Source organism: Pyrus communis, chromosome 6, assembly GCF_963583255.1.
Source record: "Pyrus communis chromosome 6, drPyrComm1.1, whole genome shotgun sequence".
NCBI lineage: Eukaryota > Viridiplantae > Streptophyta > Magnoliopsida > Rosales > Rosaceae > Pyrus > Pyrus communis.
This window is the reverse complement of record NC_084808.1, coordinates 18,142,200-18,284,017: the sequence shown is the minus strand read 5'-3', so window position 1 is coordinate 18,284,017 and position 141,818 is coordinate 18,142,200. Positions and strand designations below refer to the sequence as shown.

Genomic DNA, 141,818 nt, shown 5'->3' with positions numbered 1-141,818 from the left:
AAGGATATAGATAACAGAATATCCCCAAGTTGCCAAGTTTGACAAAGCGTCGGTTCCTCGCAAGCTCGCCAAGTATTCGAAGACTCTAGTTATATATATATTTTTTTGGTTAAAAATGTAGATGACTTCTAAAACCTATAAATTGGTAGCAATGCCCTCTCACTTCTTCGACCATATCTATCAATTGCCAGCAATCAATTAACAATGGCTTCCTCCTCATTTCATTGCCTTCTCTTTTGCTCATTACTCTTCCACTTGATCTTTGTCCCGTCACTAGCCAAATCGGCATCTTTCAGACCAAAAGCCCTTCTCCTTCCAGTAACAAAAGACTCCTCCACCCTCCAATACCTCACCACTTTGAGCCAAAGATCCCCTCTTGTCCCCATAAAACTCACAGTACATCTTGGAGGTCAGTTCCTTTGGGTTGAATGTGAAGATTATATCTCATCCACCTACAAGCCTGCCCGTTGCAACTCCGCTCAATGCTCACTCGCAAACTCCAAGTCTTGTACTACAGAATGCTACTCTCCCCCATCTCCAGGCTGCAACAACAACACATGTGGTCTCTTACCGGACAACCCCATCAACCGCACCGCCGGGGGCGGTGACCTTGGTCAAGACATGGTGTCCATCCAATCCACAGATGGGTCCAATCCTGGTAGGCTGGTCTCTGTCCCCAACCTACTCTTCACTTGTGGTTATGCATTTTTGTTGGAAGGTCTAGCCAGTGGTGTCAAGGGCATGGCTGGCCTCGGCCGGGCTAAAATTGGGCTTCCTTCCCAATTCGCTTCCGCCTTTAGCTTCCGTCGAAAATTCGCAATTTGTTTGAGCTCTTCAACGAGTTCTAAAGGTGTTGTGATCTTCGGGGATGGGCCTTATAATCTGCTTCCCAATATTGACGTGTCCAAGTCACTTATTTTCACCCCACTGATCCTCAACCCTGTCAGCACAGCAGGTGCTTATTTCACAGGCGAGCCTTCTTCAGACTACTTCATCAAGGTGAAGTCAATTAAGATCAACGAAAAGGTTGTTACATTGAATACTTCATTGCTGGCTATTGACAATGAAGGGTATGGTGGCACGAAGCTCAGCACTGTGAATCCTTACACGGTTTTGGAGACATCAATCTACAATGCCGTGGTCAATGCATTTGTGAAAGAGGTTGCAAACATCCCAAGAGTGAAAGCAGTAGCGCCTTTCGGAGCATGCTTCAATTCGAAGAACATTGGTAGTACGAGGGTTGGGCCTGCTGTGCCTCAAATTGATCTCGTGTTGCAAAGCGAGGGTGTGTACTGGAGGATATTTGGAGCAAATTCAATGGTGCAGGTAAGCAACCATGTGTTGTGTTTAGGTTTTGTGGATGGAGGTGAAAGGCCAAGGACTTCTATTGTGATTGGTGGGCACCAACTGGAGGATAATTTGGTGCAGATTGATTTGGCTGCTTCTAAGCTTGGGTTTAGTTCCTCGCTCTTGTTCAGTCGGACAACTTGTGCAAACTTCAACTTCACTTCTAATGCTTAAGAAGTTAGAGGACCTTATGATTCAACTGCTATTTGTAATTTTTTTCATTTTGGTAATTACATTATGAATAATGGTCAGGATGATTACGATTTATGCACGCTTAAACTTTGTTAATCTTTTTTCTAAATACCTCAGCTTTTATTAGTTGTATACATTGTTGGAGAATAAGATTTCCAAATTTATAAATATCATACACATGATGGACTTATTAGTCGCATATCCCTTCTATTCCACATTGGATACGGATACAGTAAAGTAAGAGATATATCCTCCTCTAAACTCGAATTGGTTGGTTTAGATTAAAAAAAATGAAGGTTTGAAGTGTTAATTAAAAAATAAAATCAAAGTCAAGAGACGCGGCAACAAGTAAATTTTCATCGAGTCCCCATTCTATTCCTAACAATTTTCTAGTGTGCCTGCTCACCAGCCCAAGGGCAATAAGTTAAAAGTCAATATGAAAAGTCACACACTATTTATATTAGACAAATGTTAAATAAACTCTCTAAAAAATAGGTTCTTCATAGACTATTCGTCACATTATATTTTTAGCATAATTCTCTTGCCAGCATTATAAAACAGCGTACCTAAAACATGATGTAATGGAAAACCCATAGAGAGTCACACTTTGGCAGAGTCAATAATGTGATTTAAATTTACCAAAAATCGAACATAAGATATTTCATTTATAAGTGAAGAAAAATACTACTATATGTAATACTAAGTGACATTTAACTTACAAATTTAATTTAAAATTTTAAACACTCTACCATTATCCACAATTTCCTAGTCCCTTGTTCTATTATTTTCCATCTTCGAACGATTAGCTTCCTCGCCCACAGCTCCAAACGCCATACAAAGTCAATACAAAATGGTACACACAAAAAATGTTAAAATACTGGAGGGGGTAAAAGTCAATACAAGAAAAAGACAAACTGTAATTAACAAAATGAATTGGAGATAATGGGATATGAGTAATCATATAATGGGATCATCATAAATAAATATATTCGGATTCGTTTCCCTATAAACTATTCGATCCTACAAAGAACAATTGAACGAAGGTAATTTTCTAAATTCACTCCTCACATAGGGATTTCTGTTTAAGTGGTTATAGAGTGGGTTATCTCTCTTACTTCTCTCATATGTTAATTCAAGAAGACCACAACTTGTAAATAGACTAAAAATGCACTTTAAGACAAGAATGATTACAACACTTCTAGACCAAATAGAATAATTCTTAAAAAATCTCAATGAATAAATACAATAACATTTCATGATAAGCACTATTTTCTTTTCTGACAAACGAGATAATAATTTATATTACATTCATTCAAATTAAATTGATGATAATTCAAACTTAATTGCATAAAAGTAAAGGTAATTTAGGCAAAAGTCAATAAAAACTTTACTATTAAGCCATATATCAATGGAGTATTTTTGTTTTGGACTTAATCAATGATATATTTTTATTAATTAGGCATAGGTCAATAATAAATGCCACATAGGTTTTTAGTCATTATAAATAATTAGAATTTGACTATTCTATCATTCACTCTTTCTTTCTCTCTCTATAAATGTTATATGGGCTTAATCTATTATAAATATGAATTTAGATCATCTCCAGATCAATTTGTGGAGATCCTCCTGGCCGATGGATCTCATCCAAATCAAATGACCAAAATCTCTTATCCTTCCTCTTTTCCCCCTTAACTCTTCTCTTTTTCCCTCACTTCGAAGCTCTCAACCTCAAACCACCAACTCCTCAAATTCCAAATTAAATTCAACCCCACCTCAAAATCAACCCCAACACTGCCACAACCCACCTAACCCACAACCACCAATTGTAAGTCACTCACCTTACCCAGCCCCACCACCACCGCATCCCTCAGTTGCAAGTCCTTTGACCTTAAAATCTTAGCCGATGTTAATGAAACAACAAAGAGAGGGGTCGTGCAAATCAATGTCTTTTGGTTGCAGAGATCTTTCTCATAACTATGAAAGAATTAGAGTGAGAGAAATCTCAAAGATGAACAAGAAGAAAGAGATCACAAATAAAAAACTAAAACAGTAAAGGATAGTGAAAATAAATCAGACTTAAAGCATAGATGACCTGCAATTGAATTTGGGGTTTGTTAACAACGATGGGGTGTGGGGGTGCGAGGGAGAAATAAAAGTTGAGGGGGAAGAGGATTCGGCCGTTGGATTTCTATTCCTCTAGAACTGATCTTGAGATTATCTGAATCTAGTAAATAGTTAAAATATGTATATTCTATCACTCTCTCACCCTATGTTTACATGAAGGAGTCAACTAAAAATAATAATACTAATAATAATAATAATAAGGAACCAGGAAACGGACATTGCATTGTAGTGTTCGAATCCAAATGTAAAAAACAGAACCAGGAAATGGACACTGTATTGTAGTGTCTGAATCCAATTGTTAAAAAACAGAACTAGAAAACGGACACTGCATTATAGTGTTTGAATCTAAATGTAAAAAGCAAAGCTAGGAAACAAACATTATATTACAGTGTCTGAATCTAAATGTAAAATTAGGAGTCCCGTGAGGTGTGAAGTGTAGGAGACGTGTGAGTGATGAAAAAAAATAGAACCAGGAAACAGACACTACAACACAGCGTCTGAATCCAAAAGTGAAAAACAGAACCAGGAAACGGACACTGCATTGCAATGTTTGAATCCAAATGTACAAAGGAACATGTAGGAGGCGTGTGAGTGATGGAAAAAACAAAACCAATAAATGGACGCTGCAACTCAGTGTCTGGATCCAAATGTAAAAAACAGAATTAGGAAACAATGCAATGTCTGATCCGTATTGACTTATTCCAAATATAAAACTATAAGAAATAGAGTGTTAGTTGAAGTGGGTGCTAGCTGTAGTTGCAGATTTTGTACCTTTTGTTTATTTTAAAGGCATTTAAGTATCACAACACATGATTAACTTAACATAAATATTGTTGATCTATTATTAATATTGTAACTTTTTATTAATTTTTCACAAAATCACCCTAAAAGTAAATACATCGTGAGAAGTAGTACCATTCCAATCCTCCATGGGTAGGACTAGTTGTTTCATATACAAAATTATACAACAATATTTTTTTAGTAAAATATCAAATAAATAGATTTGTCATGATGCCAAATATTCAATTGAAAGCAATCAAGATTCAAGAAGATTAATAAACACCTACAATATAAAACAATATTATTGTTTTAATAAAAGGAAGAAACATTATAATAAACAATGAAAGCACACCAGGTAGGACCACCTAAAGGACACTTTCTCTCTAAGCAGTAGAAGTGAAGTTGAAGTTGGAACAACTGATCTTTTGAGACAGTAGTGAGGAGCTGAACCCAAACTTCTTATTAACCAAATCAAATTGGAGAAGATACTCCTCCAATTGATGCCCTCTGATCATAATGGAAGTCCTAGGGGTTGGACTTTGCCCAGCATCAACAAATCCCAAACACACCACGTCTTTTTTGACTTGCACCATCGAGTTTGGTCTAGACAGCCTCCAGTACACACTCTCACTCTGCAACACTAAATCAATACTAAGCACGTCGTTCTCTCTGATGTAGGACGAGTTAAAGCATTGTCCGTAAGGCTCTATGTATCCCAATCTAGGAATTGAAGCGGGGAGTAATTTCAGAAATGCCCAACTAAGAGTGTTGAAGATTGAGCTTTCCAACACTGTGTAGGGATTAACGGTGCTAATTTTTGTACTACCAAGGCCGTTTTGATCTAAGATGAGTCACAAAGAATTTAACGGCAATGTAAGGCCGTTCATTTTGATAGACGTTACGTTGATGAAATATTCAGCCGAAGGCTTACCTTCCACGTAGGCCAGGGCTGTGGTGAAAGGGTTGAGGAGCAATGAGGTGTAAGTAAGCGAGTTTGACACATCCATACTAGGGAGCAAAACATAAGGGCCGAGACCAAAGAAAATAACAGCCGTATGATTTTGTGGAAGAAGGCAAGCAAATGGCAAACTTTTTGCTGAACCTGAAAGCGAAAGCGAATTGGGATGGAATTCCAATTTTATCCTTGCCAAGTCCAGCGAAACCCTTGATGGTAGTGGGAAGCTTTGCCAAAAGATACATCTGACTACAAATGAAGAGGAAGTTGGGGATTGAGACGAGTTTACCAAGGTGGTGATAACATTCATCAAGGTATATATAGATGAATGTTTTGCAGAAAAATATAAAAACTGCATAAGAAGAAATGTAGAGAGAAAATCAAGAGAATGCAGACTTTATTATTTCTTAGACAGATGGAAAAGATCATCCCACAATGATTTAATACAAGCTTATATAGCAGCCGAATCTAGCTTGTCAACTAATCTACCAATGTAACTAACTTTTAACAAACTAACATACTACAATAGCTGATGTGGCATTCTTATCTAACTGTGATGATGTGTCAAATGATATGGCAGTAGTCATATATCTTCAACATTCCCCCGTAATCTCAACTGGGATTTTCCAGTTTGAGATTGGATTGACAAATGAGAGATTGTGAAGACCTTTAGTGATGACATCTGCAGTTTGGTCTTCAGTTGGAATGTATAAAACCTCCAAATCTCCTTGTTGCACTCTGTCCCTTACAAAATGGTAATCTGTGTCAAGATGTTTTATCATTGAGTGAAAAACTAGATTTGTACTTAATGCAATGGCAAACATATTGTCACAGTGAATTGTTGGTGGAACTTGTAAGAACATTCCCAAGTCCTTTAATATATTTCGTACCCAAGCTATATCTACTGCAGTATGTGATAAGGCTTTATATTCAGCCTCAATAAAGCTCCTTGACACTGAGTTTTGTTTCTTAGACAGCCAAGAGATTGGATTATTCCCTAAATAAACCACATAACCAATAATTGATCTTCGAGTATTCAAATCTGCAACCCAATCAGAATTTGAAAAAGCATTAAGCTTTGTAATTGTGTTTGCAGAAAAAACAATATCAGTGTTTATAGTTCCTTGGGGATATCGAATAATTCTCTTGACAGCTTCAAAATGGATATCAGTTGGTGAAGTCATGAACCAACATACTATATTCACTACAAAGGCAATATCTAGCCTAGTAAAAGTTAGATATTATAAGGAACCCACAATGCTTCTATAGGTGGTTGGGTCTATCAAAATTTGTCCTTCTGAATGAAGCATTTGATGACAAGGTTTACAAGGAGTGGTTGTAGGTTTACATAAGTCCATTCCTGCTTTGTGAACCAAATCCTTAATGTATTTGGACTGATTAACAAAAACATCTCCATTATATTGAACTTGTAAACTCAAAAAATAAGTTAGCTGACCCATGTCTTTTAACTCAAATACCTTAAAGAGCTCTTAAACCACCTTTTGTATCTTCACAGGATTGGAACCAGTTAAGCTATATGTTAAGATTATAAAACCCGGGGGGTGGCGAAGCCATTTTAAACATGCATATAAATAAAATATGTAATTAGAAAGAGATATGTCCATGCGGAAACATGTTTAGTGCATACAACTAATCAAGGAATATATGAAGTATTACAATAAAATATATGAATAAAGAAGTGAGTCCTACACTGGGAAGACTCGATGATACCTATCTGGAAATGCCCTGACGACAGGATCGAATGCCTCGATTCTAACTCCTGAAAGAGGCGCAAAACAAAAGGGTGAGTGGACCAAAGTTTATAATAATAATACTAATAATAAGAAAACCGTTTTCTTTTCTGAACATAATAACCCCCTATTTTGAAAACACATATATAATACTACCTATAGGTTTTGCTAAAACTCTAGCATGCAGGAAATGTGCGTAGCTGTAAAATCATCTCTAAAAATGATATCAAAACGCCCAAAGGCAAATCCGTAAATCTCATAAATACTGTACTTTTTAGGGGTATCATAGGTGCCCAAAGGTAGTAGTTGTCCATTATCCGAAGGTGAAGCTGTACGACACTGGGTTACGCTAGTGAAGAAACATGGTAGGCCTCATCACCCGAAGGTGAAGATGTATGACTCTGGGTTACGCCAAAGAAGAAATATATAACATCACACACCGACACTAGCCCTAGGCTAGTGAAGTTAGGGGGTATGGCATAAATATCTCATTCCCCATTCGCCCGAAGGCAGTACCTGTCTATCACCCAAAGGTAAAGCTGTACGACATTGGGTTACGCCAATGAAGAAATATGGTAGCTCCATCACCCGAAGGTGAAGCTGTACGACTCTGGGTTACCCCAAAGAAGAAACATATAACATCACACATCGACACTAGTCGTGGCTAGTGAAGTTGTCCGACACTGGTTCCGCCAGTAAAGCTGAGGGGTATACCATAAGTATCCTTAACTGTGTCCTATGGCCATAGACTTCTATATAATCGTGTTGTGTAGATGTGTTGTATGATAACCCACTAGATATTTATAGAAAATATATCTCAAAAACTCATGCCAAAACATCAGAGCTCAAAAGCTCAAAACCTCGTCAAATAAAGCTATGCTAATTCATATTCGTAAATCCATCGAATTTCTTACGTATAAAAGCAATAGTTCATAACCTTGAGTAGAATGTAAATTAGATAAATCATAAATATTTCGTAAAGCAATTTAAATAAATCATAAATTCTCTATAAACCAAAAATATGGAAATCCGTAAAACATACTTTAAAACATGCTCAAATTATGAAATAAGATATGCATGCAATCCTAATATTTTATATAAACATGCAGGTTTAGAAGGGGTTCACTGACAAATATTCCGCTGCTAGGGAGTCGCTTGAACTAGGAAGAACTAGATCGCAATTAACAATCGTACCTAAACACATACGAGGACCAATTAGTGAAACTCTACTAAAACAATTGAATTTGTGAAAACGGAGTGTGGATTTGGAATCAGGATGTCAAAATTAGTCTATGAGGGGTCTTGGCCGAAACCTGAAAAAGTCAACCCAAAAGTCAACGTTGACTAGTTAACAGTCAACGCTGATCGAAAAGTCAACGGGTTGGGTCAACGGTCAACGGGTCGGGTTAACAGTCAACTGGTCGGATCTGGGCTTGGGTTGTAGGGTTGGGCCGATTATTGAGTTAGGCCTAGGTTAGGGTTATTGGGTCAAGCCTTTAGGCCTAAGTTATTGGGTTAAAGGAATTGGGCTTGGGTTAATGGGTTACATGGCCCAAAGGTTTGGGCCGAGTTCAAATTGGGTTGCGGGTCGGCTCGACCTGATTGAGTTCACAGGTCACCAGACCCAACGAAGGAGAAAGCTGGACTTTTAGCCAGGAAATTTCGTCGGCTCCGATTTGGGGTCAAATCACAATAAACAATTACCATTTAAACATCAAAATGAAGCTAGACAAGTAAGGAACAAGATTATACCAAATTATGACAAAACAAAATAGATTAATGGCCTGAAATGGTCTGCAACTTGCTAGTTTCCTCGTCGAAATCTGGAAATGGAAGGCAGAGTGCATGCATGTCAAACATAATGATTTTCCAACCAATTTTTACATGCAGAAACGTATTTAAGTACCTAGATCGATTCGAGTAAAGCACAACCTCAAAACTTCACAAACTCATCGAAGTTTACATGGAGAAGACAAGCGAGATCTGGGCACATACACAAAGATATACATAGGGGTTAACTCAAAAAGCTAGCTTCGAACCTCACCTATTTTAGTCCCTAAGAAAAAGAAATGAAGTGAGGGCACAACAAAACTCAAATCGACCTTGAACTCACCTCGGTTTTGTTGGATTCCGAGTTAGGTCGCCAGTGTTCAACCGTGCATGCAAGGTTGCAGTGTTGACAGGGATAAGAGGGAGGAAATAAAGTAAGGATCTGGGGTGCAATCAACCCCTTGAGGCTTGGTTGTCTGTGATAAGTTTGAGAGAAGAAATGGGGTAAGCTGAAAGAGATAGAGTTATCAACGTAGGGGGAAGAGAGAAAGATAGAGCTAGTTCAAGAGGATTCCAGAATGTAAGGGAAAAGGGAAACACGGAGAAAAGAGGAAATAGGGTATGGGCCCCACGACCACACAAAATCCTATTTAAAATTATATTAAATAAAATACAGAAATAATATAGTAATATATAGTAAATAATAAGTAAAAAAATCATATGTTTAAAAAATTATAAAACCGAAATTTTAGGGACGGGTCGTTACAAAATATCTATGTAAAAAGGCATTATATATGTCTAATTTTTGCGATTCCAATTATTAATGGCAGCAAGAGCTAGAATAATTCTGACAGTGGTATGCCTCACAATAGTACTAAAGGTGTCCAAGTAGTCAATCCCATGTTCTTAAGAAAAACTGTAACGTCCCGCCCCGTTAATTTTTTTCGGAAATACATTTAATGGTTGGCCAAAAATGTCATTGCTACCCCTTTGGTTAACAACCATTCTAACATTTCTTTCTTTGATGATTTTCCACTAAAATTTAATCTCGTTTATTTTACGGTTGCATTTAACTTCTCGTTAGACTACTTACATACCCTTTTGAGGGATCAAACCAATCGTAGTTCACAATTTATTTTTAATTCATTTCTGAAAATATTCAAGTCACTCTCTAACCAATGTAGGCCCACTAGACTTCACTTAGTCTCCTATAGTACTAATTTTAGTATTTAAAACATTTTGAGACATGTTGACCAAAAGTCAACTCTCAGTCAATGGTAGGGTCCACAACTCTCTGTAATTCTATCTAGAAGATCCGCACAACAGATTTTTGATCCGTAACTTCCTAAGGTCCTTACTATGCTCATAGAACATCATACTAAAATCTTACCACGATCCGACGGTCAGATCTCCGTCAATCACAATTTTCAGTGTCGGTCAATGTTTTATTTTACAAACTTACAAATCCAATTGGGGAAGATCCTTACATTAGATTCCTGATCCATAAGTTTCTATGGTGCTCAAATATTATGTACTATAATGTATCAAAGTTTGGTGATAATCCAACGGTTGGATCGTCGATTGCTATAATATTCAAGTGTCAGACCTTAACGAAATTGTACTCAAACAATGGAATTCCGTTAATTGGATGTCCAATATGGAATCAAGGCATCAAAATTTAGCTTAGGGTGGTCAAGGGGTGCTTGGGCCCACACACCGCCGCACACAACGGTCAACCGCCCTGATTTGCCAGAAATTCAACTAACTCCAAAAATTATAAAATTTTATAGAATTGTATATCTCAATGAAAAGAGCAAATTTCATACCTGTGACCAAGGCCAATTTGGCCGAGAAAGGTCCCAATTTCACTCGAACTCACCAGAAACCCAAGAAATGGGTGGCTTCGATCCTTTACCTCCAGTGCTCCGCCACCCCTATAGTTTTTTGGGCTTTGTTCCAAACCTTATGAGGAGTAGTTTGATGTTGGTGGTCGAACTACCTTAAAAAATGGAGGAATTTAGTCGTACACCTCACGAACCCGCCGGTGAGTTTATCACGAAATCAAACCAATTTAACTCCATTTTTTTGATGAAATTGGAAGAGAAAGGGGTGCTAGGTCAATCCCAGGGGGTGTGTGGCTTCTAATTGTCAGAGAAATATTTTGAAAGGGCGTCGGAAACCATGGCTTTTGCCAGGTTGGGCCGCGGGTTAAAGGATGACCAGGTTTGGCTGGGTTGTTACCCTCCCCGCCCTCGGTTCCTCTTTTTTTCTTCCCCCTTCCCTCTCCTTTCTCTCCTTTCTCCTGTTTGTCATTCGTCCATCCTTCTTCTCTTTCTCCCCGATTGGGTAGCCCCCCTTATTCTTCCTTCTTCCCTTTTTTTTTGTTTTCTTTTTTCTTTTTTCCCCTGTCTGTCATTCGTCCATCCTTCTTCTCTTTCTCCCCGATTGGGTAGCCCCCCTTATTCTTCATTCTTCCCTTTTTTCGTTTTTTTTTTCTTCTTTCCCCTCCTCCCCGTTCATCCATCATCTTCCTCCATTTTCTTTTTATTCCTTTTTCTTTTTCCAATTGGTCCCTTCCCAATTTAATGGGAACCCAAAATTTCAATTTTATTTAAGAAATTCTAACGTCCGTAACTTTTCGTTTCTCGTTCCAATGGACGAACGGTTTTTGCCTACGCGCTCGTAGGATCGTCCTATATTCAAATATATCAAGAATATGATAAAATATGTCCTCGTATAATTACATTGAGCCAACTAGGGCATTTTTTCTTTTCACTTATTGAACAAATATCCGCCGTAAATATAAATACGTCTTAACCACTAATACGACTACAAAATACTTAATTTAATAATCAAAATCAGGAACGGGATTTCATATTTCCCCTCTGAAATATTCTTAACCATTTAGTGATTCATTTCCCTACTTTGCCCACATATTCATAAATATGAATATCAATTTCATATACTTAAATGTTTTCAGGATATTACATTCGACCCCTATTAAAATAAATCTCGTCCCCGAAATTTCTACCATCGATTAACGAAAAGGAATTTAAAGCTAATCCCACCATTCCATTTATAGTAAAATCATAACCTCAGTCTACGATTTTATTCAAGCTCAAAATAAAACAAAAAAAAAAAAAAATCAACCAAAAAATCATCGTGATTCTCACCCATATACTCAGATTCCCAACAACATTTATTTGCAGAATCAATATCAGAAAATCTAGCCACATTCACTGGCAATACCAAACATCATAAAAATTTTGCCCTATTCATTTTTGGGCAAAACAATTACCATATTTTCCCATCGTAGCCATTATCAGCCAAATAACTTTCAGAATTTCACATACTTAAATTTTCCAGCCATAAATATCATTGGCAAAACAACAATTTCATCACCGTTTTCTTTTATCCCAATAAGTGACTAGCAACTGGAAAAGATTGTAATATACCTGGTCGATACACACCACATTGATAACTCATTCTCACAACCCACACATGGAGCTTTTCTCCTGGAAACTCTGGGTCTTTGTGCCCATTCAATTATTTCTCCACATTTCATGAGTCATTTCGCCCAAATCAACATTCACGGGCCACTTTACCCAATCAAACATCCACATGCCATTTTGCCCAATCAAACATCCACGGGCCATTTTGCCCAATCAAACATTCCTCCCATTCCACAGGCCATCACGCCCAAATTAACATCCACGGGCCTTTTTGCCCAAATCAACATCCACGGGCCTTTTCCACCCAAATCAACTTTCACGGGCCTTTTCGCCCAATTCAACATTTCTCAATTGCACAGGTATAATACGACTTTTCCATCTACTTGTCACAATTTCACAATCAACTTAGTGTTCAAAATCTTAATAATGAATAACATAATATCAACTTAATTCAAGAGTAATCCAAAAATTTTAAATCAAACGCTCATTCTTGTAGCTATACATAAAATATGACATTTTAAAATTTTCTACTCATACTCAATTCAATTCACTTCATAGTGATCCACAATATAGGTATTTCATCTAAATTCCTCATTAGTCAAAGAACTTATGAAATAGTGCAAAATCAATGCAATTCACATCCACAACCATCAATAATATTGCATATTGTAAGGTAGGATCATTTGCTCTGATACCATTTGTAACGCCCTGCCCCGCCTCGCCAATTTTTTTCAGAAATACATTTAATGGTAGGTCAAAAATGTCATTGTTACCTTTTAGGTTAACAACCATTCTAACATTTCTTTCTTTGAAGATTTTCCACTAAAATTTATTCTCATTTATTTTATGGTTGCATCTAATTTCTCGTTAGACTGCCTACGTACCCTTTTGAGGGATCAAGCCAATTGTAGTTCACAATTCATTTTTAATTCATTTATGCAAATATTCAAGTCATTCTCTAACCAATATAGGCCCACTAGACTTCACTTAGTCTCCTGTAGTACTAATTTTATTATTTAGAACATTTTGAGACATGTTGACCAAAAGTCAACACTCGGTCAAGGTAGGGTCCACAACTCTCCGTAATTTGATCTGGAAGATCCACACATCAGATTTTAGATCCATAACTTCCTAAGGTCCTTACTATGCTCATAGAACCTCCTAAAATCTTACCACGATCCAACGGTTGGATCTCTGCCAATCATAATTTTCAGTGGCGGTCAACGTTTTATTTTACGAACTTACAAATCCAATTTGGGAAGATCCATATGTCAAATTCCTGATCCGTAAGTTTCTATGGTCCTCAAATATTATGTACTATAATGTATCAAAGTTTGGTGACGATCCAACTGTCGGATCGTCGATTGTTATAATATTGAAGTGTCGGACCTTAACGAAATTATACTCAAACAATGGAATTTTGTTAATAGGATGTCAAATATGGAATTAGGCCATCAAAATTTAGCTTAGTATGGTTAGGGGGTGCCTCGGCCCACACACCGCCGTACATGGATGCCGGCCTCCTTGACTCGCCGTAAAATTCAACTAACTCCAAAAATTATAAAATTTTACAGAATTGTATATCTCAATGAGTAGAGCAAGTTTCATACCTGTGACCAAGGCCAATTTGGTTGGGAAAGGCCCCAATTTCACTCGAACTCACCGGAAACCTTAGAAATAGGTGGCTTCGATCCTTCACCTCCGGTTCTCTGCCACCCCTATAGTTCTCTGTGCTTTGTTCCAAACCTCATGAGAAGTAGTTTGATGGGGGTGGTCGACTGTACTACCTTAAAAAATGGAGGAATTTAGCCGTACACCCCACTAACCTGCTGGTGAGTTTATCACAAAATCAAACGACTTTAACTCGGGCTTTTATTTTTTATTTTTTATTTTATGAAATTGGAAGAGGAAGGGGTGCTAGGTCAATTCCAGGTGATGTGTGGCTTCTAATCACCGGAGAAACAGCCTGAAAGGGCGTCGATACCATGACTTTTGTCGGGTCGGGCCGCAGGTTAAGGGATGACCCAGTTTTGTTGGGTTGTTACCACCCCCCCCCCCCCCCCCCCCCCCAAAAAAAAAAAAACAAAAAATCCTCTCCTTTCTCCTGTCCATCATTGGTCCTTCTATCTTCTTTTTCTCCCTGATTGGGCAGCCCCCTTCTTCTTCTTTCTTCCATTTTTTCAATTTTTTTTTCTTCTTTCCCCTCCTTCCCGTTCGTCCATCCTCCTCCTGCCTTTTTTTTTTTTTTTTTTTTTTTTTTTTCTAATTGGTCCCTTCCCAATTTAATGGGAACCCAAAAATATTAAATGTCTATTTTATTTAAGAACTTCTAACGTCCGTAACTTTTCATTTCTTGTTCCAATGGACAAACGATTTTTGTCTACGTGCTCGTAGGATCGTCCTCTATCCAAATATATCAAGAATATGATAAAATATGTGAGGATAAAATACATCCTTGTATAATTAAATTGAGCCAACTAGGGCATTTTCATCTGTTCACTTATCGAACAAATATCCGCCGTAAGTATAAATACATCGTAACCACTAATACGACTACAAAATACTTAATTTAATATTCAAAATCAGGAACGGGATTTCACATTTCCCCACTGAAATATTCTTAACCATTTAGTGATTCATTTCCCTACTTTGCCCACATATTCATAACTATGAATATCAATTTCATATACTTCAATTTTTTCAGGATATTACAAAAACCTTGGGCTACAAGCCTTGCTTTATACCTTGAAACACTACTCCAAAGGTGAGAAATACTGGCAAAGAATAACAAACCCATTCAAACCATCTCCAATCCTTGAGTTAAAACTTAAAAATTTTAACTCAAAAGGTTTTAGCCCGAGATTAATAAAGAAAGAATTTTAAGAATTTTTTTCTTAAAGTAACTTAAAAACAAATTATGTAGACTATCTTAATTTAATTTTATGAATATGAAACTCGTGGAACACTATGAAAAAATACTTTAGCCATTGGATTTAAATTTGAACCGTTATATCTTTTTTTTTTTTTACCGTTGGATTTGATCATAGTAGATCTTAGCCCACTAACCCAAGAGAATCCTAGCCTAAATGAGTTTTGGGTTAAAACTCATATTTGCCCCAAGGATTTGAGCAAATTATGGGAGATTTAGAACCTAAAATTTGAGTTTCACTTTAAGGGTTGAAGTTGGTCTCAAAAAATCATAGGATCAGTCAAAGTTTTACTCTAAAAGTCATCTCTTTAAAATGAAGTTTTCATAGTAATACTATGTAGACCAAATTAATGAATAAACTAAATTGGTGCCGCTAGATTAGGTTTATGAAAGTTCAAAGAACATACATACTGATTTTGTGTACAATCATTTAACATTATACAAAAATAAAGTGAAGTGAGTAATGCTATGTATACCAATTGTTTAGGTCAAATTTGCAAATCATATAATTTGTGACGAATAAAAAATCATTCAGACCCAAGGCCCTAGTTCTTCCGGTCAAAAAAACGCTTCTACTCTCCAAGACCTCACAACCTTCAAGCAGAGAACCCCTCTAGTGCCCCTAAAACTGACCATAGATCTTGGTGGTGAGTTATTCTGGGTTGACTGCAAGAAAGACTTTGTCTCCTCCACCTACAAGCCTTCCCGCTGCCACTCCGCCCAATGCTCTCTTGCAAACTCCAAGTCTTGTCACGACTGCAACTCGCCTCCGGTGAGACCAGGCTGCAACAATAATACCTGCGTCCTCATGCCAGCCAACACAATAATTAGGTAAGGAGGCAATTTTAATCAGCTAGGTCTAGACCGCCTGGCCCTCCACTCCACAGATGGGTCACAACCTGGACGACTAGTTTCCCACCCCAACTTTCTTTTCGTTTGTGGCGAAACATTCTTGACACAACTAGCCGATGGCGTCACCGGTATGGCTGGTCTCGGCAGGGCTAAAATCGGGCTTCCATCCCAATTAATTCGCCTCCGCTTTTAGTTTCCATAGAAAATTCGCTTTTTGCTTGAGCTCCTCAACCAGTTCAAATGGTGTCGTTTTCTACGGGAACGGGCCTTATGTGTTGAATCACAACGTTTTGTCGGAGTCGCTTGTTTACACTCCATTGCTCCTCTACCATTACTCCACCGGACCCGCTTACATGGAAGGCCAAGCTTCTTCAGACTATTTCATTAACGTAAAGTCCATCAAAATCAACGACGAGACCGTGCCGTTAAACACTTCCTTGCTAGTCATTAAAGAATACGGCTACGGAGGCACAAAGATTAGCACCGTCAACCCTTACACGGTGTTGGAGAACACAATCTACATCGCGTTTGTGGATTTGTTTCTCAAAGAAGTCCCTGCTCACATTCCTAGGGTTGCACCAGTGGAACCTTTCGGAGCTTGCTTCAACTCAACCCGCATCGGAAGGACACGTGTCGGGCCAGCTGTGCCTACCATCGACTTTGTGCTGCAGAGTGGGAGTGTATACTGGAGGTTCTTGGGAGCAAACTCAATGGTGCAAGTGAACGAGGAGGTTTTGTGTTTAGGGTTTGTGGATGCTGGGTTGAGCCCTAGTAACCCAATGACCTCAATTGTGATCGGAGGGCTTCAGTTAGAGGAAAATTTTTTGCAGTTTGATTTGGCTGCGTCTAGGCTTGGGTTCTGTAACTCGCTCTTGTCTGGACCGACAACTTGTGCTGATTTCAACTTCACATCTATTGCTTAGAGGCAAAGAGAACGCCAAAATTATTCGTGTCTTTGCCAGTGTAGCTCGTGGCTAGCTGGCCATGTAGTGATCAGATAATAATTTATGTTGTGTTTTTTTTTTTCTTCCAAGTGTTTTATGAAGTTTTTTGAATATGAGTTTGGACATTAATGAGTCTTTTCTTAAAAAAAAAATTAAATAAATAAAAATTGTTCTCTAGTCTCAAATAATATGTAGAAATGTTGACAATATTGATATCTAAGGTATTTTGATGGAATCAAAATAATTTAAAAATTAATTATGCATGTCGTATCTTGAAGAAACTATTATGCATCTATATATGAAAAATGTTTATAATTTTATGTTCTATGTAATAGAATTCAAGATCCAGATGATAGAAAACTGAAAAGGGAGACGATCTGACCTAGTTGTGATCCACTAAGTATTGGAATCTATGAAAACTGTCCAGGTGAGGTAACCCTTGCTTGCCAAGATGCACACAATACCGTTGTACTCCCTGCACTCCATCACTAGCATTAACAAATTCAAGATAATATCTGTTCGGGGGCAACGATTTTCCCCTCGCACAGCTCGGGGGTTTGATACTTGGTTGGTTGTCGGGCTTGGTTCTTGCTGGGTATGCTGCAAGACAGATTAGTAGTTAGTCGTGAAAGGTGCATTTCTAGGGTCTTAGGTGTAGGCCTTGAGGCTCACAATCAAAACTAACAAGGATCTTGGGGTGCCACTGCTATCTCAGTATAACAAATGTTGAATAGATGTGATTTAAGTCGATTACTTGCGCCCCAAGTTACTTAAACTTCTTGTTATCAAAGGATTGTCACAGATGGGTCAAGTCTGCATTAAGTTCTTTTTCTTGCCTTGTAAACAAGGACTTTTAGTTTATAATCTTGTATGTTCAAAATGAAGGGAGTTCAGGGCCCTTTTAACCATTTCCTCGAACACAATTTGTTCCTTGTGAAAACATGTTTGTTAAGTTAACCATATTTGAATGCAAATGGACTTTTAGGTAGAAAACAGTTGGAAATAACTTGAATACATGTTAAAAAGTACATTAAGCGATAGATCTACTAAATGGAAATACAAAACAAAGAGACTCAGGCAAGATTTCACCTTGTCGGGCAAGGTTAAACTTCTTACAGCCACTTATCTTTTAGTTTACAGAGGTTGTAAGCTAAAAGAGATGGATGGTAAACAAGTTTTACATGAGGGAATCGATACTACAACACTAAAGGAAGGTAGTAGAGCTTTTACACTAGACAAAAGATAGCTTTTCTAAGGGAGCTATAGCTAAAAGGACTAAATCTGGACAAGTTTCAGCTTTCTGGGTCCGAACTGGCTTGGAAGTAGAGTTTGTATATTGATTGATTGATTGTTTGAGTGTCATTGCCTCTGATGTCTCTTTCCCCTTTTATAGACAATTTAGCCAGACTGCTTTAGCTTCACTCTTGGGGGATGGCTCTCGGAGGGCAATGAGTCATCATCTATTTACTTGTAATGCCACTAGAAAGTGTTTTTTCGCTGGTAGTGAGCTGGTCTCTGTCATTTGTCACTTCAATCATAGGTACATGGCTTATGCCTTGGATGAGAAGGCTTTAGTTTTCTTCAAGCCCCATTGCTGGGCTTCGGGCAAGTTCAACTTGTTTTGGCGGCTTTGGGCATTCCTTAATGCAAAGCCCAATGTTTAAATATCAACCCAAACAATATCTACATGACATGCCAATATATATATGATGTAGATCAGATGGTAGAATGAAGTGTTCATAAATCACCGCTTAGTTGTGACATATGATAAAATTTAAAGACATAAATCAGCCAACAATGATATAAAAAGAAGATCAAAATTAGGCTTAGATATCATAATAACACTCAGAGAAAGTATGAAACAGTAATCTAGGGAGAGAAAGTAGTGAGAGAATGAAGAAAATGATATATGTTTTCCCGATTAATTAAGGAATAAAATGTTTTGATATTTTGTTAATTGTTTAATTTAAATCCTATTTGGACTCCCAAGGATCCTAGGGCTAAGAGAGATTATAAATAAGACCTTTATGAGTGTTTTTTTTTATCTTATCAATTATCAATCAATAAACTTTGATGTTTATATAATACTTTTTTGTGGATCGATTCTAGATTTCTTGTTCTTTTAGAATGTTGTTGAATAACCATTTTAATGATGCGTCAATGTGTCATATCTTACCTCGGTTTACCTTTTCTCATGGACATGTTGATTGACCATGTCATGAGAGAAAGTGTATGTGCATGAGAGAGAGATGTGAAGGTTTGGTGGTGGTGGAAGGAGTTTTGTACGGTTGTAAGTGGGCGGGGGTGGGTTTGGAGCTATAGATCTCTTTGTCTCTTTCAATTATTAACATATCCACATATATGAGAAATATGAATGTATGACTGTGAAGAAATGAATGTTAAGAACACACAAAGAGAGAGATTGAATCTTCAAGAGAAAGCTATTGTATTAAAATGAGACTTAATGATACACAATGAAGCATGCACAAATTATATAGCCTGCAATAGCTTGCGGTATAAGATAAGTTAGCACACCAATTCTAACAAACTTAAACAACTAACTGTTAACAATCTAACTAACTGCTAAGCTGGCATTGATGATCTGGCATTGCTGAGCTGTCCAGGTACTGTCAACACTCCCCCCCTCATTCTGAGCTGGGATTTCCAGGCTTCAGATTGTAAAAATGTCTAATAAAGGCAAGACTATGAAGACCTTTTGTAAGAACATCAGTAGTTTGTTCTTCAGTAGGAATATACATCACCTCAAGATCACCTTTCTGCACTCTCTCCCTTACAAAATGATAATTTGTATCTAAGTTCTTTATTCTTAAGTGAAACACTGGATTTGAACTTAATGCAATGACTTACAAATTATCATAGTGAATAACAGGTGGTTGAGACAAAAAAAAAACAATTCAAATCTTTCAAAATTTGCCTAACCTAAGCAATGTCTGTAGCTGTGCTTGCAAAGACCTTATTTCAGCCTCTGTAGAGCTTCTAGACACAGAAGTCTGTTTCTTCGATTGCCAAGAGATAAGGCTATTTCCAAGATATACAGCATAACCTATAACCGATCTTCTAGTATTAAGATCAGCTGCCCAATCAGAGTCAGAAAAAGTTGTGAGATGAGCTTGTGACTGAGAAGAATATACAATCCCATGTTGCAATGTACCTTGAAGGTATCTAAGAATTCTTTTAACATCACTAAAATGAATATCAGTGGGAGAATTCATGTACTGACGCACTGGAATTACTGTAAATGCAATGTCATGTCTTGTAAAAGTTAAGTATTGTAATGAACCATCAATGCTTTTATATGTGCTGGGATCTTCAAGTAACTTTCCATTAGTCATCATCATCTGATTGTGTGGTTTACAAGGAGTTGTAGCAGATTTTCAAGAGTCCATTCCTACCTTATGAACCAAGTCTTTTATGTACTTTGACTGATTAACAAAGATGTCCCCATTTGACTTGTATTGTATTTGTAAACCAATAAAGTATGTAAGTTGTCCCAAGTCTTTCAAATCAAACACAGTAGACAACTCTTGAATCACAATTTCAATTTTACTCACATTTGATCCAGTCAAGATTATATCATCAACATAAAACAAAAGTATGATGATATATGTGGCATCAGTTTTCATGAATAAGCTGATCTCAGAGACTGATGCAGTGAACCCCATTGCTAACAAATAGCTAGTGAATTTAGAATTCTAGGCCCTTGGTGCCTATTTGAGGCCATATAAGAATTTGAACAATTTACACACATGATTTGGATGACTTGGATCAATGAAACCCTAAGGCTGCTTCATGTAAACTTTTTTCTGCAAATCACCATGCAAGAATGCATTTTTAATATCAAGTTGTTTCATTTCCCAATGATTCATTGTTGCCAAAGCAAGAATAACTCTCATAGTTATATGTCTTACAACTGGACTAAAAGTATCTGAATAATCTACATTATGCTCTTGTGAAAAACCTTGAGCCACAAGTATTGCTTTATACTTGGAAATACTACCACCAGGATTTTTCTTCACCTTATACAACTACTTGCTTCCAACTATTGACCTATTATCAGGAGCAGACACTAAAGACCAAGTACTTTGTACTCTCAATGAATCATGCTTTTCTTGCAATGCCTTCTGCCAATGTGAAATAGATGCAGCTTTTCGAAAACATGAAGGTTCTGAAGAATCTGCAATGTCTGAGATAAAAGAAAAACCTCCAACAAATGGATCGTCATTTGTTATCTGAAAAATGTCTAACTCAGGAAATTTAGCAACCAATGCTGCATAATTTTTCCTCTGTATAATACCAGACTTCAACCTTGTCACCATTAAATGGTCAAGTACATTTGATGGATTAATTGTTGATTCAAATGAAGATTCAATTAATGGATAGATGGGAAGAATTACCTCTAGTTATGAATTGTTGTGGATAGGCAACATAGGTGATCTGTGAGGTGATGTACCAAAGTGATGGTGATGGGGAGATTGAAGTTCAGAATTCTGAGGTGCTGATGAACCTGAAAACTGAGACCTTGAATCACTAGAAATTGAGAGTCTGATGAATTAGACAAATCTGAGTATGAATTAATCTTTGTAGCTGACATACTCTCTGTCTTAATGTGTTGATGATGAACTTGTTATAGCTTTTGGTAATTGTATCATAATAGGCCTTGAGTTTTGTTGATGTGAAGATGTACACTGCTGTGATCCTGAAGACTGTTTAATTCTATAAGGGAACACCTCTTCATCATGCACTACATGTCTAGAAATAACTAACTTTCCAGAACTTATATTGTAACATGATACTCCCATATATCTCATCACATATCCTAAAAACAAACATTGAGCTATCCTAGGTTGTAATTTGTTTTCATTATATGGTCTCATAAATGGGTACACAGTTGTGCCAAATATCTTCAAATATTGAATCTCAGGTTCTTGTCCATTTAACAATTGGTAAGGTGATTTCATATTCAATACTCTACATGGCATTTTGTTGATGAGAAATGCAGCATGTGAGCGTGCATGAAACCAAAACTAAGCTGGCATATTTGCTTCTGTCATAAGTGTCACTGCTGTTTCAATTACATGCATATGCTTCCTCTCAGCAAATCCATTTTGTTGAGGAGTATAAGGGCATGAAATCATGTGATTAATTCCTTTATTTCCCAAAAAATCAATAAAAGTTTTACTTGTAAACTATCCTCCTCCAAAAATTGCAAACACTTAATTGTTGCATTAAACTGGTCTTGTACAAAAGCATAGAACTTGGCAAACATTGAGAAACAATGGAACCAATATGAGTTACTGCTAAACCTGTACAATTCCTAATAGTGATCTTTGCATCACCATTATAAGGACCGATATGATTGAGATTATTTAGGTTTGCAGTCATATGATAAGTTGCACCTGAATCCAGTATCCAATTTTCTTCTGTGGTAAAACCAATACCATGATCATTTGTAAAAGCTGCAGTAGAAACTTCATTTGTAGATGCATTGGTTTGAGCAGTCATAGCAGCAAGAGAGGGCGGTGGTAGAGCACCCTGATATGCTAAATTGTTTCTGTGATAACATTCAAGGGCTATGTGACCCATTTTTCCACAGATTTGACAAATAGAAGCCTGTTTATTTCCATTTTCAACCCTATAGTAGCAATTAGATGCAGTGTGCCCTCTTCTTGAGCATATTTGACACTCAAGTGAGATAGAATACTTAGAAGTAGTATTACCATTCCAATTTGTCTTGGTTGATCCATTTCCAGCAAATGAACCATTAGAATCATTACTTGCGGATCCATTACTTCGAAACTGAACACTTTTGCCATTTCCAGAGTAATTGTTGTTACCAATTCTGTTATTAAACCTTAAGGAAAACTTTGAATTACCATTTCCATTTCCAAATCTCCTATTATTAAAATTGCCTATTTGTTGTCCTTGAAAAGATCTGTTATTATTGTCATTCCCATTTCCATTACCCGAGAAGCCAATTCCTCCCTGAAAATTAGTACTAGATTGATCACCATTGAAACCATCTTGAGATCTTTGAGTATTTGAACTTTCACCATGTTCATATCCTTGAAATCATTGTGAATTGGACCCTTCTCCTTGGACATATAATGCAGACATTGAATTAGACAGATAATGCATTCTTGATTCAATACTTCCTTCAGCAACCAACAACTGAGCTCTAAAATCTTTTAAAGACATAACAGTGTCTCTTGCCAAGATCGCAATCCTAATCATCTCAAAATCAGCAGGTAAACCAGATAAAACAGCAATCATAAGATCATTATCAGTAATCTTTTCTTCTGCAAACACCAATTGATCCCTTATGCCTTTCAATCTCATCAAGAACTTGTCCACGGATTCCCCACCTTTTTGTGCAGTATACAATTAAGTCTTGAGTTGATTTACTCGAACAATTGAGACTGATGCAAAACATTCTTGCAAGCATTTCCAAGCTTCATGAAAGGATTTGTAACCTATCATATGTCCCATAGCATCATCCAAGAGAATAACAATGAGTAAACGTAATAAAGCAAGATCTTTCCTTACTCATTCTTTGTAAGCAGTTGTTATCTCCTTTGTAACACCAGTTTCTATATTCAACACAAACTTGGGTGGCCATGGTGATTCCCTAGTGAAAAAGTCAAACAAATCATATCCCCTTAGTATTGATGAGAATTGATAACTCCATTTCACAAAATTATCATCTTGTAGTTTAACTGTCAACATCCCTAACAAACCCTCAATCTTAACATTCGATTCAGCCATTATAACAAGCAAGAAATCAACAATACAATAATTTTATCAAGATCTTTGAACAAGAATTTCACTCCGGCTATCGGCCTTTGTGGAGGAACAAACAACTTCTGAAATATTTCACTTCGGCTATCGGCCTTTGTGGAGGAATAAGCAAGATTCTAAAGAGGTATTGGCTTCGTCCATACAACCCCTAATCAAGATCGCAGAAAGATGGCATCGGCCTTGGTACCTTTCGCAAAAAGCAACATACTAATATCGAATAAACCCCAACGAATCATTTACACAAACACTTAGAGAGCATAGAACCATGATGCAGAAAAACTTGAAATTTGTAGGAATCACGAACTCCAAGATCTGCGAACACCCCAATCTTAAAGCTTTCAGTAATGGAAGACGCCTCTTGTCAAAAACGGCAGTAGCGGAAGACGATAGCCACCATAGATCGTACATGGCGATGATACCATATTAACATATCCACAGATATGAGAAATATGAATGTATGACTGTGAAGAAATTAATGTTAAGAACACAAAGAGAGAAAGATTGAATCTTCAAGAGAAAGCTATTGTATTGAAATGAGGCTTAATGATACACAATGAAGTAAGCACAAATTATATAGCCTATAATAGCTTGCGATACAAGATAAGTTGGCACACTAATTCTAACAAACTTAACCAACTAACTGTCAACAATCTAATTGCTGAGCTGGCATTGATGATCTGGCATTGTTGAGCTGTCCAGGTATTACTGTCAACAACTGGTATATAATGTATGGGTAATTTTTTTTTCCAAACAAACAATATTATTTATCCTAAGAGCGTGGAGCACTTAGCTAAGCCTCACAATAGGCTAGCAATAATATGGTTCAAATTCGCCTTTGGCGAGAATCAAATATAAGACATCTCCCTTACAAGTAAAGATGAATGACACTATACTGTAGTTACTAAGTGGCATCGGTAATGTTAAGGTGACTAAATTTGCAAACTAAATAATGTATTACTAATCAGAATTAAACACGTTAATCAACACTTTAATAATAATTTAATTATCAACTTTGATGTCATTTGGTTTACCAAATTTAGTAAATTTAGTCACCTTAGCATTACTAAATATATATAGGGTTCAAAGCTAACTTACCAAACCAAAGTTACATTTGACTAAGGTTGGGCATAGGCCGGGCCAGGCCCAAATTTGAAGGAACCGGACCTACCCGTTTTAAAATGTAACGGGCCGGGTAGGAGGATTTTGAGTTTAGGAACCGAACCTAACCCGGCCCGTTTCAAACGGGCCGGTTCGGGACGGGTCCACGAGTCCAATTCTTTTTTTTTTTTTTTTTGGTTTTTTTGTTGGGTCTGACAGTGGGCTGCTTTTTTATTACAAACAACACACATTTACAAACCCAACAACAAAAGTATGGAGTATGGAAACCCTAACAGCCTGCACTGCATCATCCGCCGTTGCATCCTCTGCCGCTACATCCTCCGTCGCTGCTACCATCAATGGCCTGAAATCAAGCAAAATCGAGAGGGATAAGAGTCAGTCTGGACTCTGGGAGAGAAAGATCGAGAGGGAGGACGTCAAGGAGAGTCTTCGAGAAAGATGTGATGTGTGTGAGATTTGAGAGAGTGTGTGTGTGTGTGTGTGTGTGTGAGATTTGAGAGTGTGAGGTTTATTGGATACGGTTCGGACTAGGGGCCCATGACTTCAGAAAATTGGATCCGGCTCGCCCCTCTGTTCACTTAGACCCTACCCGCCCCGCCCCGTATTGTTTATAAAATAATATGGATCCGCCCTGAACCGCTAATACCCGCCCCTACCCGCGGGCCCAGAGCCCGTTTGCCCACCCCTACTTTTGACACCTCAGTAAAAAAAATCGACTTTTCAGATATAACAGCAATAACTAACTTTTATACCGTGACTTACCAGTTTTCAAATTTACACTCCGCCTTTTTATTTTAATTAGATTGCAAGTAAAATAACTCCATTTTCGTCCTGCGTACCTCAAGAAATCCACATTCGATCTTGAATTCTAGCATCGCATTGAAACATCCAAGGCTTTAATTAATCTTTCTTGATTCCCATATACGAACCAATTTACATATTATATATGAAATTTGAAGAGAAGAACGACTTTACATAGCAGTTCTTTATATAACAGTTATTTGTATTTACTTAGCTTCTTATTATATAAAACCCTTTTCCTAGTTGGGATTTAATATTTACCTTGCTAATCCTTTTCTTCTTTGTGTCCTTTCTACCTCACAGTATTATTTTTCTGTTTTCTTCTTCTCCTTTTAGCCTTCCACTGTATTTGAAATTTGCACTGTATTTGAAATTTGATTGATTTTTATCGAAGAATGGATTTGTTGGCTTTTTTCATTAAATTGCTTATTCTGTTCAAATTAGCTGGTTTCATGGTCAAAGTTGAATCTTCATTTGAGTTGCATTTCCACCCAAATTAATTGATTTCATGGCCTATACTAGTCGAGAGATTTTGGCATACAATGTGGTATACCATGTGTCACTATATAAATGGTGGGATATATGTGTTAAAAAGTTAATAACTTAAAAAATAAAATTTTCCACCACTTACATAAAAACACATGGTGTACCACTCGTGTTCCCGTCACAATAAAAAATTTAACGATACTAATGTACATGTATCACAGGATTTCTTGTATGACCTACCTCTATCATAAACATATTGTATATTTCTATGTTTATTATCCATCTCTTTCACGAGTAGCTTCCATTTGTTGTATGATAGAGGTAGGTAATTTGTATTACGTATAATGGGTGCCAGTTTCATACCAACTTTCTTTGAATTGGGAAAGGGGCAGATGTCACTTTTTACTAAGGCTGGAGTAAATAAAAACGAAATTTGGTATGAACGTAGAAAGTTTTTGAGCTCTCTACATGGTTCTTTTGTGAGCTTGAACTATTGAATATTTCATTAGTACCAAGTGAAAAGGAAATTTGACTCGTGAAGTGAACCAAAATTAAAATGAATCATAAGTTAAGTTTTTCATTCAAGAAAGTATACGAGTCAGATTAGGTGAGTTGTGAAAACAAAAGCTGCCTTCTTAAAATCTTCAAAATCTCACCAATTTTAAAACATAACAAGCAATTCACCGAAGTTTAAATCTCTTGGAGTTTTTTGGCTTCCAACATCAAATTGTTGACTCATACATTTAACATGAAAGAGCTACAGGAGTTGTTGAAAAATGTAAAAAGCCTCGTATAAAAATTAAGAAAACAAAAGCAAAAGATCATTATTGATAAAATCAAATACATAATAAAAGATTTTACCGCTAATACTACCAACACTTTTTGTGATGATTAAGCGACTACTGGTGTAATTAGTTACGGTTCGCTGGTTCGTCTATGAAGTTTTATTGGAAGCAAACAAACTCCAATTTAGAGATGGTCATGTGGACTAAGGTTGAATATCTTTGGGCCAATAAAACGCCCCAACTCAGACCCTGCTATTGCTTTTGGGTTGACATTCTAAATCCAACCCATGAACAAAGCATCTTCAAAGAAAGCAACTTCACTACCATTTATCTCCCACAATTTCTGCAAGAGTATCCACCAAGTTGTTAAGAACAATGTTGCAGAAACCTCGTTCAAGTCTGTCTGTCCTGCTTGAAACCTTGTCTTGTTGGATGGGTCCTTAATGTTGATTGAATAGCACATTCTATATCGCAAGAAAATGCCCAACGAGAAATGAGATGCCGTTTTGGGGGAAGGGAGACAGAGCAACATGGATGGAACCCTGCTCTTGAAGTTTCTTTATGCCTTAAATTTATCAGACTACCAAAAATAGTCACTATACTCGTCCTTGGTAACGCATCCATTTTTAAGGTAAAGGCTTAAGCTTATTAAGACATTCGTCATAATACCATAGCTTTCAATTATATGCTCACAAAGTGCCTTGATTTCCACATTAACAACTCATTTTTATAATACATTAGTATTAAGGGGAAACACTATTCTTCTCACTCGATCACCACCTCTCTGACAATCAACACCTACATGAATATTCTTACAAACACAATATTATTATTATGGGTTCCATCTAATTCTTATATGAGAAAATAAAGAAAATATTATGGACCCTTAATCTTGCATACAATTGTTTGAGTTGCCCTATTAGTGGAATTCCAACCTGCAGTCTATTTTAGAAATTATATATTGTGGTCATTCACGCTTCTTTCTATTATTAATTTTGTTATAGAACATAATGAATTGTGAGCATATCATTAAAATATGGATATCATTATGACATTATCTAAAATAAAATAAACAGAATGTATTTTCAACACGTGTGTATATATCAACTTATGTTAGTTCACATCATGCACTTAGGATTTCACTATTTCCAAACTACCAAAATTTCATGATTGAACTCTCAATACACTTGGGTTGCTTTGAGCTCAACTTGATCATTTGAGCTAGCTAGAGCCGAGCTTGATTCTTAAACACCTTAGGTCATCCTCCAGGCAAACTTTAAATAATGCAATAAACTTCGCATCAGTCAAAATCTCTCCCACCCACACTTGCTCGTATTTTATTACATCTTAATTAATAAAGCTGATCTTGCATTATGTAGTTTAAACTTGAGTTCATAGATTTCCTCGTCAAACAAACGGCACAACATCCAGACGGGCATTAGGCCCCAATTGCCTAAGACAATACTTTCAGTTTCCATACACCCTGGAATGAATACATCTGCATATTTAAACCCTTGTTTCCTCTGTCCTAGTCGGATGATTAACCTTTAATCACTTTTTTTTGTTTGCCTTTTGCTATACATACAAATAAAATAACCGAAGTGATAATGCACTGCCATTAATTCTTAATTTATTATTATTGTGATTATTTGTCTGATTAAGAATGGTTTTCCATCTATGTGTGTATTGTGCCGTGTTCGTTTATGTTTTTAGGAACAAATGGGCTGGTTTACTGTTTAGGGCAACTTTTATTCATCTCTATGTAGAGTTCAACCGTGATGAAGAATAGACCTCATTATACTATATTATATTAAAATTGTCTCGATGGTGTTAATTATTGTGCTAATTATCCATGCGAATGGGCAAAATAGTATAAAAAGTTGATAGAAGTTGTCTTGTAGAGAAAATTTAGGCTAAGTTGTTTCATACAACGACATACTTACTAATAGAATTGTAAATTTCATTCGAACTCTCATATTTATGAGTGAGCTGCCACATGTAACAAACCTAACTTATCCAAAGTTTCTCCTATAAAACCGGTCTTAATCACCTAGTTGTATTCATTATTAACTTGATATTATGTTTAATTGATAAGAAGGAGCCCATAGAATTTCTCCCCTACGAATCTTGAACTGTAAGGGAATAATGGTAAAAAGCTCATGTTTCCCAATGTGACATTAGCATCATCAAAATAGATGCATTATAAATGAGAGTGGCAAATTAGATGCTACCATAACTTTGGTCACCTCAAACAATTTGATCATATATTCCATATGAATATGTAGTACATTGACGTTTCAAGTTGGTCCCCCAAGAACTAGTTCATATAATATGGGTCACACGATTCAGACATCCACACATCCACAAGGCTGGAAGTATCTTGCACATAACCATCACCAAGTGATCTGTTAGGAATTTGAAAGGTACCCGAAGTCAATGGAAGAGGAAAATAAGGCTGATCATATCATAAAGAAATATATATTTTTTTAAAGTAAGGTTTATGCTCAAGTCCTAATCAAGGGTAGGCAGTGGTTGAGCAAAAATTTGTCTTTTAAATCTACGGTGCAAAACGATCTGCCTACTCATCAAGTCCAAATGTCTACTTATCCTGGGAAATTGTGGCCTTATATAAATTGTCACTAAGGACTAGTCCAAGAATGTGGCCCTGTATAAATTGCCACTAGGGACTAGTCCGAGGAGATATTCTTTCCGGATCTCTTCCATCAAGGCCACTGGATCAAGTGATCCAGGCTTTTCAAATTTCATCCAACGGTCAAAAATTATTATAGCTTTTAAGGGGTGAAAATAGGTGGGCCGTTGGATGAAATTTGAAAGGTTCGGATCATTTGATTCGGTAGCCTTAGTGGAAGAGATCTTGAGAGGATTTCTTCTCAGACTAGTCCCACCAACACCAGCAAGCATTCCCACAATACCAACAAGCATTCCCATTCTTTCACTTCATCATAGGGGAATTAGAAAGTAAATTAGGGTATTATTTGATTTCTTGGTTGAGAAATATGATGTTATAACTTGGGATGTTTAATTAAAAGTTCTATTCGTCCAATCAAGAATAACCTATAGATATCAAAAGTCAATCATGCAGAATTTATTGTTTAAATTACTTTCTAACTATAATTTTAGACAAATATGGATGACTAGATAAAATGAGAAATTACAAGATATTGGCAGTGAGGGTGTGTTGGAATATATATGTATTGGAAACTTTTAAGAGAAGGAATCTTCAATTTTTTTTTTTTTTTATAAAAATAGAGATTAGTTGTAGAGTCCAAGACACATCGAACTTTAACGATTCGAACCATCTATTTTTCAAGTTGCACCTTATAGATCATCCTTACAAAATATTAGCCAAATCGGAAATGTTAAAGACATCTAATTGAGTTCAAAGAAATTAATGAATACTTTGTTATATAAGAAACAATGAAATTTTATCTTGATAATTAAATAGGCAAATGGTTTCGGATTGAATTGAATTTTTGTAAGGATGATCTATAAATCGAGACTTACAAAATAGACGGTTCGGATCGTTAAAGTTCGATGTGGAGTGGGCCCACAACTAATCCCCTTTTTTTTGAAAAAAATGGGGATCCCTTTGCATAAATGGTCTATATAAATATGTATATATATATATATATATATATATATAATTAATAAGAGATGAGGGTTCGAAACTATGACAATAAGGAGTTTTGAACTTGGACATGAGTAAAAGCTCAACGCCATATTCACTAAGATATTGCAGTAACATTTTTTTTAAGATATTATGAGAGCCATTTTCCATGCTAACCTTTTGAGGGTGATAGAGGGATCGTACCATTTGAATCTTTGTTTCATATGCTGATTTTTAATTTTAGTCCTATTCTTATTTGGAATTGGTAAAAATAGCACATTTAACATAAATATCATACTTGAACATACTTACATGGGCTAAAGCGCGCGGGTGCTACCTATGCATTGAAGAATTAAACCCTTTATAATAATTTAAATTTAATTTAAAGCAGAATATTATTTTTATAAAATAAATAAAAATAACGAGATCTGTTGGAATGTAGTAAAGTTACAAGAATTAGATGAGTGGGGAATAAAGATATGTAATTGAGAAAATTCCAATGGGGAAGGTCTGTATTTTCCCCCCGAAATAGGAACTGCCGATAATATTATCCAAAGATTTATGATTGAAATTAATACCAAACTGGTCATTGTCCTACAAAGGTTCCCACAGCTTATGCTTATCCCTGAACTCCAATTCTGATTGGATGTGATAATATTGTAGGCTTATCCTTGGGTGGAAAAGTAATTAGGCCTGCATGCTGTTCTTGTCATTGCGATTAATAAAAGGCTCAGCCTTATCTGCAGACAATTTTCAATGCCTAAATATCTTCACACTGCTGACTATCACGTCCAAGTTCTGATTAAGTCCACCACTGCAATCACGTGATGAAAAAAAAAAAAAAACAAAAAAAAAAAAAGGGGACAATTTTGTGCTTCAGAAGAAAATGAAATAAATAAAGAGGAGGAGGAGGACGACGAAGGTGAAAGTGCAAGATAACAGATTTTAAATTGCTGTTGCTGGGTTTTAATTGGATTCACGATAACCCTATCCAAGGAAATTTTTAAAGTAACAGTGTTTTGGATGTCTGCTTCAGTGACATCTCAACTTTATCTACAAGGAGAATCATTGGGTATGGTTCAAGGAAAAAGAAGATATTAGCTTTGCTAGAGTTAAGTAAATAGGCTAGAGCAATGTTCAAGGAAAAAGAAGTTAGTCCCCATTCAGCTTTCACGGATTATGTAGTTGTATTGGTAAATTTGTAATGTTCTATTCTGTTTAGTTAATTGAGTAATCTATTCATTTTGTATTTTGTTTTTTCATTTGTTCATTGTCGTACTCTAATTTTTCAACCAAGTATCAGAGCATGTTTGATCCTTTAGTATGCTCTTGTCCTGCATCGGTTATGAAAAAAGAGATACTTCATTAAATAGAATGAACAGGGTTACATTTAGTCTTAATACAATCAAATAAATAAGTTTTTTTCGCAACAAAGGCCAAAGATCTATTCCAAACATGAAAATCATTGAACCGAGAACCAGTACTAATAACCGCATTTGCCATGAAATTTGCTTCTCTAAAAACATGTACTTAAAAATGATGTCAAAAGAAGTTTCCAAGCACTTAATATCTTTGATAATGGTTCTTAATCGCCACAGACCTTAAAGCTTCTTATCTTTGCCATCCAAAAAGCATCCTTCAAAGCAGTCCCCACAGCGGCAGAAATCATATTTTCCCCCGGACAACGACAACCAGCAATAATCAAGGTTCCATCTTCATTCCTAATTATAAAACCAGCTGCAGCCTTGGACTCCACGACTGAACCATCAAAATTAATTTTCAAGAGCCCACTTTGAGGCGGCTCCTGTCTAATACATCGTTTTATTTTAGCAGTTTTCTTACTAGTACTATTTGCTTTAAGATGATCCTTACCCATATTTTGAAGCTTACGTAAACACCGTGTTTGGTAATATTTTTCCATTTCTATACACCACCTGGTTCCTTTTCCTCCAGAATTGCCAGCAAACAATAAGGGCCATACTTAATTGAGGCAAATTCTTTTTATCCGAACTACCAAGAGTGTTTAACCAATCCAAAAGACTCACGGGATTATCAATGTCTATATTACTGAAGGGACAATTATCACAAATCCTATTAATATGGATCAGAAGCCAACTAAAAATCATTAACTTACGAGGATATTTAGTTTCCACATTTTCTTTAACATCAGATTCCTTGAGTTATGTTTTACTGTACTATTTTGAATCAAAGTAGCAGATTTCACTGTAAAATAACCATTAGCATTGAGACCCCAATATATAGAATCTTCCTTTTCAATCATTGGCAAAGGAATGCTATAAATTTATTAGCAATATCAGCTTCCACATACTGCAGTAATAAAGTTTTGTTCCAGTTATTATTGGAAATAAAATGACCAACTTTCAAATCTCAATCTAAATTACTGAGATGTTCCTCAATAAGATGAAAGAAAAAACCCAATCATGAATCCAGAATGAGGTATTTCGAGAATTCCCCACCATCCATCTCATACACTTCTCAATTACTTAATTATCTTGCATTTAGAACTTCATTCCAGGCAGTTGAAAGGTTTTGTTTAACTTTTGTTTTCATACTTCCTTTGTGACATGAAGATGCTACTCTTTGAATCGGCCACTTCAATGTTCAAGAAATACTTCAATGGACCAAGATCTTCGATCTCAAATTCGTGTGCCAAATAACTTTGCAATGCTTGTCGCTCTGCATGATCATCACCAGTTACTACCGTATCATCCACATAGACATTGAGTATCGTAGTATTACCTTTCTTCTTCTTTAGAAATGGAGTCTGATTAGAATTAATTATATTGTAACCGAAGGCTCTCATAGACTTTGTGAATTGCCCAAATCATGCATTCGGTGACTATTTGAGACCATACAATGATTTCTTCATCAATCGACATACTTTATTCCAATGTTTGGCCGACCTGTTCGAACCTGGAGGGAGCTCCATGTACACTTCTTTAGTTAATTCTTCATGCATAAATGCATTTTTCACACCAAACTAGTGCAATGGCCAGTCGAAATTTGCAGCCAGTGACAAGAGAACTCCAACAGTGTTAAGCTTCGCTAACGGAGCAAATGTCTCACCATAAACAATTGTATATGTCTGGGTGTATCCCATTGCCACAAGCCTTACTTTGTATCTATCGATCGACTATCAGAATTATATTTCATCATGTATACTCATTGGCACCCTACAAGGTTTTTACCTGGTGGAAATTCAACGATCTCCCATGTCTCATTCTTCTTTGAGCATTTCATCTCTTCGTCCATTGCTGCTTTCCACCTTAGATCGGCAAAGACTTACTGCACATTGTTAGGGATAAATGGATAAAGATAATTGATTTCACAAGTATTAAATATGACTCCGATAAGATTTCATGCATATATTTTTATTTTTCTTTTGACACTCTGTTTTAATCGACTAGCTTTTATTTTAGCATAATTTATTTGTCGTTCTTTAATAAGATTTAATTTCCATTTAATTCTTATAGTGCTTAATTCTTCCAGCGATAAAGCAGAAATCGAACTCAAAATTTGGAAAGTAAGAATAGATATTCTTGTTTGTATCATATTATATCGATTTCGAAATTTTTGAGTACCGATCGACTATAAAGCATCACAAATCTGCCGCGAGGTCTCTGCTTGGACAGATGTCGAACCACATGAACCAACCTCACAACAAGTGAGAGCCACAATACATGGTGATCTATTGAGAATGAATCTCATATTAATAGGAGAAGGATCCTTGTATAAACTTATAAGTAAGTTGGGTTATTCTCCATATTGCCAATTAGTTTTATGGTAGAACCTTAACTTTTTTTATGGTATCAAAGCAAGTTGTCTCACATGTGAAGCAAAACGACCACACACCCTCCAAGTCACCCCATTTTGTTGTCCACGTGTTAGGCTTGAAAATTCATCACACATGAAGGAACGTGTTGAGAAGGAATCCCAATTGATGGAGAAGGATTTTGCATGAACTTATAAGTAACTTGGGCTACTCTCTATATTCCTAATTGATTTTATGATAAAATCTCAACTTTCTTCATGATCATTCATTGGATATCCCCATAACCAATAAGAGATCTTTTTCCAACTTGAAAACCAATCACAATGTGACAAGTGGCAACACTATTTTAACTACGTTCAATCTCACATTGACCAAGTCAAGAAAGTTCTTCCAACTTTGTCTCTCCTCTACTCCCAAGGTTATTGTTGATTACTATTCAACACTACGTTACTGCTAAACTTACAATACGTTGCTAACTTAAGCATCAGAGGCTCTCAGCCCAGTGCCACATCAGTGCCCTTCGATACTTGTTTTTCCTTCTTTTGTAGGTTGCTTCATCTGTCTACCCTTAACTGAAGCACCCTCGCAACCTTTACTACGCTTTATGTTGACTAACTGTTCACCTGAATTTTTGTACCAACAACTCTTTAACACTTGAGTTACCATTCTTATTAACCCTTGTATTTAAAAGCATATAAGTTATTTAGTACTACAGTTTAGTATTATTCTTCTTCACTTGTAAGGTGAGAGGTCTTAGTCTCGATTATCATGAATGACAAATTTGAATTACATTATTACTAACCCATTGTAAAACTTAACCCAATTTTCTATCTTATTAGTGTAAATAATATCATTTGATCGATACAGAAAAAAATAACAATTTTCCAATTAACAGTCTAATAGCCGTTCCACAAGAATCCAATAAAAATTGAGTAGTACACGGTAGTGTAGAGGAAATAATTTAGGTTTGGTGGGATAAACTGTGGGGCCGTGGGCTAAACCATGGGCTTTACTGACAGGTCTTTGACACTTTTTTTTATTCTATGGAACATGTCTTTGACACTTATCCACATTGGACCTTTACGCATCATCTTTTTCTTCTCGGGCAACATTTTCATATTTTATCTCTTTTTCTTCTCCTGCTCGATGCTGACTGCTGAGTTATGCTCTTTACCAATAATTTCGATCCTGTAAACAAAACAGAAGAGAAAAACAAATTGAAAAAAACTTCAAGAATTGGGGAGGGAACTGGGGGAGACACTAGTTTGAACAAGGAGCATTGAGTATCTCATAAAATAAAGGACAAAGTTTGAACATTAAAATCTAACTGTTACAGAAAAGATAAATCATTTAGTTTTAAATTTAAGACAATTAAGACCGTGGGGCATCGTAGTCACTAGCGACACTTCGAAACAACAAAAGTTTCTACCTAAGCCACATTTAAGAAATATGTTTCAACCCAAGCACAAGTAAATATGGAATGATCCTTAGTCTTTACATCACCAAAGATGCACATCGACTACCACGACAGACTGCAAAACACGCATTCTTCTCATCCCATATACTCACCAAGTCCCACAAGTTTATTTCGCAGTGAATCATGTTTTGCTTAAAGGTTGAAAAGAAACGGAAAACCCAAACGAAAAAAAAAATAATTAAAATAAAATCCCATTACTTACGCCTCGTTTCGTGTCCAGGATCGTACTGGATTGGAAAATTCACTTGATTTTTATGTACCAAGTTCTGAAATGGATGCCAGCTTTTAAACTTTGCCCAAATTAAAAAGATGAATTAATCAAGTTTATTAATTCATCTTCCACCTTTAACTGAAGTCAAATTTTGAAATTCATATCTATTTCTTCATTCTACATTCACTAAATCTAATAATATCCAATCTAATCCTGGAAACCAAATCAAGCCTTATTCTTTGTATTTCTTATGTTTCCTATATTAGTAATTTTTTTTTTTTAACAAATCTATATTAGTATATTAGATAGAGCATAATTAACGTCGTATTCTTAAATAAACAACCTAGGAATAGGATTAATTTGGTTGTTAGACAAAGAAGCAGGACTAGCACTACTTGAAAAGTAAGTAAATTATAGATTGCAAAAGTTTTAATTAATCTCATCAGAATACTATAATGCTCATTAACCAGAATAATCTAAACACTATTTCCTGTCCCATTAGTATAAAATATGTCGGAGTGATGTATTTGCACCATTTTGTATTGAGTACGTTAATTACATTTGTATGCTTACTCCACATGCAGCTCATCCACGTTGATTTGGTTGATTATATTTTCTTAATTAATTTGTATGCCAACAGAAATATGGAACCGTACCAGGGGCCACCCATGGTTTTTGGAAGTTAGAAGCTTGGACCCGTTATTTTTAATTCTAATTCGGAATATATGAGCTGATAAGTGGTGGACCAAATAAACTGAGTTGATTGATCACAACTGAGGAATCCTTTTTACAAAAGGAAAACCATTATTTGATATAATATTTGCAAAGAACTAGTACGTTAATTAGAGTTGATTATTGTTTAATACAATCCGATATATGATTACACATGTGGCTGTATCTATATTACCTAAAACGGATGTTTTTCTTTTTATGAGTTCAAATTTTCTTTCTAACAATTCAAATTAGCTTAAAGTATGACACCGCTTGTATTCGTAAAAAAAATAAAAAAAATATAAAAAAACCCCTCATATATATGACTTTATGAGTTATTTATTTTACAAAATTTGTTATTGAGAATTGTTAAGAGTACTCCTGTGATGACCCGTCCCGAATAAATATATATATTTTTCTCTCCAAAGGTGTAAATGATGATTATGCCCTCATTGGCTTGGTGATGTGGACGTGTGTATATAGTTTTAAATTATTTATCTCGCTGGTGTGATTAAATTGTACTCAACATCACGAGAGTGTTGACGCGAGTTTGGGTCGAATCAAGTTCGTAACGAAAATGTTACAGATGAATAAGTGAGATTGGGTTGGTTTTGTTTCTATTTGGACTCAATTGTTTAAACCCTAAATTCTATAGCCCAATTAGGGCTTGAGGCCAAATTGGCCAACCCGTGACCACTTTCACACACACACACGTGCCATTCTTTCTCCCTCACCCTTGTTCTTGAGACTTCCCTATCCGTACAAATCGAGGAATCATCATTCCAACCACCACCAAATCGACACAGATCGTTCCTAAATTGGTCATCATCATCTTCCTCGTGACTCCACGAGTTTATCCATACCCATAGTTGAGGGAATAGATGACGGGAGCTTCGAAGCCTAGAACTTTGATGAAGGGTCCAATATCCTCCGACGCGATCGTGAAGAGATTATGTGGTTTCGAGACTCAAAATGGTATCCACACAACTCCTCTAGTGTTGTAGGCTAGTTTTGGTTAAGGTTGAACGTCAGAATAAGTTCGACCGTGGGTTTCCAAGTTTAGCCGGTTACTCCAAGTCACTTTCTGGTCGTCTTTTGTCGGTTTTAGGACCTCTAAGAGGTAATGATTTATTCTCCTTGTTGAGAGCTTCAAATCCATACAAGATTTGTGAAGTTTGGTGTTGAATTGAAGGAGATATTAAAGTTTTAAATTTTTCTAGAAACCGACGACGCAGCTGCGATTGGCGCCAGAATCTGGCAAACCACAGGACAAGGAATATTTGACGGAATATACTGATGGCGTCAGGTAACTTTAACGGAATATTCTCTAATGCCGTTAGGGAATCCGTCAGTGTGCCAAGCACGTGCCTGCGCATGGTCGGCGCGTAGGACATCATAAATTTTTTTTAAAAATATGGGGATGCTCGAGTAGGCCACGATGGTATATTCAAACACCCCATTGAGCAACATATGAGAATTTATTACACAATTTTGGCTATGTGCTTAAAATTAACGTTAAATTAGTTGTTTCACATATAGGTGAGATGTTTCCAGATAACGAGCATAGCCAGGCGAGACTCGGGGGTTATGACCCTGCTACAAACTAGTGAGTGGGCTTTTGGTTTTCTATATATACGTATATATGCTTTACATTTTCCTAGAAACCATTTTAAAACGAGCGTATTCTTTTAAATGTCATGTCATGCTTGAATTTCATTTTATTATATGCATTGGTATGTATATGCATACTATTGTATGACGCTATGGAGGCCAGGTAAGTTTCATGTGAGTACTGCATGATGTTAGTGGTTGCATTGGTTGTGGGGAGACATGTAGAGCTCATTATCCTGCACCTCGGTGTTAGTGCTCCCGCCTGTGGCCAGGGCACAGTCCTTCACGTGATGTTCGCCTCTTGCACCACACACTCACCTTGGATCCAAGTTTGGTGCACAGCTCTATCGTACAGACCATAATAGGTGGTTTCGACTTATAGGTGACCTGCGATTATTTGCACAACTTTCACGTAATTTTAGCACTTGAGCGTACTTATTTACACCCAGCCCTATCGTACATACCACAATAGGTGGTTCCGACTTGTGTGCAGGCATATTTGATGAGCTATAGGTTCAGCCGTATAGATCACGTTAGGTGACTCCGGCTGACATATCATTTATATTCATTTATTTCACCTGGCTTACTTATTTCATTGCTGAGATACTTAACATGGCATATACTCGGTTTTCATTACTCTCAAGCATGATTTCTACATACGTATGTATTACTATTTTCTTAGAAATTATACGGGTTTTACGATGGGGGGTTATTATTTTCAGAAAGTGAAATGGTTTTAAAAAGCTTTGTTTTTGCTCACTTACAAGGACTCTACGGCGGTTCTAACAAACTTCAAATAATGTAGGGATTTCTATCGTGCCTTGTATAATTATTACCTAGCTGGTTGGACTGCATCTAGGTTACCTATGCTCTGAATATGTGTATCTACACTTTAAATACTTCCACGTGCACTTGTTTACTTAACTAGTGTAAGTTAGGTAGTTCGGTTTTTATTTACTCACATTTTCATATCATTATCACTTCCGCACTGCATACATGGTTACGTCATCTTCACGTGATGGCCAACATGCCTCGATTCCGGTTGAGGTGTGTCAACTCCAATTCTTTTACTAGTGTTTTTCATTACTATTTTTCTTTTTTTGTTCGTAACATAATTATTTTTCTAATGAATTAAATCAATATACTTTTTTTCTCAAATACCAAGAAAAATTTATGTGAGATTTTTTTTTTTTTTAACAAACAATATTATCTATTCTTAGAGAGAGAGGGTGGGCTTAGTCTTACAATATGCTAGTAATAATGTGGTTCAAATTCGTCTTTGACAAGAAGCTTACCACTAAGTAGCAAATTTATGTGAGATTTGAATTGTATGATTGTGGTTTCCCCATCATAAAAGGTCACACATCATACTTCAATTGTATGATAGTCTAACACAGGAATGTAGACATGTAGCTTCCTACCGGTGGAAACAATGGCTACTTGCGTACGTTGAAGGGCCAAATTAAATTTTGATTGAATCTCATACGATTGTAATCATTAGGGTCTAAAACTAACAAAAATTACATCATAAGTTAAAGCCTTGCACCTAATAAATCGGGTGATGAAAGAAACAGATTGCAAATAAGATAGAAATTGAGGTTCCATTATAAAACTAACTAATAATATGAGAAGTAGCTTAATCACTTATAAGCACATGTAAAGTTCATTCTTTTCTCACTGTGGATTAATAGTCTCAATTGCCTCCTCATGGTGTCGTGAGTTTTCAAGGGACAACACAAATTGGGTGACGTGGAGCATATATGACCATTGTGGGATGAATACTTTCAACACGTCCTCTCAGGTGTGACGAATTTTCAAGAGACAACACAAATCAGATGACATGGAGTATGTGTGACCGTTGGACTTCACACGTGAGACAGACTACTCTGGTACCATGAAGAAATTGGGGTTTCATCACACGAAATTACATAACATATACAATGTCCATTCTTTTCCTTATATGAGATTAATACTCTCAGCAGAGCATTCATCTTGTTATATCAAAGTTCATTCCCAATAAAGAATATACTATGAAGATTAGTACAACTTAATAGGTTGTAAAACCGGTGGTTTATTTCTTATTTAGAGATTTCTAGTGATAGTCAAGGGATGATACATAACTTCGTGTTCACTTATTACTCATATGGGGTACGCGTAGGAGAAATATAGTTTAACTTTTGGTAATGTTTTCTTGCGCACATAATCTTTTCCAAGTTTATTTTATAGGAAAAAAGCACATTTACAGTTAGGGAAGAAGATTTTTTACAAGATCCTTAAAACCTTAGAAATGATTTTAATCCGGTTGAAACAAAACAAATATCACGCATGCACCAACAAATTACACATTATTAATTGAGTATAATGCTAGGAGATTTATATTTTTGTATGACATTGGAGTGTCACACAAAATAACAAATTGTGCATATAATTTATATCGATCCAATTATATAAACTTGTTATTTGATATTACATTTAAACATTAGTTGACAGATCAAATGGTACACTGATATAGTACAAAAATGCAAAATCCCTAATATTTTTCTTATTAATTACTATCTTCAAGCAATAAGTCCAACATTATATTTGAAGGATCTTCAAACCCAAACTTTCTCATGCGACCTTTTCATACCATATCGAGCTAGTCGATATGCTACTATATATATCATTTTAAAGTCTAGAATTGAGCAATTTTATTAGGTTTAAAATTTAGGATAATACCGAAAAAAGACATAGATAGATACTTGAATAAATGCAGCTGTAGACCTAAGCCACCGTACATGCAATCCAAACAAAATCAAAAGAAATAATAAATAATAAATAAATAAATAAAACTTAGGGTGACGCTATAGTGATCATCTTTTCAGACCATATTTTGTAGACTACATGATATGACGGTTGATGACTAAATTTCTTCTTTAAATCATCAAAATAAAATTCAACCATCAATCACCACATCACACGGTTTATAAAATATGCTCTAAACAAATGGCCTCCCTAGCACTTTTGAGAACGTTAATTATGTCATTGATATCAAGTTTTTGTTTCGCTTTGATACATCTTATTGTTATAATTTGTTTCCGACGATTATGATGATTATCATTATTATTTTTCTTTAGTTTTCTTTAATTAACACTTTAAAAAAATTATGCACTTCTTTTTTATGATAAAAACACTTTAGTGATAAAGTATTGCATGATACACAATCGATAGTCAACACCAATCCACAACCTAAATGTTAACATCATAAATAAAAATTTAATTGTTTTTAAAAGATTCGATGCCTGATTACAATCATAGGGTAAAAAAAAACAACCTTGATGGAAACGATGAGCAAAAGTAGTTAACTGATGAAACCTGTTTAAGAATCTTTGCAACCAAAACCTAAAACCTAACTAAGCAACACTGAACTCGAGATATTAAAGCAAAAATAAATTGTATCAATTATTCCTCAACTTTAATCAAATTATAGTAATAGTCCATCAACTAAAAATTCATTACTATTAGTCCCTCAACTTATCAAAACGTGCAGCTATGATCATTTTCGTCAACTTCATCAGAATTTTGTCAAAATGAGTTATGTTAGAGGGACCATTATTACAATTTACTCTTAAAGAAAAACTTAGAAAGTGGTATTGAAAACAAAAAGATAAAAGTGCTTAAAGCAAGAGAAATGGTCGCTATTAACTTGTAAGTTCGTAACCGGAAAAACAAAATAAAAACAATATTGAGTAAATGGCAAGTAATTAAACCTACTTCAAACTTTTAACACCGGCAAAACAAAATGTTGTTGAAGGACATCAAATTTCCAACATTTACCAAATAACAAATCTTGTTTTTGTTTTTGTTGGTAAGAAATATATTTGCTTTTTCCTTCTGTTGTGTTGGTTTAAACAGATAAGAAATTGTTGTTGAAGAAATCATATTTTCACATTTACCAAAACATCCCTCTGTGGTTAGGTTCCGAGGCAAACAACTCCAGTAATTTCGCAACAAATCCAGAAAACCTAAGAAATGTCCGACGTGGCACAAAATCATAACCCTAAACTAAGGAACACCCAGACAGCTCCGCACCTGACAACTCCCTCCTCAATGATTAGTGATTCTTTACCGTGCACGGAGCACCTTAGAACACCCCATGTCGTCATATAAAGTAATACTTAAAAACATTAATTTATAAATTAAATTGACAAACTAAATAATATATCATTAATAGTTAATATTAATAAATTAATCATTAACACTTATATTATTTAATTTATAAAATTTTATTTACAAATTTAATCTCCCCATTAACATTATATAAATAGAGAAACGCATTTATTTTTGAATTATTAATTACACAATTATCTCATTACTTACATAATAATATAATGTATCACTTCGGAATATAGTGAAAATCTCTCCACGATTCATCCCTAGGCTTGGTGGCTCGACATGTACTCGTGATGCTGGCTCGTCCGGGGGTCCCACACGGCACCCACAGGTTCGGGAATCATCGCCACCCGCAGGTCCCACCCACCACATGCCTCATCACCCTTGATTGGATTATTCCTTTGAAAAAAGCGAAAACAAACGAAAAAAAGAAAAGAAAAGAAAATTTCTATAAAAATTACAACAGAAAAAACGCACAATCATCGCTGGTACAAAGACGAGAATACCCTCGCCCTCTTCCTATATAATAAACCCTGCCCTTCCGTTGCTAGGGATCCCATTTCCGAGTTCTCTCTCAACTCCATAGAAACTAGAAGAAAAGAGTAGATTTTCCTTCTGTTTTTCTGTTTCGATATTTTAGTTAGAGATCAATCATGTTGGCTGTTTTCAGCAGCGCGATCGTGTCGCCGCCAGACGAGTTGGTGGCCGCTGGCAGCCGAACTCCGTCGCCGAAGACCACGGCGGCGTCGCTAGTCAACCGCTTCGTCCAGACAAATGTCGCCGCCGTCTCCATACAAGTCGGCGACGACGCTCAGCTGGCCTACAGTCACAGCAACGAGTCACCGTTACAGCCTAGGTAAGACAGACACACCGCATGTCGTTTCTCTACAACTTTATCTGTAAATCACACGCTGTAGGAGATTTATTAATCGAACTGGATCATGCAAACCACGCTCCAATTCGTAATTAATCAAACTGGAGTAAAATTGTCCAAAGCACTCATTTTTTTATTAGTTTTTTTTTTTTGGGATTTATTGTAATTAATTTTATATTTTGTGTGGCTGATTTGTTGATCACGGTTGGAGACTGTGATGATCATGATTGTGAAATCGTGATGATTTTTCTTGATCTGATTTTTCTCGGAGCTTTGGGATCAGCGAAGAGAGTTTTGGCGGTTAGTGCGGTGAGGGAGGTCTTGCATGACCGCCAGGGGATGTTATCTAGAAATAAGATTCTGTTGACTAGATTGTTCCGAATGAACCGCCACCCACTGGATGCTTCCACGTGTCAGGATCTAGTATAAGTTTCACAACAATAAAGTTACAAATGTTTGTGGGTTTTTGGTCCCTTCATTTTTTTTATAAATATTTCATTTTTGTCAAACATCTAATGTTAAAATCTTAAGTCAAATGTCATTGTACATATTTAACTTCAAAAATATTTCCAACCAAAGTATTATTTACTGATAGAATTTGAAGGCTTTCTGATTTAGAGTCAAATTTAACATTAATGTTAAATTTATTTTTAATTCATTTTAATAACAAATCTCTTATTCTACTAACATTTCAACTAATAAAAATTTGAAAATTTTAACGAAAAGTTCTCAGTAATGTTTACTTTAACGAAAAATCATATTTTTACACTAAAAAGTCAATGTTGATACTATTCAATTTACCTTTTATTTTGTCATTATTTTTAAAACTTAAAATTTTCAAACTCTTTTCATTAGTTTTTCTTAAAAAATTTGATTCTAGATTTTTTTTAATAATTACAATAATTTAAAACTCTTTAAATAATAAAATAACATTTGACAATTCGGTTGAAGAAAGTACAAAATTTGACATAAGACTTCATATTGCCACATCAACAATCATTTGTAATTTGACTTATATAATTTGACATCTCTTTTAGAGGTCGTCTTAGTTGTGGTAAATATTTAAAAGAAAACTAACGAAAAGTTTTCAAAATTTTTATTTTTAATCAAAATAACTAAATAATTGTGTAAGTAAATAGTATCAGAAGTGATTTTTATGTAAAAAATATTATTAACGTGAATAGTATCAAAAATGTTTCATTAAAACTTCCAATATTTGAAGGACCAACTAATATATATTGGGCTGTGTTGTCCGCTTATACTTTTTAGCTTTACATACTTTTTCATATTTTTTTAATTTATTTAATTTAATGATTGAGAATTGAGGTAAGTGTGAAAGTTAAAGAAAGGAGTGAAGCTATCACTAATTTATATATTTTTCAGACAAAAGGAAGCTCCGGGCCAAAAAAGCAGACAAAAAAGCTAATATGTTCTTTTTTAACCAGACAAGAAAAATTGTTTATTCATTAGGTTCTAAAAAAATATTTGGCATAAAATTAAGTGCAGTAACGTTTTAGGATTCGTAAAGCCAATCACACTTAATGAGACAAGAGATTTTGTTGTTTATATTAAGTTCTAAAAATCTTCTCTAAAAAAGTTAAAAGTTTTAAAATTATTATTCTTCCCAATCAATCTCAAAAGTCTCTTTTGAAATAAGAATATCAGTCTGGAAGTCTCCAAAGAATTGTAGTGGAAGGATCTGATGAGGAGGATGATGCAACCGAATATAGATTTAACTGGTGTCATGGGTTCAATACCTACATGATTCAAAAAGTAAACTAATTTGTTTAATAGCCAATTGGTGACAAAAGAATATAAGGATCGATATTGTTTGTCAGGTGTGTTTTTTTTTTTTTTTTTTTTTGGTTAACAACTGGTGTCAAGCTACGATTATCCATCATTTGCAAGCCCAGAAAGGCTATGGGGATCATTGCTGTTTGTTAGGTGTGATTTGATGCAAAGAAGATGGCAAGATGATGTGTCATGGAGGTCCCTTAAGGAACATGCTCTGTTTTTATCATTTCTTTTATTTTACCTATAGAGATTAAAACTTATATTAGTACTAATTTATTAGATCACAAATTAATTTATGGCTTGCATCATTGAAGGACACAGACAGTAACAGTTGTTTCCATAGGTGAGGAGAGTTGGGATCATATTGTTAACTTGTACATGGACTTGTTTGGTCTAATCATGTGAAAGTTTTCAGGTCATTTGCAGTGAAGGATGAGATATTCTGCTTGTTTGAGGGAGCACTTGACAACTTGGGAAGTTTGAGGCAGCAATATGGACTAGCCAAGTCTGCAAATGAAGTGATTTTGGTGATCGAGGCTTACAAGGCCCTGCGCGATCGCGCGCCTTACCCGCCAAACCATGTTGTTGGCCACCTCAGTGGAAACTTTGCTTTCATAGTATTTGACAAGTCCACGTCAACCGTGTTTGTGGCATCTGTAAGTCATCCTTCCACACCAAGCAAACAATGATCTGCCTTGGTAAAGCTAATAGATTTGATTCGCATCTAACAACAATTGGGTTTGGTTGTAATTGTGACAGGACCAATTTGGCAAGATTCCGCTCTCGTGGGGAATTACTGCTGATGGATATGTGGCCTTTGCTGATGATGTAGAACTGCTTAAGGGTGCTTGTGGCAAGTCGCTTGCTTCATTCCCGCAAGGTGCGTAAAAGTTTTAGTGGATGCATCAGGATCCAAGTGGCACCTAAGTCTTTGAGTTTTTGGTCCACCAGTAATTTGACAAATTATGGCATGATGTATGAGTAGTTACAAAAAAAAAAAGAAGACCGTTCTTTGTTAATAATGGTGTTATTAATTTGTACAGGATGTTTCTACTCCACGACGGTTGGAGGACTGAGAAGCTTTGAGAATCCTAAAAGTAAGATCACTGCTGTGCCTGCTACTGATGAAGAGATATGGGGTGCAACATTTAAGGTAAATAAAAAAGTGCCTATTTTTCGTTTTGGTAAGAGAATAGACTAAATTCTGAGCAAAAAGAAAAAAGTGCATGTTTTGAAGATGAAGGTTGTCCATTGATTTGAGGATCATTTAGAAGATCTGATGAAGCCAGTGACTAGGGCCAGGCATTCGTGATTGCAAACCCCTCTTCCATCCCTATAGTTGTACAATTTATTTACAGGGACTAGGACCAGGACTAGGCCATGAAAATTCACCAACTTTATTAATGTTGATTTGGACCACATTTGTCGTCAACTTAACGGGGCGAAATTTCAGGTGGAAGGGCCATCAGTTTTTGCAGCCACAAAGTAGAAGTTTTTCCAGATAGAGTACTGTATCGTCGAGCCTTCAAAATCTGAATCTGTATCGGTTTCGATGGGGAAGGTTTTTACATGGCGTTGGGTGCAAGGCACACATCAGGAGCCATGTCAATAGCTGAACAAGTGAGTGAGTGTTGATAAGAGTGTTTCTCGTGTAGTTTCTGCTGCTTGTATCCTAAGCTTCTATTACCAATGTACAGCTATGCTTTTGTTTAATTAATAATATTGTTGTATTAAGGTTTGGAGTTATTTAATCGGGATCAATCCACATTTATAATGCAATTGCTTCTTCTCCGTTGAATGATTGAATGAATGAATGAATAAATTCTAATCAAGAGTTGCCATTGGAAGAGAGAAAAGAAAAGAAAAGAGGCTGAATAATTTGGCTTAATTCAGTGTTGACTAGGGCTAGTTGAGTATTGCTATGCTTTTTAAAAAAACTGTTTGGGACAAACATTGTAAGTGTCATGCCCCGATTCCGACATACGTCCAATATCAACACGTGACGTCACCGCATTCTTGTTTATCTATCATGTATCGCCTCTGGAACAAGACCAAAACACAATCAATGATTTAACCATGCAGTCATTTCCTTTTATTTCATGGTTGCATCTAACATTGCTTTAGACTACCTACGTACCCCAAGAAGGGATCAAGTTATTTGTAGTTCACCTTTCACTGCACTCTGATGTTTATCACAGTATGTTCTAACAAAAAGACATAGCATTCCTCCATCAACTATTGGAGCTTGACAAGCATGAATTACTAGATTCAGGACTACATAACAACCCACATGACATTCAAGATTTCCATTTTCTCAATCATATAAATCACTATGTTTTCACATGATACCTCAATCCATAGCATGTAACATATCAAAGAATCAATGAAGCACAATAATATACTCAAGCCACATTGATCAACTAATCTAATCATAATAATAAAAATCATATCCAACGTCATTCCACAATCACGTCAATTAATCAATTCCACGTATCAAAGATGCACGATATTAACATTTAACCACATTAATTAATCAATGAGATAACATATCATTTCACAAATTTAATTAAAAACTCAACATAATTCCCTATTTGGATTATGAGTAATAACATGGTAAATCAAATTTATATTCACAAGGTCTAATGTGGGTAATTCTCATTCACTCGAATCTAGAGTTCCAAACTAACCTTATGGAAATGAGCAAAAGTAAGGATTCCGGACCACTCAACGGAATCCAACTAAAATATGGCACCTACCAAAATGTACCAAGTACAACTAATCCTCATAACCCCTAGAATGCATATGGTCCCCCATTGCGGATATACCAAGTAGAACCATAGGCATAATCTACCCCTGCAGGTACTGATCACCCATCGCGGATATACCAAGCATGATCACCCCTGAAATACGTACGGTCCCTCATTGCGGATATACCAAGCAGGACAACATCCTAACTCTAGGTCGTGATCACCCATTGCTGATAAACCAAGCAGAACCATAGGCATAGTCTAATAATGTAGGCAGTGATCACCCATCGTGGATATACCAAGTATGATCACCCCTAACATATGTACAGTCCCCCATCGCGGATATACCAAGTGGGACTGTATCCTATAGCTCTAAGTAGTGATCACCTATCGTGGATATACCAAACATGATCACTTCTAGAATGTGTATGGTCCCCCAATGCGGATAAACCAAGCAGAACCATAAGCATGGTCTAATTGTGCAAGCGGTGATCACCCATCATGGATATACCAAACAAGAAAACAATTCCATTCCTTTCAAATTTTACATGTATATATAAGTATTCGTTCAACTTCAAACATATGCAAAAGTTTTGATAATGTTAAACCAATGAGATCTTAATTAGATAATCAATACATATAACAATTACCATATATGCTTACAAAATTTATATCCATAAGAAACAAATCCATTGCCAACAAAAATGTCTAAATCCAACAGTAACAATCTAAAAAAACCATACATGCATACAGAAACCATACATATATGTCACACCATCACAGAACATACACACCAAATCAAAGAAGGCAACAGACTCTTAGCACAATTATTACAACTAGCACATGGTATGATTTTGTAAAATTACAACCATAATATTATAAGAGTGACAGTTAAAAGAAAGTCATGCATCCCTTAATAAAAGAGCCTCCCATATAAATGTTGAGTGCAACCGAATATATCTTTGTCTCTAATTCTTTCATTGCATGTGTGATTACACAATATAGTCTCTCTAGCAGGAACATTCGCAAAATCAATACTATTAGAGGCTATATTACCAGGTACAACAAAAGAACAAACAAAAGAAGAGAAAATAGATATCATTATATATTGGAATGCTATTGGTATGATGGCTCTATAGTATTTTTCTCAAACCCTTTATAGCATCAGAAATTACAAACTTTTGGAATGTGCTTTTAGCTTATCAAATAAGCCTATTATAGTCATAATTCAGCTCCACTTTTCATCATAATTACCAAATTATGATTAAGAAAAATACATTAAAAGCATAATCATATATTTCATATTTTTACTAAAACTTGAACCTGGGGTATAAATGGCAAGGTCAGGCCACCCATTGGCCCCATTCCAGCAGCTTGAGGTTGAAGAATCACCATTTTGCAAGCCCATACAACTCCCTGGATTCCCATTGCTCTGATCATGCTCTGAGATTTTCGATTCCTCCCCTCCTTGAGACTTGGAGTTGATGAGATAATGTGGGAGTAGAAACAGAGAGAGTTCTACGAAAGAGAGTGAGGGTTTCTTTCCCCCGTCCCCCCGAGCCAAGAGAGAACCCGGAACCAAAGAGGGGCGTGGACCCCAATGAACCCAAATAACCACTAGATTTATCTAGAAATGGAGGGATTTTACCAATAATACCCTTGACTTTAAAGTCCCGTAAAAACTTTGTTCTAAAACCAAATCTCGTTCCGCCTGCGCCCACAGGTTCCCAGCAATGAGTACTAATATATTATACATAGTGTGACTTCGTAAGGTCTACGAATTTTCCATTGATCAATAACCAAAATTCAAACTTCGTAATTAGTTTAAGTAAAATCTAGAATTAATAAAATTAAAATATATTCCAGAAAATAATATAAAGTCCTGCTAATACATAATACGTCAATTATAGTTGCCATTTGAAAATTTCTTTAATTGGGCACTAATATGCTTTGAAAAAAAAAACATTGTTTTTAGAAACATAGTAGACCCTACTTCTGTTTTTCAATTGTCATTGACATCAGTTTAAAGAAAAGAAAAAACTTTTTATTTGTTTTACCAAACACATTTGATGTTCCAGATTTTTTAAATAAGCTCCTTTTTTTTATAGCACCACAATCACAAACCAATCCTCAATAATTAGCCGAACCGAATTGGATAAACCATGTAATGATTGGTATCGACATTTCACGATAAATGTTTACATGAAGACATTGTTAGAAGAAGGAAAAAAAAAATTTGGTAAGTTTTACATGTAGCAAACCTGCACTTCTCATTTCAAGTATTAGAAGATGGGAACGTTCTCTTCCGAAACGACATGGGATGTAAACGTTTTGGCCCTTTTGGAATGGTGAAAACCAAAGAGTACTCCCACTTTTTGTGTTTAAAAGCAGAAATCCATTCGACTCAGGCATTTCTCTGCAATTCATGTTTCTTCTTCTGAATCTTCTCAAACCCTACCGATTCTTTCAGTCAGATTTCAAGAAATTCCTTTATTTCTCAGTAAAATTTAATTACCCTTTTGTTCTCAAACCGTTTCACCATGCCGGATTTGCTCACTTTGCTGTCCGGACAAGCGTTTGTGGTTGGAAGAGTTGGGACCCAAATTATATACTACGATGTACTTGATGCGTTCAGAGATATGGTGTTCGAAGATCAAGAAAATGCCATATTCATTGTCTGGGTCAAAACGTTATTGAGACATACTGGTTCTATTTTTCAAGGAGTTCAATTTTGTAAATGTGATTTAATTTGGCTTATTTTCTAGATAAATTGTAATTTATATTTAATTGAGTATGTAATTGATCTTGTAATTATCATGCAAGATCTCATGTCAATTTGTTTTATTAGTCTAGCCTGTTAGGATTAGATTGGCCGGTCAAAGATGATGGCAATCACATCAATTGATCGTTGGAGAAAATAAAGGGATTGGACGTGAATATTAATTGAGGAAGGACTTTCTAGTCCAAGAAAAGTGTGTAAGGTCACCTATAAATAGGTCATTCACACTCAAAGGAAGACATCTTTTGCAACGCAAAAATATCCATATTGCATTTCAGTGAGCAAAGGAAGCTGTTCTGCACATCATTCAAATCCAATTGTGTGCAACCCTGCTGTGTGCATCATACGTTCAAGATTGAGAGGACAAGGCTCACTAGGTTGTGTACCTAGGTCTCGTATGAATCTTGTAAAGTCTTCATCTTTTCCTTAGTGGATTATTGTTGGCAATCTTGCCTGTTCGAGCAGGAAATCTCGCTAGGAGGGGTCCCTGGCTTGAGCACATAGCTCCCCGAGGAGTTGGCACCTTGGTTGGTTGTCAGGCTCCTTCTTGTTGAGATGCTGCAAGAAGATGACAAAGTTAGTTCTGAAAGGTGCCTTTGTGGGGCCCTAGGTGTAGGCCTTAAGGCTCACAATAAAAACCAACTAAGTGCTTAGGCGTGCCACTGCCATCTCGGTATGGCAGATGCCTAACAAGTGTATTTAAGCCGATTACTTACTCCTCAAGTTATTCTGACTTCTTGTTATCAAAGGAATATCGTAGATGGGTTAAGTCTATATTAAGTTCTTTTCTATGCCTTGAGATCAAGGACTTTTGGTTGTTTATCTTGTATGCTTAAAGGGTGTAGGTCTAAATCTGATTAAGTCATCGGTTTAATTCACATTTAGTCTTCTTATGATAGTAAAACCACTAAGTGAACCAGATCTGAGAACTGATGGAACTTTAGTTCATCAAAACACTAGAAATGACTTGAATATATACTGGGGAATACATCATAACACCAGATCTATTAACTTAAAGACAAAACAAAGAGTTGGGCAAGATTTCACCTTGTCGGGCAAGGTTTAAATGTCTTGCGGTCTCTTCTCTTTGTAGTTACAAGGGGTTAAGTACTAAAGCAGGATGAGTTGTGAACAAGTTTACATAAAAGAATCGATACTATAGCATTTAGGAAAGGTAGCAAAGCTTTTACACTAGACAAAAGATGCCTTTTTAAGAGGAGTCTAAGGCTAAAAGGGTACATAATTTGGACAAATCACAGCTTTCTGGGTATTTGCTGGACTGAGAAGCAAGTTGTGTGTTTGTTTGTTTGATTAGTTGAGTATCCTAGTCTCTGGGGCCTCTTCCTCCTTTTATAGACGAATTACCCCGACTATACAGTTTCTGCTCTTGCCCGAAAGTAATTGAAGGGTAGTGAGTCATCAGCATTTTTACATGTTCTGCCATTCAGAAAGTGCTTTTGGGCCAAGAGTAGGTGGATTTCCATCGGTTATCACTTCTCTTGTAAGCACCTAGCCGTTGTATTAAAAGGGGAGCTGTCATATTGTCTCGAGATGGGTATCTGGGCTTGACTCTAGGCCTTAGATGATGGGCCTAATCATGATTCAACTCATACAAGAGAAGCAGTTAATGCAGCTCTTAATGATGTTCAAGACACTTCATCTCAATCACTCCAAACTAGTGCAAAACAAGTTCAAAGGGATCAAAAGTCCACTAATATCATTGGTTCTTTAGATGATGAAGACTAGGCGACAAGTGGCCGAAAAGATCAGTTTTGTGTGCTATGTGTCTTTACTTGAACTCAAAAATGTCAATGAAGCAATTGTGGATGATGATTGGATAACTGCCATGTAAGAGGAACTTAATCAGTTCACTCGTAAAGATGTTTGTTACCTTGTCCCTCATCCAAAAGACACCAATATAATTGGTACCAAATAGATCTTTAGAAATAAGACAGATGAGAAAGAGAATGTAGTCAGAAACAAAGCAAGGCTCGTTGCACAAGGCTACACATAAGTTGAAGGGCTTGATTTTGATGAAACATTTGCTCCGATGGCGCATTTGGAATCAATGAGATTACTGCTAGCTGTGGCCTATCACCTTCAGTTTGTATCAAATGGATGTCAAGAGTGCATTCCTTAATGGCTTCCTCAAAGAGGAAGTATATGTTGAACAGCCTGCAGACTTCAAAGATCCTTTCCATCCTAACCACGTGTATAGACTAAAAAAGGCTCTGTACGGACTGAAACAGGCTCTTCGAAAATGATACACCAAGGGTGCAATTGACAAAACCTTGTTTGTCAAACTGGTTAAAATTGATTTAACTGTTGCATAAGTTTATGTAGATGATATTGTTTTTGGTTCTACTTCTGAAAGTTTGGTTGTTGAGTTCACTTATGTTATGCAAAATGAGTTTGAAATGAGTATGTGTGGTGAATTGAATTATTTTCTGGGTTTGCAGGTACAACAAATGAAGAATGGCATGTTTCTTTCACAAACCAAGTATGCAAAAGATTTAGTCAAAAAGTTTGGACTTGAAGCAACCAAACCTGTGCGAAATCCAATGAGTACCACCGATAAACTTCACAAAGATGAATCTAGACCAAATGTTGATCATACTCTGTATTGAAAAATGATGGGGAGTTTACTTTATTTTACTGCAAGTCGTCCTGATATTTCATCTAGTGTTGGTGTTTGTGCTCGTTTTCAATCATGTGCAAAACAATCTCATTTGACTGTTGTTAAACGAAAATGCAATATGTGAATGGAACATTGAATTATGGGATTTACTACTCATTTGAGTCAAATATTGAAATTGCAGAATATTCGGACGCAAATTGGGCAGGTAACATCGATGATCGGAATAGCACATCTGGTGGTTGTTTCTATCTTGGCAACAATCTGGTTGCTTGGTATAGCAAGAAGCAGAATTGTGTCTCTCTCTCCACAGCAGAAGCTAAGTACATTGCCACTGGAAGTTGTTGCACACAAGTGTTGTGGACGAAACAAATGCTTTGTGACTACGGTTTGGTACAAGGGAAGTTAATCATTTTATGTGATATATCAAAGTGCCATAAACATCTTGAAAATTCTAGTTAAACACTCATGCACTAAGCACATAGATATCCGTCATCGTTTCATTCATGACTTAGTTGAAGATGATATACTTGCACTTGAGTACGTACCCACTAATAAGCAACTAGCCGATATCTTTACCAAGGCCCTTGATAGTAATAGATTTGAACAACTTCGGAAATCAATTGTTGTATGTTCTATTAAGAATTAATTCCTTTAACTCTGAGTTTTCTTTTTGCATAATCATAGTGTGCTTGCATGTAGAATAGGAATGTGTGTTTTGCATTATCGGTTGTTTTAAGTTTTAATATCGAATAGGAGTGTGTTCTACATAATCATAATTTGCTTGCATGTATAATAGGTTTGCTTGTAACATTCCATCCATGATCTAATCTGGTGAAATTTTCTTGAACTGAGATTGGCTTCCAATTTTAAATAAATGTCGACCTGAAATACTATTTCTCTTGGTTCTTCTTATCTCAACTCTCAAATTTTTTTGTGACTCAGTTAATATTGTGAGACCCATCCACTCTTGCTCATTTCCATTATAATATAACGTGAAAAGTGTGCAAATTTGGGAACACAATGGAAAAAGCTACCTTTGTGTGGGTGTGAAAGCTCCATAAAGAAGACGCCTGTGTAAAATTTGACAGTCTTCTAAACTATATGGGAAGGGCTACCCCTCACACTAGAGTGAAAGCCACCATTAAAAGAGATGATGCACTGCGTGGGTTGGTCCTCTCTCATTTTTGAAGGAGTTGATAGATGCTTGCATCTCCTCTCGCCCCTTTCCAGTTAATAGTCAATATTCGTCCAATTAATTTTGTGCAAATAATATATATACATTTTTATAGCTTGATGTGGAGTATCACCTATTTTGAATGCCACCATTATACAATAACACTCAAGAGTTTATGTAAGACATGTTCACATTTGTTTCTCATTCTCTAACTAAAAAGGCTCTGCTTGAAACTCACTTTTTGATGATCAAGGGGTAGGATCTGCATTTCATAATGTGTGATTGATAACTCATATCATGTTTGACTCTTGTTTTTGGAATTATGATCAACACTTCTTACACTGGTTGAATTCCCTAGTATGTTCTAAAACCAGGTTTCTTCCCCTGACTGTGTTGATATTGGCTCATTTGGCTCATTAGTGTTTTTCTTGCACTTGATTTTACAAATGTGTGTACTTTCCGCTGCCTCTGAGCATTGTTATCTCTCATGTTGCACCACATGGACCTAATACTCCAATTCCTTAGCTTTTTATTTTCTTTTATACTTTGGCTTTTTTCTGGACAAAAAAGGGGGAGTAGTTTATTTAGTTGTTTAGGGGGAGTCATTTGGTCTAATGCATACTACTCTGATTTTGAATTTATATATGAAACTAATGGATTTAGGGGGAGTCATTTGTTCTAATGCATATTACTCTGATCTAATATTTCTCTTAACGTAAACATGTAGATGTAGGACTACAGTGGCTGAGCAAAATCACATGACAGGATTTTTGGCTTGGTTTATCGTGGGTTTTTGTCTAGAAAATGCCAAAGGAGGAGATTGTAAATGTGATTTAATTAAGCTTATTTTCTAGACAAATTGTAATTTATATTTAATTGAGTATGTAATTTATATTGCAATTATCATACAAGATCTCATGTCAATTAGTTTTATTAGTCCAGCCTTTTAGGACTAGATTAGTCAGTCAAAGATGATGGCAATCACATCAACTAATTATTGGATAAAATAAAGGAATTGGACGTGAAGATTAATTGAGGAAGGACTTTCTAGTCTAAGAAAAGTGTGTAAGGTCACCTATTTAATAGGTCCTTCATACTCAAGGGAGGACATCTTTTGCAACGCAGAATGTCCGTATTGCATTTGAGCGAGCAAAGGAAGTTGTTCTGCACTTCATTCAAATCCAACTGTGTGCAACCATGTTGTGTGCATCAGACGTTCAAGATTGAGAGGACAAGGCTCGCTAGTTTGTGTACCTGGGTTTCGTATGAATCTTGTAACGTCTTCATCTTTTCCTTACTGGATTATGGTTGGCAATCTTGCCCAAGGGTTTTTCTCTCTGAGGTTTTTCCCCTTGTAAAGCTAATTCTTGTGTGTTCGCTATTTTTCTATTTTGTTTTGTCTTTATCAGTTCTTTGCATAGAACAAGTTTAAAATTGACATTCAATCTTAATTTATCTAAATTACGATGAGAGAAATTCTAACTCAAGCATAGAAGAAAAGCACAATGTTCGAGCCAACTTGGCTAAATCATAAATTTGCTTTTTAAAATGATTTTAATAAAGATGCTTATATACCCGTAAGGGATATTGTTTGACCCGGGGTCAAATATACGCTAATGTTTCATATTGTGCAGAAGTCGCGTTCTTATTATTAATGTCTGGTGGGAGTAGGGTTGCTTCTGGTTTGGTAACCAAATTGAAAATGCCAAACCAAAAATTGAACCCCTTAGGCTTATACAGGCCTCCTCCCTTGTAGAACCTCGGCCTCTTTCTCTTGAAGTTGAACTAGTAGTAGAACGTGAAGGTGGACATTGTTAAGTCGTTGGATGTATGAGGCGGTGAAAAAGGCAATTCAGTTGGGTACCCCATGAGGATGATACCTCCACTCCACTATTTAAATCTTTTCTAGGAAACGAGCCCAAAAGCTTTGATGGGCTTCCAAAGTTGCTATTTAGGAGTAGATTTCTGGGTTTCCTTCCAATTTTAGTTGGGAGTTGGACTCCTTGTTAGATTAGTTGTTGGGTTTTCTTTTCACATTATGTACAAAGTCGGGGGGCTGCCAACATAAGAAAACTAGTAGGAAAAAAAAAATTGATGATCTTGGTTTTGAAGATGCAAAGAGGCTGGCCATTAGATCACAAGTTGATATCGATCATCAGCCAGATGAAGAAGAAAAACTAATTGAATATGTTGATGACGATGGGGATCTGGTCGCAAGGAAATTGTTGGCTCTTCAGAAAAAGGAGGAAATTGTAGCACAACCACAAGCAGTAGCACATGTAGTTGCCTCCGCCGCCACCTCGCCTCCGCCTCCGCCTCCACCTCCACCTTTAGACTACTTCAGGCTCGACATGACCGCCTCTGAGTGGTTCTGCCAGCTTAACAACTGCGCTGCCATCCGATAGGCCGAAGAGGCCCTCAAGAAGGGGTTGTTTACCGAGCCACTGGATATAAGCGATGATTCAAACTGCCGCAGCCAAAATAAAGGTCCTTTCTGCTTCTGTGATGTCTGCTGCGAGTTGCGCCGTGGTTTTTACACTTATTACAACAGCTGCTCCCCGGACTGTTATGAGGTCTATGCGGAAAAAATGAGACGGGACACCTGGGCCTGTATACTTGCTTCTAATCCTGAAGCAACCCCTGATGTTGCTCTTTCTGAGGCAGCTGACGCTGGCGCTCGACTCACAGCTCATTGGTACCGGTACCTGGAATTGATCGGGAATTGATGTAGCTGCGCCGTGTGCACCAACTGCTGATTGTCCGTCTATTTAATCTAACAGTTTATATATGATCTTGTTTGTTCAAATTTTGAAAATAAAGAACAAAAAATCGTGCTTTCTTTCAAGATTTTCTTATTTCTTTCTATTCAGATGCAGTTTTCACTTTCATTTCTTCCAATATTTATTGATCTTCATATGTACACGCATGTGTTCATGAGCTTTGTGGTAAGTTCATGCGTCTTCAACAAGTCACGTCGTAATTTATTTTCTGTGTCATAGCTAGTCATGAGCTTTGTGGTAAATTCATGCGTCATAACCCGGCCGCCTCAGGCTGTAGATATTAGAGCATTTGAATCTCGTGCCTGTTTCTGTACCTACTACTAATCGAGAAACTGTTGAACCCGAATGTAATGGAATGTCTGTTGGGGATACGCTGAGATTAATTCACATTTATCTATTAATCGTTGTTCTCCTTTCTTTCTTCCTGGTTTCTTACCTCTGAAATGTTTCTTCTCAAAAACGTTAGTCGAACAGCAGCCAGAAAACCAGGGAACAGAAGAGGTCTACTTTTCACCTGCAACATCAAACATTCCAAATGGTCTAGATCACCCTCGTCTAAATTTAGGGGCCAACAAACAATCGCCTGAGGAAGCACGGAGGAGAAAAGCCTCTCCCAGAAGCTTACCATGGTGTCCAAGGTAAGAATACTCTTGCTGCTCGTTTATTCAAATATCATTGCAAAGGAAATGGGAAAGAAAACCAAGATAACTGGTCTTTGCGTTTCTAAGGAACTAATTAGGCTAAGCAACAAGCTTTTCCCTTATTAATCTTGGCTTCTCTGGATGGTGTTCTAATTTCCACTCTATATTTGGACTGGTTGCTAATCTAATCCAACCAAGGGCGTTTTCTAATCTCAAGTGCTTCAGGTGTTGCAATAAGTTTCGTTATGTTGTTATCTTGGTTACCCATCCCCCCACCCCTCCCCCCGCCTCGCATGAGTTATTGATCAGATGGAAAGTTATTGTGCCTAGATTCTAGAAGCAGGTTTCAAACATGCTTGTCATGTTCGACTATACTCAGATACCATTCGTTTGGGATTTGGATAGAGTTTTCTTTAACATCTGCATTTCCTGATTTAAGCTGCATCCAACTTTAAAGCTTCGGTATGATTTTCGTTATTTTTAAGTATATGGTAGAGGTTTTAAAGCATGACATTGTTTGTTTAACGTGCAGCAGACATCGGTATCATTGACAAGTTGGTGGATATTTACCTACTTTTCTTCTGATTTTAGCTGCATTCGACCTTGAGGGGATTTTGTGCTGCTGAGTTATGGTTTTGTTGGTTTGTGTTTCTTATAATTTGGTTTCGTTTTATCTCTTTGAGTGTGTTTTTATGCTCCAATTCGGATGAGTTTTGCCTTTAACTACGGTATACAAACAAAAAAGAGGGAGAACCATCTAAAAATATTGAAAGTTCACCCCAAGTTAGGATCATCCAAGTAAAGCCGCAAGTTACCCAAGGACAGAAAGATGCGAAGCCAGGAATTGACGGGAGAAGAGGCGAAGTTAAAAGAGTGCAAGGTTTAAAAGAATAGCAACAATCAAATCCTTTTATATAGTAATGTCTTCTGTAATTTATCAATACAAACAAATTACAATTATTACCGATAAGGTTTCATATTATGAAAACGTCTCATAATAGGCTCATTATCAATAAAAGCAAATACATCTGTCTCAATGCAAACAAGCATGATATCACTCAACTATTGATCTTCCATTTTGTTACGCAATGGTGTTTTCATAATCTTTATAGCAAAAAAAACTCTCTCCACCGAAGCGGTTGCAACAAGTAACACCAAAGTCAACGTAAAAAGCTTATACACTAACATATAGTTTGCATACCTCCCGGTCTTCACCAACTCCTTTGCAAGATCACCAATTCCTCTCAATGATGAAAACTCACTATGCATCGTCATATCGTGAATGTAATTGTCAAGTTGAATTGAAAGATTCATGAGGTCCATATCGTGAATGTAATATGCATATTAACTAATCCAACCAACAATTCAATTAATTAATACCAATAAGCATACAAATTATTCAATAAATAGAAATTCACTACAACTAATCATATGAATCAATTATGTAATAATTCAATTAATTAATCAATCAATAAGTCAATTAATTGCTGCTGAGTGGAAGGTTGAAAAGAAAAAAAAAAAAAAAAAGGGATAGAGAGAGAGACTGAAGGGAACGGGGAACAGAGAAGTCTGAACAGAAGTTAGGAACCCTATATTTTTTTTTTCTTCTAACATATACGAAACGGTGCTGTTTCGTTTTATTTTTTTTAAAATCTTTTTAACAGGACCAAAACGACGTCATTTTGGCCTGGAGGTTTAAAAAAAAAAAACAATTGAATCAACTCTGCTGCTGTGCAGCAAAATTAGTCCCAGACACCAATTTTTGCAGATCTCCAATCCCATTTTCCGGCAATGGGAGGGACAGCCACCACTCTTGGCCCTCACGTGGCTTCGCCACTGCTCTGATGGGATTCTAGGCCTATAAGCATAAAAAGCTTGGACTCCAAGTCCCATTATCTCACTCCATGTTCCTTAGTAGTGGCTGATTCATGTTGCTTTATTTTAGCCCCACTCCCTTGCTTTTAAGATGCATGGAAAATGGCTAGTTTTTAGGATGCATTGATCCTTCAATTTTCACACCCACAGTGCTATATATAAAAACTCCTCATCTAAGGACGATGTTATTTGTACTAGTCCGAATAGGTGGACGTTTGTTCGAATAGTTGTAACTTGATTAAATTGGATCATGGCAATTGCCTTGTGAGGTTGATCTTTTTGGAGACTAGCGGTGAATGGAGAGAGTTAGACCTCCGTTCTCCCTTTCAGATAGTGATCACTTTCCACTGCGCAGCAGCGTTCTGCTACATGATCTCCTGATTTTTTTTATTCCGTTGGGCGTTGGGTAACAAAGTAGTTAATGGTTGGATGAAAGGACTATCTTCTTAGTCAATTTCTTCTCAGTATGGCGTTGTTCGAATGTGGGACCATGATTTTTCAGGGAAAGCAAATCGGAATACAGATACTTCAAAAGTCTGGTCATGGGTTGAACGACTTCGTTGAGATTGACCATTCTTGTTCCGCAAGATACGGGAACCTGATCCAACAAATATTTAGCCAATTTGTTATATTTATGAAGTTCCTACAATCCAGAAATTGGTGTGCGCAAGAAATCACACTCTCAAAATAATGCACTATATATCTATCCTTTGAGAGTCTTCTGACTTAATATAGAATTTTATCCTAAAAAGGTTTTTTCTTCCAACTGGTATGCAGCCCGCAACAAATACAGCACATAAAAAGTACAAAATGTTTTACATGAAGCAATCATGCATGTGCATGAGTCCTCTCTCCTTCCTTACATTTTTTTTTTTTTTGAACAAACGATATTTATACTAAGAGAGAGGGATGAGTTTAACCTTATAATAAACTAGCAATAATGTGGCTCAAATTCGTTTTTGACGAGATTCGAACCTAAGATCTCTCACTTTCAAATGAAGAGTAATACCATTGATCATCGTAGATCACCTACTCAGTTAATAATGCCATAAATTGTCTTGTCAAAATGACTCGTGCCCAATCCTATTTCTATAATTTTCTTTTCTGACGTGGAATCAGTCATTGTAATTTCAGAAAAAGGAAGTGGGTATATATAGGTCAACAAATTGACTCATGGGACGTGAGCATTGGGCGAAGTCAACGGAGGTTTTTAGTGTCGTGTCCCACTATGTTGGTGATGTCGTGTCCATGGCCCATGGCCCATGGCCCACTCGGAAGCAGGTAACGCTAGATATTTTAGATATTTCAGCAATGGGTCACACCGGTCTAGCGGCCCATTGACCCTTGGCACTCCATTAACAATTTACTAAGCAAAATATCTCGATTTTAAAACTAATTAAAAATATAAATTAGGCAGTTGATTAGTGGAGGGAGATATTTTTATTTTTATTGTATTTATAATTAATTAGTTTGGAGGGCAAAATCGTCAGAGGAAAAAAAGTCAAACTTTAAAGTTATAGTTGCGACGACGAATCAAACCTGGCGCTTTTTTATAGTGGAAGGCCAACACACACACACACACACACACACATACCTTCAATCTTCCCACTCTCTCCACTGCGATCCCCACTCCGTTCTTCCCTTACTGTTTTATTTGATCCATTTTTCCAGAAAAACCCTAGAAATTCACTTCAAAAGGTTGGATTTTTATATTTATTTTTCAAGATATTCGGTTAAATAATTCTGCTTTTGTAGTGTTTGCAGGCCTCTATTTTTGCCTTGAGCTTCAGTTCAATTGGTGTATGAATTTCGTTAATTTATTTGGGTTTTGTTTTAGGGTTGTGGTGGTTGGATAAAACCGAGAATTGGGGAACAGAGCAGTGAGCCAAAGGTACCAATTTTTGTGTTTTTCACTTTCATGCATGGCTTATATAATTTTTTTTATGATTGTTTTTGTATTGTTATTAATTGAGATTTTGTATTTAAATAGTGAAATTTAGTCTTATTATTTGTTCTTGAATTGTTTTAGGGTTTCTGAAACCTAGATTTGATTTGAGTGTGGTGAATTTACTGTTTGTGGGGTATATGCAAGTATAATAGACAGAGGGAGAAGAGAGAGAGGGGGGGGGGGGGGGGGATGTGTTTGTGTGAAGTCAGAACCAAGAGCATGTTTTCTGGGGTTGGTGTTGGTGTTGCTGTAGAATCTGACTTGGTGAGGTAGTGACCGGAGAATTGAGACTTTGAGTTGACTCAGGTCTTTTTCGCTCGGGAAGCAGGTTATGCAACTCGTTAGAAGGTTTCTACCTTTTGTGTTGTTTTTGGTTCTTCGGTTGGGGAAAGGGGGAGACACATACGCTTTTGGGTATGAACGGTTGGATGCGATTTTCATCGCCTGTGGTGTTGACTTTTGAGTGAAAGGCTAACACACCATGCCAAGTGCAGTTCATGGTTGTTGTCCAATTTTTAGAGGCAAGTTATTGATCAGATCACTTGCCTATTTGAATGAGATAAAAGGTGCAGTGGTAGTGTTGATAAGTCTGATATCTAATTGGAACAATATCGATTGGTATAAACCATAAGAGTACTCAAATGATTTGTACGGTTATGCTAGATATCCTTTTGGGAGCAATTTGGTTAAAGGTTTCTAGTGTTTGATTTAAGGTGGAAGAGATTTTTGGTATTGATTGTCGAAGCTTTAGTTTGACCTTATACTATTAACTGACGGGGCTTAGGTTTTATGGGTTGTACATTTTTAGTATGTGGTTTAATTTGGAGAAGTCATCCCCCTGTTTATTTTTGCCCTTTTGGTTGAATAAATTAAAGGAGAATACAGGGATGGAAGTAAAGGGAAAATGGGCGTGCAAAAGTCATTTTCCACTTTTTGTGGCACAGCTGGTCACCAACCCTTTGAAATGGGTGTTAGCCAGCTCCCAGAGTTGTTTCTGCGTTATCTACTTTCTGTTAGGGTTTTGGAAATTTAATTCTTGAATTTCATAACTGACTAAAACTTCGTAACAGTAGTGTTCATACTGATTGTTTATTATGTACTCTTCACCATAGGGGAACGAAAGGAACTTTTTTGCCAACATACGCCAACATGGATCAGCAAGGACATGGGCATCCAGCAACTATGGGAGTGGCGGGAACTGCAGCTCAAGCATCATATGGTGTGAACCCGTACGGATCAGTTGGGATGATGCAATCTCCTACTCAGCCAGCAGGTCCTGCCGCCTCTTCTCAGCTTGCACAACACCAGCTAGCTTATCAGCACATCCACCAGCAACAACAACAGCAACTGCAGCAACAACTCCAAAAATTTTGGGGAGAGCAGCATAAAGAAATTGATCAAACTAATGATTTCAAAAACCATAGTTTGCCATTGGCCAGGATTAAGAAGATTATGAAGGCGGATGAGGATGTGAGGATGATATCAGCCGAAGCTCCTGTCATATTTGCTAGGGCCTGTGAGATGTTCATTCTAGAGTTGACAATGCGGTCGTGGAATCACACAGAGGAGAACAAAAGAAGAACACTGCAAAAGAACGACATTGCAGCAGCAATTACGAGGACTGATATATTTGACTTTCTAGTTGATATCGTCCCAAGAGAGGATTTGAAAGACGAGGTGCTTGCATCAATCCCAAGAGGTGGGAATCCCCCAGCTGGGGGTCCATCTGATGGTCTTCCTTACTATTACATGCCTCCTCAGCATGCTTCGCAGGTTGGTGCTCCGGCGATGATAGTGGGAAGGCCTGTGATGGATCAGAATCTCTATGGCCAGCAAACACATCCGTACATTGCTCAACCAACATGGCCACAGCAACAACAGCATCCGCACGACGATCTTGAGTAAAAGAGTTAATGGAGTAAAAATTGGAAGACCAATTTGACTATATCATCATTGTTTGTAATTGAAGGCGTACAATTTAAAGTGTTTATCTTGGATACAATAGTTACATAGTTTGCTCTATTTCCGGTCCTTACAGTTACAAAATATTTGGGTTTGGTACATGAAAATTGAAAGGTTCTGTAAAAGGTGTGGATTCTGGTACTGTAAGTAATCTGATTTTTATGTAATTTGATCTGCTTGTAAATCCAAAGCTTGACAAAGTGAGGTAATTGAGGAGGAAAGTGGTCAAAAACACAGGCACTTTAAAGATTCTGGTACTTTATTCATTCTGCTTTACTTTTTCTACAAAAATTCCTCTACTAGTTGTGGTGTTCTGGTCCTCCATTTGTAGTGTCAAGCCACCTTTGTACACGTACGCGTTGTGTTTACCTCACTCGTAAGGTGTATTATTCGTTTACGAGGCAGATTCTAGATTGTGTTAGTGTAAGGAGCACGCCTTGTTTGAAAGATAATTATCAAGGGGATGTGGATTTAAGCTGAGTCATAATTAAGTGTCGAACTTGTCATTCATGGGAGCCGAACCTAAGATCTTTCGCTTACAAGTGCATAGGAATACCTTGAATCGTAGTGCTTGTGTGTGTGTGTCTATAGTGCGTACTGCCTTATGGCTCCCTCAGTTGGGAACTCCATTTCATCCTCTCTTTTTTTCTCCCTCCTTTTTGCATCTAAACTCGTAGTCAATCTTATTGAAAAACCTGCCATTCTCTACCAATTTTATGTTGTTACAAGATAATGCAATCAGTCACGAACTTGGACACGACGCTTTCTCCGTCAATGATACCATGCGTTATTGTCATCGGCAACCGAAATGGATTGGTGCTGATAATATAATAGCTAATGGCTTGGAAGCATCACTCTGCCTTGGCTGGCAGCGCAGCTTATATATTCACGAAAACATCATGATATCGCTCGTGAGGGTTGACCTTTTCTTATTCTCAACACTGCAGGATTTCTGGAATTGTAACAAGACAAACTTCATGCAACCAATTGCCAAACATGGGAAGAACCAAAATTATGAACACATACTTAGACTATTAAAACCTCCTACTCAAATCCCCATCTACTGAAATAACCAAAACAAGTTTTTGTTAGTTATCTGTTAGTGCAACAGAACAAAGCATTCTGTAAGCTCCTAAAATTTCATGTTTAGTTTCACTCGTTCAAACATAATGTCAACAAGTAGAGTGAAATGAATAAATTCTGAGGGCCTTTTGGGCCCCACCACACACGATACCTTTCCTTGGTTTCCTGCTTTTTGTACATCTGTGGCAGAGCCAGGAGGGAGGAAAAGGCCGTAGCTTTTGGTAGCGGTTGTTGGTGGGGGCTGGAAGAAAGAAGGAAGAGAGAATGAAGGGGAGGATGAAAGTGAATTCGAATGCGATGAGATCGGGGGTTGTGGTGCTCGGAGCGCTGGCGTTTGGGTACTTGACGCTGCAGCTTGGCTTCCGGCCCTTTCTCGAAAGAGCTCAATCTGCCGTTGACGACTTTGATCCGGCGTCCTCCTCCTCCTTCGCCCCCGCCGAACAACAAGAACAACAACAACCCGACTCCAGCAGCTCCACCCGCCACTTCTAAATAAATAAACACCGATTACTGATTACCCTAAACCCCACAACCCTTGCTTGCTTTTTCTTTATTCTGTTTCTGTTGCTTTTTTTTTATTGGATTCGGAAGTTGTACTGCGCTGCGCAACTAGGTTTCTTTGCTGAATGATGGAATTGCTGTGTCCAGTCGTGCTTCCGAAAGGTATGGAATTGAACTTGATTTCATGGAATTACTACTGCTGATGATGGATTGGATTCATGTTTCTTCCCCAAAATTAATAAAACATTGTGACAAGAAAGAATTCTTAGCTATAAAGGGATGTGCTTTGCAATTGGTTCGGTGGTTTTTTTTTCAGTTGATAATCACCCATCTACTTATTGTGAGTTCATGTCTTTTTTTGCTTTGTGAGGATGGTTGAAATTAGAGCTATGCATTTGGAGGCTTAACCGCTTTAGTTTTTGGTTGTGTTGTTAACAACGAGTTTCGAGTTCCATATGGCTTCTGAAAAACTTGCTTATCGCCTGAATTTCAAGTAAACTCGAGGTTGATGAAGACATGGCACAAACATTCTTTTTTAGAGTGAAGGAAAAAAACAATGCTCGTTTCATTTGGGTTTATGTAAAGTTGCATTCTCATGGTTCTCTAGTAACGTATATGAATAATATCATTGATTTAGAAATGTCAATGTTTACGGCACTGTAATATTTTCTTCACTAGGATAACAACTGCATTTGCTACCCCAATACTCTGTAGTTTCTTACAACTCTTCAATTTAAAAAGTGTGGTTTATAGTTGTGTATATATATATTTTGCATGATAAGAGTCTCTCTCGCCGGATTAATGTCCATACTCCCTTGTAATTGTAGCTGAACTCCCATCTCAATCCGGTTATCATAATATCCAAAATCATAGTTACAAAAATGTTTAACCTTTGGGTTGAAGCTAACAAATGTACATGATTGCATTGTTTTCTTAAACCAAAGTTGTGATGCATGTCAAACTGGGCACATGCAGTGTTTGGTTGTTCTAAATTCTAATGATGTTTTACAAACATATTATTTAAAGAGACTATTAGAGTCGTTATATATTTAGTTGTATTACACTAATGTTTTAATGGTAAACGCGTTGGGGCAGATCATGAGGAAAAACCGAAAAAGAACTGGATGGCATTTTTGGTAGGCAAAGAATGACAGTGTTTCGAATTCTTTGTCATCTACTTTGTGCCCTATTCTTGAGCCATTCATATATGTAAACGGCATGAAGGTGTCAGTGTATGATTTCTTTGGTCAGAAGAGGGCTTAATGTTGAAGGGAAGCACTTAATGAAGTTGCAGAAGAAATGAGGGAATGGAATATTATTTCTAGTTCATGTCTATTACTTGTTGTGAGTTCATGTCTTTTTTTTGCTTTGTAATCATGGATGAAATTAGAGCTATGAGGCTTAACCGCATTATTTTTCGGTTCTGTTGTTAACAATGAGTTTTTGGTTCCAAATGGCTTCTTGAAAAACTTGTTTATCGGCTGATTTCAAGTAAAATTCAGGTTGATGAAGATATAGCTCCATTGTGTGACAATGAAACTTCTTTATGATAGATACATTACAACGTACCTTTCTTAGCTTTTTGGCTAAGATCAAGATATACACATTACAACAGCATGGAATTGGAATTCAGTGTAGAGTGAAAAAAAGTAATGCTCATTTCATTAGGGTTTATTGTGTCGAATGTGCCATCTCTGACCTCACCTCTTGTGTCATATCGTTGGGAATGGTAGTAGGTCTGTATGAATTATATCATTGATTTAGAAATGTCGATGTTAATGGCACTGTATTCTCATCACTGGGATAGGAATCTGTCACTGCTACTGCTATCCCAATAATCTGTAGTTTTTGAAGTCTTAAATTTCAAGTGCTGATAGTAAACTTTCTGCTTGTAATTGTAGCTGAACCGGCAGTCTCCCACCTCAGTCTGGTTACTAAAAGATGAAAACACAAGTGCACACACAATCACAAAAAAAGTTTAAACCTTTGTGTTGAAGCTAACAAATGTCCAGATTGCAGTGTGGTCTTAAATGAAATTATGATGTATGTTAATTGGATCCTCACACGCAGTTTTTGGCTGTTCTTGTGCAGTTGTATTCTACTGGCAGACTGTTTAGTGGCAAATGTGTTGGGGCAGATCATGAGGAAAAAAAACTGGACAGAGGATGTGGTAGGCGAAGGATGGCAGCGGTTCAAGTTCTTTGTCACGTAGTATGTGCGTTACTCTTGAGCCATCCGTATTACTGCAAACAACAGTGTATGATCGATTTCTTTGGCCAGAAGAAACCAAGACTCCGCGAAATGATTCATGCAAGTGAAGGCTAGATGTTTAAGTGAGGTAATTGACATAGTTGCAGAATAAGGGAAGGGAATGGTATTTGTAAGAGGGCTCCAGGATAGCATGTAAGTCAGAGAAGAACCTTCTGCAGAATTGATCGAATCTAGGTGTCGATGAACACCAAATTTTTGGAGAGTTTTGTATGGATTATTTTCTTTAAATCAAGGAGGGTTGTGGGTAAGTGGAATTTGAATCTCATGCATTGTTGTAGAAATCAAAAGAAAGAAAATGCGTTTGTTAGCGAAGCCTCTCCCTTTCCATCTTAATGCCAAAGCCCAATTAGCCGAGAAATTTTCAACGTGCCGCTATATTTTTTTCAGAGTGCCGGTAATTTTCTTTTTCCAAGTGCCGGTAATTTTTCTAGGAGCCAGTATTTAAGCGGGTACTTCATGTGTCATAAAATAAGTGGAGGAACACGGATAAATATATCATTCTCTCTACTTTTATGACATGTATGTGTCATAAAATAAGTGGAGGAACCCAGTATTTGAAAAAAAATCTCTCAAATTACCTCAAGCAACGAGGGAGGCTGTGATAATGGATTGGGATTATGATCAATCTAAGGTTAACGTTAAAGAGATTAAATTTGTAGGCTAAATTTACAAACTAAATTACGTGTCACTAATATGAATGAGCACGTTTATCAACGCATAAGTAATAATCAAATCATCAACTTTCATATCATTTAATTTACAAAATTTAGTATATAAATTTACTCTTACTAACATTACTCTAAATATAAGTGCTGATCAATGATAAGCATAACGATGGAGTCAGATTGTTATATTTGAGAAATAATGGATGGGAGATGGCGTGTACGTTATGCTGTTTAAGGTTTTCTGTCCCAGGTGAGACAGGTGGCATCATGTAATTTGACCATCCTCCTCCTCCTCCGGATTAATCCCATGAATATGCATGAATGGTGTTTTATTAATACAAAAAAGAATGGTGAGAACTGCAAAACCAGGTTCACGTGTAACTCTTGTTATTTTATTGGTTCCATCTTTTTGAATGTTTCAATTTGCTAGAAGAAGGCAATTAGAAAAAGGGATCGGAGATGGCAGCTAGAAAGTACTTTTGCATTGACCTTCTATTTGTGTTAGTAAATTTCACAAATCATAGAAAAATTATTATATATTATGACAACGGAAATGCTAACAACTTTTTGATTTTGATTTTCTCATTTTACAACTTTTTTAGACTTCTCATTTAGATTCATTCTACCTTATTATTTCTCATTTTCATCCTGCAATACCGTACAAGATAAGAACCATCTATTTTTCTAATTCAACATGTCACATCCCCACCCGGGAGATCACTTCCCGGACCTGCTCTACCATCGTAACACGATATTGTCTGCTTTGAGCTTACCATTCCCTCACGGTTTTGTTCTCACGGTTTTGTTTATGGGAACTCACGAGCAACTTCCCAGTGGGTCACCTATCATGGGATTGCTCTAACCCCCTTCTCACTTAACTTCAGAGTTTCCATGGAAATCGAAGCCAGTGAGCTCTCAAAAGGCCTCGTGCTAGGTAGGGATGAGAATATACATATAAGGATCACTCCTCTAGACGATGTGAGATGTCACACAGCATCTCTACAAAAAATCTAACTAATTTGAAATCATCTATTGCTAGCATCTCCCTCTTTGAAAGGTCCATGTAACAAGAACACATGCTTGACTTTTTCACTTTTTAGAGCTCATCATGAAGGTTGTAAGTTCATTATTCTGCTCTTTACAAGTTGATTAGTTCAATTATGTTGGCCATTACAACGTACCTTCAGGTCAAGTATGAGTTGTTTCTATTTGGTTTGAGGAGGTTTCACGTTTGACTTAATATATATTTATGTTTGATACCTAATCATAAAATAATTTTATTGTAGATGTGCATTAGAGACTTTTTGAATTTTGGGTTGACACGCAACACCACGTTTGAAGATTGAAGTAGAATCCAATAAGTTGTATCCAAAACCCTTGGGTTAGCCCAAATAACGAAGGAGGTTGAGATAATAAATCAGGATTACGATAGATCCAGGTTTGGTTTTCTCTGATGTAACCACAAAGCATGCTTTGTGTTTTGTGTGTTGATCGTACATTATGGGGTCTGTTTTTTGTTAGGTATTATTTGTGTTTAATCTTAAATAAAAAATTTAAAATGATTTCTGACCGTATGATGTACGATAAACGGTTAGGATGTGAGGATCCTTAGGATTCCCACAATTTAGATTCGGATGGGATCCAAATCCCAAAAAATAGATCAAAGTGCTGAATAAATGGAAAGCGTTGTCATTCAAATATGTGTCATCGAGTTAGATTTTCATCTTTGAAAAAATTATTTAAACATGGATGGAGATGGCGGGTACGTTATGATTTTACAAGCCACCAAACCACAGAAATTGAACACATCATGCTTGCTAGCAGTAAGACGAGGATTCACCTGACTACCATATGGTAACTAGATTAAGATAAAAATCCTAGCAAATGATAATGACACACCTACTGATTTTAAATTCTTACGTGATGGTAAGAAAAAAAAAAAGGCATGGAAATCACAAGCTCAAGCACGAAAGTTGATTAAATTAGTCCAATCTTATCTTTAGAATATATGCTAATTGTCTTGATGATTGAGCTAAGCATCGCACAAAGTAAACATCTCTTTTGATTAAGGCCCTGTTTGATATTCCAAGAGTATGTTGCATTTGTACACCTTATTATCATGACCCCAACAAAATTTAGAGGTTCTCCTTTCATTAGGGTCACTTGTCTTCAGCGACGGACCCAAGAAAAATTATTCGGAGAATCACATGTAAAAGTTTATAAACAGTTTTTAGACATATGATAACTTTAAAAATTAAACCACAGTTCCATCATTCATAACATATAGACAAATAACAATACACGTTATAATTGTCCACAATGTTGTTTTGACCAGGTAATATTTAAAAGAATAATAATAAGAGCAACTCTTCTTTGAGGCATTTTATCACACAGTTAGAGTGCTTGTGTGAAGGCCAACTCCAACTTTCAAAGTGGCAGCATCTAAGTAACCCATAAATATCTATCGAAGTTCGGAGGGTCAGCTAATTCTCTGTGCTGTTGAGAGGCTTAGTGGCGTCCGCCTCTGCTTGTGCTTTTTCGATTTTAGATTCTTTTATGAAATGTAAGATGTAAGTATAAATATTTTTGTTTACAACAAATTTTTTTTGGTTGAACTGTTTACTGTCAATTAGTAGTCTTTTGTCAATTCGTAGAGTGATTTTATAACATTTTGGTGGAGTCTCAATCATTTTTATGAAAACTAGTATATGCCCACATATAAAATGTGTGTAAAATTTTTCATTTTTGTTTTTAAAATTGAATGAGAGAGGAGGATAGAGACAGAACGTGAGAGTGGGGAGAGAGAAAGAGGTTTATTTTTTTATTTTTTTTTAAATTAGAGATTATAGAATCACCTACAGGCTTAAACAAAAAACAACAAAATTTTATTTTGTGAAATTATGTTATTATCCCTAACTTTTTTGTTGTAATAAAAGAAAATATATATATCTTTTCACTTTCTTTTGATTGACAAAAAAAATTTCATTAATATGTAATTTAAATAAAACTCGACGGTGTCAATAAGTTTTTGTAGTACGAAAAAGAAAACCTAGTCAACAGAGATGGGCCTGATTCCTCAAAATCCAAACACAGAGAAGTACAAGTGGGGAATTCCCCACACCCACCCATACGGCACCCAACTTCACATTTATGTCCACCCAATTTGGATTAGTTAGATATAATATCGCTTCAATGTGAGAAAAATTAAATGCTCCGAGCTAGTAAGTATTGTGGTCATGAATATAGTGAAATTTTTTATAGCCTTTTCAGGTTCGGAAAGAATCAAGATAACCGCTTGCCACCAATTGTTCTCATATTGTAAAAGGAAAAAAAAAACAATTATTGTTGTTCAAAAAAAAAAAGAAAAACAATTAATTTTTCAAAATAAGGAGAAATTGGAGAAGAACAAGTAGTTTGTTTTATTTTTTATTTTTTAGAGAAAAAGAATGAAGACGGTGGTAATTGGCAAAATTAGGGATTATCATACGATCAACTCACCCACGCTCCACCTCCTCCGCGTGCACAACATCCCCCAAAACGTTTCGTCTCCCTCCTTTCCTCTTCTCTCCAATACGTCACGTTCTAGCAATAAAAAAACACGGCAACCGCCCTGTATCCGTTACCCTCTCTCTCTCGCTCTCTTCCCCTCTCCCTCCCCACTAACGCCACAACTCCTGTCCATTCTCTGCTGGTCCGTCTCTTCTCTCTCCTCCCTTTCTCACTCTAAAAGACCTTAAGCCCCATCTCTCTCTCTCTCTCTCTCTCTCTCTCTCTCTCTCTCTCTCTCTCTCTCTCTCTGCTGAGTGCTGACTTGAAGTCTTTGGATTTTGTTTTTGGCCCATTTGGAAAATCAATCCTCATAAAACAGAAGTATATCTCTATGTAATTATACCCACAAACAGTATTATAATTAATTAATTAACTCTAATCACTAATCAACTCTCTCTCTCTCCCCCTCCCAAAAAGTAAGAAGAGAAAAGGCAAAGTAAGTATATATGTATATATAACCTCCTCCATGAATGCTTCCTTGCTTCCTTAACAACCCATCTCCCTTGTTTTTTAAGCTCTGCATCATTCATTACTAGCAAATATCACTGACCTACCAAATAAACCAACTCATCAAAGCATAATCCCAGACAGGACATATTTTCCAATCCCATTTATGCATATGTTTTGCTTCCACCCTACACATCTCTGCTCTCTCTCTCTCTCTCTCTCTCTCTCCCCCCTCTCTATCTCTCTCTAAAAACTTGATCACTGCAAAACCCACATCCCAGAATACGATTCCGAGCTCCAATGTCTAAGGACCCGTCCCAGCCAGGCCCAGAAACCATGCCATTCTTCGAAGCTTTCAAGAAGTTGAAGCGTTTGAAGCCGTTGGAGCCGTCCCTGGGCGTTCTGGGATTCTTCTTTGCCAGTGTTACTGTGATTTTGTGCTTCTTTTACTTGGATTACAGAGCTGTTGTCAAAGAGTTTCGGTTCCCGGGCCAATCGGCGCGGTTCATGTGGCTGCAGAGCAATAACGGGTGGGGCAGGGACCGGAGGGTTGAGTTTCTGGGAGAAGAGGGTGGTGGGTGTGACGTGTTTGAAGGGGATTGGGTGTGGGACGAGGCGTATCCGCTGTATCAGTCCAAAGATTGCCGGTTTGTGGATGGAGGGTTTAGGTGCTCCGAAAATGGCCGCCCTGATTTGTTCTACACCAAGTGGAGATGGCAGCCCAGGCACTGCAACTTGCCCAGGTACTTCAATCTTTTCAGTTTTTGGTAATTTTCGATTGCGGTTTCGGAATGTTTGGTTGCTGAGAAAGAGAGGGAAAATAAAAGAAATCATCAAAGTTGAAATATGTCATTTCTTCTTAGTCACATTGATTTCCCTTTTTATTATGAGAAATGATGTGAATATAATTTATAATTACCTGTGGAATTGAATAGTTTAAGTTGACTTGCTCTATATACTGTCTCAGCTATAATTTGCAGGGATAAGAGTTTGATTGTTTTCCTGAATTTTCTCAGCAACCAAACAACTTGAATCCAACGACGTAATTTGGAGTAATTTTCAGGGTTAGGTAAAATAAAATGTCACCTTGACGGTGATTTAACTTTTTTGGTTTCATCTCAGGCTTCCTGTGAGCGTTCCGTTGATAAATACGGCAAGTTTGAATTTTAGTGTCGTTCCTATTTAGATGTGGACTATAATTTTTTTTTTTTTTTTTAATTTTGTCCTTCCTTGTGTAACTCTGTGTATGCTTTATGGTGACATTTTAGAGTTGTTTATGTGATTTTATTTTTTACACTCAAAATTATTTTTCCTGTGGGGATAACGAACAGATTTGATGCCAAGTTGATGTTGGAAAAACTGCGTAACAAGCGGTTAGTGTTTGCTGGCGATTCAATTGGAAGAAACCAGTGGGAATCTCTCCTCTGCATGCTCTCTTCCGCAGTTTCTAATGAGGATTCGATCTATGAAGTGAATGGGAACCCAATTACTAAGCACAAAGGGTTCTTGGTGTTCAAATTCAAGGATTATAACTGTACCATGGAGTACTACCGGTCTCCATTTCTTGTACTGCAGAGCCGTCCTCCTTCTGGAGCTTTAAGAAATGTCAGAACAACTCTGAAGGTGGATCAAATGGATTGGAATTCCGCAAAGTGGAGAGATGCAGATGTGCTGGTCTTCAACACAGGGCACTGGTGGAATTATGAGAAGACTGTAAGAGGGTAAATCTTTAATCTCAATCCTATTTGACTACTTCACAACATTCACTCGTTTGCATTCGCATGAACCCTTTACTGCAATGTATGCGACCTTAGTGGAATTTTCAATGAAGGGTCTTAAGGAGGTAACTCTTCCGATCCACCCCAACTGTTCTCTTTGTTTTTCGCTTTCTAGATTTGGTTTTAATTAAAAGAAAGTAAATGGTACCTGAAAAAATGTTTAATACTGAACGATTGCATCACATGAACCTCAAGTTTTGGTCGAAAGTTGATGCAATTGGTGTTAGGACTTGTACTGATGGCTGTCTGGACTGTTTGGAGTATTGTAAGTTATATCACAAAAATGATGGACTTGGACTTTAGGACTTGTTATATGTGGGGATGCAATGAACCTTGGACTTTAGGGATTGTTTTAAGTTTTATAGTTTTATACACAATATTTCTTCTTTCATTCTGATTCTCCTCGAAGTGGAAGGATTAAAAGTTTCAGTATGTTTTGTTCAGGGGTTGTTACTTCCAGGAAGGGGAGCAAGTAAAGATGGAAATGAGCGTAGAAGATGCGTATCACAAGTCCATGGAGACTGTGGTGCACTGGATAGACACTCAAGTAAATTCAAGCAAGACTCAAGTTTTCTTTCGAACATACGCTCCTGTGCATTTCAGGTTCGTTTTGTTACTTGAAATGATTGGTTTTCTTTATTGAACGCATATCCTATCAACGGTTCAGCATATTCTAGATGTCTTAGACAATTGATACTGTCATTTGTACATTTTCACAATCGCCAAAATCATGAATCCATCTCTTTTTTTATCTTTTCTGGTGAAGTAAGATACTATATGCAAATCTTTTATGAAAAGCTGAAGTGCTATGCTTGAATAATGCAGAGGTGGGGATTGGAAGACCGGGGGAAACTGCCACTCGGAGACACTGCCTGAGCTAGGTTCCTCAGTGGTGCCTCCTCAATCATGGGATCAATTCAGGGTAGCCAATGTTGTGCTATCAGCTCACTCAAACACATCACAGACGACAAAGATTGATATACTAAATGTAACTCAAATGACTGCACGGAGAAAAGATGGACATTTGTCTTTGTACTTTCAGGGTCCTAAACTTGGCCCTGCACCTCTCCATCGCCAAGATTGCAGCCACTGGTGTCTGCCTGGAGTGCCTGATACATGGAACGAACTACTCTACGCGCTATTCCTAAAGCAGCAGGTGATGGGCACATATAACTCCTCAACTTATAGGGCACAGGTATGATTGAACCAAGTCTCCTGTTTATATGTTATATGGAAGAAACGCTTTGATGCGCACAGCAATGATTCCGAGGGGAGAAGGGAAAAGATCAAAGAAACGGGCAGATATCATCAATTTTGTCAGGATTTCGAGTTTCAGGTTGATGGCAGGCCTCAGATTCTTATGTTAATAGTGCGATAATTTATGCTTTATGGAGGAACACCAGAACAGCATACCTTTGGAGGATAGTGTAAATTTATAGGTTTCCAAGGGTTAATTGAATCAAATTATGAAAGTTTAAACTTATAGTTTGGTTTTTTCTTTTTACTTTTAATTATTAAACAGGCACTGTAATCCTTTGGAAATATGTAATTAAATAGCTTTTTGAATATATCGTAACGTTAGACACTGTCTTAATTCAATTTCAACTCATCCATTGAGAATCATCAGCAATGCTCATTACTGTTTTCTTACTCTCTTCTACTTTTGCGTGTGTTTGAACTCCCCAGTTTCAACCTTTGATCGTTTTTCACTACTTTTTTATATTAGAGGTTCGGGTTTCAATTTGAATTAGGGGTTCTAAATCTTTGTTCATTTTTCACTACACATTGTATATAAATACGTAGTTAGACCCATAATGTAAAGCTATTGACAATGAGTTACGAAAAATATTCCTAGATCACAGAAATAAGTACAACAAAAATAATACGATCTGGTGATATTCCTTTTCATTTAAAAGTGAGATGTTTAAGTTCGAATTTCGTGGATGATGAATTCGATACCAAATTGATGTACTAAAAAAAATGAAAAAAAAAAAAACTACAACAAAAATACTGATTTTTAAAATAAATAATAAAATTTAAATAGGGATTCCTATGTGCTATTCTCCCGGGTTCTAAAACCACTCCGTTTCGCTCAGTGAAAGTAGAAAGATTCTCGCCTTCTGTACGTCGGGCCTTCTCGTCTCATCAGCAAACAGCGACCAGAAAATGGCACCACCGTCTACCGCCGAAGACAGCCGATCCAGGGACCTCGACAAGCTACTCCTCCGCGCCGGAAATCTCGTCGGACCCACCTTCGAACCCGGCCCCGGAGTAAACCTTTTTCCCCCTTTTCCCTCTCTCTCTCTCTCTCTCTCTCTCTCTCTCTCTACCATTCTTCTCTTTCGATCGATTGTACGATTTCGTCGGTTTCTTACTTTTGCTTTTGTTGCAGCTGCGAGATGACCTCAAAGAGTACGCCAGAGTTTTGGTGGTCGGGGCTGGTGGGCTGGGCTGCGAGCTGCTCAAGGACTTGGCTTTGTCTGGCTTTCGGGAGCTCGAAGTCATAGACATGGATCGTATCGAGGTTTCCAATCTCAATCGCCAGTTCCTCTTCAGGTTATTTGAAATTTTTTTGGTGCCTTTTGCTTTAATTTGTTATGGGTATTTTTTTGAATCGGAGAGTTTGTTGAATATGCTTTTTTATTGCCCCGTTATCGCGGTCTTTCACTCGCTATAGAGTGTCGAAAACTTGTATAATCTATCAATACTTTAGTTCTGGTAAGTGATCTTAGGCTGAAGTTTTCGGAGAAACCCGACTTTCAAATCTTAATAGTAAACTTATCACTGAATCATTCATGTTTGTGTATGTTACTGAATGTCTAATATCTCAATATTAGGATTCTATCTGCTTCCGAATCGTCTATTTTGATATCCGTTCCTACTGCGTTATACTAATGAATACTGGGGTTTCCTATCTATTATGTGCATTATCGATTTGAAAAACAAGGGAAGAAAAAGAGTTGGCATGTCAATTTCTTGTTACAGTGCTTTCCTCATGAAATTATTGTTGTAGACTTGAAGATGTAGGCAAGCCAAAGGCTGAGGTGGCTGCAAAACGTGTCATGGAGAGAGTTAGTGGTGTAAATATCGTTCCACATTTTTGCCGGATTGAGGACAAGGAGCTTGAATTTTATAGTGATTTCAGTATTATCGTCCTTGGTCTTGATTCCATTGAGGCTCGGAGCTACATAAATTCTGTTGCTTGTAGTTTTCTTGGTTGGTACTTCAACCTATCCATTTTTCTCATATTTTGTCTCTCTACTACGTTTGTGTAATTCATTAAAAGTATTATACGACTTCAGGTGTTCCTGTAATTATACTTGCATTTGTTCTTTGTGTGGTGCTGATTATTGACCTTCCTTGTTGCTCTAGTTATTGATAATTACAGAGTTTATTTTCGTACGAGAACAGAAAGAACAGATTTGAATAAAATAGTCCCAGAAAATCCTGCAGAGGATAGATTTTGGTTATTAAACTTGCTATCCAAAACTGGTCCCGTTTTGCAACTTTAAGGTGTAGAGTCTAAGGTGTCAAATTTGAGAAACTGACTCCACTACCTTCCTTATGATATGCATTTGCAACTTCAAGGTATCAAAATTGGTCTAGTTTTTGGTTTGAACTTTTGTCTCTAGTGTCGGATATATGTATAACTGTATTTTGGGGCTATTTTTTTTTTGGTCCCTGGTAAAGTCCTTATGTCGTGGCTGGCCTTATCCCTTGCTACCCTTTATACGTCATTCTTGAAATGATGAATTGCTTTTACTTTACTATATTTGAGCTAACGTGGCCCTTCGCATTTTATTTGTTATTCTTTTGGAAGAGTATAATTCTGATGATAGCCCACAAGAAGAAACCATCAAGCCTATGGTGGATGGAGGGACTGAAGGTTTTCAAGGACATGCTAGGGTCATTATGCCAGGGGTCACTCCATGCTTTGAGTGCACCATCTGGCTTTTTCCCCCTCAAGTGAAGTTCCCTCTATGCACCCTTGCAGAAACCCCTAGAACTGCTGCTCATTGTATTGAATATGCTCATTTAATCAAATGGGATGAGGTGATACATTGCCCAAAATTTCAATGTTCTTTCCCCTTTACTTTTCATTACACTTTATAACTGTTGCATGAGAGAATTGATGGAATGGCAACTCAAAATGCATTCTACAAATAGGTACATAGCGGAAAGGCTTTTGATCCAGATGATCCAGAGCATATGAAGTGGGTCTATGATGAGGTCAGTGAAGTACAGTTATGGAGTGATTTACATTTTGTTTATACTGATGTTCATTTTAACTTAGATTTTGTTGTTCAATATCCAATAGGCTACCAAGAGAGCTGAGCTTTTCGGTATTCCAGGAGTCACATATTCTCTTACTCAGGTGCATATGTACTTAAAGATGTCTGTTTCTCCTAAGATTATTTTCCTTTTAAGATTTTATGCCACTTAACTGCATAGTTTGGCTTGGGTGTTAATTAATAAGCAGATTATGTTGTTTACAGGGTGTTGTGAAGAACATCATACCAGCTATTGCTTCCACAAATGCAATTATATCAGCTGCATGTGCACTAGAGACATTGAAGATTGCATCTGGATGCAGCAAAACACTATCAAACTATTTAACGTGCGTTCCATTCCTCTTCTATACTACTCGACTTATCATCTTGTCCTAGATGTCATAAGTCATAACCAGTATGGTTGCAAATCTATGTATAGGATTAGTGAATGACCACCCGCAAAATAGTTTAGGATTAGTGAATCCCCCCTATCCTCTTAATTGCATTTACTCCAAGTTTGCATTTCATTATACTTAAATCTCTAAAAAGTTAGATTGCAATGCTAAGGTTGTGAAAAGTGCCAATATCTTCTTACATTGTCAAATTAGCTTGCTCTAGATGCTAGGTCATTGTTGAACATTATTTTCAAAATTAAAGTGAATGGCTCCACATGTTTCATCTAATCAAACTTGTAGCAAAAGGTTAGATTTCAATATTTACCTAGTGTTCGGAGTCTTTGTAGTTATAATGGTGCAGCAGGTCTCCACACGAAAGTGACTGAATTCGTCAGGGACAAAGACTGTATTGAATGCGGACCAGGTGTTCTTGTTCAACTGGACACCTCAATTACTTTGCAAAAGGTTATTTTCTATTTCCTTTGATTTGCTAGAATCTGGTTTCTGTGAACATATCTTTGGAGAAAATTTAGTTTCGGTGACATTCATGTTTAAGTTTCGAAGTCCTGCATGTTAGTTATATTCCTAAGATATAACCGGAATCTATTGCTCGTCGGATGAAAGCTATTGCATGTCTAGGAGGCAAATGCTATACTATGTTTTAGTTATGATCCTTTTGATCTTCGCTTTAAAACCTTCTGAGTAGTGATATTTATGTTCCTTGGCGTTGCTTTTGATGTCAGTTCCGCTTGTTTTGTCTTCTATTTTAAAAGGTTCGTGTAACTTAATAAACAAAAAGGGATTCTAGTCTCTAATTCAACTTATGGCAACAGTTCATCGATCTACTTGAAGAACACCCGAAATTGCTATTATCGAAAGCAAGCATCTCACACAGAGGGAAGAATCTGTACATGCAGGCGCCACCTGTACTGGAAGAGATGACCAGATCAAACCTAAGCGTACCACTTTTTGAGCTAATGGGTAAAGTTGCTAAGGATGTTGTACATGCGAGCGGTACAACCACCAAGAATGACAAAAAGACTTCGTGTCTGAGAAAGTTGCGTGTTATTTTCGAAGGAGTTGATGGGATCACAGATATGGATACCGCAGGAGAGGCATGAGTTTTTCACTGGACCTAATCAAAGACCAGAGGAGTGACAGAGCTTTTGAAGATTCTCTCCCAAATACGATTGAAGCAAAAGGCGGGATTGGTGAGGCAAGGTTGAAAACCATTCTAAGTTGTAAATTTTGTCTTGGAATATTAATATCTCGAAAGATAATTGATCTTTTACTATGACCATGAGAGCAATGAGATTTTACAGTTTCAAGTTGCCCTGAACAATTGTTTTGATGAAAAAGATGACGGTTTTCCGGTTATGGCCAATGGATTCACGTCTTATTTAGTCCGGTGCTACAAAATGCCTTCTTTTTACCTCCTGTTCTAATGATTGAATTAGTCCGTTTGGAATCGCTTCAGTAGAAATCCTTGGGAGGTCTTCCTCCACTAGCAGGTCTTTTTCCGAAAAACTTCATTTATTTGGGCTCCATTGCTTGTAAGCGCTTTTGCTGGAGTGCTTTTATTACAAACATGTTGAAAATTTTATCAAAAAATACTAGTGTAAATCGAGTAATCACGTACCAGTTGTTTCTTCATAAAGTGCTTCAAGATCTGGAATCACTTTTTAAGGTTTTCTGTGAAACATAGGATAGTACTCCAAAACATGCTCTGGTAGAAGATACTAGTGTAATTTTCCAAAATACGAGGGATGCCATTGCAAGACAAGTTTGAAGATTATTTATGATTGATTCGCAGCCAAGAAGATCCAAATATCCGAAACTTGATTGCCATTGAAAAGTCAGAGTATGAATGCGCAGCTGTCAAGTTAACCACAACAAAAGTAAGATCATGGGAGCTTGAGGATGAGGCTGTCTTTCCAAATTAAATAGTTCAAAATCCCCAATTAATTTGAGGCCTATGAGCCTATGACCAGCTTCAAGGTTGGATCCCACATCCAACCCAACATTCTACTCCGAGAAATGAGGATATTGAGTAATCCTCGTTCAACTAATATAATATAATAATCAAATAACATGTGAAGTAAATTACCAAATTAAACACCATCGTATTATTGAGAAAATCTACTGTGTCACTCTAAAGCTCAACCAAAGCCAACCATGAAACTATGATTTTTTTTTTTTTTTTTTTAATTTTTATATTTGTTAAGAAATCTAATGCGTAATCCAAGTGCATTTTTCATGTTTATAATTTCATCATCTGCTACATATCACGTGATAATTGCTACAAACACAAAGAAATATGTTTTAGATCGTATGAGTATTGTAAACACAAAAGAAAAGAGATGTATCACAAAATAAGATCTTTTCATAACTATTTGTTATGCTTCAATCAATTGTCTTCTTAGGGGTCATGATATTCCATGCAGCACTAATGCTCAACCAACGCCAGCCATGAAACCGTGTGTAAAAAGGAGGTGGACCATGCAATGAAACATGCAAGTGGAAAGAAAAGAGACAATATTGCATCTTACTCAGTCAATGCTCTTGCAATTGACTGACCGATACAGTTTGTTCCTTGAAGGGGGAGGGAGATGAATGAAGAAGTGGGAATAAACAAGCACACACAAAAGATCAAATTTATCTGCCAACAAGTCTATTTCTCTAGGCATGAATTCCGGCCCACATGTTACTAAAGCTCAACCAAAGCCAACCATGAAACTATGATTTTTTTTGGTTAAGAAATCTAATGCGTCATCCAAGTACATTTTTTATGTTTACAAATTCATCATCTGCTACATATCACGTGATGATTGCTACAAAAAAAATATATTCTAGATCGTATGAGTATTGTAAACACAAAGAGATGTATCACGAAATTCACGACGGTAAGATCTTTTCATAACTATTTGTTATGCTTCAATCAATGGTCGTCTTAGGGGTCATGATATTGCATGCAACCCTAATGCTCAACCAACGCCAGCCATGAAACCGTGTGGAAAAAGGAGGTGGACCAAGCAACACCGTACAATGAAACACGCAAGTGGAAAGAAAAAGAACAATAATGCATCTTACTCAGTTAATGCTCTTGCAATTGACTGACTGATACAGTTTGTTCCTTGAAGAAGGGCGGAGATGAATGAAGAAGTGGGAATAAACAAGCACACACAAAAGATCAAATTTATCTGCCAACAAGTCTATTTCTCTAGGCATGAATTCCGGCCCACATGTTACGTAACCCTAGTGAACCAGTTGGTGCTATTTGCACCCTTGGTTGATGGATTTTCATGCACATCACACTAGCTCCTTTCATTTTCATAAAAACTAACCCATCATTTTGGTTTTGATTTTTTCTTCATTTTATGGCTTATACAAGATATGCATATGAGGGCTAATTGAACATGGATGGATGATATGTTTACTCTTCAAGTTAAGTATTACTAAATTTATGTGTTTCCGAACTTATGGATTGGATTCGGTTAATGTAAGAACGTCAATAACGAGTGATGTTGTTAGCTATCAGCGAAAGTTTTCATTAGTTGAGTATTAGTGCTTTACTAATAGAATAGTAAGGCTTCTCCGTTGAGTGAAGCTGCAATAAACACAAGTGGATTAGTAACGAGAACATGTTAACCATAGTGAACCAAATGGTTCTACATGCACCCTTGTTGTTTGTGATTGATTTTCATGCATACACATCATTCTCCTTTAATTTTAAAAAAAACAACACATCATTTTGGTTTTGATTTTTTCCTTCTTATTTTTGCTTATACAAGAGATTCGTTATATATATGATGTCTAATTGATGGATAACTTAGTTTATATTTTATGGTATATTATCATTAAATGTACGCGTTTTCTTATTTATAGTTTTGATTTATTCAGCATTCTGAAATAGATGAGAAAGAGTTATGCTCTGATTGTTGGCGAACTCTTCCATAGGTTGGCCGCTAAACGCTTTACTAATATAATAGAAGCTGCTAGCAACACGAGTGGATATGACAATTTCTCCTAATTTACCTACATCCTTAAAATAACACTGTAAATGAACCATGTTTGTTTTGTGTGGACGTGTATGTGAATCTTGAACCATAAACTAGGTCTTTTTAGGGAAGTGGATGTGAGAGGCAGAGAAGTCATTTACAACCAAGTATGCAAGTTTTGCTAGGGATTTTGAGTCGTCCATCTTGGATTGGGATATATCTGGGTGTGGGTTGTTGCCGGCTGTTCCTCATCTCTTATAGGGCAACTGGATAATATGATGACACACAACATGATTCTTGCGGGATCAGTGGGACTTAAATTACAGATAGGCCAACTGCCACCGTAGACCCCACCACTCCACATGGCTGCGCAAAGCCATCCCCTTCCCTCCCCCCTTTGCTTTTCCCCTATTTAAAATCCCTACTTATTCCCTTTAGATTTTATCAAGAGAGCTTCAGATTTGGAGACTTTTAAAACCCTTCACTGATCAGTCTTGCTTAACACACAGAAAAACTCAAGTTCTAGATTGAGCTGCAGGCATGGAAGTTGCCATGGAGAAACTAGAGGATGACTTGTTCTTTGCAGACTTAACTAAGCAAATCTCCCTTCTAATTATGGATGATGAGGAGGACCCTATGGCAACTTACCCTTCAGTTTCTCTTCAGGTATACACTTCATTTGCGGTGATTGTAATCGTTTATCTTCTTCTTCTTCTTCTTCTTCTCCTTCTTCTTCTTCTATACTGGATACCCTAGCAACTTGTGGACGTAGCTCATATTCATGCAAAGTGATTTCCGCAACCTCTTTTCCCTCTTTGCATACTCTTTGTTTATTCCTCACATTTGGAATGAATAAGCCAAGCGATGTGCACAAGAAGAAAAAGAGTGTGCGGTAACCATGTTAAATATTAGTGTCGTTGTGTGTGATTGTTTACTTTTGAGCTCTTGATCGCGTTTATATCGTTTTATACTTGTTCTATCTGGGAGATGAAAGGACTGATTAATTGTGCTTTGAATTTACAGGCTTTCTCTTGTGCAATCCATCCACCTGCACATCCTGTCTTTCGGTATGAGCAATCCTGCAGAAGAGAAACCAAGGGAACTGGAGTTTTCATCCCCCAATCAACACATTCAAGAAGAAAGCACAGACAGGGAAGGTTTGCTTCATACAACCCAAAATCCCACAGATCGTCACAAGCTGATCACAACAAAAGGATGGTTTCCCAAGTATCTTCGGACTGCGCTTTTAGACCGAAAAATGGATGAGATTTAGAACCAAAATTATCAAGAATTATTGTACAAGGCAATAAATTTCTGCTGATGAGTCCCTTTGTCAAACATGGCAAGCTTTAAGGCAAGGCAAGGCAAGGAAAGGCTATTTACTTTTGTTCCCTAATTACTCTGTCAAGGGGAAGCTTACCAAAGCGTATAGGTTTGTACCCCCTTTGAATTGTACAAGTGTGGGGGATTTTTAGGTTGGATATAGGATGAGCTTTTCTCTAATTCATTAAATCGTTTTATTTTGATTTCAATTTGATTATTTGTCCAAAATGTTGTATGGCATTAGCTTAATTTGAATTAAGTCAAGATATGTGAGTTACGTTAGTTGATCAGGGCAATTTGTCCCCTTACTTGCACCCAAGTTCGAATTTTCCTCCCCGTAGTATGGAATAGTTTAGAATAAGGAAATTATTTCTACACACCTTTTTCTCCATTTTTATACTCTGCTTGTTCTTGTTTGTTGATTTTCTTTATTCTATTTGATCTAATGGTCAGAAATATATAAGCATAACGTGTAAATGTGGAAACAGATGGTGTGTTGAAATCCATTCCGCTAAAATACTTGCCAAAAATGAAAGTTCGATTGAAGGCAACATAAATGTATGCCAGATCTAATGAGAGTTACATTTGTAGTAAAAACAAGTACTTCAACCAAGTTACCCTAGTTGGTGAGCATAAACCCAATTGGGAAAACAAAGATCTTGGCACGGATTGAGGTGCAACATTCAGACAACAAAGCTTGGCAGCTTGCTGGATCTGCAAATTGGAAGAAAACATCTTGGAATCGTTTTATGCTTGGAATTATGGAAAGGAAAAAAAACAGATGATGTGGAAGTTACAAGCATGTGAGCTATTTGGTTGGTTGCAAATCAACCTATAAAGGAAAGCTATTCATTTGGGTATAAACATATGTTCTTGTTTAAATTATTGGAATCAATTAGGGCCGTTGGCAAAGGAGCTGCATCATTGCAGATCATTGCAGGCATCGATTTTCAATTTTCTCTTTAATCATGATCATACATAATTAATCATGACATAATTAAGCACTTCTCTTTTCCTCTCTGAACTTTGCATGATGTTTTGTGATTGATGCTTTATAGAGTCGTTAGAGTAGTATGATTGAAGCTTAATCACCAAACCCTACTCTCATCATTATTCACTAAACTTTTTCATTTGCGATGTAATCAAGCATCTAATTTAAAATCAATTAGCAACAAATTAATAGGTTCTTGGTCGGACTTTCATGGCATAATAATGAGGATTAATGTGGTGCAAGAGGTGTTACATTTTCAACATGAAATTTTACATGTAAGACTCATCTTGAGTTGTCAATTATTATGAAAAACAAATAACTTGAAAGTCTATGTAATTTGATCTTCAATTTGTTTGATTCTCATAGTGATTTATATTGATCGACAAGAATCATGGAATCGAGATACTTCAGTTGGTTATTTGGAACCCTAAGTAAGATATACTGTACATACCTTGGTGAGACAACATTTTTGGTTTAATAGTGATTAGGTGTCTCTCTCTATTAACTATAATAGGCGGTTTTAAAGGAACCCTAATCACTATATTAAGGATGTCCCTGCTTTCACAATACACACGTTTCATTATGAGCAAACCCTATCCTTGCTGAAACACTTCCGTTTGGTGAGAGTAGAATACTCATTTATCATCCGTAAGAGTTGTGTCTTCCGTATTCTACAAATAAGTTAATTGTTATTGGTGTATTAAATCTGTGATCCTAATGTCTTGTTGTTCTTATGATTTCATAAATATCTTACGTTAAACAACTCAACAATTTCAGTAAACTTAAAAGTAGCTCTATTATACTACTATCAATTCATTTCTCACTTTAACATGTTTGATTAAACAGTTTTCGCTAGGGTTCGAAAACAACTCTGCAGACTCTTCCCTCAGAATGTCACGTTTCGATAGTACAACTACATGCATGATCATGCATTTGTTTCAGAAGGCATTCCTTTCATTTTCGATGCCATGTTTGAGTTCTCTCTTTAAAGTCTAAACACCATATTTTCCATTTCTTTTAGGAATTCTTTTCGGTTCTTTTTCTTATATAGTTTTCAACTTTTGTGTCCCTTCCATGCTGGCAGCCCAGCAAGCCACATGACCTCTCACTTCTGATACAGGCCCTGTCGGCTGAGGCTTACATAGAATTGTTGAGAGTGTGAAATCATAATTATCATATATCGAAAAATTGAGAAACTATGTATGAGTTTATTAGGAGTTGAGTTGAGTCTTTCACGTTTTATGGTAAAATATCAAAATCCTTTATGTTATTAGAATACTTTTCTAACGTGTTGAATCAACACCTTATTATTAATATATTACGATAAAACTTTAACTTCCTTAAAAACTTCAGTAAGTAAATAATTCTTTTGTGTGCAAGTGACCCTTTATCATAGTAGTGGAAAGGTGTTGAGCCCTTGTATGACGTCATGGGTTCAAACTTTGGCGTTGGCTAATCTAACAAAATCTATCGTTTGACAAAAAAAAAAAAAAATCTTTTTGTGTAGTAACGTTTCCAAACTGGTAGTGGAACAATAAAAAGAGTGAGACTGACAAATTATTGAAAACAAAAAAGAATATTTGTGAGGGAATATTTGCGTTGATTTTGCTTTGAGATCTAGATAGCTATTAGTTTTATTTATTTTTCCTTCTTTTTTGGATGAGATTTGAGATTTGAGATTTGAGATAAGGGATTTATAATTCCCAAATTTCAAAATAAACAATCGGTGAATTATTCAACGAGAATGAATCCAGTGGTGCCGCACTTACGTTTGTGTCCATCCATATCTTGGAATGGAATTGAAAGCTCAACATTTGCTTTTAAAACACAAGAAAATGTCACGATTCACAACTCATGATAGATAACAATACGGAGATTCTTAGCAAATTTTCGGTTATATATATATATATATATATATATATATATATATTTACATTTTATGTAATCACAAAAGGAGAATCATGCAAAAGTCCGTGGTAGTTTTTTACTTTAACATACCTTGAGATTTGATGAATTATATAATTCAATTTTCAACTCATATGTGATGAGTCTTATGTTAGTGTCTTTTATTTTTATTTTTTGGAACAAATGATGATATCTACACTAGGACGGTGAGGGAGTAGGCTAAATCCTACAATAGACTAATCATAATAATGCTGTTCATATTCATCTTTGGCGAAAATCGAACATAAGACCTCTCACTTAAATATAAAGATGAATATAGTACTAAGTGACAGTTTATATGGTAAAGTAGAATATCGATAGATGGAAAAAAAAAAAAATATATATATATATATATTAACACTCTACATATAATTGAATACAGCCTACACCTGTTTTCTCCATTAAAATTTATCTTAATAATTATATTCTCGTATTGCCCGCATACCCGACGCTACTTACACTCCAAACATTTCACACACACCCCCATACTTTCTGCGAACTCTCCACTTTTTTTCGGCCAAAGAAATTTCATTTAAACAAGTGACAAGATCTATTGGCTGCCAAAATAGCCTACTTTGTTTCTCCATCATTGTCTCCTTCATAATTTTATTTTATGCTTCCCTCCTTTTGTCTCCAAATTTAGTTTATTTATTTGTAAACCAATCTCTCTACGATATAGAAAGATTGAAGATAATGGGATAATAATTTTTTTGCACCCAAAATAGGTGTGATTTCTCTGTGGTTCTAATAAAATATTTGACAAATATTAAATTTAAGACAATAAAATTAAGAAATGTTAATATAATAATTAAGTGTTAGTGGGTCATAAAGAAGTCACACTCATTTTGAATGCAGAAAATTTGATCTCAGATAATGGAGGGTGGGAGTTACAGTTATGTTCAAGTGAATGATTTTGACTTTTGAGAGCTTGAGAAAAGTAAGTTTGGGGCCTAAATAGCCATTTCATATTAGGGGTATAGTCATTTAATAACAAACTTAAAGCTTAATTTTAGCTATGCACTTTGTAATTCTATTTTGATCTCACTTTGCTTATGGAACTCAAAAAGTCATCACTTTACTCTCTGAAACTCAAGATTCGTTCCGCTTTGACTCTTGGATTCTCTCTTCTCCCTAAAACTTATAGGTTGCCTTCTGAAACATATGTGGAACTCAACACCGAATAAGACTATGCTACATGTGTAATAAACTTGATTATCAATCTCTATTATGCGTTAACATTCAACAATAAGAGAATATTAAGTTTAAAATAAATTGAAAAGATGAAAATAAATAAATAAATAAATTGATTAGTCTGGCACACCCAAATTAAACCCACATAAGAAATGAACAGATCTAAGGTAATGTGAAGCGAATTTTGAGTTTTATAGAGACGACTTTCAAGTTTAAGGGGGCAAAATGGGATCAAAATCGAGTTCTAGGGGCAAAGTGGAGCGAACTATGAGTTTTAGGGAATAACGTGGGATTGAAATCGAGTTCCAGGGGTGTAAGCCTAAGTTTAATTAGGAAAGTACTTAGGGTGGGTAGAAAGTATGTAATTAAGGTCTCATATGATTCGCCACTTTGTACTACGTATTATTTTTTAATTGTAAATGAGAGGTATTAGGTTCGAATTCAATTCTCCCTAAGACAAAATCGAATTAAAATTATTATGGCTAATCCATCATGAAATTTATTCCAATATAATTATTAATATTATTAGGCCTGGTTGCACAACTTAAGACCCAAACTCTGCCATATTTCAGTTCAGGTGGGCCAAGGCCTGAAAATGTATTTCCTATCCGGGTCTGTGCGGCCCATATTTTAGGCGCAGATCACAAAGTAGTCGCTGAACTGAAGTACACAACGCAAACACTCACACTATCAACGCTTTCGAATCTCCGTCAATGGCGGACCTCTCCTTCCTCGCCCTCCTCCTCCTCCTCCTCCTCCCGCTCGCCCTCCTCTTCCTCATTCTCTACGTCATAGTCCGGCCCCACCCCGTCAACATCCCAATCAAGAACCGCCACGTGTTCATCACCGGAGGCTCCAGCGGAATCGGTCTCGCCTTGGCCCACCAGGCCGCCACGGAGGGCGCAAGAGTCTCCATCCTCGCGCGCTCCCTCGACAAGCTCGAGGAAGCAAAGAACTACATCCAGCTCTCCACCGGCATCGACGTGTCAATCTTCGCCGCCGACGTCCGCGACTACGACGCCGTATCGAAGGCAGTGGAGGAGGCGGGTCCCATCGACTTGTTGATCGTGAACCAGGGGGTGTTCGTCGCCGAGGAGCTCGAGAAGCAGGGATTGGATGAGGTGAAGTTCATGGTGGAGGTGAATCTGATTGGGAGCTTCAACATGATCAAAGCCGCTCTCCCCGAAATGAAGAAGGGAGAGGACCGTGGGCCCCGCTCGATCGCGCTGATGTCATCCCAGGCCGGCCAGGTCGGAATCTACGGCTACACGGCCTACCCCGCCAGCAAGTTCGGGCTCCGTGGCTTGGGCGAGGCTCTGCAGCAAGAGGTGATTTCTCACGACATTCACGTTTCTCTTGTATTCCCGCCAGATACAGACACCCCTGGTTTGGCTGAAGGTAAAACTGTAAAAGAGTTGTAAATGTTGGACGTGGAATTTGATTGTTTCGCCTTGAGTTTTCATACGAGCGATATTCTACTTTAAACTAATACAAACTGCTAAACATGGGGAGGGGGATTCGAACTTGGATGCATTGGATTGTTAAATGCAGGTAGGGAGATTCAAACTTTGGTGCATTGGGGAGCACATCCGCTCTAGACAATGTGGCTTCGCGTGATTTCGCTCTAATTTTGATATTCAATTGTTGTAGAGAACAAGAGGCGGCCGCCGCTGACTGGCATTATAGCGGAGTCGTCTGGGGCGATGAAAGCCGAAGATGTTGCGAAGAGGGCTTTGGATGGGATTAGGTCCGCTTCTTTTATTGTGCGTTGCAACTTTGAAGGGTTATTGTTGTCCATTGCCACTGCTGGGTTGTCTCCTCAGAGGTCGTTCGTTATGGCATTTTTTGAGGTGGTTGCAGGTGGTTTGGTTCGTCTTGTTGCTCTGTGTTTTCAGTGGAGTTGGTATACCAGCATACAGAAGTGGCAAGCACAGAACAAGAGTAAGTATTGTTTCATATCGCGGTTTAACGGATTATGTTTTAGTTTTCGGTTTGATCTTACTGCATTAGAGATTGTATTTCCCAGACACATTGCCAATTGTTTGTACATTTCCTGTTGTTATCCAAACTGCCTAGTTTAACGAATGATGCTGCCGGGCTTAGGTATTTAATGCATTTGAATTGCTCGTATTGCGTATCCAACTTTGCAATATGGTCCATGATCGGAGGGAATGCAGGACTAGCACCGCTGTAGCTGACTTTGAACGGTTGTCATTGCTAGTTAGTAGGAGATGAACTCATGAAAGTGAATGCTGCTCCTGCTTATTCATCTGTCGTCGTAGAATATATGCCCCAACAGTAGCATCTTAGATTCTTAAGAACCAACTTTCCCTCCGATCTAACGCAACAGTCTGGGAATCGGATTCTTTTCTTTTTGGAGTGTGCTATCCACATACCGCATTTTACTTTTTACACACCTCTTGATAATTTCTGTCCGTTGATCTTCTTCAATTCATCCGATCCGACGACTGAAAATTAAAAAAGTGTGTGAGAAGTAAAATGGAGTGGGTGGATATCACACCCCTTCTTTTTACTGTGATGATTTCCTTGCATGTTTAGTTATGAATGAAACTTGACCGATTCTTGTTTTTCCTATGATTTTTAATTTCAGGGACCTGAGATTCGTGGTGCTTTGTATTGCACTTAGACTGCAGCTGTCGGTTGTGGGTTACTTTGGTCCGTCGAGTCTCTGACCTCATCCAGGGTCAAATCTAGTTGTAGAATAAAAGAAGTATCACTACAAAAATAGGGCTAAAAACATTTTTAAATACTTGCAAGAGAATATGGTAATTGTAGTAAGAAATAAGATAATTGTAGTAAGAATAGTCATGCCAGGTGTTTTCATAAGGATTGAATAAATAATTTGTATTTAAACTAATTCTTAATTGACTATTTAAAACAAAGTTTGGAAAGGGTTTGATTTTGAAATTTAAAATAATAATAACGAATTTAATAAAAAACCCAAAATGACTTTTTTCAAAGCTTGAGATGTCCTGGACACATAAGACCGTTGTCAAGACACCTTCTTAGATGCCAAAAAGCTCAATTAAGCCTAAAATGTCACTTTGACAGCATTATGCGTTGCTTTCATTATTTCATCATCATAAATTATCCACAAGTAGAAAAATGTAAAATTTTGACACGAACATCCTCCAATTAGAATTACTTCAAAACTCGTCCATTTGATCAATTTTTTATCAAGAGGAAGTCAAATATCCTACATTGAGAATATCAATCAAGGTATCAAAATTTCACCAAAATAACCAATAAATTGTAACTAAAAGTAAGGTAAAATATATAACATAATATCGACACATCAATAGATACCAGGAGATTGAGACAACTCTTGAGATTTCTTTTGATACACTTTGAATTTTGTTTCTAGTTGATTTATTTCGTTGTTTATATAGATTACCTGAGGACAGGTATAAGGACGGTTGATCAACGAGTTTTTTTTTATTTTTTTAAATGCGTTGTATTTCATTCCCCGCCAAAAATTCAATATGTTCAAATGAAATTGTTTTTTGCGGAAATGGATCCCTTCCGGACCCAATAAAACTCAGCTTGCTGAGTAAGGGATCTGGATCGTTAAAATTTGATCCAACAGCTACAAACAACCCTATTCTAAAAGCTATAATAATTGTAGCCGTTGGATTAAATTTCAATGACCCGAATCCCTTGCCCAGCAGGCTCAATATATTTGGGTCTGGAGGGGATCCGCTTCCCTTTTTTGCCTCGTAATTTTGTTGTCGTAAATACTAAAGATGAGGTGGCATATGAAATTTAGGCTTGGACATTGTTTTAGTGTAAGAAATCATTCATCCTTACTTGCAATTCATGAATTTGAAACATATGCGACAATAAATTATTAGTCTAGAAAAAACTTTATGCACACATAGCAAATTATCATTTGTTTACAAGAATGAACGACTTTTTACCTGTAAGAATCCAAATATCTGATGTGTTAAAATACAAACTTGTAAATAAATTATTCTAATCAAAAAGTCGTTTCGACTGAACCAATACCTAAGAAAAGTTATTTTCCTGCACTTTTCCTCTTATTTTTTAAACTTTACATTGTGTTTGGATGAGGAAATTTAAGATTACTAAAAAAATTCCAAAATGACGGAAATAGAAATGACAGAATTTGTTTTTCTAGAATTAGTGAATTTTTTTGTTTAATTAACCTAAAAAAATAATGAAATTTTGAATGAGGAATTTAATGTGCATAGTCATTAATATGCAAATGAGAGATGGTAGTTAGAAAATGTGTTAATAGTGATGGTGGTGGCGGTGACTTGGGTCACAGTGGTATGTGGTAGTGGTCACTCATGATTAAGTTTTTTTTTGTATATTTTAATTTTAATCTAACTCTCATATAAATTAGAAAAATGACACAGATTTATATAAAATTAGACTTGGAAATTAGAGGTCCCAAATTTCAAAAAAAAAAAAATTCATGCAAAAGTTCTAAATTATTACGTTAATGAATCTAAATAAGAAAACTGGTGCATGTGAATTTTAAATTCTAATTTTTGTCCGAATTCTAAGTTTATTAAATCAAAACAAGCCACTCAGTAATACTATTTGGTGGTATTCCTCCTTATTTGGAAGTGAGAGGTCTTAGGTTCAAATCTTGTGAACGGCGAATTCAATACCAAATTAGGCTACCAATTGTATGACTTAACCGAACTCTTTTTTTTCTTAGTATAAAATTATCGATATACTCTTAAGAAAAAAAAAAAAATCAAAACAAAATCGATGGACAGAAACAAACCGATTCGTGCAGACGAGAAAATGAGATGCCCATTCCGAAGACCAAAACGACGTGTTTTTTTTTTTTTTTTTTTTTTTTTTTTTTTTTTTTGTGGAAACTCCAAGACGACGTTGTTTCGCATTTCGGCCCATGAATGATCCAGACGTGACTGCCAGCCCAAGTGAGTAGAACCATTCAGACCGTTATCTTAGGGCCCTCTCCTCTGATAGGTCGTTACAATCGCCGCCTTCCTCCAATTGGGGAGCAACTTACCAACAAAGCGAAACGAATCGAGGCTGTCGACTCTGCTGCTCAGCACTCAGCACTCAGCAATGGCGTCCACACTTCTGAAGCGAACGAGCTTCTCCGCAATGAAATCAGTGGTCGGAGGCTTCCAAATCGGAGCTCAATTAAGAGCCTACGCGGCGGCTGCAGTCGGGACCGACTTAGTCTCAGCCGCACCCAATGTTTCCCTCCAGAAAGCTCGCACCTGGGACGATGGTGTCTCCTCCAACTTCGCCGCCACTCCTCTCAAAGACATTTTCAAGGTTTGATTTTTTTCAGTTATTTATTTAATTATTCTGTTAGTTTTCTCGTTTCAGTAAAATTTCAAGATTTTGGAGGCTCAATATTTTGTGAAAATTGTGTTTCAGGGCAAGAAAGTCGTCATCTTTGGGCTCCCTGTAAGTTAATCTCTCTGTTTATATCATACGTTTGATGTAATTAGATATATGTTAGTGAGAAATGCCAAATTTAGGGTCAGTAAAACACTGAAAAATTGAGTAAAATATGAATCAAAAGCACTGAACTTTTGAATCTTGTGAGTTTCTAGTAGAGGAATTTATGTGGGTATTTTGTTTTCGATATGTCAGGGTGCCTTCACCGGTGTTTGTTCTGCGCAACACGTGCCTAGTTACAAGAACCAAATTGATAAGTTTAAGGCCAAAGGGGTTGACTCTGTGATTTGTGTAGCTGTGAATGATCCATATGTTATGAATGGCTGGGCAAACAACCTCGAAGCCAAAGAAGCTGTAAGTTTTCTCTTTATATTGAGTACTGCCTTCTTGTATCTCGAAATAAGTAGGTTTTCAGGTTGCGCTGCTCTTAGTGACTTGAATTGAATCAAAAGTAGATAGATGGATGTCTGAATCATCAATCCTAAAATGAAATTCCAAATTGTAGCTAGTTGCATTCCTTGTCTAAGCGGCTAGCTTATAATAGTTCATGAGTCAGTCTCGAGGCTAACTTACTTGGAGAACGATCGAGGTTTTTATAGTTGTGAATTTTTAATTTCTTTGTTTTCGCTTGTACATAGTACAAACCTCATTTGGCAATTCCTTCAAAGTTTAGCAACAGTGCTTTATTGATTCAATGTAAACTATCGCACCATCAGTTTACTTATTTGAAATTTGGCTAAATAGATTGAGTTCTATGGGGACTTCGATGGGAGCTTCCACAAAAGCTTGGAATTGGATAAAGATCTCAGTGGTGCTTTGCTTGGACACCGCTCTCAAAGGTAATAACCATCAGTTGTATTTGTTTTTGTGTTTTGAAATTGAGTGTTTTTGGTCTCTTGATGCAGATGGTCAGCTTATGTGGTTGACGGGAAGGTGAAAACTCTAAATGTGGAGGAAGTCCCATCAGACTTCAAGGTTTCTGGCGGGGATGTAATTTTGGGACAGATCTAGAGCTCTTAGTTTTTATGACAATTTACACACTGCTTGATCTATATGATGAGACATGCCATCCATCTGCATCCTTAATAATCGAGCTCTGTTGAGTTTAGTTTGTGAATAAAGTTATGAAGAAGCCTGAGTTTCGGCATGAGATATCTCAGCTAGTTTGAAGTTTTCGCACGTTATGGTTTTACGACTGGGGCATGTCCCGCCATTGGCTTTGTTTCCCAGTTCATATTTTACCCAAGAATCCGACCATATTTTGCAATCACATTCCCCTGTTTTTGTTTATGCATTCCTAATTTATCTGTCAGGTTTAGTTTGGTTGGTGTGTAGCTTCAAAGGGTTTCATAATCGATCATTGAACTCATTTTGTATGGTGGGAATTGCCACGATTTTGGGCGCTGCTCTGTTATGCGACATTCATGGTGCTACCGTAGAAAATACTTTATACAAAGATGGTTGGGGTGCAGATGCCTGCTTAACCGAACTCAAGCGGAAGAAACTTATTCAAGGTCACACCAGTAATCACTTTTGGTTTGAAATCATTAGTTTTTGATTAAGTAATTTTATTGGTAGCTTCCAGGACTAATGAAAACAAAAGACGCAGGACATGTATGTTATAAAATAAGTTCAAGCAGTTGCGACGACTGCTATATATTAGGAATTCCCACCAGAATCCACTTAATACTAAGCAAAGGAAAGGAAAATGTGCAGGGCAGGAGAAATAACTCATCAACTGCGGTTTCTATGTTGCATAAATAGGCAACGAGCAGGACGCAAAACCAACCAGCGGTTTGGCTCTTTGCATAACGTCACTTGCTGGGGTGTCTAATGCTTGACAGGTAAAACACATGCCGTGCACTCTAGAGGTTAAACACAACCTATTAGGAGTTGAGCCAAATCCAAACTCCGTATGGCATCAGTGTCCGCTCTGCAAGAAAAGCAGGTGTACGTTAGGTGTTGCTTCGCATGTAATACAAACGGAAATAAAGTTGGGCAAATGAAATGATAATGCACATTTGAGAAGGCTTCTGTGTATCAAAATGTTGTTCTTGGTTCTATATTTTGAAAAAATGGTTTCAGATTTCAATATTATCTAGCAACAATCAATCAATAAAAAAAAATGGTCCAAAATGTAAATTTATAGAACCTGTGCAGAAGAAACTTCAACTCGGTCTGCTGTAGCAGCTTTGACACGAGAGGGTGCATCTGAACTTTCATCACCAACTCTCCCATTATTATTACAAGAATGAACAATAACAGTCTCTAGCACACCTTTTCCCTTGAAGGATAAGTTTGAAGTCCCTCCTCCGCTAGGGCAAGAAACAGGAGTAGGGGCTGCAGCTTTCTTTGGAGTAAGGTTGAAGCGCTCAAACATTCTTGCAACACCAGCAATTCCTGCATTCATCTCACGTTGAACTCCTTTGCTCAGCTCCTTGACTGAGTTGTTACGAGCAAGTAGCTTTTCCTTAAAGCCCCGAGTGCTTCTTGAGATTGACTCTTTGTATCTTTCACAATTTTCAAATATGAGTATAAGAAAGGAGTCAACATCAACTTCAAAGTGATGTACAGCAGTAGAATTTCTACCTGGCTGAGGCAGCAGACAACGTGGATTTGATAGAATCAGGCAAATTGACAGTCTCGGACGGGCTTGGTCTGTGTGGACCATCAGGTGATGGCCGGCCATAAAGCACTCTGGAATGACCAAGAAATGGTAAGCCACCGGAAGATAAAAAGAAGAGATGAATACTATAGACAACAAAGATGACAAAACAAGCTTAAATCATATTCATGTGCCACGAGATAACACCTTCTATCCATCCGCTTCATATTATATTGCAAACTACATTCCAGGTGACCAGCACAAGGCAGTAACTTTTTGCAAAATATTCATTTTGCATCCATGAGTTGGAACATATATCCATTTCTTGTGTATGTACTAGAATAAAATAAAATTTAAAGTGCATCCACATTAGGGAATAACTTTTGGCCTTAGTTGCATACCTTGGTTTGTACGGGATATCACTATTGGCAGCAGTGCTGCAGATAAAAGACGGTGGAGATTGAATAACCGATGGCCCTTGAGAAGTTGGCGAATCTTCTGGAGAAATTGGGTATGTTTGCTGGAAACCAGGCACATTTTCATGATTGGAAAAAACAAAAACATGGGAAGGACCTAGCCCAGATGATCTCTGTCTTTCCCTTCTGCGAGCATAACGAGCTCTGCTAGAAGCAGCAGCAAGATGCTGCATGATGCGCTCATCCAAATCGGAGTCATCTGAGAAAGATTCCTGAAAAGTTCAAGTTGGCTGTCAATGAAAGACCTGTTCTCAGCAAGAAAAATTAAGTATTACCAAATTTTTTATAAAAACTCACGTGCTCAACATCAAAGTCCTCAGATGAATCACAAGTTTGGGGTGCCATGGAAGATGTTTTTCTTGACCTTGAGTTCCTCTCATTTTGTATAGCAGCTAGAAGCCCTTGGCTATGCAAAAAATAAAAATTTCATTGAAACATAACAGAAAGAAACCAAGAAGTATCACATGCATGAGTTAGAGAAAGTTACATACCAAGCAGGATCCTTCAGGGAAAATAACTGCCAACAAATTGGGCATTCTTTACTTCTTTGTGACCTAAAAGAATGGCAAGATCAATAAGAAAAAACCAGTCTCAATTAAGAAACAGCAAATTACAAATTTTCATGGGTAGACCAAGGAGGATGGATAATAATTAAGACATTAACCTATATATAACATAAAGTGGGGTTACCATTCTAATATACAGTGAAGATGATATTCATGTTTGCAGCTGGTTATCTGAAGCAAGAAGAAATTCTAGGGTTAAACACTCAGATAAACGTCTAAATCTACGAGTGCAATACTCGCAGACAAAGAACATATACAAGATATCTAGCATCCATTCTGTGCTACAGTTATTTGGTACGACAACAAATACAAGATAACTAGTTTTCGCGAAATAACTTTAGCATGATCACAATCATCACTGTGCATTCTCGCTCGTTCATCTCTATCAAATCCCAAACAATCCGAAAGATTGTGTTAATAAAGAATATACTTCACTGAATCATCATGCTTTATGATAACAATATACATCAAATCAAACACAAGATTACAGATTGTTTTTCCATCAACCATGTTTCTCAGCAACCGAAAGAACCCCAAAAATTCAGATAAAATAAAACAAATTATCCTAATTGACTAACAGATCACAGTTTATTTCAGCTACTAAAAAGAATCACACAATCAGAAATCGCAAAAGCAAGCACTATAATCAGACTACCGAAAGCGATCTTAAATTCAAAATCCCAATCAGCATTACAAGACTGACCCAGTAAAGACTGTCAGTTGGGTAAGCAAAAAACACTGAGTTCTACAAAAATACAATACACAGGCTTTTCAGGTTTTCAAGGATCATACAGTTGCTGGGTCGTCGCAGTTGAAAGGCTCGAGGCAGATGCTGCAGGAGTCTTCGTTGGAGTCGTCGAGAAGATCCGGGGAGGACGAAGGCGGAGCTGAGACTGGTTTTGGGTTAAGAGAAGAAGAGGGAGCGAAAGACGCCATTTTTGAGCAATGCGGAGGGGGAGAGAGAGGTGCAGAGGGAGAGAGAGGTTTATGGAGGAAGTGGGGGTGAATTGTGTGGGAGGAAGAAGAGAGGGAACCCTAGAAAAGTTTTTTTGGGTGGGGAGGGGGGGAATGAAAGAGTAAAGGGTCAAAGTAAGGAATTTTAGGGAGGAGAGAGAGATAAAGAGGATCATGAAACGCAGCAGCAAAGCTAAACACCGATTCACACGCTTTGGTTTGATGGAATCAAATGCTTGATTGATGAGAAAAATATAAGGAAATTTAAAAAAAACTTTCGGTATTGTTTATTTTAACAAAAAATTATATTTTTACATTAAAAAGTTAATTTTAGTATTATTTATTTTATCCTTTATTTTATCATTATCGTTAAACTCAACGTTTTCAAGTTATTTTCATTAGTTTTCCTAAAAATATAACCAGTCTCAATATTGTCTAGTTTTTACATTTTTTTTCTTTTTCATTTGGTCATTTGGTTTTGGTTTATTGTTGGCAATGGCAAAGTCAAGTCAAGTTTTCTAGCAACCCACTACCTTCGCAATTTTCTTACCAAAAAACTAAGCAAGTCTCATTGTCTAGTGAAAATAGCTAAAAACGCGTTCTTACAATTAAAAGTGATATTCAGCAAAATTATTTAAAAGTGCTTAAAAAGTCGGTTCTTACAACAAAGTGATGTTCGGCATAATAATTTGAAAGTGTTTACAGCTCATATTTCTAATAAGTGTTTATAAGTAAAATTAACTTGACCAAAAGTAGTGTGGGGGAGGAAATGACAATTTCACACTTCAACTTTCTTATATAGGTAATTACTAGTGAAAATGAGAAGAAAAAACTAACATTTGATGGGGGAAAAAAACCCCTCCACTATCCTAACTTTGGTTTTTCTTTTTAAGATGATCCATTAATTAGTGTAGTATTGATCTTGATTCTTCAACGACATAGTAGTTTTAAGTGATAAAAAATGAGATTTTCCCAAATAAAAAGGACTTTGGAAGAAATATTGTGTGAGATCATGATATTCTAGGGCTGGAGTCAGGCTAATCGGAATACAACTATTTTAGAAGTTCGATCATTGACTCAACAACTTCTATCACAATGTTGCACATATGGATCAACGATGCGGCCATCATTTTGTTGCAAAGTAGTGGACGAAGTCCATCAATTTCGTTGAGATTGACCATGTTTGTTTGATAAGGTACGGAAACCTGATCCGGTATGGAATCATTTAATTTCCCTATATTCTTGAAATTCCTACAATCTAAAGATTGGCGTGCGCCGCAAGTAATCATAGTCCTAAGAGGATGCACTATCTACTCTAGACATCTCGGGGATTCTCATAGTTTAATACGGATTATCCTAAAAAGACTATTTCTTGACTGGTATAAATACACTCTTTTAGAGTTCATCTCTAGTAACTTAATTATCTGACACTTATTATTTTGTCTAGTCCCTGAATCTCAAATATTACTTACTACTTAATTGTCGGAGAACCTTTAACCGTCACCTTACTGGTCCTTAAGTTGTTTGTTGTTTTACAAGTAAGCAAGTTTGTGTATCTCCACCTTCTAAAAGGTGCGTGAAAACGATTACAACATATAGTAAAGTGTAAGGGAATAGGCCAATGATGTTAGATTTGATTAAAGCTTAATGAGGGATGACTCGTCGTTGGATTGACCTTCCAACAACTCCAACCCCCCGGATCTCTTCTAGCAAGTCCATCGGATCAAGTGATCCGAACTTTTGAAATTTGATCCAACGGTTAAAAATAAGAGCTTCATTTAATAGTTATAATAATTTTAGATGTTGAATCAAATTTTAAGGATTGGGATCACTTGATTCGGTAGTCTTGGTGGAAGAGATCCGGAGATGATCTCTTTCGCTCCAACCATACTCCTTCAAGCTGACGTGTCTCTCCCTGACAATTTCGCTTCTCACTCCAATTTTCTATTATTTATTACAAAATTAAAAGAAAACGGACACGGATACTATTCCCGCTTAATATACGTTATCTTCCCTCTACAATCATAGCAACACCCCCCTCCCCCCCGGCGTGGGGCCCGGGGGACCGAGTCAGTGACTCCTCTCATGCGACTCAATGTTTCTCAGCTCCTTCATCTTCCACTCCCACTCCCAACTCGGAATCCCCGCAATGCCGATTTTCACTTTCACTCACTAAGCCTTAACCCTAGGCTCTTCTCCTTCAAAGGCATCGTATCCAGTTGTCGTCCATTACAAGCCATTCTCAACACTCCCCTTGTCGCCACCGACGCCAAATCCGAACATGAACCCCTCACTGTACGCTAAATCTGCCAATCCCACGTGCCCGACCACGTGCTCTTCGTAATGGAAGAACTGGGGTTCGTCGCGCCGACGCCCGTATAGCGGCAGGCTCTGCCGACTATATTTTCCGGCTGCGATTACATACTCCACGTGCAGGTCAAAATTCGTAAACCCTTTGGTGCTGTAGGTGTGTTTTGTAGCCAAAGTTTGAATCTTGTTGTGTGATTTATGGTAATTAGACAGGTTCTGGGAAGACGCAGACGTACTTGTTTTTGATATTTTCCGCTGTGAACACTCGGAGATCGGTTGTTCAAGCTCTCGTTCTAGTCCCCACTGGGGAACTTGGGATGCAAGTTCGATTCTCTTGCACTAATTAAAAATGGCTACATTGCATTTGCACTTTGTATGGTGTAAATTATGCTTATTTTGCGTAAGTGAGTTCAAGATGATGAATTTATGCTTATTTTATGTGCAAGGTTACGAAGGTTGCTCGGATTGGCTGCGAAGCCTAAGGAAGGTGAATTTGAGCAGAAATTGTGTACTGTTATGGCGCTTTTAGATGGAGGAATGTTGACCAGGCACAAGAGATGGTTAAAAGTGTTGCAATTTAGTTTATATTGTTCATTTTGTTTTACATGTGTTCTATGATTTAGATTTCTGTAGTTGTATGATGTTACACAGAGATATTGTATTTGAATGATGTGGTTTAATCGGTGCATCAATGCTGTTTCAGGCGGAGCCCCCTACTATTGTGGTGGCAACTATTGGGAGTTTGTCCAAACGCTTGAGAAGCAAATGATTAAGCTTGAATCAATGCTAGTGCTGGTAATTGATGAGGTAATTTGGAATGCAATTTGGTGTTTAATTGGTCATTAGCTAGTTTTGTGTGGCAGATGAGACTTTTATGAGTAGAGTGATATATTGTCCAAAAGGTTAATCAAGTTTGCTTGAGAATAATGAACTAACGTCGTATATTCACTGTTTGGTTAGGTTGATTTCATGTTCAGTTCCAACAAAGTTGCTTCTCTTCGAAAACTTTTGACATCCTACTCTTCAATCAATACTCGACAGACTGTTTTTGCTAGGGCTTCCATCCCTCAACACAGAAGATTTTTACATGACTGTATATAGCAGAAATGAACCAAGGTTTGTTGATGTAGTTCTAGTTCCATGTCACCTTTATACGGGTTTCATACAATGCTCCCTAGTTTCATGTGTCATAATAGTATGTTTGTGTTTTACAGAATGATGCAATTCATGTCCATGTCAATCCAGTTCAGCCTATGCCATCATGTTTTTACAGCATACATTTGTTGTACGAAAATTCTTAATTATGCAACCGACTCCATCCTTCTCTCTGGTTTACCTGTCATTGAATCATGTATTCATGTTATACATCTGTTTTTTCGGTACTCTTTTCAACAATTGTCTTCAGTCACATTACATAAGAGATGTCTTTGTTCATAATGATCTGATTTCGAATATGTTAATTCTGTTAATACTCAGCAGATATGCCGTAAAAACAGAAGGAACGAAACCTTGTTGTCCTTATTATAGTCTGATGCACCAACAACAACAACAACAACAACAGCAAAGCCTTTTTTTCCACTAAGTGGGGTTGGCTATATGAATCCTAGAACGCTATTGCGCTCGGTTCTGTGTCATATCCTCCGTTAGATCTAAGTACTCTTAAGTCTTTTCTTAGAGTCTATTCCAAAGTTTTCCTAGGTCTTCCTCTACCCCTTTGGCCGTGAATCTTTGTCCCGTAGTCTCATCTTCTAACCGGAGTGTCAGTAGGCCTTCTTTTCATATGTCCATGATGAAATTGAGGTTTCACCATAAAACCAATTGACAATATGGAGAGTAACTCAATACCATATAAGCACATAGCAAACATTGTCCCTCACCAATGTGGAACAACTCTCAACAGTCCAAACCACTGTAACCAATTTTCTCTCATATTTCCTTCATTTTCGGCTACTCCTACAGTCTAAGGTACCGCAGTATGCAATTATTTTTGTTGGCGAACATGCTTTTATTACATATCCCTCTTTGTGATTTTGTTTTCATGCTGAAGTAATCATGTGGTATTGTCCTGCAGCTGGGCATAACTCTGATTTGAACTTAAGTATTACTCATAATTTTACTAATGGTTTACCCAGAAGGTAAACCTCTAATAAAGATGCCACACGAGTGCTAGATATCTAAAATTTTAAAGCTTATAATCTGTAATTGTTGATTTAATTATAAGTTTATATTTTGAATGATGTAGGTGGGCTATCCATTCTATTAAAATCATCTCTAAACGAGCCGGCCAAAGGGTCATACTCATCTCCAATGAAGGGCTGGGCCAAAAAATTTGGGATCCACCAGGCCATAAATCAACCAAATGGCTAACGAGCTGGAATAAGAAAGTCAGCAAGCCAGCCCAATTTTTGAAAGCCCAAATGTGTCTAACGGTAAGGCCATCTCCAACCGAAAGGGTTATGTTTAGCCTCTATCTAGATTATAGCTCTACAAGAAATTATTTTTTAATGAAGTGCCATGCCATATTTATATACCATCTCCAATCGAATGGGGTTATTTTTTAGCCCTCGCAATAATTTATTATTTTAAGTTTGTTGTTTTAATTTTTGGTTAATTAAATTAAACTAACATATTAAAATAAGGTTTCCGGACATATTTTGAATGTCACTTGTCACTAAATGAATAAGCATGCGAATTTCTTGTCTTTATATAATCTTAATAACTTTTCAGATAGGATTTTGAGCAACACGTGTCGCTAAAGTGAGTAACTCTTCATATTTATTATCTTTATGTAATCTTAATAATTTTTTGGATAGGATTTCCAATGTCACGTGTCGAGAAGTCATTGGTTATGCAAATTTTAGATAGGATTCTTATCTACGTGACACTGCTTATCTTTAATTTCCAATGTTAATAAATTGACTAGATATTAGGGTAGAATTCATACACATTCATCTTTGTCCTCTCCAATATCTCTTGTCATTGTCTAAAATTTGTTATTTCAATTCAAGTTTGCAATGAATTCCAACTTCGGGTCCTCTTCGCATTCCAACTGGGTCCTCATCCAATTTCGAATTGGAAGATAAATGGGCGGAGCGGAGACGAAAAGATGAAGAGCCCGATGAAGAAGACGAAGCATGGCGCAATACAACATTTATGGCATCAATAACTGGGGCCATGGCGTGTGAGGAAATTCAGGAACAATCTCAATGGGGTGCTCTGTTGTTGGTTGCTCTTACAAAACATGAAAAAGAGAGATCACGCATGAGACTCTGATGAACAACTATTTCAACTCAAACACGGTGTACCCATAAGAGGATATCAAACGTCGCTTTCGGATGAGATGTCATGTCTTCGAGTGTTTGTTTCATGATGTCCAACATGTCATCTATACTTTCAGCAGAAGATTGATAGAGCATACCGTTCTGGTTTCTCACCTCACCAAAAGGTTACTGTTGCACTCCGAATGCTGGCCTATGCCTCCCCAGCTGATGCGAGGGATGATACATATGGTACGTCTGAGTCTACATGTCTTGATAATCTTGCTCAATTTTGTCATGCAATTATTCAGATTTACAAAGAGAAGTGTCTTTGTGAAATTAATCAAGCAGATCTTGCTCGGTCAAAGTTGAAGAACATGGCTTTCTGTGCATGATATGGTCATTAAATTGCATGTATTGGCATTGGAAGAACTGTCCCACCAGATGGCAAGGAGGATTTAACGGAAGATTGAGAAAGCCAACTATTGTGTTAGAGGCGGTTGCCTCGTTTGACACATGGATCTAACATGCTTTCTTTGGAGTCCTAAGATCCCAAAATGACATTACAGTACTCAGGTGTTCACCCCTCTTTAATAACCTGACGAAGGGTAAATCACATCAAAGGGCATCAATACAATATGTGATATTACCTAGCAAATGACATCTACCCAAAGTGGGTGACACTTGTCCAAGCAATTGCAAACCCTGTGGATGATACCGAAAAATGGTTTACCTTACAACAAGGGGCATACCGGAAAGATGTTGAGAGATCTTTCGATATTCTACAAGCACAGTTGAAAATCATTAAGGAATCGACAAAAGGGTGGAGTCAAGATAAATTGAACTTCATCATGATGTTGCATATTATATTACACAACATGATTGTGGAGGATGAGTGAGATGACTATATTGATGAAGAATCTGATAACGACCAAGATGATCCAAATAGGACAAGGATGGCTCATGCAAGAATATATGATGGGCCTAATTTGCCTTTGTATGCAAGAACTGCTAACATATTTTTAAATGAATACATGAGGCATCATAGGATCATACGTTCGCGTATCACAAACAAGTACTTACAACAGGATCTTGTTGCACATCTTTGGGCAAAAAGAACAATGGAGTAGGCGTAATAAACCAAATGTTGTTTAAGTTTCAATAACTCCCCAAGTAGTACTTAACTATTAAAGACTACAATTGAAACTTAAATATTGTTTAAGTTTAATGCAAGCATTTCCTTGCATTAAATAAAAGTCAAAACATCACCTTTCATCCACTAGCTTTTCTAGGTAAATGCTCCCAAAGTAAAAAAGCGAGCGTACTCTTGCTTTTCTTTTATAGCACTCCACATGGTCTACATCTTTCAATGTAGCCCACTGAAATGTGATCTCTCCACATGCTTTTCTTTTATAGCACTCTACATGGTCTACATCTTCAAACAACATGCTTGTTGATGTGAAAGGAAAACATTTTGTGAAAGTTTTTCATTACTTGTTAAAATGCTGATAGAAATTACTAACACAAAAAAATCTAGTACTTTGTTTCATGTTGTTTAATTTTCAATGTAAAGACTACAACAACTTAAATTTAAATACTACAACAAATGGTTATAATAATGATCTTCATCCGCCATTGTAGGAGTATAGTCGGATGTTGTAAACAACTCCTGCCGGGCCATAATTTTTTTTTTCCTATCAAAATATGCCTTACTCATTGGAGTATAATTCATACAGTCCATTTCCATGTTCTTATCATCCATCTCTTCTTGTATTTGTCAAAGGCGTTTTGCTCCGCCATTAATCGCATTGAGGAGACCATTTCCTCTCGAAAGGCTAACTCTTCTTTTTCCTTGCCATTTTCCTTCAATTTTCTAGTCTTGTTTCATCTCATAGCCTTAGGTATGGAAGATTGACCTGGAGACAGATTTTCTAGCCTTGTTTCTTCAATGATAGGAGATACTTATTCGTCCCCAACTGTATTTGATGAAACATTTCCGAACACTGGCGCATGACCAAATCTTTCTTGAGGTGGATTTTGAAATAACACCCACTTTTTACAAATTTTCCGACAACCTTGATGCGTAAAGGGTTCTTTCATGTCATTCATATACAATTACTCAGCTTGGCATTCTTAGAAAATATAATTATAAAAATTAATTTATGAAATTAAATATTTAAAAGAACTTGTGACAACACTTACTTCTTCGTATAGATTGGCTCTGCTTTAATGTCTCATTTCGGCCGTTATCACGTCTTGATGCCTTTTATTCAACCTTGAACGAAGATGTTTTTTCCATCTTGAAGAACAACTATCATAGTTTCTGGGGTTCAGTGGAGTGGTGCCTTCGTAGAACTCATAGTACTTTTTGGACGTACGAGTCCAAATACCTTCACTTGTTTGAGAAATACCATTGACACTATCTTCCGAAATCCATCTATAAGCCTTGCAAAGAGCTTCCATCTTCTTTTTTTTCGGATCCAAGCCTTTCTTTTGGGTGAAGATGTGGTCATTTGAAAATTCTTGAAAAAATTAAAGGAAAGATTATTGGAGAGGTAAGAGAATAGAATGTGAAGAATTGAAATAAAATGAGGTAAGATAGTATGGAGCGGTGAAAAGGATGAGAGAAATGGTGTAGAAATGGCTTAGGTATTTATAGGAAAAAGAATTAGAATTTTAATTTTAATTTTATAAATTTCGTCTAAAAAATTCAAATTCCAACAGCTACATAACGTCAGCTAGTCGTTTCTAGCTGGTGTTAAGATGCCATCATGTTAGGCCATCTCCAATTGAGTTGGCCAAAGGGTCATAGGCCAAAATATAATCCGTTTTGATACAAAACCCATCTCCATAGAAGGCTGGGCCAAAAAATTTTGGAACCCACTGGGCCAAAAATGGTTAGTGGGCTGGCCAAAGAAAGCCAGCCCGATTTCTGAAGGGCCAAATGTGTCCAATGGTAACATAACGTCATCCTAACGCCAGGTGACAATAGCTAGCTGACGTCATGTAGCCATTAGAATTTGAAATTTTTTTTAGACATTTTTTTAGACAAAATTAAAAATATATATATATATTTAAAAAATATATATATATATATATATATTTTTTTTCTATAAATACCTAAGCCATTTCTACACAATTTCTCACATCATTTTATTTCAATTCTTCACATCATATTCTTTCACCTCTTATAATAATCTTTCCTTTAAGAGTAACTGCTGATTTGCCCTTGAAATATCACTTAACTTTCGATTTCCCTCTTGAACTTTTTAATTTGAAAATTAAGGACTTAAACTAATTTTTTTGGCCGATTTCCCCCTTACTGTTAGTTTTTCATAGATTTCATCTAAATTAATGTTAACTCTTATCACGTGCACACCACATGATTTTCCTTTGAGGACCAAAGCATCACTTCACTAGCCCTTCAGACACAAAAACTATAGAATCACACATATTTGCATATGTTTACATTTTCGAAATTTAAGGTTTTCAATTATTTTAAAGAATGAAGTGTCTGAACTACCCTTACATGTTGTGCACCATTTAATAGAAATTTGGATGGAATGAATGAAAAATTAACAGTCCATAATTTTTGTAATTACATTTTCTAGGGACGCCAAGCGGAGCAATTGTAAATGGATGACATGAAAAAACCCTTTACTCATCAAGGTTGTTAGGAAATTTGTGAAGGGTGGGTATTATTTCAAGATCCACCTCAAGAAAGATTTGGACCTACGCCGGTGTTCGGAAATGTGTCCTCAAATACAGTTGGGGATGAAGAAGTTTCTCCTATCATTGAAAAAAACCAAAGCTAGAAAATCCGTATCCAAGTCAATCTTCCATACCTAAGGCTATGGGACGAAACAAGGCTAAAAAATTGAAAAAAAAGTTCAAGGAAAATGAGGAGTTAACTTTTCGAGAGGAAGTGGCCTCCTCATTATGATTAATAACGGAGCAAAATGCCATTACCGGAAGAAATGAAGGGCATACACGAAGAACGGGCAAAACAAATATAAGAAGAAATAGACGATAGGAACATGGAAATGGATAGTATGAATTATACTCCAATGAGTAAGGCATATTTTGATAGGAAAAAGAGGAGAATTATGGCCCGACGGGAGTTGTTTACAACATCCGACTATACTCCTACAATGGCGGATGAAGATCATTATTATAATTAGTTGTTGTAGTCTTTAATATTCAAGTTGTAGTCTTTAAATTTAAGTTGTAGTTTTAATAGTTAAATTGTTCTCTTTAATATTTAAGTTGTTATAGTCTTTAAATTTAAACTTAAACAAGTAATGAAATTTAAACAAAATGAAACAAAATACAATATTTTTCTGTATTAGTAATTTCTATCACCATTTTAACAAGTAGAGGAAAACTTTCACAAAATGTTTTCCTTTCACAACAACAAGCATGTTGTTTGGAGATGCAGACCATGCGGCGTGCTACAAAAGAAAAGCAAGAGTAGGCTCGCTTTTTTTACTTTGGAAACATTTATCTAAAGAAGCTAGTGGATGAAATGTGATGTCTTGCCTTTTATTTAACGCAAGAAAATGCTTGCATTAAATTTAAACAACATTAAGTTTCAGTTGTAGTCTTTAATATTTAAGTAGTACTTGGGGGAGTTATTGAAACTTAAACAACATTTAACAAGTGACAACACAATCTCCACCTTAGTAATACTTGGGGGAGTTATTAAAACTTAAACAACATTTGGTTTATTACGCCTACTCCATTGTTTTTTTTTTTTAACCCAAAGATGTGCAACAAGATCCTGTTGGAGGTACTTGTTTGTGGTACGCAAACGTATCATCCTATAATGCCTCATGTATTCATTTAAAGATATGTTACTAGTTCTTGCATCCAGAGGCAAATTAGGCCCATCATATATTATCGCATGAGCCCTCCTTGACCTATTTGGATCATCTTGGTCGTTATCAGACTCTCCATTAATATAGTCATCTCGCTCATCCTTCACAACCATGTTGTATAAAATGATGCACGCCATCATGATGGAGTTCAATTTATCTTGACTCCACCCTCATGCCAGTTTCTTAATGATTTTTCACCATGCTTGTAGAATACCGAAAACTCTCCCAACATCTTTCTAGTATGCCTCTTGGTGTAAGGTAAACCACCTTTAGGCGTCATCCACAAGGTTTTCAATTGCTTGGACAAGTGTCGCCCACTTTGGGTAGATGTCATTTGCTAGGTAATACTCCATATTGTACTAACGCCCGTTGAGATGATTTACCCTCCGTTAGGTTATTAAAGATGGGTTAACGCCTGAGTACTGTAATGTTTGGGATCCTGGGACTCCAAAGAAATCATGCTAGATTCATGTGTCAAACGAGGTAACTGCCTCTAACACAATAGTTAGCTTTCTCGATCTTCTGCTAAATCCTCATTGCCATCCGATATGACAGTTCTTCCACTACTACTGCATGCAATCTAATGACCCTATCATGTCCGGAAAGTCACATTTTTCAGCTTTGGAAAGGAGCGAAGCAAGATCTGCTTGATTTAGTTCACAAAGGTACTTATCTTTTTAAATTTGGACAAATTATGTGACAAAATTGAGCAAGATTTTCAAGGCATGTAGACTCAAACATACCATATGTATCATCCATCGCATCAGCTGAAGAGGCATAGGTCAATATTCGAAGTGCAACAGTAACCTTTTTGTGAGGTGAGAAACCAGAGTAGCTTGCTCTATCAATCTTCTGCTGAAAGTATGGATTGACATGTTGGACATCATGAAGCAAACACTCGAAGACATGACACCTCATTCAGAAGCGACGTCTGAAATCCTCTTCTGGGTACACCATGTTGGAGTTGAAATAGTTATTCATCAGAGTCTTATACGTATCTCTCTTTTTCGTGGCTTTTAAGAGCAACCAACAACAGAGCCACCCAATTGAGATTGTTCTTGAGTTTCCTCACACGCCATGGCCCCATCCAGAGCTGCCATAAATGTTGAATTGTGCCATGCTTTGTCTTCTTCATTGGACTCCTCATCTTCTCACCTTCGCTTCGTCCATTTATCTTTCAATTTGGAATTGGATGAGGACCCCTAATTGGAATTTGTTGCAAACTTGAATTGAAATAACAAATTTTAGTCAAACAAGAGATATTGGAGAGGGTAAAGATGAAGGTACGAATTCTACCCCAATATCTAGCCAATTTATTAACATTAGAAGCTGAAGATAAGAAGTGTCACGTAGATAAGAATCATACCTAAATTTTGCATAACCAATTACATCTCGACACGTGGCAGTCGAAATCCTATCTGAAAAATTATTAAGATTACATAAAGATAAGAAATATGAAGAGTTACTCACTTTAGCGACACGTGTTATTCGAAATCATATCCGAAAAATTATTGAGATTATATAAAGATAAGAAATTTAGAGGCTTATTCATTTATGGACAAGTGGCACTCAAAATATATCCAGAAACCTCATTTTAATATGGTAATTTAATTCAATTAAGCAATAAATGAAAGAACAAACTTAAAATAATACATTATTGAGGGGCCTGACACTATTCATTAAAAAAAAAAAAAAATTCTTGTAGGGCTATAATCTGGACTGGGGCTAAACATATTTCTTTCGGTTGGAGATGACCTACTATATATTTCTTATCTATTTGGTTAGTCATAGAAGGCTGGAAATGCTCCATCAACAACACTATTAATTGATTTCTTGAAGGCTTCGTATGAGGGATATTCAGACATCCTCCTTTTGGAAGAAGACATGAATTTCAATTAACGAGCTGCTTCTCTATCTGTAAGTTATATGCTTTTCCCTTCTGGTTTAACTTAGTAAATCATGTTCACTTCCTCGAAAGTAATATCTATACTATTATGAAGAGAACCCTCATTGTCAGCTTTTTGCCCAATTTTTTCCTATTTTGCCCTTACTTTTGATACACAATACTTACATAACTTACATAATGAAGGCAAAATAGTAATTTTGTATCTTTTGAAAAAATGACAATCATATCCTTATTTTTCCTACTTTTGATACACAATATTTACACAAGGACGAGAAAACAGTAATTATGTAATATTAAGATAAAATATGCACTTATTAATAGAAATTGTCCCACCATCATTTTTCCACTCTTTTTAAAATTTTAAAAACTAATCACACTCCTTAATAAAAAAAAAAACAAAATGAAATTGTTCACACATAGTGTGTGCTCATCGGCTAGTTAGTTCTAACGGAAATGCTCAACAGGAATGAATTTTCTGTTTTCAATATTCCGAAGTACCTCTTGAAAACATCCAAATTTTCCAATTCTACGGCAAAATATGCTTGGTCTTTGGTATGCCATTTTCGCGTTGATATCTTCTGATGTATCTATATTCTATTTACTTACTTTTAGGAAGTCAGACAAGGTGGAAGTTATCTCCTTGTATCAACGGATATAGCAGCCAGAAGGGTTGACCTGCCAGACACTACTCATATATACAACTTCGATCTGCCAAGAACTGTCGTTGATCATCTTCATCGAGCTGGAAGAACAGGTAGGAAACCGTTTTCAGACAAGAAATGCTCTGTTACCAACATTATAATGTCCGAGGAGCGGTTTGCTTTGCAAAAATATGAAAACGAGTTGATGTTGAACTGTGAAGAGCTAATTGTATAGAGTCAGTGGAAGTCTCAATCTGTAGCTCTAGGGAGTGGATTATGTATCCCCTTCCTCATAGAACAATTCCGGTAGATTAACCACAAAGCAATCACAAATGCTTCATAGCATAAGCGCATATGCAGATGCTCGATCACTCCTTTCTCTAAACCTTCAGGTTTCATGAGTATATAAATCTTTGCACCCTCGATTTTCAATACACATTGTCTTAACTTTTTGACGGACAAGATTGTCCTCTAAAACAAAGATATCGCTAATTGCATGTCGTTTGCTGTACATGTATACAATTCGAGTGAATCATAAATCGTTCTCAGAAATGGATTCACAGAATTTGCCTGCAAGGTAGTCGTTACTTGATTTGGTTATTTTAGGGGAAATGATATGGCATGGTTGCTTATAGCTACTTGATGTTTGCAAAATAACAAAGGTTTGTACACATCCGGATCATAAGAGTGTCTTGCTCTACTGACATGAGTATATATGGTGATTCCTATTGCATTTTCTCTTTTACTTCCATCCTGGTATACCCAAAAACTAGAAGGATGGAGGGGTGTTTTAGATCACAAGTCCGTCGACGATGGTCGAATTTTTCAATACGATGGTTATACCAGAGCGGATGTAGAACCCTTCCGATGATCTGTCAGCTTCCTGCACGCCCTGCAAATCCATGCATAAAAGTTGAGAACAATTAGACTAACGCGCGTGGATGATTTACAGCCGTTAATTGTTAAAGGTTACTATTCACAGAGACGGAGGGCACGTCGTACCTCCGAGTTTGCAATAACAACGTTCTTCCCGATCCTTGCGTTCTTGTCGATGATGCAGTCTCTGCACATGACATCAAGAGCCATGATAAGCAAATAATTTTGTTGAAAACTGTAAAATTCATAAAAGATAGGGAGGTTTAAGCAGGTTGTACTTGATTTTCGTATTCTCTCCAATTCCGACGGGAACTCTTCCTTCAGCTAACAGTGTCACTCTCTCAGAATCGGTTTCGTAGTAATCAGCACCGAGCATTACTGTATCCTGCGTGCATTTTGACAATTCTTTCGCGTGGAATTTTAACAGATTGAGATTAACATTCCGTGGAATTTTATGGGACTAACCTTTAAGTGAACGTTCGAGTTTATTCGCGATCTGATACCGACTACGCTGTGCTCTATGAAGCTGTCAGTTAAGAAACTTCCGTGCGATATGATGGAGTCAACAATCTGCACAAAAAGGAGGCAGATTAATGTTTTATATATGTTGGCGTTTCACTAATTTTGCTGGGAGCTTCAAGTGCATATCAAAGACAGAGCTGACAACCTTGCTGTTGTCAATCTTCGATGGAGGCAAGTTTCTTCTTGAAGTATACATTGGCTTTGCTGCATTGTAGAAGCTAAACTTATTTGGCTGAAAGGTATGGAAAAGAAGGGTGCGTCAGATTCTATCTGTTACAGCAGAAGCTGCTTCTGCTACCATAGAAACAACCACCATTCGGAGGATCAGCTTTGCTTACATGCTCAGTGAGGGCAAGGTTGGCCTCGAAGAAGGATCGGATGGTTCCAATGTCTTCCCAGTAATCATTGAAGAGATAAGCCTGCACAGCGTTTTTACAATGAACCCTCCAGGCAGAGCCAAAATACAAAGTGATAAGCAAAGGTAATTGAGTTCAAGTTAACATATAATACTCCCAGACAGAGATTTGATATCGACCTTTACGAAGAATTCTTTAGCTGAGGCAGGGATTATCTCTGATCCAAAGTCATTTGCAGTTGGAAAACGCCATCTGACTCAAATAGTTAGTGTAGTTTTCTCAAATTTCTTTTACACAGTGTACGTGTTTGTGCGTTTGTGATTTATAAATTTTAATTCACAATGCGACTGGCACCTTAAGAGATTCAGAAGTATCTCCTTCTTGAAGACATACACTCCCATGGAAGCAACGTATGGTTTCTTCAGAGCTTCCTCCACCGAAAGTCCCAAAACGGTCGTATCTATTGCCTGCAGATTGATGTTTGTACCAAATCCAGCATACAGTTATTCATATTCCAATGTCAATTCAGATTATTGTAGCTTACGCATGAGTATTACCATTGCCTTCAGGTCGTTTCCCTTAGGCTTTTCGCTGAATGATAGGACCCTTCCCTTCTTGTCTATCTTCATCAGACCGAAATCTGAGGCTCGGCTATCAGCAAAAGAGAGGAAAGTCTCAAAAGGTTGATGGTCAATTGCTATAACAGAAACTGGAGTTGAAAAGAAATGTGTTGTGCAAGCTTTACCTGTCATCCATCGGTAAACAAGAAATGGTAATATCTGCGCCGCTCTGCCTGTGATTCTGCAGTTTAATTGAGAGGTAAAGTTTGATGTATTTGAGAATTGAGCTTTCGAATGTTTTCAGTTGAAGCAAAACTAATTGTTCCGCCTTACTTGAACGTAATCCAAGTAGTCCATTCGATACAAATGATCTCCGGATAGAATCAGCACATCCTCAATGTCCTTGCTTCTTGCATCCTGCAGCATGGAAACCCATGGTGAAGTTTATAACGCCTCCCAAATTTAGGTCATCTGACTCGAATTTTATACAAGATATGAAACATAACATCGACAGGAAAGGGAGAAAGACAGTAACTTCCACTCTTTAATTCTTAATTTAATGCTTAGTCCTTAATGGCTCTTGCTCTTTAATATAACCCATAGTTCTCCATATGTTCCCTCAGGAACGATTGAAGATCTTGATCTTAACTGATTCCGTTTTCTAAAGAAAAATGGCCATCTAGCATTGTTTCCTAATCCTACAAGCTTTCGGGTTTGTCAACGGTTCCCTGGCAAAGACAAGTTAATGAAAGGAAATTCTCTGGGAAACGTACTAAGTAGGGTACAGCTATTGTATCCCTCACGGTCCCCGACAAAAACGGAAAGCTGGCTGACACTGTCTTAGGGTTCGATTCGGTTAAGGATTACATGAACAGTTCCTCTCCCTTTGGTGACATTGTTGGACGGGTTGCTAGCAGGATACGCGGCGCTGCATTTCCCCTCTGAATGGAACTCATTACAATCTAGTTCCTAACGACGGTAACAACAGGATTCATGGTGGGCCAAGAGGATTCATTCTTGTGATTTGGAAGGCAAAAAGATATGAACCAGAGAGCGCTAACCCTAGCATCCAATTCTCATATCACTGCCCTGATGGCGAAGGCGGATTTCTAGGTGATCTTCTTGTTAGTGTGATGAACAAACTCATTCGAAACAACCAAATGATTGTAACAATGAAAGCCACAGCTCTAAACAAGCCTACTTCAGTGAATCTAGCCCAACATGCTTTCTGGAACCTAGGTGGTCACAGCAGCAACATTTTCACCATTATGTACAGATTTTCAGATCCCATTTTACACCGGTGGATAGCCAGTTTATACCTACTGGTAAAATTGTGTCGGTGAACGAAACACCCTTGATTTCACCTCACCTCACAGCATCAGAAGCAGTATCAAGAATCTCCCTAACGGTTATGATATCAACTATGTGCTGGATGGTTTGAAGGATGACAAAAAGGAATCCGGAAGGGTGTTGGAGCTGGGGACAGATGCTCCAAGCATGCAGTTCTACACCGGTAACAACTTGAAGGGTGTGAAGGGAAAATGTGGATGCGTTTATAACCTACACACAGGACTATGTTTGGAGACTGTAGGCTTCCCTACCGCGGTAAATCATAGAAATTTCCCTTCACAAATTGTGACCAAATGGGAAAGCCTTACTATGCTGTTCAAGTTTACTACTTCTCCACAGCTTAGTTTTACATGGAATTTTCTGTTTTTGATGTGTATTAGCTTTTTCTTGAAGCTCAAGAAACAAAGAACCATTTTGAATTTTTTTTTTCTGTTTACTAAATTGTTGTTTGTGAGTACCTCGAAAAGCCAATGGAACTGTCTGACGGCATCTGCAGTACCCTGGAACCACCTCTGCCCTGCCTCGCCGGGAGTTTGAGTAGCTGCTAGAACCTGGCATAGAGCGAAAGAACGATAGGTGATCTTGCAGAACATACATTGTCATAAATATAAATTCTAAATGCAGGCAGGCTAATCTTTACAGAGTTTGCGTAACATTTTGTACTTGATATACTTGGTGCTGATTAAGTCGGGATTAATTATGTTAATCGAAATGTACCTCTACATATCCGTCGCCAAAGGAGGTGCTGCCGCCAAAGTTGTAAGCTCTGGAAATGTGTCTGTTGAGTGATGTTGAGTTGAACTGAGTGAGGATATAAACTTTGTTGATTCCACTGTTGATGCAGTTACTCATTGGCACATCAATCAGCCTGTATGCTCCTCCTATTGGAACCTAAAATGAAGAAGAACAAATGTAGAACAAGTAAAGGCAGCATCCTCAACACCTTAGCGCGGGTTTAGTAACCATTTCGTTTTTTTTTTTTTTTTTTTTTTTTTTCAGAAATAAAATTTGTCATACACTGTTATGCTAGCAGTAACGCGTTAAACATATGTTCATTGGTTGGACTTACAAAGTCACATTTACTAGATATTGTTTAAAACGCAATGCGCACAAATTAGAGTTGAGTGCATTACATCTGCTATTTGGATTAATATTGTATCGATATTATCTCAATGTATTGATAATATATGGATATGTATATTTTGTTACTACAATAATATCGACCATTATAAATGACACATTAATTGTGTATTATTTAAAGAATGGACGCATGTTTCATAGTCGGATGGAGTAAAGCTTGAAGTTTTGTAACCAGGAAGAGACTTACAGCAGGTTTTGCACGCCTCTTGGTGAGTGGGAAAAGCCGAGTACCAGCTCCGCCTCCCAGTATGATTGCAACGACCGTCCGTGGATTCCTCTTGTCAATATCGATGTCCCCCAACTGTTATATCCACCCAAAGCCCGTATATTAACTCCACATCATATGCAATGTTAATTGGGCAAGTATTAACATATCATAGGCTTCTTATCAAGCCTAATTTGACAAGGTGTAAATTTTCGATTAATAATGCTAACTTTATCGTCACGTAATATTAAAGTCTAGTGATATTATTCTTAACTAGTGATTGAGTTATCTTTGAATATTAAGGATAATGAGTTTGATACCAATTTATTTCCCCACTCCATAAAAAAAAATCTCAAGCCATTGTATAAATTTTTGGTTGTACCAAACAAAATATTATTACTCATTTGTACAAAATTTCAATACCATATTATGTGAAATGTCACATCCCGGCCCGGGCCCCCACCACAATCTGGGCTCGACTCCACCGTAGCACGATATTGTCCGCTTTGGGCCCCTACCACGCCCGTACGGTTTTGTTTCTGAGAACTCACACAACTCGCTTAACTTCAGAGTTCTGATGGAACCCGAAGCTAGTAAGCTCCCAAAAGGCCTCGTGCTAGGTAGAGATGAGAATATACATATAAGGCTTACAGGATCCACTTCCCTGAACGATGTGGGATGTTACATGAAATGTGATTACTAAATTAACATTTATTGAAATAAATGATTTATTGACATGACATGTATGTATTATTTGTCATATAAAAAAATGTGGTTTGACTTGCATTATTTCTTTCGTTATTACTAAAATAAAAAATACAGTAGTTTTGGCACTCATCTTTTAGCCATATGTACTCGTAACGGATTTTTTGTAAGTTTTTATATGCTTGCAGAAGGCAGTAGGAGGCTAAAGAAAACAAGTGTTAAAATCACTAACCAAGAAAAAACGTGAACATTGAATAATGCCAAGCAATCTAAAGCCCAAGTAAACTTCAGAATTCAAGTGACGATTTTGTGGAGAGAAAATCTCATCAAGATACAGCAAATCATGCATAAAATCAAATTTATGATTGGGAAGTAGCAAATTAATCAGTAAGTAATGCTTATTTACGTGGCGAGTTTAAGAGCTCACTTTGGCCTCGCCAACTATATCAGCAGCAATCGACATGCAAACATGCTTCCCAACCCTACTAGTCTTACCACCTCCAAGTTGAAGCTGAGGCAGGTTCAGTTTCTTCCCCATCATCTCTCCACTACAAAACTTCACAAGCCTCTTGTTCCTACCCGGCGCTCCCGCCGCACTGTGCCATTGGCTGGCGGCGGAGAGCGAAATCCGGCAATGATCCGCTGACACAGCCATTTTTTGCCCTTGGATGTAAATTCCAGGAAGGAGAAGGAAGCAATAGAGCTTGAATATTTCTACATGGTATGCTTGTTAGCTGTTGGAGGATTAGGCCACGTTATCCGGACTCAATAGCATCCACCAGTTACATATTGTGTTTGTCTTCTAGTCACGAAGAAAAACTCGTAATTGCAGATTAGTCCCTCGTGACTTCTTTGAATTTATCAATCCGAGAAGAATATGCTTATGAGGGGCAGCCCTCGACACGAGATTTTTGTGCATGCATGCACTATATTGATAGAAAAACAAAACAAAAATTAAGTGTGTTCAAATCGCTGTCATTGAAAAAGATGTTTTAAATTTGATCTCTCTCACCTTATTGAAGTATTAATGATAATTTTCTAATTAAAGTCAATTTGAAACGAAAAGAGTTATTTATAAAAGTTATTTGGGCTTGGCTTCAATTATTTGGATGTTTTACCATTAAATTTGATTTCAAAAATTACTAAATTTTTTTATTTTCAATCGTAACAGTTCATGATTGTTTAATCAAGATCGCTTGAACTTAACTACCAAAATAGTACTAGTGGGAAAAGAAAAATGGAAAAAAGTATTAGAACGTTATGGTTTGGAAGGAATTTAATGATCGAGAGGATGAAAGATATGTGTCAAAGCCTAAGAAATTCCCTCCTTTCTGACATCAAATTCAATTCTCATTCACAAGTAGACTTTTCTGGAACCAAAAATCTTATGAGGAAGATGAAATTGAAACGAAAATTATCTCAAGCTCGAAACTAAATTGGGATGACCGAATGAATTGATCCAAATTGCATATAAAGCAACCAAAACGATAGAGATCCAAACAAAAACACAGAGAATGAATAGGCAGACGAAAGAGATCTAACCAAAAAACTGAACAAACGGCAACTGAGCTTAACCATCAAAGTCGTTGTTCAAAACAGTGGGGGGCAATTTTGTGATTATACTACCTCCACGTGTATACTTGTTTTCCTTTTCCTAGGGATCCTAGGGATACCGTGATTGTGACCGTTCATCTTACATCATGCGATCAATTTTTGTTAGATATTATTGATAGTTAATTTTAAATTTGAAAATGATTTCTAACCGCACAAAATACGATAAATGGTCACGATCACGAGATCCCTAGGAAAAGGATCGGATCATTTTCCATTCTCTCTGTCTAATATATTATAAATATTGTCTCTCAACAAAATAGAAAGTGACTCTACATGTAATTTCTCTCTTCCACTAGATATGCTAGTCACAAAATAGAATTTTATTGGCCAAATTTTTTTTCATGATCCTTGCGATGATACCCTACTTTTAAATAAATCTATGTGGTGAAAAAGCTATTCATTGTAATCTTGTGGTGAAATTCGTTATCAATCATAGTCCAAGTTGGATTTTTGCTTCATTCAATAGTCAGTTGTAGGGGCAAAATTGTTATTTTCGTTTTATTGATGTTATCAACCAATCATAAAGTGCCATATGGACATAATTTTTTTTTTCAAACTTTTAGAACTACAATAAAAGAGTAAATAAACAATAAAATTACAAGATTCATACTATCAGACTTTCTCATTTCAAGAGAGCCAAAAGTCCAAATCAAGATTTAAAAAATCACAAAGTATCTCGTCGCTTTTAGGTTAGAATATAAGTTATTATGCAAACGTTGAATACAATTTCATTTTAAGAAGAACAGTGGTGGACGGGATGGCTAGGGTTATGTGAGAAAGATGGGGGAAGGTGGTGGGTGGTTGCTGTGGCACAAGGGTAGGGATTGGGGTCCCTTTTTTTTTCCTTCTATTTTTGTTGATTATAAAAAAGTTGCATTACCAAAACAAATGGAATGACCTTTTTACCCCTACATGCGGATGAGATTTTGACAGAAATTTCAATTTGGACTACGATTAATAACGAACTTCACCACAGGGTCAACACTTTTTTCACCACATGGGTCGATTTAAAAATAGCATCTCTAAAATCCTTTTTGTAAGGATTTTAGAGATCATCTTATCAGTCATATTGTGATTAAAAATTATTTTAAATTTTTTATTTAAAATTGAATACAAACAATACTTAATAAAAGCTGATCGCACAGATGAAAGAAATCCTCGTCTGAATGTCACAACCCTTAACCAGTATGAAACTAATAGTTTCTTCCAATATCACATGTGACCTTAAGCACAGTGGGTTCAAACCGCGAAGGTTCACCAAAACATTAAAAATTAGAAAATTTTAACAAAAAACCCTCAGTACTGTTCACTTCAACGAAAAACCATATTTGTACATTAAAAAGTCAATTCTGGTACAATTTATTTTACCATTTATTTTTTCCTTATCGTTAAAACTTGAAGTTTCCAATTAATTTTCATTAGTTTTCTTAAAAATTACCCCAAGTTCAAATGGTATACTTTTGACTCCATAAACACAGTAGGTTCAGACCGCGAAGGCTCACCAAAAAGTCGTCGTCACGTTCAGTTAGGACATCTCTTCGGCAGCAGAGTTTGCTTCTACTTAAAGCAACAGAGAGAAAAGCACACTCCCACAAACTAAAAATTCTCTGCACCACCACCGTCATTAATCTGATCTCGCAAGAAATCCACCAGAAGTTCCGCCGACAATGGCGTCACCGCTGCGTCTCCTCCTCCTCCCACTATTTCTTTCCTGCATTGTTTTATTGAGCCACCAGGTCAAATGCGATGGAGGTAAAGTTTTGTCCCCTTGCTCAACAGCTTTAGTTGACTTCCAAATCTTGAGGCTTTGTGACAATGGTGGAGTTTATGAAGTCTGTTTCTGTTTTTATGCATTCATGATTTTATTTCCATTTTGGTTTTGTTTCTAATTTATCAATATTGTGTTCAAACCCCCACTTCAGATGAGATCTGATTAGAGGATATTAATCTGGGTTTAATTAATTTGGATCAAGAAAAAAACAACATAGAATGTGTATTAGCTTACTGGATCTTGTGGATTTAGTGTTTTGCAATTGTTGTTGGAGTGTTGTGGGAAAACTACAATTTAACTCTCTGCATCTCACTGGAGGAATCAATGATCTGTAAAGACCTAGGAAGAGATCCTAAGGACTTGTATCATTCTTTTCTTGAGTTTCATTCCCTTTCGGAAACATCTGATAAAATTGGAATGATACAATATAGGCACAGTTCGCGTTCAAAAAATAGGCGTAGTTTGGGAATTCGATAGAATTGGAACGATGCAAAATAGGCGTAGTTCGCGGGACTTGTAGTTCCTAAGTTGTGTAGGATCCAAGGTTGTCAATGTTGGTCAGAGAGTTGCATTGTCGGTAAAAATTGTTGTGCTATATTGTTTCTAGTTTTAGTTCCATGAACTCTGGAAAGATAGGAACATATTCTTGGGGCTAATTCTACACAAGACTGCTTGTCGAAAAGATAAAGCGGAATAGACCAACCACAAAACACTACATTGCTTGCGTAACTAAAGAATATTCAGGCCAAGACTCGAAGCTAAACTCTGGTTTGAAAGCCGAAAGTTAACTTGATATGCTGCCGCATGATTGTCTAGTGGAAGACTGGAAGTAATATCTCCCTGTGGACTTGTAGATCTTGCTAATGAAACTTCCTTTTCTCTTTTCTGCAGTAGATGAGGAAGATAGTCTTCTTCAAGGCATCAACAGCTATAGGGCTTCCACCTTGAACTTAACGGCCCTTACAAAGAATGCCAACGCAGAGTGCCTTGCCAAAGAGATAGCTGAGCAATTCAAAAGTCAACCCTGTACAAACACAACAGGGTCCAACACAGTACCAGGCACGGAACCTAATTTTCCTGACTATCCAAAACTTTTAGCCAAATGCCATTTGAATGTCTCTAACACAAGAGATGGGGTCATAATGCCTGCTTGTGTTCCCAGCCTCGTTCCCAGTCTGGTCCTTACCAACTTCACACAGTCTCAGTACTCTGATAATCTTAACGACACTAAGTTTACCGGAATTGGAATTGGCTCTGAAGAGAACTGGATTGTTGCTGTCCTGACCACGAGCACACCAGAAGGAAGCTTTGTGACTGCACAAAGTTCACCAGATGCACAAGATTCCGCCAGTTCAGTTTCCAAGATCAGTCTGGTTCCCTACTTGCTATTTCTGCTAATGGGTTTTATCTTTCATTTGTAAACCAAGAGGATCTCCATACAGTTCATATTTTCTTGGCTATTGCTGCATTTACGGAGAAATCTCAAGCAAAGGTTGCTATAAGGTAAGTTTTCTGCTTTTTCGACACAAGAGATGCATAAATTTCCAATGACAGCTGCTTTGTTGGTGGAAAGATTATTTCATTCTTGCATAACTTGATGTGTCCTGTAACTGATAGTATCACCGTTGTTATTGAGCTTTCAATTTTCTGTAGTTTTGTGGTAGAATGCATGAACCGTGCTCATTTTCTTCGTTGTCATCAGTACTTAAATAAAATTTGCACTCCGTTATATTATATATATCGAGTCACAACAATGCGGTATGATTCAATCATTCAACCAACAAGAATTTAGTCGGTTAAGGCTGACCATAATTTGGTGTGAACCAAAACAGGACCAATCGACAGATTATGTTATGATCAATTATTTCTGATCGAGATAAGATTTCAACCCTTTACAACCTTGGATTAGAGTTTCGTATCTCAATCTCATTTGTCAAATTGTTATCTTTTGATCCCTTCACTGTAAAAGTGAGGTCTCTTATCTCTTTCGCTTTCACCCTCTTTTATGAATACATCCTTCAAACCCTCAAATTACTCTTCCCAATTACCAAACTACAATGGCACAAGAAGGATATGATGGCTAATCCTCCGAAGCGGAACGCCAAGCTATGGTGATGATATTGGCTGTGTACGAGGCACAAGGCAAAACATGGCGGTGCATAATCAAGCCGAAAATGCATTCCACGACGTATCCGGCCCTAGCGGACTGAAGTTCAAGGGTGACGAGTTCATGGATACATGCGATTGAACAGGACAACTAAAAAAGCCTAAATACATCAAAGTAAAAAATCTCCTCTCTAATCCATATTTTCCTTGCTGATATGAAACTAGACTTTTCCAGCTTCGACCAATATTGTTGCATCCGATGTGAAAAACTCCAAATGTGAACAAATCCAATGATACACTTTTGATACGAGGACTCGCTTCATGTATTCAATTCTCATTGTCATCGCTAATTCAAGCGCTCTTTTATCTGCTCTTGTTGACAAACAAATACCTCCTCACAGCAAGCAATATGACCCATGTTGTCTTTGTGATCTTTTCCTTTATCATCAAAAGCAATGCCGAGCTTAGCACAGTTTTCAGTATCTGAGCCTGTAATCCCTTGAAGAAACCCAACAGCCCCTCTCGTTTCCAAATGGCATAAAATGCACCTGAAACTGTCCTTTGGGACTTTTGAGATTTGCTTTGAGCTCCGTTGCTGCCTTCTTCATCTTCTTCTGCAGCTTGAATCATGACCTTGCACCTGTCGCATTACATAAAGGCCGTATATGAAGGGACGTACGATATGCATCAATTCTAAAAACCTGTGTTGCCTTTTTCTGTGAAAAACTAAAAATAAAGTATATGCGTGCTGCATAGGGGATCGATAGAATTGAATATCCACCTGATGGCTGGGTATGTCAAGCACGATGCAATACACTTTGAGACAGCACCCAATATGAAAGCAGAAAGGGCAGAAAGAGCTTCTGGAGATGACTTTGTACCTGTTCTTTTGCTCAGCTGTCCTCTCAAAAGCCTTTGTTTGAGCTGATCAAATACTGTGTACTGTACAAAAAGCAGCTCAAGATTCAAATTAAGTTGTCGTTTTAGCATCTACAATTATAATAGCCTGTATATGGTATATCGTAACCTGAGCGCACACTTGAGTACCTGGATAGATGGGTTAGATGTCAAAAGAAGAGATATGCCGAGACCGTCAAATGCCTCAATCCAAGTCCCCTCTGAAAGCGTCTTCCAGAGTCCTTTGGATTTCCCAAACTCACTTGTCTGCATCTTTGAGGATGCTGTATCCAAGGGCTGCAAGTAAACACCAGAAACTTGAACATCTTATAGCAAGGACTAAAATTAGTAACTAAAAAGATACGAATACGAGGCCTTTGCTTTGTGACAGAATACGATTTGGAACTGGTCTTTGACTCTTAATGGATTAGGACTAACCGGCATTTCTTTGGTAAAGGAAAATATTGTTTTTTTAACTCACCTGTGTCACTATGACTGTACAAGCCCCGGCAGCGGCTGCAACCATCAAGTTTGCTCTTGTTCCCATGTTTTTATTTCCACTTTTCTCCAAGTATAACCTCTTAAAAAAACTGTATCCATAGAAGTAGATGAACTGTGAAATAAAGGACTGAAAGTTCTTTGTCCCAAGGCCCTGGTACAAAGAAAGCACCTGATGGGTAGAAATTGCTTCCCATAACACATCAGAAATGTTCCTGCAAATGCCAGAGAAATTTAACTTTTGGAACTAAAGAAGTTTCAGATGATAGTTGCTTTATGAATCATTAGAAAAGGCAGTCGTAAGTTAGCTGTAAAACAAGAGATCAGATAACGTTCAACCTACGAATAATACTTCCTGGGGTGAATGAAATTTCCTTCTTTCCTGTACTTCTCAGGTGAAACAAGTTCAAAGTGAAAAGGAAGACAAAGATACATACCGAATTCCGTTAACTAACAGAAGAGACAGAAAAGAATGATAGAGCTGGTTCAAAACAACAAGCTAAATCACTGGTCGCTAGCGTTTGTTACTCTACGGTTAGTTCATGGAATTTACCTCATTGCTTTTATGGAAAAGACTAAGGGCTCATTTGGATGTGCTTTTAAAATGATTGAAAGCACTTTTAGAGAATGTTTTTAGTTTCCAAAAGCAGTTTAAGTGCTTCTTCCAAGAAGCATTTTAAGTGTTTTTCCAGGATTTACTAACATTTTTACTAAGGATTGTTTCCAAAAATATTTTCACCAAAAGCACTTTCAATCCTTTTAAAAGCACATCCAAACGAGTTCTAAAAAGATCACATTTTGGAGGCATATCATATAAAAAAACATTGTTTAAGCATAATACACAACTGCAGGCTCGTCTATGAACAATCTTTTCGGATATCAGACACACACAGAGTAATCAAATACAACTCTAGTTCGACTTTCATCTTAAGTCAGCATGAGTAACAATTTCTTTGGCACAAATGTAGAACTTAAACTTAATCTGTAATCCTATTCTAGCAAATGACTAAGCCAAAAGTTCAAATTTTGAACATGCCAGCCTATGAGATAAACTGCAACTACATTTCCAACAAAATTCAATATGGGTAACAATAAAGCGCAAATCATACAAACAATTACATATCATAGGACCCAATGGTACAATTCTAGTAAACAAGTAAGCCAAAAGCCAAAAGCCAAAAATCAAAAGCCGAACACCAAAAGCCAAAAGCTTTGAGCATGCTAGCATACAGCATAAACTGCAATTACATTCCCAATAAAAATGTGCAACATAGGTAACAATAAAGCTCAAATCATACAAACAATTAGACCCAACTCAATAAATAAAAAAACACAGAAAAGAAAAGTTGCTGAAATAGCAACCTGTATTTCTGCTGATGGTGGGCTCGGACTTCAGCTTGGTACTTGGTCTTGCAGGTGTCAAGAGGGTACAGGATGGTGGTGCTGACCAGAGCTCCAATGGCGCCGGACGTTGCCTCTGCAACTGATTCCAGATCAATTCCCATCCTCTTCTCCTTGGGGAATCGGAATCCTGGGTTGGGAAAAGAATTGGGACTTTAAGGGAATGGTAAAGGAATGCAATTCATAGGGAGCTGGGAAGGGTAGGTCCGTAAATATGGAGGTATTGTACGGCTGCGGGCGTTAGTGAGCAACTGAAAGTGACGCAGAGAGAGTAGTAGCCAATAGGGGAATTGGATCCCCAGCCTAGGGATACTAAGAATCGACGCACACGGACCGTTGATTAAAAATCGTGCGGTCATAATTTTTCTTTTTTTATAATTTTCATGCAAAACGATATTGCTTTATTTTTAAAAAATATAAAAAACATTTAACTGAGACCGTACGATTTTTTATCAACGATCCGTGTGCGTTGATCTCTATAATCCCCAGGGAGAGGATCCGACGAGGATCTAAATCCGCCAATCGGGATGGGTTTGGGTCATGGTTTGTGTATCTTCTTGGGAAACAGAAACATGAACAGTATTCTCTCTCATTGTCTTGCATGGTTTCCAACCCTTTCTTTTGTAACGCTTTTGTTAAGAGTGTTTTCAACTTTCAACTATAGTAGAGTTGAAATTTACAATATTCAAGTACTAAATGAAAAATTACTTGAAAAAGTATTTGTTAGGCGGTTCTTGAAAACGTATTTGTCAAATTCATATAAAAGCGTTTTTTACTACCAGAAAGCGATTTTACTCGTTTTAGATGTAATTCTAAACTTGTTGATGAAAAGCAGAAAACCAATCTCTTCTACTACTAAGAACTTTTTTTGTTCATTAACTTCCTAAAACCACTTTTGGGAGATGTAGAACAATTTTTAGTGTCACACTTGCTTCAAATCATAGGATTGTTGATGCATTACATTAGTTCGTTGGATTTAGCTTTGTTATATTTACCAAAATCAACCCAAATTTGGGCAAGTGAAGCTATTACTTAAAACCTAAAGCTACCAAGTTTCATACTCATTCTTTTATGAGCTATTTGCAAATGAGTAAGTCTTAAAACTCGGCTCTGTAGTCAAAATACTTGAGCATCACTTTTGTATAACGTACAGTTTGACCAAAAAATACATCTTTAAAAAAAATCACGTGTAAATGACTAGTCTCGTTAAAATTTTATCTGGATAAAATCACATAAGAAAAACTCCAGTAACCAAAAAAAGGTACCACACAAGTCAAACAACACACAATCATCTATTTACGTCGTTTATCAATGATTACAGACTCATTTACATATCTATTATTGCAACTTGACTTTAACAATTGATAGGTAATGAATTTTTGTTTTTCGATAACTAATTTTTTAAATATTTCACACTGACCTTAAAAGTTGTTGAGGCTATATCTAACATCTTTGATAAATATTGGGGGCAAATGTTTAAAAGAAAAAAAAATTAAAGTATTGGTTCATTAATTTTGACTCAATTAGATTTTTTATCTATAAATAAAAAAATTGAAAGTATTAATTAATGAACTTGTCAAAATGTGAAGCAATAATTATTTTGGATAATTTTATTAAAACTTCCGTCCTATTGCAGTCATATTTAGAATAAGAATGTGATTGTGTAAATCCTAGTAGATATGAGAATGTATCTTATATTCCTATTAGGAGTTGATTACCTATTAAATGTTGTAACCTAAAGGGAAAGGTTTTTACCTATCCTACTACTATAAATAAAGGCACAATAATGTGAATCAAACACACCTCACAATTACACATCTCTCTCTTCTTCTTTGTAATTGTGGTCGGCCCCCTCTCTCTAAACCCTAAATCGTTCAATTAAATAGGCCTACAACATGTTATCTACATGATCTTGCCAGAAGCTGAGGAATTGACGCATTATAGGAGGAGGCTATCATCCACCAAATTCAAAGGCTTATATTCGTTTTCTGCTAATCAAGTACGCTTAATATAAAAGAAGATACTTGAAACGTCCACGAAGCATGAAAACATTCCCCATGATGCATGAACTCCTCTATGTTTATATTTTCCTTACGATATATATATTGTATATGTTCGTATATTTGTCAATATATATATATATATATATTTATTTATTTATTTGTTTCATGCTCACACAATTAAATTGTTATGTGGAATATGTGAGTCAATGTATAAGATTAAATTAGAAGCAAATTTAGGGTTTAGGAAACCCTAAGGGATTTCAAAAACAAAGGGGGGATTGGACATGGTGCGGCACACCACCACACCATCACTGTGCAAGCAGCAACCAGGCCTCGGCCTAGAATCAACCTTGACAGGGGTTGAAGCCCGAGCCTAATCATGATGCCTTGGCCCGCCTGCCAACAAGCTCATGTGCTTGCTGGGCCTTATGTTGCCCCGAGCTGCAGCCATCCAATCCAGCCCAGTAGGCTGGAATTTTCCCACAGCCCACAAGGATGGGCTTAACCCTTGCACGCCCGAACCCACAAGCCAACTTTCGCTAGACCTAACCCGTGCCCCCCTCGGCCCAGACATGAAACCTAGTTACAGCTGAGGTTTTTCTCTAACTCCCGTAAGCATTTGGGCTTACCCCTTGGAACCGTGGCTTGTAGCCACCCCAAGGGCTAGTTTTAGTATATTGCATTCTGTGTTTCTTGCATGAACCTCTCATTATGAACTAATTGTTCATAAAACTAAATTGAACTTGTAGTTTCAAATTTAGTGTCTTTGAAACCTAAAGTTTTCATTCAAAACATACCACATGAAACCTGTAGTTTTCATGTATAAATTAAACCAATACATGTCTATAGAACCTGTATATTCTACAATATATGTCTATGGCTTCTATATGACTAATCACATTTTTCCCCTCTATTTTAGGGACATTTCAAACTTGAACAAACTCAATTTCTCCGCTCTATAAGTCTCTGGAAGAAACTTTCTGAAGTGGGTTCAAGATGTGAAGCTCCATCTAACTGCAAAAAGCATTAGAGCCACCATCGAGACACCTATCCCCAACAAACTTGTTGACGAAGCTCAGAAGGCTACTGCAATGATCTCATTTGAAGACACATTTATGATGCACTGCAGACTGAATATCTCGCTAAGGATGACCCACGCACCCTTTGGCTTGCTCTGGTCGACCGTTTCAATCACCAGAAAAACATCTACTTGCCTGAAATAAGACACGACTAGCAATATCTTCGCTTCCACGACTTTAAGTCTGTGAATGAATACAACTCTGAAGTTTGTAGAATCCGTTCACTATTGAAATTCTGCAAAGTGAAACTAACCGAGTCAGATCTCTTGGAGAATACCTATTCGACATTTCATGCTACCAATATTGTCCTGCAGCAATAATATAGGGCATAGAAATTCACCAAGTTTTCGGATTTGATCTCTGTTTTACTTCTCGCTGAAAAGCAGAACTAGCTTTTGATGAAGAATCATCAATCTTAACCCACTGGCTCGAACGCTACGCCTAAAGCTCATGCGACATATTCTAGCAACCATAAACGATGAAAGAATCGTTATGGTCATGGCAATGGGCGGCAAGCCCCACCACGGGCCCAAGGTCAATAAAGTGTCGTACCTAAGGGAAGAAATATGACCCAGTAGAGTCCACCACTTGACCCTAAGACCCCAAACTTCAAGAATAAGGGCAAAGCTTCTGTTCAGCCCACTTCTACTAAACTAGACATGTGATATCGCTAAGGATCAAGGGATCGTTGGTCGCGCGTATGCCGAGCTTCCCTTGAGGTTATTGCCAAGTATCATTCTCGTCATGAGTCTAACTTTGCATATGTGGATCATCCGGAAGATGCAACTACATCAATGGAGATATTGGATTTTCAGGAGGCATCAGCGCCTATGGATGAATAAATTAGACATGTTTTTAGGGTGTTTACCCTTAGTGCCCAAACCGGCCCTACCCCCCCCCCCCTATTTTTCTAGGTTTATAGTTTAATTTTGAACAATTTTTCTAAGTATTTGGAATAATTGTTTGGTTTTGGTTTGTTTTGAATTATGGATTATGTAAGATCCCACATCACCCAGGTAAGTGATCCTTATATGTATATTCTCATTCCTACCTAGCACGAGGCTTTTTGGGAGCTCACTGGCTTTAGGTTCCATAGGAACTCCGAAGTTAAGCGAGTAACGCGCGAGAACACTCCCATGATGGGTGACCCACTGGGAAGTTCTTGTGTGAGTTCCCAAAAATAAAACAGTGAGGGCGTGGTCGGGGCCCAAGGCGAACAATATCGTGCTACGGTGGTGAAACGGGCCCGGGATGTGGTGGACCCTGAGCCGGGATGTGACAGATTGTTATTTGAATGGATATTATTTTCCCGAATTGCTTAATTGAATGAATGGACTTATATTTATGCATGTGACAAATTCAATCAATTTATTTCTAGGTATGTCTAGTGGGAAAGTTAGTTGTCTGGCAGATAGTGCAACCACGCACACTATATTACGTGAATGATACTATTTTACTAACTTAATACCCAAGAAAACTCATTTGACAACTCTTTCAGGCTCATCCAACCTAATTGAAGGATACAGAAAGGTACGTATCATGTTGTCTAATGGTACAATTTTGACCATTAAGGAGGCACTCTATTTTCCACGTCCCAGAAGAACGTTGTTGAGTTTTAAAGATATTCGACATAATCAATATCATATTGAAACCAATGAAGATAATGGTTCTGAATTTCTTTGTATCACTTCATATGAATATGGCCAGAAACGTATTCATGAGAAGTTGGAACGTTTGCCGAATGGGTTGTACATCACAACCGTTCACGGCATAGAAGCCCACAGTGTGGTTGGCCCTATGCCTGAGTTCCAGGATACTTTGTTGCTTTGGCATGGCCGTTTGGGACATCCTAGATGTGACATGATGCGTCGTATCCTCAAATCTTCACACGGCATAAGTTACATCCCTTTGCTGGACTCCCGCTATACAAAACATGTTTTTTAGGGAAGTTGAATACTCAACCCTCATATACAAAGATTATTACCCTAAATTTCTTCAGGGGATACAAGGGGACATTTGTGGACCTATCCAACCAATATGCGGACCATTTTGATATTTTATGGTGTTGGTTGATGCATCGACACGTTGGTCACATGTTTGTTTGTTGTCCACATGCAATGTCGTGTTTGCTAAACTCCTAGCTCAAATCATTAAGCTAAGGGCTCACCACCCTAATTATCCAATTAAGTCGATTCGACTAGATAATGCTGGAGAGTTTATGTCACAAACTTTTGACGATTATTGCATGTCAGTAGGGATTGATGTGGAACATCATGTACCCCATGTTCACACCCAAAACAGCCTGGCAGAAACTTTCATAAAGTGACTTCAATTGATCGCTCGGACTATGGTTATGCGAAACAAACTGCCAGTATCTGCCTGGGACTATGCAATATTGCATGTAGCTATGGTGGTCCGCCTGAGGCCCACCACTACTCAACCACATTCACCATTACAATTGGTCACTGGATAGGAGCCTGATGTCTCGCATTTATGGGTGTTTGGGTGCATCATTTATATGCCAATAGCATCACCGCTACGTACCAAAATGGGTCCTCAGAGAAAAATGGGAATCTATGTCGATTATGATTCGCCATCAATTGTTCGTTACTTAGAACCCTTGACATGATATCTCTTTATAGCACGTTTTGCAGATTGTCACTTTGATGAGACAATCTTCTTGTCGTTAGGGGGAGATAAACATGGTAACGTTCCTATAAAACGTCGCGAATTGTCGTGGTATGCTTCCACTATGTCTCATTTAGATCCTCGCATTGCCCAGTCTGAAACTAAGGTGCGACAAATTATAGATCTTTAAAGCATTGTTTAAAGCATGCCGGATACTTTTAATGATCTAGCAAATGTGACAAAATCACATATACTCACTGTAAACACACCTGTAAGGATAGATGTACCCAACGTACATCAACAACCTGCATGGGAAAGTTGGACCGTCCTCGAAGGTAAGGAAGCTGCACCCTCCACGCGGCAAGGTACATTAGCGGTTAGCCAATCATCTGCTTCAACCCTGAAGCATGGCAGACCCATTAGTTCAAAGGATTCACAACCCCGGAAGAGGAAAATGGCACCAACTAGTGTTTGAATCTGACCATCATTCACTCATCCGTTCCAACGCATGAGGTTATTCTAGATTACAGTGATGCTTCAGATGAAACATGTCGGCCTCCCGAGAATCGCGAGATTTTGGTTCATTACGCAGTATTAAATGAGGTTTGGAATATGAATGAGGTGATCGTCGACGATGCATTTGCGTACTCAATAGCTACTGACTTCATGTTTAGCAATGACATTAAACCACGTTCTGTTAATGAATGTCGATGTAGAACTGATTGGTCAAACTAGAAACAAGCAATCCAGGTCGAACTCAATTTGCTCACAAAATGTAAAGTGTTTGAACCTATCATTCCTACACCACCACGCGTGAAGCCCTTTGGCTACAAGTGGATTTTCGTGTTGAAACGTAATGAGAATAATGAAATAGTGCGATACAAAGCACGCCTCGTAGCGCAAGGCTTTTCTCAGCGCCCTGTGATTGATTATGAGGAAACGTATTCCCCCGTAATAGACGTTATAACGTTCTGCTACTTATTCAGTTTGGTAGTTTTCAAAAAACTGAATATGCGGCTTATGGACGTGGTAACCACGTATCTCTACGGATTGAAAACAATTCGGGCGGATGTGGTATAACCGTTTGATTGAATATTTGACAAGTCAGGGTTATATAAACAACGAATTATGACCATGCGTGTTCATAAAGAAGTCACATTTCAGATTTGCAATCGTTGTAGTTTATGTTAATGATATGAACCTCATTGGGACTCTCTCGAGAATCACGAGATTTTGGTTCATTACGCAGTATTAAATGAGGTTTGGAATACTAATAAGGTGGTCGTCGACGATGCATTTGCGTACTCAATAGCTACCGACATCATGTTTAGCGATGACATTGAACCACGTTCCGTCAATGAATGCTGACATAGAACTGATTAGTCAAACTAGAAAGAAGCAATCCAGGTTAAACTTAATTTGCTCGCGAAACGTAAAGTGTTTGGACTTATCGTTCCTACACCACCACGCGTGAAACCCTTTGGCTACAAGTGGGTTTTCGTGTTGAAACATAATGAGAATAATGAAATAGTGCGATACAAAGCACGCCTCGTAGTGCAAGGCTTTTCTCAGCGCCATGTGATTGATTATGAGGAAACGTATTCCCCCGTAATGGACGTTATAACGTTCTGCTACTTAATCAGTTTGGTAGTTTTCAAAAAACTGAATATACGGCTTATGGACGTGGTAACCACGTATCTCTATGGGGATCTAGATATGAAAATTTACATGAAAGTTCCAGAAGGACTTCCATTGACTGAATCAAATAGTTCTAGACCACGGAACACTCTCTTAATTAGGTTGAGGATGTCACTCTACGGATTGAAAACAATCCAGGCAGATGTGGTATAACCATCTGAGTGAATATTTGACAAGTCAGGGTTATATGAACAACGAATTATGACCATGCGTGTTCATAAAGAAGTCACATTTCGGATTTTCAATCGTTGCAATTTATGCTAATGATATGAACCTCATTGGGACTCTCGCAGAGCTTGAGGAAATTGATGTACACTTGAAATCGGAATTTGAGATGAAGAATCTTGAGAAAACTTGATACTGTCTCGGCCTGGAGATCGAGCATTATTTGGATGGAATCCTAGTACATCAATCGAACTACACCCAAAAGGTGTTGTGTCATTTTAATGAGGATAAAGCGCAAGCCTTCGAGTACATCCATAGTCGTTCGGACTCTAGATTCTAAACGAGATCCCTTTCGTCCAAAAAAGGATGAGGAAGAGATTTTGGAACCCGAAGTTCCTTACCTAATTGCAATTGGGGCTTTATTATACTTGGCTCAGTACACTAGACCCGACATCTCTTTCGTTGTTAATTTTTTGGCAAGATATAACAATGCACCCATACGCAGGCACTGGAATGGTGTTAAAGACATTTTTCGCTACCTCAATGAATTTAGGCTTGTTCTATATCGGCGAATCTCCAAGTGTTAGAGCCCTCTATGGTCCTCTGATTGATTCTTGCCTTGTTGGCTACGCAGATGCTAGATATATGTCTGACCCATATAGGGCACGTTCTCAAACGAGCTATGTCTTTATCGTTGGAGACACTGTTATATCTTGGAGGTCCACCAAGCAATCACTAGTTGCGACTTCGTCGAACCATGCTGAGATTCTCGCCCTGCATGAAGCATCGAGCGAGTGCTTTTGGCTGAGAGAAGTTATGGCACATATTCAAAGCACTAATGGTCTTACATCAGTCGTTGACCTTCCTACAACAATTTTTGAAGACAATGCAGCATGTATCAAGCTGTTAAAGAAGGGATACATCAAGGGAGACAACACCAAGCACATATTACCAAAGTTCTTTTACTCATACCAGCAGCAGCAACATCAAAACATTGCAGTCAAGCAAATCTGTTCCCAAGACAACCTGGCTGATCTTTTCACCAAGTCATTGCTCAAGTCTACTTTTCAGAAGCTCGTCCAAGGAATCGATATACGTAAATTATCTGAGTTGAATCGCCTATAGTTCTCTTATTTAGAAGTTATATCTAACTTAGGGGGAGTATCTAGAAGCATACTCACATGATCTTAATGTACTCTTTTTCCTACGATTAGGAGCATTTTTCCCACTAGGTTTTTGCTACCTAACGAGGTTTTAACAAGGCACCCATCCTGGGATGATCATACTCCGTTGAGTTCACTATTTTCGTCCTGTTTGACGTTTGTTTTAGACATTATACATACTTCTCATTTTTCTCCTTAGTCTATAGGGTTTCCCAATGCCTTGAGTTTTACCATACCGAGGTTTTGTGAGTTTTACTACAAATGCATACTTCACTTAAATTTGAGACTCGCAATCACTCGTTGTGCCGATGACTTCATCAACTATTCTACTTTATCTGCTGAAGATCTGATGCGATGGTTTGTTGAGTATTTACACACTCAAGGGAGAGTGTTGCAGTCATATTTAGAATAGGAATGTGATTGTGTAAATCCTAATAGATATGCGAATGTATCTTATATTCTTATTAGGAATTTATTACCTATTAAATGTTATAATCCTAAAGAGAAATGTTTTTACCTATCCTACTACTATAAATAAAGGCACAAATGGGTGAATCAAACACACCTCACAATTACATATCTCTCTCTTATTCTCCCTAATTATGGCCGGTCCTCTCTCTCTCTCTCTCTCTCTCAACTCTAGATCGTTCAATCAAATAAGCCTACAACACGTCCTATATATTTCCTGCAAAATCTTTTATCCTAAACGAAAGTTTCAACAGAGTAATCAATAATAATAAATAAAAATAAATAATACTCACATATTATATAGTTCAAGACCGGAAGCGCCGCCAAAGTTCAGTTCCAAGGTGACCGTTAGGTTATCTATTTTTACATTTTTTGAATTGTACAGAAACAGATCCCCTTAACACCTTTTCCCTCCATTCAAAAATTTTAACTCTCCTCTCTCCTTCCCCCTCGCTCACAGAGCAACCCCTCCGCGGCCCCACCACCAAATTTCAAGAAACGAATGAACCTCACAAAACCCTAGCCTTGTCCGTACAGCTCCACCGCCGATGGCGATGAGCCCCAACGACCGACCTAAAAAGAAAACCTCAACACCGATGCAAGGCCTCGTCGGCTTGATCCGCGAGTCCCTACCGCTTCTGCCCCCGCGCCGGGACGACGGAGGAGGTGGAGGAGGAGGGTTTGGGGGCCTGGTGGGGAAGGTCCGCTCCAGCCTCCGTAATTCGCGAATCGGACTGTTATCCAAGTCTCCTGTTCGTGCTCTTCCTCCGGTTGCTTCGAGAGATGACGCACCGCCGATTCGGTGGCGCAAAGGCGAGTTGATTGGTTCCGGTGCCTTTGGCCGGGTCTACATGGGAATGAACCTCGATTCCGGAGAGCTTTTCGCTGTGAAACAGGTTTGCCTGCTTCTTAATTTCGAGATTGAATTTGGTTTCTTAGTAATGGATTTGGCAGTTTGACATTTTTGTGTTTGTTACAGGTGTTGATTGCGGCAAATAGTGCTTCGAAGGAGAAGACACAGGCATGATTCTGATTTTGCATACATTTCATTTTTTTTAATCAAAGTTTTAATTTTTCTTGGGGATTGCTTAGTTTGCATTCCTGAGCACAAAAAGTTGCGATTCATTGAATTAACTAAGCATTTCAGCGATAAATTTTTATTCTTGGTTTGACTGCATATTAATACCTTCATTCTAATGTTAAAAGTATTTTAGAGATGCGTTTTCACTTATGAACACTATTTTTCAGTTTGAGACTAAGTTGTGAACACTAATTTTCAGTTTGAGACTAAGTGACTGCAGTTTCCTTTTCTAATTTAATTAAATCAGGCTCACATTCGAGAGCTGGAGGAGGAAGTCAAGCTTCTTAAGAATCTTTCACATCCAAACATTGTTGTGAGTACGATTGTCTTTGTTATTTCATGGAAGTGATGGTGAAGGTGATCACTTACTTTCTTACTGTTTCAATGTTGTTCTTTAGAGGTACTTAGGGACCGCTAGAGAGGAGGATTCTTTGAATATTCTATTGGAGTTTGTGCCTGGTGGATCCATATCGTCCCTCTTGGGGAAATTTGGATCCTTTCCTGAGTCTGTAAGTATTTGTTACTTCTAAGTGATTGACCTTGGGTGTTTGGGGACATAAATTTTACATCTTGAAAATGTTGAATGTGCAGGTTATAAGAATGTACACAAAGCAGCTGTTACTGGGTCTTGAATACCTTCACAAGAATGAAATTATGCATAGGGACATCAAGGTATCTCCCCATTTCAATTGTTTAATGTTCACTTAAGAGTATGAATTGACCTCTCTCTCTCTCTCTCTCTCTCTCTCTCACATTTAATAACGGGCATGCTTCATACAGGGTGCAAACATCCTCGTGGATAATAAGGGGTGTATTAAACTTGCTGACTTTGGTGCATCAAAGAAAGTTGTTGAACTGGTAATGACAGTTTTATTATGTACTATGGATAACTGACTTTATTATCTTTTTCATGCACATCAATAGCGAGTTCATTTGTTGATACAGGCTACTATAAATGGTGCCAAGTCAATGAAGGGTACTCCATATTGGATGGCTCCTGAAGTTATTCTCCAGACTGGCCATAGCTTGTAAGAACTACTACTCACTTTTAGAGAGTTGACTATTTTTGATAATTTCATTGCTATTATAACGGTTGTGTAATCGTTTGTCAACCTTTTAATGCTCTCTGCATTACCCTATAATTTTAGCCAAAGGTTTTTCCAGTACCAGTCAAGGGGCAAGGGTGGATCACAATTCACGTCTTTCTGAGACTTTTTTTAGCAGTCTTGTGTGTTCCTTCCAGGACATGCTCCTTAAGAATACTCTCTTAGAAGTTCTCCTAGTTGAGCAGTTATATTAACTAGATGAGGTTCACTAGCGTTGATTTTTTGTATTCAGTCCGTTTACACAAAAAATAATACAACCTGTTGGGAACATTTCATCCTAATCTCCAATTAGAAGCATGTTCTCATGTATTGCATGAGTTGTCCCCTTTTTGTTAGTGAGGGACAACAGTTGGATTCAGCTACTCCCTATTTCTGATGCTTGGACCTCATTGGTTTGAATATGTTTTTTTTAGCTCTGCTGACATATGGAGTGTTGGATGTACTGTGATTGAGATGGCTACAGGAAAGCCTCCATGGAGCCAACAGTATCAAGAGGTAACACTTCAAGCTGCTTTTGCCAACAAATAGTTTGATTATTGTGTCTAACGTGACTAGAATTTTTCTAATTTAGTGTGGTTTCACCCAAGAGGTAGCAGACTGAGATTATGAGTTTCCCTTTTCAGGTTGCTGCTCTTTTCCATATTGGAACAACAAAATCTCATCCACCCATCCCTGAGCATCTCTCTGCTGAGGCAAAGGATTTTCTGTTAAAATGCCTAGAGAAGTACAACTATGAATTCTACTTTTCCCTAATTTTTTTTCATATTTATGGGCTAAACATACTTAAGTCTGTAGATAGAACAGCAGATATTAAATTTTTACAAATGTCATCTATTTATATTTTCCTTTACTCTTACACTCCATAATTTGGTGGCAGGGAACCTTATCTAAGGTCTTCTGCGTCAGAGTTGGTGCAGGTAAATTTTAATGGCATATAACGTTGCATATTATTTCAGAGTGTAATTAGGCATGGGGCATTAGCTGCATTACATACATGCGGACGTGTCATAGCTTTCAATAATAGAGATTTTACTTCATAGTTAGTTTTCTCAAGAATTGGACGGTAAAATTAAGAAATCTTGTTCTTCAAAAAGTACAGTCGCATGTGAATGCCTGTTTTTTTTTTTCCTTCTTCTTTTTCACTAATGAGATACTATCTGTTGGTCATGTGCAGCATCCATTTGTCACTGGGGATTATCAGGAACCTCGTCCAGTAGTTCGTTCTTCATTCATGGTTGGTATAATTGATTTAGATTTACTGGCTCAACTATTACTTAATAACAACCATACAATTAGTTAATAACTAGTTTTATCAGGAAGCTGGAAACGAGAAGGCAGCACCTGGGACAGATCTTAAGAACTTGTAAGTCTTTTCATTTAATCGTTTTGGAATTATTTCTGGTTGCCTTTCTAACTTTATCACCACTACAGTGTGAACCCTTCGATCAGAAGGTCTACCTGTGCCGGCTTGAAGGATATTTGTGATATGGGCACTGTAAGGTGCTCAACTGTATATCCAGGGAATTTTTCAGGAGGGAGCTCCCGCTGGGGAGCTACTAATAATTATGATGACGACATGTGTCAGATTGATGATACGAATGACATTGTCCTTGATTCATTTGCAAAATTGAGATCTGTGGTTGGACCTGACGAATTAAACAAGGTAATGAACTTTTTTCTTGTCCTTCTAGATCATTCAGAGTAATAAACTTTAATTATGATGAGTGATTTGCTTGTTTGAAATAGAGTTTCAATCCCATGTGTGAACCAACTGACGACTGGCCATGCAAGTTTGATGAAAGTCTGGAACCGGAGAGAAATGGAATTAACTTCTCCCCTTGTCAAACAATACATGAGGCTTCGGGCAGCATTGGAGCATCTCAAAAGGTGGAGACAGAGTTCACATTTCCTTCCGGGCCATCAGCAGTTGAGGATGATGAGGAAGTTACAGAGTCAAAAATAAGAGCCTTCCTAGACGAAAAGGTACTATGTGTCTGCCAAGTTCTTTCCTGTGCGATGTAGTGGTCAAATCATTCAACGATGCTATGTTTTCTCAGAATGTGTGGCAGGATTCTAATGTTTTAAACTTGCACCTTGAACCTAATCAGGCCTTAGATCTGAAGAAGATGCAAACACCTCTATATGAAGAGTTCCGTAGCTCATTCAATGCAGCTGGTTTTGGAAATGCAGACTGTGAACATGTTTCAAAGCATCTGAACTTACCTCCTAAAAGTAAGTCACCGAGTCATGCACCTAGTAGAAGATTCTCTACTGCATTTGATGCTGCAGGCCCTGGGAAACATACAAGAGATGTATCAAATGCCAGTGGTGTATATGACCGAGTTTTGCAGGAAATTCAGCCACCTCAGCTTGGTGAATGGAAGGAGCTCCCTCATGATCAGAAAGAATCATTTAGTCTAAGGTTTGTCTTTGATGTTTGATGCCATTCTGTTGGCTAATGTCCACTCTTCTGCTGTAACTCAATGGAGATGGGTTTAATTTCAGTGCAAGCTTTTCTGATATGCAAAGAAAGTGGAAACAGGAGCTTGATGAAGAGCTCAAGAGGAAGCGAGGCAAGTTTTATTTTGTATTTTCAAGAAGTTTTATTTTGGGGATGGCATTTATGCACGAAATTTTGGTCTTGATTAGTATGATCTTATCTTACTGGAACCGGCTGGATGCAGAGATGATGTGGCAGGCTGGTGTAGGAACGAAAATGCCATCCCCAACCAAAATTCTAGGTCGTCAAAGAGAGCCGCTACGGATGGTTTTTCCTGGAAAATGAAGTGTATGTATGTACCTCACTTGTATCTATTTTACCATGATATAGAAATAAGTTATGCTTTTCGACTGGGAGCGCTCAGTATGCACTTGGCAGGGGTGTTGTCCAGTATTACATCGGTCACCTTGCCCATAGCAGGCCGTGCAGCCTCTTGCCTGCTGCATTATGTCTCAAGCAGCTCAGCCAGAAAATGTCACGTAACCAGTGATATGTATTGATTTAATTTCTTGTGGCCTTTGTATCCTACGGCGGGATATGAGACATGAAGTATTGAGTTTGTGTGAATTATATAATTTGAAATATATTGTATGCTGCAGATGCAGCATTCTTTTCTGCTCTCTCTCTCTCTCTCTCTCTCTCTCTCTGTGGGATGATTTTTTCAGAACATTTTACGAAATTCAAATTTCTTGGATCAAATCGGCGACGCTGAAGCCACAGCATTTCAAATTTCATGTGTCTTGATTGTGAAAGGGGAAGAAAGAATGAATGAATGTAGGTTCTCAGCTTGTATAGATAACAAACTGAGCCCAAACCTCAACTTGGGTCATTTTATAAAACAAATCATTGGCCCAAGTTTGACTAGCTTTGGTTTATGATCCAACTGTGAATAGAACAAATAAAGGAGTGCAGACGGAGAAAATGAAATTGAAAATCATTTCGCTTAGAACAACGCTTAAATCCATTCTTTTAATATGGATTAGTCATTTAATTGCACATGTCCTTTTGATCCAAGTTCACTAGACCCGTCAAATTAACCCATTAGATTCTTAAGGGATACATTTAGTTTGATCTCACCCACCATTATAATTTTGACACACTCACCAACACATTAAACCTATTGTGTACCCATTAAGACTTAAGTACTCATTTGGATGGGTGGGACCAAATACAGAGGGTTGTCAATGTGTGTTAGTGTATGGCCCCAAGAGAAACTTTCACAATCTATTACTTGATTGGTTATAAACTCATCATGCATAGGGTTGTCTATGTGTGTGTGTGTATGCAATAACTCACAAATATAGGCGCACACCGGACGGTCTTTCCACTCGTCAAAGTATGAACCTAATTCCTCTAAAATAAAACTTCAAATGTAAAACAAAGGATCCAAATGGTTAGGAAATAAAAGAACAAATGGTTAGGAAATAAAAGAAAACAACATATCAAAAATGAGAGACAAACTTGCAACGTGAGATGCCCAAAAAATCTGAATGTAGGAAAAGAAGAATTTGTAATGGCGGGACTATAATGGAAAGGGATCCTCTCTAGATCCCTTCCTCCTAATCTCTTTCTTCTAATCCACCAAGTTCGAGAACCCGAGCCGTTAAAATTTAATCCAACAGCTACAAACAGAGGCCCACTTTAAAAGTTATAATCATTTTCGCTGTTTGATCAAATTTCAAAGTCCTGAATCCCCGAACTTGATGGATTAGGAGGAAAAGATCCAGAGAGAATCCCTTTCCGACTATAATAGCAAGTGTCCGAATTGCAATTTCCCCATGCTCGCTACCGACATATAAGAGCTTTATTTGTCCCAAGGAGCCTTCTTGATTTTTTTTCTTAGAGAAAGAATAAATATGTTTGTAAGCTTTCGAAAATGAAAAACATGTTGCCACTCAAAAGTAGTACACGAGAACGATCCTTTACCTATATTTGTTCAAATATCTTCATATGATGAAAAGTGTTCCAAGTGGAAAACTTTTACCTCGTTTTAAAAATGTTAACTTCAATTTTAGATGAAAATCGTTGCATCCTATTTATTGAAGGGATAGTGATATTCACACATTCATTTTTTATCTTTCACACACCGTTGTTAATTTTTTTGTCATTGATCTCCAATTCATTTAAGCCGACGACTAAACATTAAGAGAAGTATGTGAAAAGTAAAAATAAGTGGGTAGAAAGCAGCACTACTGTTATTGAAAATGCCAAAAAAGCATGGGTTGGTGAGAAATTATAAATGTGGGTAATATAGAAACATAAAAAATTAATCCCCTGCATTGTCCCCCATTGCTTCCCAAGTTATGCATGAAATTGACCATTGGACCCCTCCCCCACCATGATTTTCCCTCCCAAAAAATCATAAAAAAAATCTCTGAAAGTTCCCTTTGTTCCCCAGACAAGTAATTTAGTCTGTGATCGAGCAAATGGAGCAATTTAGTAGGTGAGTCAAAAAACGAAAGCTTTTGAAAGTCTCCATTTTCTTCGACCTTTTGAATATTGCATGGCAGAAAGTTTATGGATCACGGAAAGAGCGTATGGCGGAAAAGCAAAATTCTTGAATAAGTGGCTGAATTTTTGAATGATTACGAAGGCA

At 37.2% G+C, this 141,818-nt stretch overlaps 14 protein-coding genes, 1 long non-coding RNA gene and 4 pseudogenes across 15 annotated transcripts; 14 read left to right on the top strand and 5 right to left on the bottom strand.

The window, feature by feature from the left end:
* Positions 1-62: 62 nt before the first annotated feature.
* LOC137738047 (probable aspartic proteinase GIP2) lies at positions 63-1,737 on the top strand. The gene has a single exon (XM_068477650.1). The coding sequence runs from the start codon at positions 205-207 to the stop codon at positions 1,519-1,521; it is 1,317 nt and encodes a 438-aa protein (XP_068333751.1). The 5' UTR covers positions 63-204; the 3' UTR covers positions 1,522-1,737.
* Positions 1,738-4,826: 3,089 nt separating this feature from the next.
* LOC137736153 (probable aspartic proteinase GIP2) lies at positions 4,827-6,582 on the bottom strand (annotated as a pseudogene).
* Positions 6,583-15,824: 9,242 nt separating this feature from the next.
* LOC137736540 (probable aspartic proteinase GIP2) lies at positions 15,825-17,075 on the top strand (annotated as a pseudogene).
* A 2,945-nt stretch (positions 17,076-20,020) lies between these two features.
* LOC137736152 (uncharacterized mitochondrial protein AtMg00810-like) lies at positions 20,021-20,779 on the bottom strand. Its single transcript, XM_068475479.1, has 2 exons — positions 20,510-20,779; positions 20,021-20,455 (listed from the first exon to the last, which is right to left on the bottom strand). The coding sequence occupies exons 1-2, from the start codon at positions 20,777-20,779 to the stop codon at positions 20,021-20,023; spliced, it is 705 nt and encodes a 234-aa protein (XP_068331580.1).
* A 22,446-nt stretch (positions 20,780-43,225) lies between these two features.
* On the top strand, positions 43,226-47,105 carry LOC137737175 (stem-specific protein TSJT1-like). Its single transcript, XM_068476575.1, has 5 exons — positions 43,226-43,542; positions 45,770-46,010; positions 46,114-46,234; positions 46,398-46,507; positions 46,808-47,105. Exons 1-5 carry the CDS (start codon positions 43,340-43,342, stop codon positions 46,841-46,843), a joined length of 711 nt encoding a protein of 236 aa, XP_068332676.1. The 5' UTR covers positions 43,226-43,339; the 3' UTR covers positions 46,844-47,105.
* A 14,444-nt stretch (positions 47,106-61,549) lies between these two features.
* On the top strand, positions 61,550-64,147 carry LOC137737464 (nuclear transcription factor Y subunit C-3-like). The gene is made up of 3 exons (XM_068476951.1): positions 61,550-61,686; positions 61,826-61,879; positions 63,049-64,147. Exon 3 carries the CDS (start codon positions 63,086-63,088, stop codon positions 63,839-63,841), a length of 756 nt encoding a protein of 251 aa, XP_068333052.1. The 5' UTR covers positions 61,550-61,686; positions 61,826-61,879; positions 63,049-63,085; the 3' UTR covers positions 63,842-64,147.
* A 1,344-nt stretch (positions 64,148-65,491) lies between these two features.
* LOC137737824 (uncharacterized) lies at positions 65,492-67,953 on the top strand. The gene is made up of 2 exons (XR_011068842.1): positions 65,492-65,644; positions 67,574-67,953. It is a non-coding gene; the product is annotated as an uncharacterized lncRNA (long non-coding RNA).
* A 4,247-nt stretch (positions 67,954-72,200) lies between these two features.
* LOC137737121 (protein trichome birefringence-like 10) lies at positions 72,201-75,842 on the top strand. Its single transcript, XM_068476504.1, has 4 exons — positions 72,201-73,157; positions 73,746-74,135; positions 74,637-74,795; positions 75,018-75,842. The coding sequence occupies exons 1-4, from the start codon at positions 72,715-72,717 to the stop codon at positions 75,391-75,393; spliced, it is 1,368 nt and encodes a 455-aa protein (XP_068332605.1). The 5' UTR covers positions 72,201-72,714; the 3' UTR covers positions 75,394-75,842.
* A 405-nt stretch (positions 75,843-76,247) lies between these two features.
* On the top strand, positions 76,248-80,261 carry LOC137737014 (NEDD8-activating enzyme E1 catalytic subunit-like). Its single transcript, XM_068476356.1, has 9 exons — positions 76,248-76,463; positions 76,585-76,748; positions 77,206-77,408; positions 78,013-78,245; positions 78,360-78,422; positions 78,511-78,567; positions 78,689-78,810; positions 79,206-79,323; positions 79,692-80,261. The coding sequence occupies exons 1-9, from the start codon at positions 76,359-76,361 to the stop codon at positions 79,977-79,979; spliced, it is 1,353 nt and encodes a 450-aa protein (XP_068332457.1). The 5' UTR covers positions 76,248-76,358; the 3' UTR covers positions 79,980-80,261.
* A 2,606-nt stretch (positions 80,262-82,867) lies between these two features.
* Positions 82,868-85,344, top strand: LOC137736151 (uncharacterized). The gene is made up of 2 exons (XM_068475477.1): positions 82,868-83,611; positions 83,792-85,344. Exons 1-2 carry the CDS (start codon positions 83,397-83,399, stop codon positions 84,120-84,122), a joined length of 546 nt encoding a protein of 181 aa, XP_068331578.1. The 5' UTR covers positions 82,868-83,396; the 3' UTR covers positions 84,123-85,344.
* A 3,642-nt stretch (positions 85,345-88,986) lies between these two features.
* On the top strand, positions 88,987-91,149 carry LOC137738384 (3-dehydrosphinganine reductase TSC10A-like). The gene is made up of 3 exons (XM_068478019.1): positions 88,987-89,703; positions 89,956-90,246; positions 90,917-91,149. Exons 1-3 carry the CDS (start codon positions 89,019-89,021, stop codon positions 90,922-90,924), a joined length of 984 nt encoding a protein of 327 aa, XP_068334120.1. The 5' UTR covers positions 88,987-89,018; the 3' UTR covers positions 90,925-91,149.
* A 2,154-nt stretch (positions 91,150-93,303) lies between these two features.
* On the top strand, positions 93,304-94,846 carry LOC137737288 (peroxiredoxin-2F, mitochondrial-like). Its single transcript, XM_068476730.1, has 5 exons — positions 93,304-93,609; positions 93,715-93,744; positions 93,934-94,092; positions 94,483-94,577; positions 94,644-94,846. Exons 1-5 carry the CDS (start codon positions 93,394-93,396, stop codon positions 94,747-94,749), a joined length of 606 nt encoding a protein of 201 aa, XP_068332831.1. The 5' UTR covers positions 93,304-93,393; the 3' UTR covers positions 94,750-94,846.
* Positions 94,847-95,269: 423 nt separating this feature from the next.
* On the bottom strand, positions 95,270-98,453 carry LOC137737287 (E3 ubiquitin-protein ligase RHF1A-like). Its single transcript, XM_068476729.1, has 8 exons — positions 98,178-98,453; positions 97,510-97,556; positions 97,311-97,373; positions 97,117-97,225; positions 96,745-97,031; positions 96,328-96,435; positions 95,891-96,248; positions 95,270-95,671 (listed from the first exon to the last, which is right to left on the bottom strand). The coding sequence occupies exons 1-8, from the start codon at positions 98,319-98,321 to the stop codon at positions 95,660-95,662; spliced, it is 1,128 nt and encodes a 375-aa protein (XP_068332830.1). The 5' UTR covers positions 98,322-98,453; the 3' UTR covers positions 95,270-95,659.
* Positions 98,454-100,424: 1,971 nt separating this feature from the next.
* Positions 100,425-111,565, top strand: LOC137736639 (DEAD-box ATP-dependent RNA helicase 58, chloroplastic-like; annotated as a pseudogene).
* Positions 111,566-111,891: 326 nt separating this feature from the next.
* On the bottom strand, positions 111,892-117,766 carry LOC137737197 (glucose-1-phosphate adenylyltransferase large subunit 3, chloroplastic/amyloplastic-like). Its single transcript, XM_068476603.1, has 15 exons — positions 117,472-117,766; positions 116,322-116,435; positions 115,712-115,885; positions 115,453-115,545; positions 113,978-114,061; positions 113,830-113,885; positions 113,642-113,735; positions 113,439-113,551; positions 113,264-113,336; positions 113,067-113,147; positions 112,874-112,960; positions 112,672-112,776; positions 112,485-112,591; positions 112,333-112,393; positions 111,892-112,222 (listed from the first exon to the last, which is right to left on the bottom strand). Exons 1-15 carry the CDS (start codon positions 117,697-117,699, stop codon positions 112,121-112,123), a joined length of 1,572 nt encoding a protein of 523 aa, XP_068332704.1. The 5' UTR covers positions 117,700-117,766; the 3' UTR covers positions 111,892-112,120.
* Positions 114,079-115,432, top strand: LOC137737264 (uncharacterized; annotated as a pseudogene).
* A 2,386-nt stretch (positions 117,767-120,152) lies between the features above and the next one.
* Positions 120,153-122,163, top strand: LOC137737303 (uncharacterized GPI-anchored protein At3g06035-like). The gene is made up of 2 exons (XM_068476745.1): positions 120,153-120,410; positions 121,321-122,163. The coding sequence occupies exons 1-2, from the start codon at positions 120,326-120,328 to the stop codon at positions 121,848-121,850; spliced, it is 615 nt and encodes a 204-aa protein (XP_068332846.1). The 5' UTR covers positions 120,153-120,325; the 3' UTR covers positions 121,851-122,163.
* Positions 122,164-122,583: 420 nt separating this feature from the next.
* LOC137737302 (peroxisomal adenine nucleotide carrier 1-like) lies at positions 122,584-125,540 on the bottom strand. Its single transcript, XM_068476744.1, has 5 exons — positions 125,293-125,540; positions 123,914-124,145; positions 123,583-123,729; positions 123,317-123,477; positions 122,584-123,175 (listed from the first exon to the last, which is right to left on the bottom strand). Exons 1-5 carry the CDS (start codon positions 125,433-125,435, stop codon positions 122,899-122,901), a joined length of 960 nt encoding a protein of 319 aa, XP_068332845.1. The 5' UTR covers positions 125,436-125,540; the 3' UTR covers positions 122,584-122,898.
* Positions 125,541-134,897: 9,357 nt separating this feature from the next.
* LOC137737929 (mitogen-activated protein kinase kinase kinase NPK1-like) lies at positions 134,898-139,832 on the top strand. Its single transcript, XM_068477517.1, has 17 exons — positions 134,898-135,431; positions 135,515-135,556; positions 135,864-135,929; positions 136,015-136,125; positions 136,208-136,288; positions 136,397-136,474; positions 136,562-136,644; positions 137,136-137,217; positions 137,346-137,446; positions 137,600-137,639; positions 137,897-137,956; positions 138,039-138,085; positions 138,154-138,385; positions 138,469-138,705; positions 138,831-139,144; positions 139,228-139,295; positions 139,407-139,832. The coding sequence occupies exons 1-17, from the start codon at positions 135,084-135,086 to the stop codon at positions 139,505-139,507; spliced, it is 2,091 nt and encodes a 696-aa protein (XP_068333618.1). The 5' UTR covers positions 134,898-135,083; the 3' UTR covers positions 139,508-139,832.
* Positions 139,833-141,818: the final 1,986 nt, after the last annotated feature.

Excerpts from the sequence above, each read along its gene's own strand:
- LOC137738047 (XM_068477650.1), top strand. The coding sequence starts at position 205 with ATGGCTTCCTCCTCATTTCATTGCCTTCTCTTTTGCTCATTACTCTTC.
- LOC137737121 (XM_068476504.1), top strand. The coding sequence starts at position 72,715 with ATGTCTAAGGACCCGTCCCAGCCAGGCCCAGAAACCATGCCATTCTTC. Across the intron at positions 74,136-74,636 it reads TATGAGAAGACTGTAAGAGG|GGGTTGTTACTTCCAGGAAG; the intron begins GTAAATCTTTAA and ends TGTTTTGTTCAG. Across the intron at positions 74,796-75,017 it reads TACGCTCCTGTGCATTTCAG|AGGTGGGGATTGGAAGACCG; the intron begins GTTCGTTTTGTT and ends TGAATAATGCAG.
- LOC137737287 (XM_068476729.1), bottom strand. The coding sequence starts at position 98,321 with ATGGCGTCTTTCGCTCCCTCTTCTTCTCTTAACCCAAAACCAGTCTCA. Across the intron at positions 97,557-98,177 it reads ACTGCGACGACCCAGCAACT|ATAACCAGCTGCAAACATGA; the intron begins GTATGATCCTTG and ends TTCTTGCTTCAG. Across the intron at positions 97,226-97,310 it reads TCCCTGAAGGATCCTGCTTG|CCAAGGGCTTCTAGCTGCTA; the intron begins GTATGTAACTTT and ends TTTTTTGCATAG.
- LOC137737929 (XM_068477517.1), top strand. The coding sequence starts at position 135,084 with ATGGCGATGAGCCCCAACGACCGACCTAAAAAGAAAACCTCAACACCG. Across the intron at positions 137,957-138,038 it reads TAGTTCGTTCTTCATTCATG|GAAGCTGGAAACGAGAAGGC; the intron begins GTTGGTATAATT and ends TAGTTTTATCAG. Across the intron at positions 138,086-138,153 it reads GGGACAGATCTTAAGAACTT|TGTGAACCCTTCGATCAGAA; the intron begins GTAAGTCTTTTC and ends TCACCACTACAG.
- LOC137736151 (XM_068475477.1), top strand. The coding sequence starts at position 83,397 with ATGGAAGTTGCCATGGAGAAACTAGAGGATGACTTGTTCTTTGCAGAC. Across the intron at positions 83,612-83,791 it reads CTTCTATACTGGATACCCTA|TTTTGAGCTCTTGATCGCGT; the intron begins GCAACTTGTGGA and ends GTGATTGTTTAC.
- LOC137737302 (XM_068476744.1), bottom strand. The coding sequence starts at position 125,435 with ATGGGAATTGATCTGGAATCAGTTGCAGAGGCAACGTCCGGCGCCATT. Across the intron at positions 123,730-123,913 it reads GTACAGTCATAGTGACACAG|CCCTTGGATACAGCATCCTC; the intron begins GTGAGTTAAAAA and ends GTTTACTTGCAG. Across the intron at positions 123,176-123,316 it reads TTGACATACCCAGCCATCAG|GTGCAAGGTCATGATTCAAG; the intron begins GTGGATATTCAA and ends GTAATGCGACAG.
- LOC137737303 (XM_068476745.1), top strand. The coding sequence starts at position 120,326 with ATGGCGTCACCGCTGCGTCTCCTCCTCCTCCCACTATTTCTTTCCTGC. Across the intron at positions 120,411-121,320 it reads CCAGGTCAAATGCGATGGAG|TAGATGAGGAAGATAGTCTT; the intron begins GTAAAGTTTTGT and ends TCTTTTCTGCAG.
- LOC137737175 (XM_068476575.1), top strand. The coding sequence starts at position 43,340 with ATGTTGGCTGTTTTCAGCAGCGCGATCGTGTCGCCGCCAGACGAGTTG. Across the intron at positions 46,011-46,113 it reads CAACCGTGTTTGTGGCATCT|GACCAATTTGGCAAGATTCC; the intron begins GTAAGTCATCCT and ends TAATTGTGACAG. Across the intron at positions 46,508-46,807 it reads TATGGGGTGCAACATTTAAG|GTGGAAGGGCCATCAGTTTT; the intron begins GTAAATAAAAAA and ends GCGAAATTTCAG.
- LOC137737014 (XM_068476356.1), top strand. The coding sequence starts at position 76,359 with ATGGCACCACCGTCTACCGCCGAAGACAGCCGATCCAGGGACCTCGAC. Across the intron at positions 76,464-76,584 it reads CCTTCGAACCCGGCCCCGGA|CTGCGAGATGACCTCAAAGA; the intron begins GTAAACCTTTTT and ends CTTTTGTTGCAG. Across the intron at positions 78,568-78,688 it reads TCACATATTCTCTTACTCAG|GGTGTTGTGAAGAACATCAT; the intron begins GTGCATATGTAC and ends TGTTGTTTACAG.
- LOC137737197 (XM_068476603.1), bottom strand. The coding sequence starts at position 117,699 with ATGGCTGTGTCAGCGGATCATTGCCGGATTTCGCTCTCCGCCGCCAGC. Across the intron at positions 114,062-115,452 it reads AGTTCCATTGGCTTTTCGAG|GATGCAAGAAGCAAGGACAT; the intron begins GTACTCACAAAC and ends TCCATGCTGCAG. Across the intron at positions 112,394-112,484 it reads GGAGAGAATACGAAAATCAA|AGACTGCATCATCGACAAGA; the intron begins GTACAACCTGCT and ends TGTCATGTGCAG.
- LOC137737288 (XM_068476730.1), top strand. The coding sequence starts at position 93,394 with ATGGCGTCCACACTTCTGAAGCGAACGAGCTTCTCCGCAATGAAATCA. Across the intron at positions 94,093-94,482 it reads ACCTCGAAGCCAAAGAAGCT|ATTGAGTTCTATGGGGACTT; the intron begins GTAAGTTTTCTC and ends TTGGCTAAATAG. Across the intron at positions 94,578-94,643 it reads CTTGGACACCGCTCTCAAAG|ATGGTCAGCTTATGTGGTTG; the intron begins GTAATAACCATC and ends CTCTTGATGCAG.
- LOC137737464 (XM_068476951.1), top strand. The coding sequence starts at position 63,086 with ATGGATCAGCAAGGACATGGGCATCCAGCAACTATGGGAGTGGCGGGA.
- LOC137736152 (XM_068475479.1), bottom strand. The coding sequence starts at position 20,779 with ATGGGGTTCACTGCATCAGTCTCTGAGATCAGCTTATTCATGAAAACT. Across the intron at positions 20,456-20,509 it reads TAAAAGACTTGGTTCATAAG|ATGATGATGACTAATGGAAA; the intron begins GTAGGAATGGAC and ends CCACACAATCAG.
- LOC137738384 (XM_068478019.1), top strand. The coding sequence starts at position 89,019 with ATGGCGGACCTCTCCTTCCTCGCCCTCCTCCTCCTCCTCCTCCTCCCG. Across the intron at positions 89,704-89,955 it reads CACCCCTGGTTTGGCTGAAG|AGAACAAGAGGCGGCCGCCG; the intron begins GTAAAACTGTAA and ends CAATTGTTGTAG.